This window comes from Prionailurus viverrinus, chromosome C2 (assembly GCF_022837055.1).
Source record: "Prionailurus viverrinus isolate Anna chromosome C2, UM_Priviv_1.0, whole genome shotgun sequence".
Lineage (NCBI taxonomy): Eukaryota > Metazoa > Chordata > Mammalia > Carnivora > Felidae > Prionailurus > Prionailurus viverrinus.
Genome location: NC_062569.1, coordinates 91,485,677 through 91,629,855, shown reverse-complemented (window position 1 = coordinate 91,629,855; position 144,179 = coordinate 91,485,677). Strand labels below are relative to the sequence as shown.

General features: G+C 38.0%; 4 protein-coding genes and 1 long non-coding RNA gene across 15 annotated transcripts; 2 read left to right on the top strand and 3 right to left on the bottom strand.

Annotated features, from left to right (window-relative positions):
• Positions 1 to 5,869: 5,869 nt before the first annotated feature.
• Positions 5,870 to 32,199, bottom strand: MIX23 (mitochondrial matrix import factor 23). 4 transcript variants are annotated; one of them, XM_047874191.1, is made up of 6 exons: positions 32,112 to 32,199; positions 20,260 to 20,385; positions 15,289 to 15,364; positions 14,778 to 14,924; positions 9,245 to 9,304; positions 5,870 to 6,176 (listed from the first exon to the last, which is right to left on the bottom strand). In XM_047874191.1, the coding sequence occupies exons 2-6, from the start codon at positions 20,292 to 20,294 to the stop codon at positions 6,126 to 6,128; spliced, it is 369 nt and encodes a 122-aa protein (XP_047730147.1). In that variant the 5' UTR covers positions 20,295 to 20,385; positions 32,112 to 32,199; the 3' UTR covers positions 5,870 to 6,125. The 4 variants fall into 4 exon arrangements, with proteins under 4 accessions (XP_047730147.1, XP_047730146.1, XP_047730149.1 ...); XM_047874190.1 differs by lacking the exon at positions 15,289 to 15,364; XM_047874193.1 differs by lacking the exons at positions 15,289 to 15,364; positions 32,112 to 32,199 and adding an exon at positions 22,739 to 23,002.
• Positions 32,200 to 33,096: 897 nt separating this feature from the next.
• On the top strand, positions 33,097 to 60,244 carry FAM162A (family with sequence similarity 162 member A). The gene is made up of 5 exons (XM_047874189.1): positions 33,097 to 33,288; positions 51,912 to 52,034; positions 54,391 to 54,499; positions 57,463 to 57,571; positions 59,986 to 60,244. The coding sequence occupies exons 1-5, from the start codon at positions 33,255 to 33,257 to the stop codon at positions 60,076 to 60,078; spliced, it is 468 nt and encodes a 155-aa protein (XP_047730145.1). The 5' UTR covers positions 33,097 to 33,254; the 3' UTR covers positions 60,079 to 60,244.
• Positions 60,245 to 62,220: 1,976 nt separating this feature from the next.
• On the bottom strand, positions 62,221 to 64,532 carry WDR5B (WD repeat domain 5B). Of its 4 annotated transcripts, none has more exons than XM_047874185.1 (2): positions 64,213 to 64,532; positions 62,221 to 63,887 (listed from the first exon to the last, which is right to left on the bottom strand). In XM_047874185.1, the coding sequence occupies exon 2, from the start codon at positions 63,816 to 63,818 to the stop codon at positions 62,829 to 62,831; it is 990 nt and encodes a 329-aa protein (XP_047730141.1). In that variant the 5' UTR covers positions 63,819 to 63,887; positions 64,213 to 64,532; the 3' UTR covers positions 62,221 to 62,828. The 4 variants fall into 4 exon arrangements, with proteins under 4 accessions (XP_047730141.1, XP_047730140.1, XP_047730143.1 ...); XM_047874184.1 differs by having other exon boundaries at positions 64,296 to 64,532; XM_047874187.1 differs by having other exon boundaries at positions 64,308 to 64,386.
• A 5,959-nt stretch (positions 64,533 to 70,491) lies between these two features.
• On the bottom strand, positions 70,492 to 142,145 carry KPNA1 (karyopherin subunit alpha 1). 2 transcript variants are annotated; one of them, XM_047874174.1, is made up of 14 exons: positions 141,973 to 142,145; positions 119,588 to 119,721; positions 103,406 to 103,513; positions 99,742 to 99,841; positions 96,465 to 96,559; positions 89,839 to 89,970; positions 88,629 to 88,717; positions 88,190 to 88,289; positions 87,487 to 87,650; positions 86,058 to 86,136; positions 81,621 to 81,746; positions 79,866 to 79,993; positions 75,312 to 75,490; positions 70,492 to 73,806 (listed from the first exon to the last, which is right to left on the bottom strand). In XM_047874174.1, the coding sequence occupies exons 2-14, from the start codon at positions 119,714 to 119,716 to the stop codon at positions 73,619 to 73,621; spliced, it is 1,617 nt and encodes a 538-aa protein (XP_047730130.1). In that variant the 5' UTR covers positions 119,717 to 119,721; positions 141,973 to 142,145; the 3' UTR covers positions 70,492 to 73,618. The 2 variants fall into 2 exon arrangements, with proteins under 2 accessions (XP_047730130.1, XP_047730129.1); XM_047874173.1 differs by lacking the exon at positions 141,973 to 142,145 and adding an exon at positions 123,804 to 124,359.
• On the top strand, positions 72,918 to 89,844 carry LOC125174638 (uncharacterized). 4 transcript variants are annotated; one of them, XR_007155483.1, is made up of 5 exons: positions 72,918 to 73,005; positions 74,319 to 74,457; positions 75,791 to 75,951; positions 80,721 to 80,800; positions 89,716 to 89,844. It is a non-coding gene; the product is annotated as an uncharacterized LOC125174638 (long non-coding RNA). The 4 variants fall into 4 exon arrangements; XR_007155482.1 differs by lacking the exon at positions 80,721 to 80,800; XR_007155481.1 differs by lacking the exons at positions 80,721 to 80,800; positions 89,716 to 89,844 and having other exon boundaries at positions 74,319 to 74,360; positions 75,791 to 76,478.
• Positions 142,146 to 144,179: the final 2,034 nt, after the last annotated feature.

Below are 144,179 nucleotides of genomic sequence, written 5' to 3'. Positions count from 1 at the left end.
TGTATAACTCCAAAGAGAGAAACTGAATGTACTCTTGCCTTGCAAGGGTGAAAGACTCAACCGCAGCTGTCTGTCAGGCCCTCCCAAATTCTCTGCCAAAGACTGTGTTTTTAAATGACCAGTATTGTCATGATACTACTCAGGCAATGCCTTTCTGTTGCTGTTTCTGTCTTGGGCAACAGGTTTCTTCACTTACCTGAGGGAGTGAATCTATCATTTTCTGCCTGGTTTCTTATTTTAGAAAAAAGCAAAAGACTCATCCTGGACCCTGAAAGATTCTGAGGCTTCCCTTGTTGGAACTTGGAAGTTCAGGCACAGTGAGGAGTTTCTCCCAAGGAACTATCCAAGCACGTACCTGTGCTTTAACGGACAATATGAGGAAGTACTGGATAAGGAAAAATTGTCCTAATGTCAATGGATTGCTTGAACAGGGAGACACTGGTTGGCCACCTGACTCAGTGGGAACATTCTTGATAGGCTCCTTTGATTCAAGAGAACTTAATTTATTTTATGTAATGCGGGGATTTATCATAAAGATGCATCTGCTTAGGAATCTAGGACATGCCAAACAACCAGGGCTTGTGAAGGGGGATCCATATAGAACTGGGTCTCACAACTGGAGATCCAAGAAACAGAATCCAAGGCAGCTCTAAGAACCTGAGGAGCTATGGATATGGGTTTTTACTCTTGAGTTCCATTATTAATGGGCTCAGCTATTTCCCAAGCAGCTGTCTGCATCTGTCTCTGTCCACTTTTCTACCAGCTCTAATTGGCATTCTTTCTTCTTCTTTTTTTTTTTTTTTTTTTTTTAATTTATTTTTGGGACAGAGAGAGACAGAGCATGAACGGGGGAGGGGCAGAGAGAGAGGGAGACACAGAATCGGAAACAGGCTCCAGGCTCTGAGCCATCAGCCCAGAGCCCGACGCGGGGCTCGAACTCACGGACCGCGAGATCGTGACCTGGCTGAAGTCGGACGCTTAACCGACTGCGCCACCCAGGCGCCCCGGCATTCTTTCTTCTGTACAATTTTCTCTGCTTCATGGTGTGCATCCTCACAGCTCCTGCTTTCTCAGAACACTGGACCATCATGGTTTCTATTGCACCTCATCACTTTCCTTCTAGCTTAGCTTTCTTTCCACTGCTAACTACATCATTTACTCAGTATTTCTTGGTTCAAACCTTTTAAGAATTTAATTGTCCAGATCACCTTCCTGACCCAGGACATGTCCTCAGACACTGGCCCAACTTAAGGCTTGGCAGTTCTTGGGCAGTTGTGCAGCCCTGGTGGAATCAGCATAGTGTAAAATTGGCTACAAAGAGGGATTTTTCAGTAAGAGCTGTGGACCAGAGTCTTCCCTAGAATGGACTGTGGTGTAGCTGGTATCTGATCCACATGGCAGACGTATGGATGGAGGAATGGATGGATGGATGGACAGACAGACAGGAATATTTTGTCCTTAGAGAAGTAAGGCATGATTGATTAGAGGGGGGGAGAGAGGGGGGGGGGATTTAATGTAGGTTTAACAATTGTGCAAAAAAAAAAAAAAGGAAGGAAGGAAGGAAAAAAAAACCCAAACAAACCTGCATTTATGTGTTGCAATATTTAAATGAGATCTGACCCAAATCATTAGGAGGTAATGAATAGGTCCTGGTTGGATTAGCTCTTAATGTTAAGGCACTCTTCTTATGGAAAGAAGATGAATTTCCCCCAAATTCCTTCTCACACTTCTGGCCATTCCTTCATATAGGGCCTGGTCTTCTCTAGCCTTTCCCTATTAGAATCTCCCAAAGTTCATCTCCTAAATATGACAATCATGTAAAATACTTAAAATGATGCCTAATCTGTAGTAAGCAATGAACAAATGAGCTATTATTAGTAAGTAGTATACTGTTCGTTCATTGAACATATCACTTATGGGCTGCATTTGGCTCCATGTAACAGAATCCTAAACATAAAGGCTTAACGAAATAAGCTAACCACTCTTGATATAGCCCTGAATGAATAAACTACAAATTCCTGCCCTCACTTAATAACAAGTCTGGAGACAGATAGGCTAGGGCTGGAACGGCAAGCCACAATGCCATCAAGGATCCAGTCTCCTTCTGTCTTTCGGTACAGCCATCCTCAACACGTGGTTTTTATCTTCATGTTCATCACCACCATGAGCAAACAGCCCTCATCCTTCTTATTTCTAGGAACCCTAACCATACTCCAGGGAAAAGGAAGAAAGGACAATGCCTGTATCAGGAAAGTTTCCCAAAAATACCCCAACAGTCTTCTGCTTATAAATCAAAAACTACCTCACTGCTATCTGGGGCTGCAAGGGAAACTGGGCACACTGCCGCTACAGACAAAATCAGGATTTTATTGATCAGGAAGAGGAAAATGGATGTAGGGTAGAAAACTAGCAGTGTCTCAGGCCTAATTATCCCAAGCACTGAGTACTCCACAGCACCAGCCCTCAAAAACTGGTGGGGTAGAGGTAAACCAGTAATTGAAGAGCATGATAAAGATCATGATAGAGGTGTTTATCACGGGAGCACATAATAAGGACCCCTAAGTTGTATTTGAGAGGTCAGAAAAGGCTTCCTGAAAGAAGCGATAGCTGAGACATGAAGCATGGGTAGAAGTTGGCCAGGGAAAAGAGTGCATGTGCTGAAGTTCTGATGTAACACTAGGTCTTTTCTGGAAACAGAAGTAGTTGGGGAATAAAGTACATTGTAGAGAGGGATGAGGTTAGAAGTAAGCAGGAGCCAGAGCACAAAGGACTTCAAAAGCCATTTTAAGAACTTGGTACTTATCCTTGGGGAGAAGCCACTGAAGAATTTTAAGCAGGAGTCAAATTTTGCCTGCCAGTTTTTAAAATTGGAGTGGAAAAACCACTCCATCTACAGCAACTATCTTTAAGAGCCAGTGGATTTGCTGCCCTTTCTTAACGCATCAGGAGATCCACAAATTCACCTAGGCTAAGTCCTCTTCCTTTTTACAGGGATTACTCAGCTGGCCACTGCATTCAGAAGCTGGGAGCTATCTTGGCTTAAACCTCATTAACATGTTGTGTTTCCTCCCCCAAAATAATGCTGTTGGGTAAATTAGGCTTCTTCTAGAAACGCTGTCGCTATCAGTAGTCACTTTTTGACTATTTTCTTTATTCTTCAATATTCACGCTCAAGTATATAAGCAGTGTTTTGTTGTTTGGTTTTTTTTTTTCTAAGAGACAATCAAGGCTTAACTGGTAGGCTAAGTCCACACAGAAATTAGGAGTAACCTAAGTAATCGCTAACATTTGATGCTCACATAACTCTAGGCAGAATATTCATTTTTCTTGATTTGAAATGAGACCACATGTTGAACTAATGTTTTATCCCTGTTTATCCCTGCATGGTCTTAAATAGGTAGGACGGCACACAAGCAGAGACTACTGCAGTGGCACTGGGTACATTATCATACCATTTCCCAAACCAGTTATCTTTGAAGCACAACTTAAAACAGAGAATGAGCAGAGCACCTGACTGCCTCAGTTGGTAGAGCATATGGCTCTTGATCTTGGTATTATGAGTCTGAGCCCCACGCTCGGTACAGAGCTTACTTAAAAAAGAGAGAGAGAATAACTTATTAGAAAACTTCCTTTTTATTACCGCACTTACTTGGTATGTTTGTCTCTATTTAAATCAGCTTTTCAAAGACAAAGGCATTATAATATTCTCTAATCAGCTGAAATCAGTCATTTGCCACCCACTCTCCCCTCCCCCTTCCAGATTCTCTTTTTTTGGTATGTAGCTTTATCACCTTTTAGCAAACTATATAATTTACTTCTTTACTATTGTCTGTCTCCCTTCAACACATGTAAGTTCTTTAAGAGCGGGCGTTTTTTATGTTTTTTCTAGTGATGTATTAGTACTGGCTAACAGTGCCTAGAATATGTGAGACACTCAAATACTTGTTAAAGTAGAGTACCATTGGTGTTTCTTCTATGGCTAGTCCTGCCAAGAAAGAATCAAACTCATCTCTGAACTTTTGCACTCCATTTCTTCTCCCTCTCCCTCTAGCTAAATCCTATCTACCCTTCAAGCCAACAAAATCAACTATTATTGTTAAGGGAGCAATTATATGCAAGACACTTTCAGCAGGCAAATCAACTTTCAAGAACAGTGTGCTATCCCTTTCTCTTTATATTTGAGGCTTTAAATGCCATTCATCACAAACTAAATATGTTAATATTCATTATACTAAAAGTCACTCATTGCCATAATTGCACATTTTTCATGTTACATTGGGATTATTCAGGCATCCTAGTAACATAATTGGATTAGCTAGATAGTATTTTAGCAGACCTGAACTTCTGAAAAAGCTGTTATGAATCCTTTCCAGGGATTGTTTTTCAATTCCCTCCTGAGCATCAGGAAGATCTTTATTGAACCTTACTTTTTTTTCTGGCATGTGTCCTTTCAATTGAAAGATATAAATGCAAGAAAAAAAAATTAAACATCAGCTTTCTGTCAGGCACCATTCACTTTAAGTCCTATAGAAAATCTTTTATACTGCTGGTCCTAAGACACTTTTCCTTATTAAAAAGACTAGATTATAATCTCCACAAAAGTGGATTTTATTAATATCCCCAACACTTAAGATGGTATCTGACGCACACAGTAAGTGCTCAAAAGATCTGTTGAAAGAACGGTGAGCACTTTATACCTTTATTGCTCACTTCTAAATGCATAACTTGATGAGGGTCCACACACACAACACACATGCCTACCTACAACCCAGTTGGTCAATCTAACTGTGCCAGAGCCAGATGGCTTGTTTAAATTATGGTAGGCAGAATCCTAAAATAGCTCTCCAAGATGTCCCACTCTAATCCTTTAAGACTGTGAACATCAGATATTACATCTGTGATGTTACCTTACTTGGCAAAACGGATTTGCAGGTATGATTAAGGCTATAATCATTTGACTTTGGGTCAAAAGAAGATTGTCAGAGCAAGCCTAATCTAATCACATAGACCTTTTGAAAGCAGAATTTGTCTGGTTTATAGCAAAACAGGAAGTCAGATTCCAAGAATGAGAAGAATTCAATGCACTATTGCTAGCTAGAAGGAGTGGACCATGTGCCAAAAACTGTGGGTAGTTTCTAGGAACTTAGAGTGGCCTATGATAATAGCAAGGAAATGGGGACATGAGTCCTACACCCACACGGATCTGAATTCTGCCAACAAACTGAATAAGCCTAGAAACACATTCTCTCTGTAGAGGCGCCAAACAAGAGCCCAGCCTACCTGACTTGATTTCAGCCTATGTGACCCCAAGCAGAGAACCCAGTCCTGGACTTGTGACCTACAGAACTGTAAACAGATAAACAGTATGTGATTTTACACTGCTAAACTGTGGTAATTTGTTAAGCAGCAACAGAAAACTAATAAAGTCATCCTGTACTAGAAAGTGCTTTTCCTGCAATGACTGAATTCTACAATGATAGGTTTACTGATTCATTTGAATACTATCACGCAAGACCTCCTCTGCCTTTCCCAGATTTATTTTACAGTTTTCATTATCCATAGAAATATTGTCTCCAGGAAAATTCCACCCAAAATTAGTTTTTGCATATGAAAACAAGTTAAGGTATCAAAAGAAAGTTTCTTTGGACAGTTTCCAGCTTATAATATTGCCCTCTTACTTAATGGGAGCAATAAACCCCACAAACATAAATAAAAGGATAAAATTATCAGTGACCAAAAAAGGTCCACATTCTTGCCAATAAATTTGTAAAAATCAAAAAGGTATAATACAAATAAAATCAGACACTGAAACCGTATTTAAATTCTAAGAACTTATGATCTCAACTTGGAAAACAATCAAATAAATATGTACACTGAGTCAGAAAATTATTTTAATAGTTACAAAACATTTTTTTTTTTTTTTACAGAATCAGTATAAAATAGCAGTTGATTTTTCCATAATTATCAGAATTATTTGTACTTAAGGTCTTGGCTAAGTGGGGCTGAAATCAACAAAAGGTCTTGGACTGTTGGCTCAGAAATCATCCTAGGAAGCCCACCTTGTTGATATCTGTCATGCTTAGCTCTTATGAGATGTCCCGGTCCTTTTATAAAAAAGTATCTTTTTATTCATTCTTTGGAGGCTTGAAGTGAATTCGGCAGCGTTCATTGAACACCTAAAATATTTAAACAGAAACAAAGGTCATTGAGCCATCTTGTATAAATCAAGCCTGGAACTAAATTAAATTTAGCATGGTTCAGGAGGACAAAACCATTTTTATCCCAGGTCAACAGATTTAGGGAACAGAGAAATCTCCTCAGCAGTTCAAACTAACTTATAGGTGCTAAAAATACAGAAGGTTTTGAAGTCCATTTATAAGACAATTTTAACTTTTAAATAAAATTCCTATTATTCAAGGAAAAAAATCATCACAAGCTAGCTTATTGAGTAATAGTAACTAGCAAACATTTTCATTCCATATTCTGGACATAGTTTGTGCAGTTAAACAAAAATATCTAAAAATAAGTTTATGATAAAGCTTTTTTCCTTTTTATAATGTAGATTTTATTTAGATATCTGCTGTGATTTTCTAAAAGAGTACCAGATCCTTCTCACAAGTAGGTATACTTAAAGGGAAATCAATCTTTTGCTAAACTATGTAAATTTATAAAATGTTTGATCTATTTAACTCGCTTTCTTTTTTAAAAACTTTTTTTAACATTTATTTACTTTTGAATGACAGAGAGAGACAGAGCATGAGCAAGGGAGGGGCAGAGAGAGAGGGAGACACAGAATCTGAAGCAGGCTCCAGGCTCTAAGCTGTCAGCACAGAGCTCCATGTGAGGCTCAAACTCACGAATCACGAGATCATGACCTAGGCCGAAGTCGGCCGCTTAACCAACTGAGCCACCCAGGCGCCCCTATTTAACTTTCTTTCTAAAAACCTAAACAAATTATGTATCATAAATGTTAAGAGAACATTCTATACTCAGTGCCTGTCAATATGGGGCTGTGTTAAATAAAAATTTTAGTATAGCCATTCAATGGAATATGATGCAAATATAAAAAAGAATAAGGAAGCTCTGTATGTTCTGATTTGAAAAGATCTCCAAGATATATTAAGGAAAAAAAAAAGTATGGACAGTAACACCTCTATATATGCAACAAACAGGAAAATGTGTGTGTGTGTATATACATACATAAATTTAGAATTGTGCAAATATCTAAAAGTAAATATCATCCTTTTAGAAGGAAAGGAAAGGAGGTGGCTGTGACCTCCTTAAATATTTAACAATATTTAATCATGTCTAAAAATTTTAAGTGTCCAAATAAAAAATTATAAAAATCTAAAAGCATTTCTTCTTAGAATTTACCTTCATACTTCAATGACATAAGGAACAAATCTTTTTTTTTTAATTTTTTTTTTTAACGTTTATTTATTTTTGAGACAGAGAGAGACAGAGCATGAACAGGGGAGGGTCAGAGAGAGGGAGACACAGAATCTGAAACAGGCTCCAGGCTCTGAGCTGTCAGCACAGAGCCCGACACGGGGCTCGAACTCACGGACCGCAAGATCATGACCTGAGCCGAAGTCGGCCTCTTAACCGACTGAGCCACCCAGGCGCTCCAAGGAACAAATCATTTTTAAGGTTAAAACACACACACACACACACACACACACACCAACCTATATTGGCCCCTGTGGACTACCATAAAAATAAAAGTCTACATAGGGAGATTTCATGGTACTGGTATTCTTCAATCTCTTAAGCTGGGTGGAAGATACAAGAGTGTTCATTTTATTAATATTCCTTACATTCTACATGTTATATCCTCTTTGATATGTGTTAACTCACAAATAAAAGAAAAAAAATGCAGAAATTAAATATACTCTCTCTGGCCCTTTCGTCTTACAGTTCATCTCTTGTCAGTTACCAGTCCTGACATTTCCCTCATGTTCTCAATGCTCAAACCAGGCGAGGCTTTAGATTAGTGGCCTTGGGACAATGTTTGGGACATGTATAACTTGGCCAAGCTTCTCCAAATCTTTTTCCTAAATGCCTTCATAACTTCTGCTGGCTTACTGCACCACAGCTTACATTTGCTTTTTTTAAAATCAAGTAGACAACTTGGGTTTTTGTAGACTGGATGGAGTATATTTTCTTTAAAACTAGTATCAAATCTAAAAATGCTTCACTCTTCCCACTACATTTGACATATACCAACCTCTCCGCTGGGTTTTTCAAATCAGATATTCATTGTACCCCTCCCCTATCCCATCCCAAGAATAAATATTATCTCTCTGTAGAACATAAATGGACAAATATCGCCAAAATCTTTCAAGTAGCAAACACCTTCTCATGTTAGTAGAAAGAGCAGGAATAGGAAATCTTGTCAAAGAGGACAAAATAAAGAAAAGTGATATAGCAAAGAAAATCAATTTGTATTTTGCAATTTATTCACAGCTCTATAAGTTGGTACATTCTAGTTTGGGTTCAGTTAACGTCTCTCTGTGTTTAACCTCATTCCATTGCTTAATTTCAAAGGATAAAACAGAATTTTCAGCTCATTCTTTCAGATTTCATAGATTTTTCCCTTTGGAAATCTTTGAAATTTTAGAGAAGGGTATATAGATAGATATACCATTTCATACAACTAAAGTCAGCATTTTGTGATTTTTTGATCCTCAAATCCTAGTTCTCCAATCTAATTCCTATTCAGAACTGTGCAGGCAGCAATAAGGAACATGTGAACCTAGCAGCCATAAAAAGCTCTATTATCAGGTATCAGTAAAGTTATGTACAAATAAGTTTCATGATCAGGTATGTCAGAAAGCAAGTCACTGTGAAGGGTAGCTAATGATATAAAAATTTATGCAAACCAATGGGCCTCAAAAAGGCTGATTTTAACAAATAAGGCCATTGAAGGTTCTGAGTTAACTAGTAATAACCCTAAATAACAAATATGCCCATTATTAGTATTAGGAAACATACAAAATGTCTCCAATTCTGTTACCATGACATGTCATAAAAACTACCATACGACTATAGAGTTGATTTTTATACGGTGGCTATATTTGGATGCCAACTGCACCCTTCTCAAAGTTAAAACTTTCAGCTGCTTATAAATGAAGGATGTCTATTCTTCTTGAGAGCCCTATGGGACTCCTTACCCCCTCCCTTGGTTTCCCTTTGTTAGTTCAGTTTCCCTCATAGTTTACTCCAAGACAGCATTATTTAATACCTTCCAGCTCCTGTCATTTACAACTTCTTCAACATTCAATTCTGACTGCATCCATTTCAACTGTTAAAAAGAAAAAAAAAAGTTGGAGTTATGAAAATTCAAATTGAAGAACTAAAACCAAATTCTATTTATAGTTTCCTAATACAGTTTCCTAAATTCAAATTGAAGAACTAAAACCAAATTCTATTTATAGTTTCCTAATATAGTTTCCTAATGGAGGAGCTACTGCTCCTCCATTCTTCGTTAATGGTATCACCTGGGCTAGATCTTGGACACAGCCCATTCTTCTGGTATCTAACCTGCTATTAAATCTTGTTAAGTCGTGGTTCTCAAGCATATTATAATCACCTTGAGAGCTTTATTTTTAAGTTTATTTATTTATTTTGAGAGAGAGAGGGAGAGAGAGAGAAAGTTCGAGCAGGGAAGGGGCAGAGAGAGAATCCCAAGCAGACTCCATGCTGTCAGCACAGAGCTGAATGTGGAGCTCAAACTCACAAATCGTGAGATCATGACCTGAGTGAAAATCAAGAGTTGGGTGCTTAGCAGACTGAGCCACCCAGGTGCCCCTCACCTTGAGAGCTCCAAAAAAAAAAAAAAAAAAAATCAAATGTCCAGGTAGTTCACAACAGGAACACAAATGGCCAATAAACATTTTTTAAATATAGAATGTTAGTAATGTATAAAAAATGCAAATCAAGCCATAATATGACAAAAATTTTTAAAAATGAGTACCTCTGATAAAACCTACTACTAGTGAGAGTATGGGAAAAGATATACTCATACACATTTTTAGTAGGAGTATATATTGTTGCAACCTCTATGGAGGGCAATTTGGTAAGGTTTATAAAAACATAAATTCACATGTCCTTGAACTCAATAATTCTAGTTCTAGTTATTGATCCTATAATACAGATTTACAAAGACAGCACAGAGGAATAAAAAGAAGGAGGTGGCAACCTGATTTGGATAAAGAAAAAAGAATCAAGAAAAACAGAGAAAGAAGGGGAATATCTAAGGCCCAAATGATCTAGAAAGGCATGAGTTTTCCACACCTTGAGCATACAGCCAGAGGTCTGATACTAATGCTACAGTCTCTAACTTTCCTGATAACTGCCAACCTAATTACTCTATCAGAAAAGTAGCCAATTCCATTGCCAGGACCAGATGGAGGCGAGAGGCGGGGGTGGGGGGGCAGGGGCATCATACTCCTAGTCACTTCTAGTGGGAGAAACTTGAAAGAAGCTTGCTAGTTCCAGGAAGAAGGCTTGAAACTATTCAGGAAAATTAGGACAAAAAGCATGAACTACAGATTGAAGCAGCCAAGAGGTTAAAACCAGGATGATTTCCTCAGGCCAAAGTTAAGACTCAAGCCAGGAGATTTGGGAACAAAATACCAGAGAGCCAGACAAGATCCAGGCAACCATGAGTCAGGGACCCAAGCCAATGAACCTGACCAGTTAGGAGCAGAGTTCAGGCAGGATGTTTAAGCAATGTGCATGTAACACTAGTAAGATAGGAACTTAGTACTGATCCAATGGCTCCTTGTAAAGTCCTCTGCTAGACTCAGAACTGGTGTCAGAGTATAGTCAGGTACATAGGACTGAAACTAGAATGAGAGGAAGGACTGCATTTCTGATAACCAGGCTTGTTCTGTAAAGTAGTAACGAGCCTGAAGAAGCCCATCTGCTGACATCAAAGCAACCCCAGATTTTAATCAGCTACATGGACCAGAAATTATTGAAGGTTCACTGCTCTGTCAAAGCCTGGACTGAGTGCCAAAGAAGTAAACTCAATCAAAAAACAGGGTCACGACATGCCACTAGAACAGTGTTCATAACTGCTCGCAAATATTTACAGGCAGGTCACAGAGAAATGGGTTTAGACTTCTCCTACATACTTGCAGAGTGAAGATTAAGGAGCAATAATCACATGCTACAGGGAGGCAGATTTTCACAATATATAAGAAAATCTCTGAATAATTACAACTTCCAAAAAGAGAATGCCACTGCTACAGAGGATTTGCATACTCCTCCTCCCCTACCCCCGTAAGTAGTGATTAAACAAAAAGTAGAAACCAATGGTTCCAAGATATTGTAAGGAGGATTAATGTAAAAAAATATGGGGTCCCAGAGTCTCAAAAAGGAAAGGAAAACAACTACTAAGTACATTAGGTAACATGCTGGCTCTTACACACACGATATCATTTAATCCTCATCTCTAAAAATAAAGAAATCTCAACTACATTTTACAAACCAAAAATCAGATTATTTCAGAGCAATTAATTTACAAGTTTACAAAGCCACCAAGTGGTAGAAGAGATTCATTTCATTAGGGCCACCTGCCTTTATAACCCATGTTTTCTCTATTCTTGAATGCTTCAGATATTACAACCAACTTCTAATACAATTTCAGTGCCACCAACAAAATGCTCCCTGAGAGATGGTTGTTTTGAGGCTCTAGGTCTTAAACAGGTAAACTTCCTTGCAAAGGAAGTTTGAATAGGTGACAATAGGTGACAGCAGTTACACAGTTCCAGCAAGGAATGTGCTTTTTCTGAGTTAAGGACTCAGGGAAAGAACTGGGGACTTTTAGACTGGCATCTCTGCATATGAATAAAGTATATTCTCTACAGTAGTCAGAATTTGACTGTCAGTCACAGTTTAATGTAAAAGCACTGAATCCAGAGTCAGAAGACATGGGTTAAAGTCCCAGCTCTACCACTTACTAGCTGGGGATATCAGTTAGTACCTGAGTTGTAGTTCTCTCATTCAAAAAAATGAAGAGGTAGACCTGGAACATCTTTAAGAGTTCTCTTTCTGATTCCATAATCTTCATGAAAATGAAGAAAGCTTGAAAATTAAAAAAAATTCAAGCTTTCTTATTTGGTTAAGTACTATTCACAGTCACCCTCTAGTCCTACACAGTATCTGACTAGAAAGCTACCTTTTGTAACTTGCTGACTGGTTTCTAAAACTACTCCTTGCAATGGTCATCCTGGTGATTTTCTCTGGGCCCTAGAGGCTGAAGGGCAGAGATGAGGGTGGATCAATTACGTAACAAATCACTCCCAAGGACTCAGTGGTTCTGAACTTTGCTCTCCACTAACAGGAGTAATTGTAGTGTTTGTCTGATGTAATTTGCAAATAGTGAGTTTTCAGTTTCTGATAGAATAGTCCTGCCCTGTAGTTTTCTTTGTCAAAACCTTCAAGAGTCTGTTGAAATACAAAATCCAAAATAACTAGATTTTAACCAGCTTTATAGAAATTATCTACAAGCCTTCATAAACAATGACTAAGATGACCATTACAGCATTAAGTTCACTGTCTGAGGACTCCACCACTGCCAGATGAATGAGCAGGTGTGGAATACAGGACTGAAGCAGTCGTCATGAACAAAGAGAGCCATGAAGACGGTGGTTGAATCCAGTAAGACATGATGCAGCCCTGGGATGACTGAGCAAGTGCACACACTCACCTGCGGGCAGCTACAAGAATATAGGCTTGAGAGTGATGGTAAGGTCCCCTTTTCAAGGCTTGGCTACATCTACTAAACAAAGGGCAGACCTCATGACTGTTCAGTAATGAAAAACACAATTTTGTCCCATACTGGATTTTCAGTCACCCAGTCAGCAAGTCACCTACTGTGCTACCTTGAAATACAGACATGATTTTGATAATTGCTCAGTGGTCATATAGGAAAAAGCCCTTCTTCTTAGGAAATCACCAATGTATGTAAGGAGCAAAGGAACATTGTACCCAACATTCTCGCCAAATGATTCAGTAAATAAAAATGCCTATGTGAGGTAGAAAGGGGAGGAAACAGGAAAGGAGGGAAGGAGGAGGCAGAAGGAGGGGAGGGTGGAGAGAATGTATCGCAAAGTAGGTGGGGCAAAATGCAAACAATAGGTGAATATAGGTAAAGGGTATAAGTGAGTTCCCCGTACTATTGCAACTTTACCATAAGTTTGAAATTATATCAAAATAAAAAGTCACTCTTTAAGCAGCTCCCCACAAAAGAAGACAGCAATGAGTTCCACTTAATAAAATATGGCACACATTTCAAATGTTTTCTTGACATGTCACCATTAAGGGCTATAAAGGAACAGTCCTGTTCCGTTTCTTATACTCTGAGGTGCACACCCTATCTGCATTACAGCTGACTTTGAGGAAAAAAGGCTTCCTCTGACATATCACTCAGTGGACACTTGCTGTTTTCTTAAAAGTGAAAACTGCAAGGCTGGGAAATGAAGTGGAAACAAAAAAGTATCCAAAAAGAACCAAAGATCCATAGTAACTTCTTTGTGTAGGGAAATAAATTATAATGTGGTTCTAGTGTACCTGGTTATATTCAAATAATACTATACTTTTATAGCTAAAGAGAGTAATATTCTGAAAATATTTGTATTGCATTTCAGCAAATTTCTACAGACAAAACCAGAAGTAAATATTCTCAAAATGTAAATACGTTAAAAAAGTTTATTTATTTATTTTTTTTTTACGTGTATTTATTATTGAGAGACAGAGTGAGACAGAGCATGAACATGGGAGGGGCAGAGAGAGGAGGAGACACAGAATTTAAAGCAGGCTTCAGGCTCTGAGCCATCAGCACAGAGCCCGACATGGGGCCCGAACCCACCAACCACAAGATCATGACCTGAGCCAAAGTTGGACGCCCAACCAACTGAGCCACCCAGGTGCCCCTAAAAAAGTTTATTCTTAAGTCAAGATATGATTTCCCTAGATTTTCTGATGTGGTGTTGGTCTGTGTTAATCCTTATATATAAGGATATCCTTTGTTATAGTTAACAGTATACTATATAAAAAAATGGAAAGAAAATATGATTACATGTTTCTTTAAGCTAAAGCTACTACACTGCATATATTCATGAAATGCAAATTAACATACCAACTAATTTCTAAATGTAATAAAATTAAGCCCACTAAAAATGAAGTATTAATCTGGTCCCTTTTTTTTTTGTTTAATGTTTGTTTATTTTTGAGAGACAGAGACAGGATGCGAGTGGGTTAGGGGCAGAGAGAGAGGGAGACACAGAATCCGAAGCAAGCTCCAGGCTCCAAGCTGTCAGCACAGAACCTGACGCGGGGCTTGAACTCATGAGCTGCGAGATCATGACCTGAGCTGAAGTCGGACACTCAACCGACTGAGCCACCCAGGCGTCCCTGGTCCTTTTTTTTTTTAAGTAATGACCATTTCTTTTTCTTTCTTTCTTTTTTTTTTTTTTTATAACATTTATTTGTTTTTGAGAGAGACAGCGAGACAGAGCGTGAGTAGGGGAGGGGCAGAGAGAGGGACACACAGAGTATGATGTAGGCTCCAGGTTCTGAGCTGTCAGTACAGAGTCTGCCTCAGATCCTGTCACTCTCTCTCTCTCTGCCCCTCCCCTGCTTATGCTTTCTCTCTCTCAACAAATAAATAAAGTGTTAAAAAATTGTCTTTATTTTGATAGCTAAATTTATTTTGACAGCTATTTTGAAAATCTTTTGCTCAGAAATTTAAAGCTTATTCAACTTACCTTTGTCTGTTCTTTCCTAAGTTGCTTTAATAACGTTAAATCATCCAAATTCTTTTCTCTCTCTTCTCGGAGGTGTTTTACTACTGCTGAGGTCTGAGCTATACAATTTTTTATGACTCTGTCCCTGCTGGCATGAGCTTCCATCAACTAAAGGAACAAAGGAACAATAGAGAAAAATCATACCAATTTTTTACATTGTAGTGGTTTTTAAAAAATCCTTATTTTTAGGCTACAGAAATATAATAGTTCTAAAACAATTTTTAAAAACTGAATCTACGGAAGAGAAGATTGTGCTGAACCAGTTAAATCACCAAAAAACAGATCAAAGGAAACACCTCTCATGGTGTAAAGTATGAGGTCGGTTGTCTTCCTCCTTCCATATACTTCTGGGATTTCCCACTCCTCTTCCTGCATTCCCCACACAGGACTTTTCATTTCAGTCCCTTCTCCCTACATTCCTGTCCCCAGTATTCCATCCCTTGTGTTCTACCCTCTACCCACCCTCACACACCTTCGGGGCCACTGCTGCTATTCTTCCTCTTTTTTTTTTTTGTCCTTTCATTGGTTTTTTCAGCCTTGTGTTGTCACTAAGTGCAAGAAATTGGGAAGTAAGTGATGTAGAGAAGGAATTCGTTACACTAAAGAAAAACAAAGAATGTTTACCTATGCAAGACAGAGCCCTTTTCAAGACTTTAAAGTATTAATATGGGAAAATTGTATATGAAGTACAGATTATTGGCTCCATCAACTGTGTGTGCCAACTGAAAGGACATCTGGCAGGGCAATTCTTTACTAAGTTTCATCTTTATACAACAAATCCAATACAACAATTTGCATTTATTTTCTTCCTTCATTTACGAAGTTTGATGATCATTATTCGAACACACTCCCATGATCATACCAAATTCTGATGATGCCCCATAAACCTGCGGGAGAGTAAAAGCAAAGTACTAAAATAATATGTAATCGCCATTATAGTATATGTGCTGCTGAAGCAAGCACTATGCAATCGCCATTATAATTAGTGGAACACAAACAAAGGTGGTTCACTTCCAACTAAAATTTAGGTGTTAACTTCCTCCATCTAATTAATCATGTTATATCATTCCTTCTTCCCTCTGAAGAGAGTATGTTAATGCTATGCTAATGAGTTATACTAGGAATAACCTATTATACATATTTGTATATAAAACACAGGACTAAACCATCCTATAAGCATTCTTTCTAAGTTATTTGAAATATATCTCTTAAATGATCATCTCAGGACCCTGCAGTTAAGAACTACTGATCTAATATGCACCAGGAAAAATTCCTTTGCATTTCTAGAGTGCGACAATACTAAAAGTGCATTGATTATAAATCATACCTATGTGAAGAGAAGAAAATCAAACTAAGAGGCATTAACCCCACCTATACTAAATTACTCTAATATGCTAATTTTTTTCATTGTAAGGTTTAGGATTCACAAGGACAGTCCAAAGCCTGTATTTCATTGGCTAATACGCTGCTTCTGTTACTTGTTTCCTCCTTCAGATATAATTCCAGAAAATGAAAGGAGCCATTGAGGGTAGGGAAATTCCCAAAACAGAAGAAATGAACCATCCTAGCTTAGAGTTAAGAAGCTCTCCCTGTATGAGACTGGCTAAATAATTAACATTTCCAGGCTTCAGTTTCCTCTTTTGCAAAATTATGGATTATGAGTAAATAATCGCTAATATCCTTTCTACCTCTAAAATCTAAGGATAACATAACTGAATACACTGCTCAGATGTCAGACGCTATTTAATCACTTTAATATTTTGTCTAAAGCTCCAATAATTGGTGGAATAGCATTAGCACTAAGTAGGAGTCTGTCACAGTATTTTCACTTTTTCTATCTGAATTTTAAAATCAAATTCCAATTGTGTACATTTTATTAAAATGTTCAATATTTTCCTTTCAGCCTCTCTCACCACACAGGTTCCTTCCTTGGTTAGGCTCTCCTCCACTGTTCCCCTCATTAACTTGGCCCCTTTCCTGCAGATACACTTCTCACTGAAGACCACCCTCCTACCTTCACCTGCATACTTTTCCTTCAGATTAGCCCCACTGTGAACTCACTCCCCTATGGACAGAAAGTACTGAGCAAATCATCTTTTATTCTGTACTATCAATTATTTTAGTCTAGCTTTCATGATCAACCTTCAAGAAAATTCAGAATTAAGAGCCATATGCAAGAGGAATATGCATAGACTTCTTTCTGTACACATGTCAAAGAAATGAGGACGCTTGATAACTAGCAGCTCCTTTGGTTAGAGGAGAAAATCCCTGAGTAATAACCATATCATAACCATACTGCCTTTGATTTGGGGTATGCAATTTCAGAATGAAGGCATTTAGGATGGGGCAAGAGAGTGATTCAAAGCTAGTCTAACAGGGGTCTATCTGGGACTTCACAGTTTTATTATACTTTACCAAAACTCTAAGAACTTCTTTTAGTCAAATTTTCACCTACTATCTTTTTCTTTTTCAACGTTTATTTATTTTTTTGAGAGAGAGAGAGAGAGAGAGAGAGAGGACAAGCAGGTGAGGGGCAGAGAAAGAGGGAGACACAGAATCCAAAGCAGACTCGAGGAACCCACGAGCTGTGAGATCCTGACCTGAGCCAAAGTCAGCCGCTTAACCCACTGAGCCACCCAGGCGCCCCTCACCTACTATCTTTTAACCATTATTTAAAAACAATCCTTTTTGCCTTTAAGGGAAACAATGCTAACACTTTTCGTGATCATAGTTTTTGGGTGTTTTCTTTCCTGAACAAAGGTTGATTCTAAATTAACTCTACACTAAATTCTAATTTCCGAAACATCATTTGTCAGAACCCTGACACTGACCCTTGGTCTAACCATCATTTAAAAACAAAACACAGGGGGCTCCTGGGTAGCTCAGTTGGTTAAGCGGCCAACTTTGGCTCAGGTCATCATCTGACAGTTCCTGCGTTCAAGCCCCACATCGGGCTCTGTGCTGACAGCTCAGAGCCTGGAGCCTGCTTTGGATTCTGTGTTTCCCTCTCTCTCTCTGCCCCTTCCCCACTCATGCTCTGTCCCTCTGTCTCTCAAAACAAATAAATGTTAAAAAAAATTTTTTTTTTAAACACAACATGGGACGCCTGGGTGACTCAGTATGGTTAAGTGGCCGACTTCGGCTCAAGTCATGATCTCACAGTTCATGGGTTTGAGCCCTGCGTAGGGCTCTGTGCTAATAGCTCAGAGCCTGGAGCCTGTTTTGTGTTCCGTGTCTCCCTCTTTCTCTGCCCCTCCCTTGCTTATGTGTGTTCTCTCTCTCTCAAAAATAAATAAACTATTAAAAATTTACAAAAATAATAAAAAAATAAAACAAAAGTTAGTAAGTTTTTGTCTTGGCCCTTTGTGTTTTTTAAATCTTTCTCCAGAATTTCTGACAAAAAGATGCAAGGGGAAGCATATCATTTAAACATATATTCCAAAGATTCATTATGTTAAAGAGACATCCTTAAAAATTACCCTAAATCAATCACTGTGACACTAGTAGTTGTTTTGCATTTGTAAAACACTGTTCCAAATTCACAGACTTTTTAATGTTCAGCATTGATTTTCACATTTATCTTGAGAATAAACAATAAACAATGTACAGCTAGAAAAAAATCATAGATTCAAGGGATACCCTTTAATAAGGGTATCTCACTGAAATTATTTTCATTAAGAGTATTCTTCTAAGGTTTGGAATTTCTACAATTAGTACTTCATAATAACTTTGTTGATCATCTGCTATGAAGAAGTATTATTATTAGAGAGTGCAAACATTTCTTCAGCTATAGAAGGGAAGCATCAGGGGCTAAAAGAAGTCAAGGTAACCTTAAGCAATTTGGATGTTTCACAGAGCTCCACTCTTAACTGAGATAATATCTAAGGGAACTCAGTGGTACTTATTAGCATAGGCACTCTGCCGCAGGCCTGATCCCTGGCACAAAATTACTAGGTAAACAATCCTTCCTCTAATGTTCATGTTGTTGGATGCCTTTAGGATACAGTCAGAGAAAAACCCAAACACAAACACGAGAATATCCAAAACAGAAAGGTCTCAAATATCTAAAACAAAAGGTTCCAATATGCAAGATTATCTTAGTGCAACAAAGGGATAATAACAACAACAATAATAATAGAAGCAGCAAGCATTTATATATAAAACATTTAGTACAGTTAGCACTTTATATTACCTCAGTTAATCCTCTAACAACCCCATGAACTAGGTACTATTGTTACTATTTTACAAATACGGAAGCTGAGGCAAAAAGTTATGTGATATGTTCAAGGCTACCAGCTAGGAAGAAGCAGAGGTAGGACTTAATCTACATCTGGAATCTATGTTGCTAATCCCTACACTATAAATCTTTAGGTTAAAAAAAGATTATAAATGAAAACAAGTGAGATTCTTTTCTAGAGATTATATGAGTAATGAGGGGGGCATCACTAAAGTGATCATAGATTTCTAGTTCTTCAGACAGAGCTACCCAAAGAAACTAAGTGAACAACCTCAAAGTAAATTAGGGCTTGGACTCATGCTCCTTACTTCCAATACTGGATTCTACTCATTAAAGTTCACAGATTTGCAATTTCTCAAGCCACAAGAATCACCTAAGCACTCAATAAAATAACACACTCTCATATAAGAGCAGGACAAAAACATCAGCAATTATTAGTGCTTTGAATTTAATTGATGTGAATAAAACTGACTTTTCTTTTCATAACTGAGAAATAGAATTTTAGGTTTTAAGTAATATCTTCTTTGTAAGAATCCAAATAGTAATCTTGTGGCAGATCATAGAAAAGCAAATGCCATATGAACATTAGCTTCCAAGTTAATGAAAAGATATAAGTAAATTATAAAAAAATATTTGGCCACATTACCATTTCCTTTTGTTTTTAGAAATCATAAAGAGACACAAAAGAACTCTTTAAGAGTCTATGAAAAAATATATATTTGAGAAACTAAAGCCTCACACGAGGACAAGATCTGTGGCTTCTCTCCCAACTACCAAATGCTTCTATTCCCCTCCCTGATGACTGAGGGAAGAAAAAAGATACAGAAAGTATAAAAGGTTTTAATTCATTGTATCAGGTGTCTGGCTTCTTAGGACTGACTCATTCAAAACCCTTGCTCCTGTTTCGCTGTTTTTACTTGACTGTTTCACTTCCTCCTTCGTTCCCTGGTGCATAAGGTTTCTAAAGTTAAAGGCTGCCCATGAAGGGGCCAAAAAATGCTCTCACTCCTTAGAACTGTCGAGAGATCACACGTTTTCCTTAGTTTGTAGCAACCAGATCAAAACTTATACACACCCTCAGATGTAGGCAAGAAAACATGAAGATGTCATACTTTTATCCAGTTTAATTATGTGTCAATTGGTTTCTTATTTTGCCTGCAAAGAAAGGCATAAAGGAAGCACAAAAGACTCAAAAGATACACTTACAGACTCATAAAGTTGTTTACAGGTTTGGCTTGCATCAATTTTCCCTGCAAAGGAAGCTGTTGGAACCGTAGTGTTTAATTCATGTACTATTCTGTCATCAATCGTCCTCATCACCTTGAGTAATTCCTATATATATTTAAAATAAAAGAATAATAACCTGAATTGAAAGTTAAGTGTTAAAAAAGAAACATTTAAACAAACAAAAAATCCATAAAGCTCTTGGATATTTTACAATCCTGTAAGTTAGGAGTAGAGAAACCATGCTAAATTTAGTGCAACCACAGGAAAATCTTTATTACGAGAATAATAGGTTATGTAATCGTAACTCTAAGAATGGGCACCAACCCTGTTTTCTTGGCTCAAATGTGACCATCTCAAGGGTCATGACTGCTTTAATTCATTTTTAAACCCCACCTGGTGGCACATGCTTCGCAGTGTATGCTCTTTCCATCCAAGCATACAGCCAACAAAAGTTTCTACTAAACGCAATTACCTCAAATTGTCCCAGACAATCCAGCATAATTGCTTGCTCTATTGCCTCTATGTCTATCATTCTAAAATGTGGTACTAGATGTAAAAATTCTGCAAAGCTATATAAGAAATACTCAGTAGTGGTTCACTTAGAAATTAACCTATGACCTTTTAGGCTTTTTGCTTTTTTTAGCTTTTTACTATGATTGTTTTATTATTTTTGTAACAAAAATACAGGAGAAGTACAGGAGAAAGCATGCTTTTATAGAAGGAATCAAGTCTCTTCATGGCTTTCTTATTCATAGAACAAAACAGAAATTAGTTTTACCTTTCTTTAGTGACCCTACTCACATTTCCCACGGATCTCTTCCTCCTGAAAAGGCTCCAACTCTCAAAACACCAACCAAAAGAAAAATAATACTAAAAGGGCAGGGGACTTAAAAAGACTCTGGTGAGAATACCTACATAGGGCAGTCCCTTCTCTCTACATTTTGATTAGGGTACTTCTTTTCACTTGTCACTAGAGAAAGGCTGGACATCAGGTACACTCTGTCTCCAGAAAACACAAACTGTTTCCAGCACTATACTCTTTCTTTTTTAATTGTTTCTTAAATTCTCTTCCCCGCCCCCAGCCCAGCAAAACATGATGGCTGAAAAATCATCAGGGAAACAGAAGTATATAATGCTAGAAATATATATATTAAAAACACCCAACAAGTTAACATTCAATATTAAAGTGTATTAAAAGCAACTTTGTTTGATTCTCTGCCTCCTTCAACATACCAGCCTATCTTTCCTATGCCAAACTGAAATCCATGACTGAAACCAACTTCATTTCTTTCTTCATCCATTTGTTAAAATAAAAACTTCTATTACGATTAAAGTATTACAAGTCATTTTAGAAAAACTAGCAAAAAAGTTTAAAAAAATAAAAGTCATCCACAGTTAACTATTATTAATGTTATAAAATGTTTTTAGTTTTTTCCGTACACATCTATGAATATTTTTATCAACTGGAGGTCCTTTGTAACACTTTAAAGTCCTGCTTTTATGACATTATACCATTAGCATTTTGCCCTTGCTACTTAAAGTGCCTTGAAGATATTTTTAATCGTGGCATAAATATCCTATGGAAGTGTCACAGTCTGTAAGACTACTTCCCCAATAATGAACATTTAGGTGTTTCCAATTACAATAACCATTTAAGCCATTCAGTCTAAGTCTGCAGTTTAGATTCTGTTCCTATCAGTCTATTAATCTTCAATCAGTATTTTAATAGCCTTTTCTAGATCTCAATCTAGAAGTTAAATAGCTTGTAGAAGGCTCATAATTTAGACTAATAAAACACAGGCAAATGTCAGGTTTAAAACCAGTTTCACTATCTTATCCCCTCTTCCAGTATCTTTCTATTTTTGTCAATAGTACTATTATTCTCTATAAATTGGAATTCTTAAGGGATAATATCAACATATTCACTAAGCAACCACCACTTTGGGTGTTTTGTGTACAATGGAGGATATATGTGTGAATGGCAAATTCCAAACAAAAGGCAGAAGCACCATTTAGTGTCAAAAAGTACATAATTAGCAGAAGTAGTACACAGGAACCTTCGTTTCCAACTTCAGCACACCTATAACTTGACTATTAAGAAAGAAAGAAAGAAAGAAAGAAAGAAAGAAAGAAAGAAAGAAAGAAAGAAACCTCTTTTAAAAATCTCTCTTTTCTGGGGCACCTGGGTGGCTCAGTCGGTTGAGCGTCCGACTTCAGCTCAGGTCACGATCTCGCAGTCCGCGAGTTCGAGCCCTGCGTCGGGCTCTGGGCTGATGGCTCAGAGCCTGGAGCCTGCTTCCGATTCTGTGTCTCCCTCTCTCTCTGCCCCTCCCCCGTTCATGCTGTGTCTCTCTCTGTCTCAAAAATAAATAAACGTTAAAAAAAATTTTTTTTTTAAATCTCTCTTTTCTCCCATCTATATCAAAATGATCTTCTGAGGCCAAGATTTAAGTTATACCTTTTGGATAAAACTCTTTCCTTGGCTGAGAGTCCTCAGCAATCTTTCTTCTTTAAACATATGAAGCATTCAGAACCCAGCACAGTTCATTTATTAACTCACTCTTCATTCAAAAAATATTTAGTAATGTCTAGTGTGTGTCAGGCACCATGCTAAACACTATTCTAAACATTCTAAAGGTTCTGACCCTCAAAGAGCAAAATTCTCATAGGGAGAGACAGGTAATAAGCAAGTGCCTCAACAAACAAGATAATTTCAGTATTGAACAATACTGTGAAAAAGAAAACAAACTGAGGTAATGGGATGAAGAATGACAGTGGGGCTGAGGGGCTAACACTTTGGATAACGAGATCCAGAAAGGCCTCTCTGAGGAGAACTGAATGACATGAATAAGCCAACTAAAAGAACATGTGGGGGAATAAGTCAAAAATGATGAGGCAAGAACAAACTTTGGGGTATTTGAAGAACTAAAAGAAGACAAGTGGGCTGGGAGTGAATAAGGGGAAAAGTGGTATTAAGTGAGGTCAGAGGAGACCAGAAAATGAAGGACAACAGAGACCATGGAAACAATTAAGGACTCTGTTCTAAAGGCAACAGGGTTAAAGGCAAGGGAATGCTATAACATGATTAATTTTTTTAAAAGATAACTTCGCCTGTAGATGAAGAATGGATTATAGAGAAGAGAATGGAAACAGGGTGACTCTTTAGCAGACTACTATGGTAGTCTAGGCAAGAGATAGATAGTTTGATTGAGAGGTAGCAATAGAATTAGGAAGAAGCTGGATTCAGGATATATTTTGAAAATAGAGCAGATAGGCTAAACTGATGAATTGGTGGTGAGGAATGAGAAAACAAGATGACTGTTAGGTTTGAGGCCTGAACAACTAAATCCATGGTAGTGCTGTTAAACTGATGTTGGGGAGAGACTGAGGGAAGAAAAGATTTGGAAGGAATGAGATCAAAGTTCTATTACGACTCAAAGGACATTTGATAATACTTAGGGTTATTGTTAATTGTATGTGATATTGGTAGTGTGTTTAAATTATCATCTATTAGAAATAGAGGCTGAAAACTTACAAAAAAAGATATGGTATCTGGGATGTGCTGCAAAATAATCTGATTAGGATGGGATGAGTGGCAGAATATAAATAAAAGAGTGGCCATGAATTGACTGTTGAAGTTAAGGGTTGGGTATATAGGGATCCATGGTACTAACTCTCCTTTTGAATCAGGACTGCATTTTTGCAGTCAAACACAAAAAAGGTTTGATTCTTTTTTTTTAAGGTTCTGCTCTGGACATGTTAAGTTTCAGATGCTTCTTAAATATCTGCATAGACAAGTTGGATAGAAAGTTGAAAATACCAGTCTGACACGGAACAAGGCTAGAGTTATATTAACAAGTTGATGTTATTAAAAGTCATGAGACGAGAAGAGATCACTGAGGGAGACTGTTGGGAATGAAGGGTGTCAAGAAAGAACTCTCGCATTTAAAGTACAGGAAAAAACTAATATCACAGAAGTCAGAAGAAAGGTTTCAGGGGGGGAATGGTCACCTGTGTTAAATGTTCCTAGAAGTCAAGAAAAATGTGAACAGAAATTAACTTTCAGATTTAGCAAGATGGAAATCCTGGGTGATCTTAACAAGTCATCTGAATAGAATGTGTAATGGACTGAAAAGTTAATGTGGCTTCTGTACACAGTAAGAGAAAACATAGTATAAACTGAGGCCCACCACTATAGGTCAGATTATAGGATTTTAGTCTTTTTCCTGAGAATGGAAAACCAATGAAGTGTTTAGGTATGGTGGGGTTACATGATCAAATCTGTATTCTGAAATGACTGCTTAGGTTAAAGTATTAAAATGTGGAAAATGAATTAGATAGGAACAGGAGTAGATGCAAAAGGATCAGTTAGGAGATTTGACACAGCAATCCAGGTAAAAGATTACATAGCTTGACATTCCCTGGAATTTTTATTTACTGTGGACTTTAACCAGTTTTGAGTTTTATCACTAGCTATATAGCCAAATTCCTCTCCATTAAAACAGTTAAGTTTTATAAAGCAGTGGGAATTTATCTGCATTAACTAGGTAATGAATCAGTCAATTTCACAGTCTTACCAATGGAACCTACAACTGTGGATTTTCAAATACATCAATCTTCTGTGTGCTAGAGAATCATCAACATATGATCTAAAACTTGAGTTTTAATAGGGTAGACACTAGTTATATGAGGTTATTTTAATTAAAATTAAATAATTTAAAATTTAGTACCTCAGTTGCACTAGCCACATTTCAAGTGCTCAAGAGCCACACGTTGCTAGTGGATGGTGCAAATTTCCACCATTACAAAGAGTTCTACTGGATAGTACTGAATTCGAGAAAATATAATGACAATTTCTAAACTGATAAAAAGAACTATAAGCTATTCTTAAATATCACAAAAAAGATACTAAAAAAACTAAAAGGGCAAGGGGGGATAGGATTCAGAAAGGAATTTCTTCCAAACTTGCAAAGGGAGAAGGAAAAGAAATATAAAACACCTCACTAGGCACACATTTCTTTACAGTGCAAAAAAAGGCCAGAGTTCTTAAGGCAACTCCAAAAGGGCCTAGAGAAAAGCTTGGTTGGCCCTCATAGACTGAGAGCAAATGAAGGTCAACACAGACACACAAATGCTCCCAATAAATCATGTGTATTATTCATAAGGAATTACAGACTAATATCTGATGCTTGGCTCCAGTGGCATCCTCCCTCATTCCCTCCCTCTCTCACAAATTCACTAAGAAAACATATAGAAGACATCCCTGAGCAGACATCATACACAATAAAACACAAGTCCACAGAGATAATACAGAAATACACACAGCTCAGTGGCTCTCTCAAGACTATATCTTTGTATAAGACCTGGAACCCTAATTAACTTCTAAATGTCAAAGCATTAGAAAAGGTAACTCTCCAAATTTTGTAATGTCTCCAGCTTCTCCAATCTTTAATCCTCCTCAAAACAAGAAGAGATTCTGATATATCATGAATCTATAATTTTAGGCTGGCCATTTAAAATTATTCAGACACTTATCTTAGAATTGCATTTTATGTCTTATCTGTAATTGTGCGGTGAAAATCTCATCCTCTCACAGGCCAATTTTGGTATTTAAGGAGTGCCCAGATTTAGTAGGGAGGGGTAGAGAAAACTTTCTATTGCCCCTATAATTATACTACACTCTATTCCTAAGGTTGATCCTCAGGTAAATTCCTTTAATTATTTTGGGCAGGGTATATGGGGAGTGGTAAAAGGTCGATTACATGACAGTAAAATAAAAATATACTCCAAAGAATGATCTGGAATTTATTAACCTTCCCCTCCTCACCCTCTGCCTGAAGGTACCAAGAAGTAGATTCCATTCACATGCTGCTCTTTTCAGATTCTGCTCCTCAAACCACATTTTTATAGCAATGCTCACACTATGCTCCCTGCCCCCCCCCCCCACCACGCTAGAAACAGAGACTTGCCCTCTTGACACCCAGCACCTCCAGGCCCAGAGAGCAGCTGGACATGTTACAAAAGGAATCATCATGGATGCTAGAAAATAGTCTATTTTGTCCGAACCTAATTAGCAAAATCAATGCTGTATAAATGAATAAATATTCCCAACAGAAATACAAAAACTTAAACATTCTGGGAAAAAATACTTAGTTTATTTTGTTCAGCTGATATATGAACTGGGTCAGAGATAGGGTCAGGAAGAAGGGATTTCAGGGTGGCAACCAGTGGAAAAAAATCAGAAATGATAAAAAGCTTGATGCATTCAGGGAAAAGTAGGCCTCTGTGGCTGGACAGAAGAGTTCAAATGTATGCTGGAGATGGCAGTGGTTGGGGAGAGAGAAACATGAATAAGAGAGGGTAGAGATATAACTAGGGAGAAGACATTGGGCCTGGGTTTTAAAAGGTCTTGTATGTCATGTTAAGTAGTTTAGACCTGGTCACAGATGCCTGAAATTAGATGCATGGTTCAGATTCTAAAACTTAGAAGACAACAATATAAAGTCATGGAGATTAGATTGAAGGGGGATATACTGGAGAAAGAAATGACTAAAGATAAGGATGGACTGCAAAGCTAATTGCAGACATGATAGGGTGTGAACAAAGATTGTGGCAGTACTGATGAATGTTCCTAAAGCATCTCTTTGACCATTTCGCCCCTGTTCAAAAATGACTCCCAAATCTCACACTTGGCATTCAAGCCCTTCCATAATCTGGTTCCTATCTGTTTCATAATTCCTGTGTCCGTGTAAATCCTGAATTCCTGCAATAATGATTGGCTATTTCCCCCAGATACATAAAATTTTCTGTCTATATACTGTTCCTTCTGCTTAGAATTCCCCTGGTCCTGCCTAAGGCCCAACTCAGTTACCATCTCTTGACCTCTCTGACCTTTATAGCATTTTATTCATATTCTAAATATCTTCTACAAGTTTTATATCCCTGCTTGCATTATGTTCCTTGTTTTATTTCTGTACACTGAGTCTCCCCAAGTGCCTGGTACCTAACAGGTATCTGTTATACACTGAATTGTGTCTTCCACCACACCAAATTCATATGTTGAAGTCCTAATCCCCAGTGTCACTGAATTTGGAGACAGAGTCTATAGGGAGGTAAAGTTAAATGAGGTCATAAGCGAGGGGCCCTAATCCTATAGAACTTATATCCTTATACAAGGAAGAGACACCAGAGATCTCTCTCTCTTTGCGCACAAAGAGGCCATGTGAGAACACAGCAATGAGGCTGCAACATGCAAGCCAGGAAGAGATGATGAATCAGAAAACAACCCTAACAGGACTTTGATCTTGGACTCTGAGTCTCCAGAACTGTGAAAAAATTAATTTCTGTTGTTTACGCCACCCCGTCTGTGGAATTTGTTACGGGAGCCCTAGCAGACTAATACGACATCCAATAAATTCTTTTTTTTTTTTTCAATGTTTATTTATTTTTGGGACAGAGAGAGACAGAGCATGAACGGGGGAGGGGCAGAGAGAGAGGGAGACACAGAATCGGAAACAGGCTCCAGGCTCTGAGCCATCAGCCCAGAGCCTGACGCGGGGCTCGAACTCCCGGACCGCGAAATCGTGACCTGGCTGAAGTCGGACACTTAACCGACTGCGCCACCCAGGCACCCCGACATCCAATAAATTCTTGCTAAATGAGTGTTCAAATGGAGTTCTAGACACTCAATTTTAAACATTCTTTTCTGGACTTTATTTCATTTTGGAAACAGTATATTTTTCAGGAGGGCTAAGTCCAATTTTTATAATAGAAAAGTAAGAACTGCAAAAACTCAAAATACTTCAAAGACTCAAACTTTAAAACATGCACCTACATGGAAAAAAATCAGGATAGTAGCAGTACACTGTAAGAGGGGAGGAGGAGGGATGTATGGACTGGGATTGACTGGGAAGGGCATGAGAAACTTTTGGAGGTGATGGTATTATTCTCTATGTTGATGGAAGTCTGTACTACAGGTATATGTAAATATCAAAAGACTGGTATGCTTAACATCAGTGCATTTCACTGCATGTAAATTTTACAAAATGAAAGTGAACAAATATTGAATACTAGTTAATGATATGAACAGTGACACATTTAGGAGTGAAGAATATGGATGTTTGCAACTGCCACTGACATGCATCAAAAAAATAAAGAGGTGAATTGATGGGTATATTGAGATGAGTATGTGATAGAGTAAATACAGCAAATCACTGATTATAGAATCTAGATGTACATAAGTATTCACTGTAAAATTCTTTCAACTTTTCTGTAGCATTTGAACATTTTCATAATAAAATTTTAAGGAAAAAGTACCTAAATCTTTATAATAAAAATACATGATTTCTTGTTTCTCTTCCACAGTACTCAGTGCAGTGCTTTTCACATTTAGGGTACTTCTATACAAAATATAATGGTTTCACAGCTTTAAAAAATATTATCTTTGATTAAGAATTTGTGAGTGTGCCAGCTAACCACAGCTTATAATTTTACCTAACTCATCTAAACCTAAATGTTATACTAAATTTTTACATTTTACATTACCTTCACTTATGTTCATGCGTGCCTATGAGGGTTGTGGCAAATGTTCTTATATTTATTTACAATGAAGTTAAGTGATATGCCAAGGCCAGCTCTGGAAAATCAGATCTTCTGACTTTTAACCCAGGGTATTCCCCATTATAAACCACACATTTGGAAAAGCCCTAGAAAGACTATTTAAAAAGTTACCCCAGGTTTCACTAATGACATTCATTTTATGATCTTTTTATTTACATTATTTCTGTGAATGGAATGGTTCTACAAGAGAATTTAGCTTTTGTTCCCCTTACATCTTATCTGCCCTTCCAAAAGAAAAAATAAAGGTGTTTTCTACGCACTATTGGGTCTTTCAACAGATACCTTTGAAATTTAGTTTTAGACAGACACATAGACCAATGGAATAGAACAGAGAATTGGACCCACAAACGTCTGGCCAACTAGTCTTTGACAAAACAAGAAAGAGTATCCAATGGAAAAAATGACAGTCTCTTTAGAAAATGGTGCTGGGAGAACTGGACAGTAACATGCAGAAGAATGAAACTGGACCACTTTCTTACACCATACATAAAAATAATGAAAGACCTAAATGTGAGACAGGAAACCATAAAAACCCTAAAGGAGAAAACAGGCAACAACCTCTTTGACCTCAGCTGCAGCAACTTGTTCGACACGTCTCCAAAAGCAAGGGAAATAAAAGCAAAAATGAACTACTGGGACCTCATAAAGATATAAGGCTCCTGCACTGCAAAGGAAACAATCAACAAAACTAAAAGGCAACAGACAGAATGGGAGAAGTTATTTGCAAATGACAGATCGGATAAAGGGTTAGTATCCAAAATCTATAAAGAACTTAACAAACTCAACACCTGAAAAACAATCCAGTGAAGAAATGTGCAGAAGACATGAATAGACACTTTTCCAAAGACATCCAGATGGCCAACACACACATCAAAACCACAAATCAAATCAAATGCAAATCAAAAGCACATTGAGATCTACTTCACACCAGTCAGAGTGGCTAAAATTAACAACTCAGGGAGCACCTGGGTGGCTCAGTCAGTAAAGCATCTAACTTCGGCTCAGGTCACGATCTCATGGTTCATGAGTTCGAGCCCCGCGTCAGTTCAGAGCCTGGAGCCTGCTTCTGATTCTGTGTCTCCCTCTCTCTCTGCCCCTCCCCCACTCACACTTTGTCTCTCTCTCAAAAATAAATAAACATTAAAATTAACAACTCAGGAAACAGCAGATGTTGGTGAGGATATGGAGAAATGGGGAACCCTCTTATATTGTTGGTAGGAACGCAAACTGCTGTAGCCACTCTGGAAAACTGTGGAATTAGAATTAGAATTAGAATTATCCTATGACCCAGCAACAGCACTATTAGGAATTTATCCAAAGGATACAGCAGTGCTGATTCATAGGGCACATGTACCCCAATGTTTATGGCAGTATTATCAACAATAGCCAAATTATGGAAAGAGCCCAAATGTCCATCAACTGATGAATGGATAAAGAAGATGTAGTTTATATATACAATGGAATACTACTTGGTAATGAGAAAGAATGGAATCCTGACATTTACAGCAATGTGGATGGAACTGGAGGGTATTATGCTAAGTGAAATAAGTCAGTCAGAGAAAGATATCATATGTTTTCACTCATATGTAGAATTCACTCATATGAGAAACTTAACAGAAGACCATGGGGGAAGGGAAGGGAAAAAAATAGTTTCAAACAGAGAGGGAGGCAAACCATAAGAGACTCTTAAATACAGAGAATAAACTGAGGGCTGATGGGGGTGGGGTAGGCAGGGAGAGGGGAAAATGGGTGATGGGCACTGAGGAGGGCACTTGTTGGGATGAACACTGGGTGTTGTATATAAGCGATGAATCATAGAAATCTAGTCCCGAAGCCAAGAGCACACTGTATACCCTGTATATTTGCTAACTTAATAAATTATATTTTTAAAAAAGAAATTTAGTTTTAGAGATTCAAATAATTATAAAGATGGAAGCAGTTTTAAAGGTCACTTAACAAAATCTTATTTTGCAGATTCAAAAATTAATTCCTAAGTGGTTAAGCAATTAGCTCAAGGTCCAAAAACTGTTAATGGCAGAAGCTGTATTAGAACCCAGAACATCTAACTCCCTAACCAGTGCTCATTCTAGTAAACCTAAGGCTATCATTGCTCAGTTATCTGAGCTCATTAATTCATAGTACTAATTAATGTGAAAGATCAAGGCCATAAACAGGCCTGTTAATCTTAAGTATTCCATATACTTCATAATCTAACGACCTTTTTCTATCTTATTTAAGATTTTTACAAGTATCAGTATTTGTCCAGCACTTTGATCACATTTGAAGTTGGCTGCTGTTGTGCTCATCTGTTGTGAGGAGGAGCTGAAGTGGTGAAGAGGGCACGAAAAAAGTGGAAAGACCCCACATAAACTTCTTTGGCCAAATAATGTTTGTCAAATAATTCAGTCTGTTGAGGTTATCTCCAAGAATACCACTCCCTACAAAATGGCTCATAGAACAAAACTTCCTACAGACAGGTCAGTGATACGTGAAATTATTTTTCATTATCTTTAAAGATACATTTGTAAGGTCATGATTTTTTAAGTTCAACTCTTTATCTAGACATCAGCGCGTTTATACCTACATTAAAATAACTTTCATAGCAACTTAGTTAAAATCCAGACCCCTTTCTTTAATTCATGGGTCGGTATTAGTCCTAAAATACATTTTCCTTAAGTGTTACATTTCCTCTAATGGATAGGAAGGCAGAAGCACCACAGCAGGTACTAAAATTAATCGCCCCTTCAAGAACTCTAAACGTTCTGCCCTATCAAAACAGTAAGACTTGTACTAAGTTTTTATTTTGTTTTATCAAGTAAATAAGTTCTCCTTCACTTTCTTCTCTCCTACGAGTGGTCAACTTAAAGCAGGAGGGGGATGGCAGAGGCTAGGAACTGAGTTCAGGGGATGGCTTCAAAGGTTGTTACAATCTCTACCACCCGGCCCAAGCTTGGTTTTACCACCTCGGAACCACTCGAAGTTTCCCGGGACGGTTACTCAAGGCCTGGGCGTCGCAAGGAGAACCATGACCCCCACGGAGCTGCCTCGCTATGGCCAAGCGCGCCCCCATGACCTCCAATGGCTGGGAAAAGGAGCCTTGAGCTGCCCGCTTCTTCCACAACTGATCCGCACTCCCTCCCAGGCCACAGCAGGGAACAGGATCTGGGGACAATTGGGGGGTAACACCTGCCACATGAGGAAAACCCCATCACCTGGAACTCGGCGAACTCCTCACAGTTCACACCGCCACTGGGCGCCGCCATATTGGACAAACGCGAGGCCCCCGCCGGGAGCCAATCACCACGGAGCAAAGGTGTCCGCGTCGCCGCCTAACAAAATTTATTCCGAAGAAAGCGAGAAACCTAAGGCAAGGTTTGTCTTTTCCCTGGTGCTCGTCTGCACCGAAACCTGTACCCGTGGTATCCTTCTTTTTGTTCCCACCCCTTTTAACACGGCCTCTGGAACTGGCCTAGAGGTATCGGAGAGTATCAGAACTTGAAGGGGTAGTTTTACTCCAATCCCATTTTTTTCCCCTTGGTGGCACCAACCTGATCATTTGAAGAGGAAATCTAGAGAAGTGAGCCTTTTCTTAACCCTCCCACTTCATTATTTACCTCTTGTCCCTTCAGCACAAAGGCCTTTGTTCGTTAAGAATTTGGGACAGCTAAGAGACGTTTCTAAAAAAGACATTACTGTGGGGGTAAGGGCTGTATAAAGCGTTCAGGTATGGAAATGGCTTGGTTTTATAAAAATAGGCAAATTGAAGAAATAGTAAGCATACATGTGAATTCCTCACGTAGACTGAGAAATACGCTCACAGTCACTAAGACATAGTGTCCATTGATCACTAGGAGCTTAATTTTAAGTGCATGTTTTTGATAAAAGCAATATATTCATTGAAAACGCTGGAAAAACAGTATTGAAATACTGGGTTTATCTAGGCAGTGTGATTTCGGAGTCTACAGTTCACAGTTCTGCAGTGATCACATTTCTTCTATCTCAAACGGACACTTTCTCAGACACAGAGAATGATAATGCAAAGGCCTCTAACACCCAGACTCCACAAAAGCTTTCTTAAAGTCGCGTCGCGGAGGCGGCACCATTTGAGGGAGAACCGGGCGCTTAGCCCGCACATTCCGCGCGTCACGCACGTCCCACACGCTCCGTGCGTCACGCAAGCCCTGCCCACACGCCCCGCGCGTCACGCACGGCCCGCTGGGTCCTCCCACCAGTCCCAAATGTCCCGTCCGCCAGTACCACCCACCCCTTTCCCGTTGCGGAGTTTGGTGACATTGAACGGGCCCGCGCGCTGTCACCGCCTGCGAGGCGCAGTCCGGTCGGCGGAGTAGGCGGCCATGGGGAGCCTGCGCAGCCTGCGCTGGGCGGCGGGTGAGACGCGGGTCGGGCTGGGGGAGGTTGGGAAGATAGCGTGGCTGCTGGAGATTGAGGAGTCCTGCAGCTTCCCCCAGGCCCGGTAACTGCTTGACTTCATCACGTACTCCCAAGTTCCTCAGAATCCTACCCAAAGTGATCGGAGAGAGCAAAAGCTGAGAGAGCAACTGTTAAGCAGATAGTTGGAGTTGACCAGGAGTGACCCTGGTGCCTGGCCATCCGTCCACCCGGCTCCCACTAACTTAAAGAGCCCTTGCTCCCCGTTCTTTTATCGCCCCGCCCCATCCCCTGTCTCTTCTGAGCTCAGTTCTTAAGGCACCTGCCATCCCTAGAGACACCCCCCCCCCCCATCTGCTTGATTGATTCAGCTTTCCACCCTAACCTCTCCCGTCCATAACTCTACTTGAGTCTCTCACCATCTCAAGAGTTTATCTCTGCTCTCAGGGAAAACCTCGAGTCTCGGTTTCCTACCCACTTAGTGTCTGATGAGAAAAGGGATTTAAGGTTTCACAGAATAATAGTATTGTTTTTCTAAAATGGGAGATACGTTTCTTTTAAACAATTCTACAGTGAAGTATTTTGAATTTCTTGGGGGAAAGTGTTATGTAGAATCTGCAGTTTATTTTTCTAGTAGACATTTGTGTAATGGGTATTTGGAGTCAGAGCTTAATTTGTCTCCTTGGGGAACTACCAGAGCTTGGGGAACTACTTTGTTTAGTAGTGGCCGAGAAATCAGAAAGTTTGCCTCTTGACACTTTTCCAGGCACCAGGGCAAACCACTTTTGGTCACCTTTATGAGCTTTGGTAAGATGTGATGATTGATTTTTTTTTCCTTGGTAGCAAATTACCAAAAAGCTGTCTATTTCAAATTTTAAAGGAAGAATCACCCCAAACTTGCTTATTGAAATAATGTACATTACAAATGTGAATGAAGAAATGTAAAAAAAGAAAAAAAAAACCCTTTCTATGGCTTATTTTGTGTTCCAATGGAGAATGGACTGGAAAACATGTCTCAAGCTAGAGAATATTACACACTTCTTTTAAAATAAACACTCCCTCCACTAAAAGAGATTGATTGCCTTAATTTGTTCAGCTTCGTTGAACTAATTTACCTAAAATCTTTTGTGTACACCCTGTTGACCTGTTAGCTGTTACAAGGTAAGTGAAAGAATAATTACTCTGTAAAAAAACTAAAATAGCTGAGTTAAAGAGACTTTGACTACATAGGAACTAAGACTAAAGGTTTATAAGTAGTTTATCTTCCTGTCTTGAAGATATATTTATGCATTATAAAGATTCAAAAACCTCTCTGCAGACTTTTGATATTCAAGATCTTCAGTATTGGGCAATCAATCAAAACAAAATTCCTTGAGCTAAAAAGAACAACATACTTTATTCCAGATAGATCCACTAAGAATGTTACATGAAGAACTCTTTCCAAAGGGTCTTTGAATGTCTGATGTTTTGTGAGCAACTCTAAGTGATCTGCCTTTTCACCCACTTGTGCCCATTTTATAGCTAAATACTCTGACATACATTATTTTACTTGATTGATTTCTTATAGTATCCTTCTTAGGTAAGTCTTATCATTCATTCTCCAATGTACAAGTGAATAAACATAGGTCAGATGGTTAAATGAGTTGTCCAAGATCATTTAGCCATAAAACGTTAGAACTGGGAGATGAGTAAGTGCCTTCTAATTCAGGAACTTGTGTTCTTTGCTTCATTCAAGCTGCTTATATAGGATATGTGTTTGCTGTATATGTGTTTGTCATGACTAACTGGGCCTCTCTCTTTTTTATTTTTTAACGTTTATTCATTTTTGAGAGACAGAAAGACAGAGTGCCAGCAGGGGTGGGGCAGAGAGAGAGGGAGACACAGGATCTGAAACAGGATCCAGGCTCTGAGCTGTCAGCACAGAGACCGACACAGGACTCGAACTCATGAACCGTGAGATCATGACCTGAGCCGAAGTCATACACTCAACCCACTGAGCCACCCAGGTGCCCCATCTCTCTCTCTCTTTTTTTTTAATGTTTGTTCATTTATTTTGAGAGAGCGCAATCAGGGCAGGGTCAGAGAGAGGGGGAGAGAGAACCCCAAGCTGGCTCTGCATTCAGCACAGGGGCCCTAACGTGGGGCTTGATCTCATGACCAGGAGATCATGACCTGAACTGAAATCAAGAGTCAGACTGAGCCACCTAGGCGCCTCTAATTGGGTCTCTTTAATGTGAAATGGAAGTGTCATGAAATGCAGATTTACTTGGGAAATGGAAGCACACATTCATGTGCAAATGGATTTTCAGTAAGAAGACTGATTTATCAGACAACCAAAGGAATGGCAGATCATATAGAAACATAATCTAGGCATGCTTCACTTATCCAGAATATTATTTGGAATAAGATACTCTAGGTGAGTGAAATTTCAAATAACCAAAGCTTAATCCTTTAAACGATGGACCTTTGTTTTTAAATGTTTCTGTTGGAAATCTTTGCTGTACTTTCTTAGCAAACAGAATATAGGTTTTTATGAGCTTGAATTTGTCATTTTGTGGGTGTAGCTGTAGATATAGGTCAGAGTTGTTAACTTGTGGTTCTTGGACCCCTTCTCAGATGAGAGGTCCTGTGAACCTCTGAAATTATATTCATGTTTTTATGACTATATACCTGTTTGGGGAAGAGAGGATCTGTATCTCGCATCCATTCCTTAGAGCAATCTGTGCTCTTTAAGTTAAAAGGCACTGATAAAATGATTTGGAACTAAATGACTACTGAACTATACTCCTGTAGGTTCCATGGCGGTAAAGACTAAATTGTGTTTACTAAATCCTCAGCATTTATCAATGTCCAGCTCATAGTAGACAGGCAATTGATATTCTTTGAATAATTATTTTTAGCTTTTTTAAAAATTAAAAACTTAAAATTAACAATTATTAATTTCTGCAGAATAATTATTAGGTCAAAGGAATGGAATGGCCTTACAAGAATGTTTCTTCACACCTTCAGAAAAATTTTGTCGTCCTACACTTCTTTGACTTTTCAACAGATTTTAAAATGATTTTATCATTATCATTGTTACACCAATACAGTGGACCATGGAGCCTCCTTGTCAGTTTAATTGACATTCTGCAGCATTAGAATCAAGAGATAACTTAGAGGTCATGAAGTGTAGCCCCCTAATTTTACAGATGAGGAAAGTTAAGGCCTCAGAAGGAAACTGAGTTGACCCCAGAAAAGTCATACAGGTGCAAAGCTGGGACATAACCAATATCTCCTGGCTCCCATTCCGATTTCATTTCCAGTACATTCTGCGCCTTCATTGTTCGTTTTGTTTGTTCTTGCTAACCAACCCTAAATGAATACATGCCCATTTTTAGTGCTCTTTGGCTTTGCTTATCACACACTCCAGGTGTTGCCAACAGGTTTTTATTGAGCACACATTATATGCCCTGTACACTCTGAAAACTCTAAAGTGAGTGCACTCCCTCTCTTGGTAAGGCTGCAGTTTATTACAATGAACAAATACACCTATATAATACATCTGGAGAGCTTATGTAGTACAGTATATATTAAGTTCTAGACTGAAGAAAAGATTTTAAGTGCTGCCATGGTGTCATGGAGCCAGTTCCTATTGGTTTTGTGCACATTGCTTCCCAATTTCACAATTAGTCATGTTACATTGGTAGCTTGAAATCTGCTGTGGTCAGGGTTATTGGCAAACACTACAAGTCAGGGATTTTCTCCACTGACCTCCCCCCATGACCCAGCATACCACTGGCTTTAAGAAAGAAATAGATGTATAGGTTAAGATTATCTACTGAAGCCTCCATTGAAACCGAACGGGAGACAGACAAGAGCAAAGATAGGAGCAGTAATGAGTCTGGAGAGGTTGTGGGAGGAGAAAGGGTAGTAAGAAGAAAGGATTACCTTGGATTTCAGTCAGGAAGTAATAGAAAAGGTATGGCCTTTTGAGTGTTTTGAACTACACGCATTTGGGCAGAAAGGAAGCCTTTATGCGGAAGCTCCCAAAGAAGCATTTTTGGAAAATTACATTGGCTGCTACATACGTGAATAGCTACTGCTTGTGAAGATATTACAGAAATCTATGTGTGAGGTGATGATGAAAATGATAAAAAATAAATAAGTGAATATATATATATATATATATATATATATGAAGTGTTTTGAAGAAATTAGTATGGCTCTGTGAAACAGGATAATTTAAGGAAGACTGAAGTTTTGTGTGTGGGGGGGGGGGGGGTAATAATTTTTTTTTTAATCTTTGTTTGAAAGGAGGGAGGACAGAGGATCCCAAGCAGCCTCCATGCTAACAGCAGCAAGCCTGATGCAGGGCTCAAATTCACAAATGGTGAGATCATGACCTAAGCTGAAGTCTGCTCAATCAACTGAGCCACCCAGGTGCCCCAAAACTAAAGTTTTTGAGTGTGGAGGACTGTAGGAGTGTTGCACCATTGTCAGAAATAAAGTTAAGAAGGGATACTGCTGTGGCAGAGAGGGTCATGAGTTACTGAGTGGTAGGTGACATTGAGTTATAGGTAAATGTGGGATCTCCCAGTCAAAGACTAGGGGACAAAGGAGGGAGTCCTCCCTGAGACAGACAAATGCAGGAGAGAGGCAAAGACCGAATCTTGGAGGCCTGACATAGTATAACTAATAGGAAGTGGTAAAGAGGACATTAAAGAAGGTACATCATAGAGGTCAGAGATGAAGGGAGAGAATATAACAGTATAAGGTAAGAAGGGTCAGAGGTCTTGTAGAAGGCTGAGATTAGTAGAGTCAAATGGCCACAAAGATGGGAAGAATAGAATCAAATGAGCTAATGGTGAGATTCTAAAAACATTCATGGGACCAGAGGGAAATCACTAATGTTAGAGCAATTTTAGTAAAGTGAGCGGGGGAAGAAACATTATAGTAAAATGTGTGGGTGGCGAGACCAAGATGGTAAATTAAATACATGCCACTTATTCAGTCATTTGAACTATGAAAGGAAGGGGATTAGTTTTTTATTTATAGGAACTGTTGAGAACAAGTGATTGTTTTGTCTAAGATAGTGTACCCTCAGTGCCACTGTGGTATAATGAGACCAGAGTTCTCATCAGCTACCAGTAAAGTGTAAATTAGTTCTGCCTTTCTGGAAAGCAGTTGTTCTGGTCTTAAAAGGGTTCCTATTCTCTAACCCTGCACACTACCAGGATTCTACATAAGAAAATAATCAGAAATGCCATCAAAGATTTGTGTAGAAAACTGCTCATTTTTGTAATAGTGAAATTGGGAAACAAATCCGGCCAACGGAATGATTGAATTCAGGTTATATCCATGGGTTGGATGTTATATAGCCACCAAAGGTATTTTTTAATTAATCTCTTGGAAAAGTGTTTTGACATATGCAAGATATAGTATTTGATTATGAAAATTGTGTATGTTATATATAAACATAGGAAGATGCCTGGGAAGAAATACACCAAGTTGTTATCCCTGGAAGATGTGATTTTAGGTGTTTTTATTTTTTCATCATACTTTTTTTTAAGCTTCCAAATTTTCTATAATGAGCAAGTGTTACTTCTCTAAAGTTTATTTCTTTTAAAGCAGGGAGACATTTGGCAGGAAAAGGGTAGAGGGAAGAATCTAGAGGTGGTGAGATAAGTTTGGGACAACATGTCTCAGTAAGAGGGATCACAGATGGAATGCTTCACTAGTTTAGAGTGAAGGAAGGCCTAGTGTTCTTAAAGGCCTGCAGAGAAGGACAAAAAAACAGATGGAGAAGTAGGGAATCTGTTTCTGCCACAAAGTGGATTTAGGTCAACAGCTAAGACCAAGAGAGTTTCAAATAGCCATTATTGGGTAGATGGGAGGGTACCAAATTATGGCCCCATCTCACTAAAGTTTGGCCACCAGATACATAGAATTGTAAAGAGTTTTTTCCTGTAGTTTCCTCCCCACTTAAAAACTGGCCAGGTTTCAAAAACACCAAAAAACAAACAAACAAAAAAACTGGCCCATTTCCAAAGGCTTATTTATAAATCTATTTTTGAACTCTAAAATTTTTTTCCCATAGAAGCAATGTTACAAAGGGTGACTAGGGTTCTAGTCAGCCCACCAAAGTTCATAATGTCGATCTCTCTTGCCATTTTTCCTCCCTAGTACTTTTCACATCTCTTAGGTACTCTCCATTAGGACGTATAGCTGTCTTATTTCTTCACACAAACCACTTGAACTACAGTGTTGTGACATAACCTAAAAGGAAGGTCCCATATCTATGTCTTTCTACTCCTGCTTCCTTTGCCCCTACTTTTTCCTCACCCCTGGCCTGTCCTGCATTCTGCACTCAGATTTACTGTATAAAATCACCATTGTTACTGTTGTTTTCCTGCTGAAAGCTTTTCTGCCTATTTCCCAAATCCTTTTGGGTGTTTGGCAAACAAAAGGACTCTCACTGTGGGGGAGCATGGATAGGCACAGTATCCAGAGCCAGAATGAGTTAGGCCCATGACATCACTTAAATTCCAAGCCCTAGAACATCAGCATGGACCTCATTAAGAAGGCAGGTAGGTTTGTGAGCGATGGGAGCCTGGAAGGGAGATTCCGAAGTCTATGTCGCATACTTTTGTAAAATCTGAAAGCTGGGCATACAACTCTACAGGGATTCCAGACTTTTGATGTAATGAGTTACATATTACTGATGTGCAGAAGTCAGAAGTAAATCAGAGCTTCTTTTCAGCAAATTAGCTGTTGAAAAGAGGAATTTTGAACTCTGCCAGAGTTAGGTATTAAGCTCTGGAGGTGCCCTGGTCATCCATGTAACCTGTGTTCGACAGGGACTCTGGCTGATTGTGTTGAAGAACAGCGATTCTCAAACGTGGTAGCACATTAGAATCACATAGAGAATTTAAAAAAATATTGATGCCAGAGTCCTGCTCCCAGACACTGGGATTTCATTGGATGGCTCTGCATTTTTTTTTAAAGCTACTCTAGTGATTGTTGTATGCAAAATTTGAAATTCACTTTTGTAGAGCATGGCTTCTTAAACTTCAGTATGCATAAGCATGACTTAGAGGGCTTATTAAAACATTTTTCTAGGCCATACTCCAGGAGATTCTGAAGGTTTGGGGTGAGGTCTGCGAATTTGTTCTACTATGAAGCTCCTAGCTGAGGCTGAGTAAATAGTACTGTTTTAGACTTTAGAATATGTAGTATTCATTTCCATGTGTTTGGCACACAGTAAGTACTCATCAACTGTTGAATGAATGTGGGTATCTGTTTGCTTCTTGAAATTTAATGTTCATATGAATCGCTTGGATATCTCATTAAAAATGCAGGCTCCCTGGGGCGCCTGGGTGGCTCAGTTGGTTAAGCGTCCGACTTCGGCTCAGGTCATGATCTCGCGGTCCGTGAGTTCGAGCCCTGCATCGGGCTCTGTGCTGACTGCTCAGAGCCTGGAGCCTGTTTCAGATTCTGTGTCTCCCTCTCTCTGTGACCCTCCCCTGTTCATGCTCTGTCTCTCTCTGTCTCAAAAATAAATAAACGTTAAAAAAAAAAATTAAAAAAAAAAAAGAAATAAAAAAAAATGCAGGCTCCCACAGGCACCTCGGTGGTTCAGACAGTTGAGCGTCTGACTCTTGATTTTAGCTGAGGTCATGATCTTAGGGTGGTGGGATCACACCAGGCTCCCACCTGAGGCTCTGCTGAGTGTGAAGCCTGCTTGAGATTTGGGATTGTCTCTCTCTTTCTGTCTCTGCTCCTCTACCCTGCCTGCACGCATGCACGCTCTCTCTCTCTCTCTCTCTCTCTTAAAAAAAAAAAAAAAATACTGACTCAGATTCTGTAGGTCTGGGTAGGAGCTGAGAATTTGCATTTATTCTAACAAGTTCCCAGGCGATGTCAACTATTCTTGAAAATAGCAAGGTGTGACAGGATATATACCAACATGTATAATTTTCTCATCTCATTTCCATCAGCGTACATTAGTCACATGACCTTCATCTACACATTTTAAGTCTATCCTGAATTGGGCACATTTCCTACTCCATTCCTTTCTTTCTCTGTCCCATTCCATTGGAATGCAAGTGAGAATGACATTTTTATAGAGATAACATCAAATTTTTGCTACTTTTAAAAATATTAAATATCAAGTAAATATAAAATATTCATAAAACCCATATCGAGTAAAAACAAGATATAATTAATACCCAAGTACCCATGTTTTAAGAAACATTTTTATTTTGGAATAATTTTAATTTACAGAAAAGTTGCAGAGATAGTTCTGTATACCTCTCACCCAGTTGCCCCTAATTTTAACATCTTCCATAACTATACTACATATGTCAAAACTAAGAAATTAGCATTGGTATATTACTATCAACTAAAGGACAGACTTTATTCGGGTCTCACCAGCTATTCTATTGATGTCCCATTTTCTGTTCCAGGATGCCACAACATGACATAGTTGTCAATGTCTCCTTAGTCTCTTCTGGTCTGTGACAGTTTCACATTCTTTGGTTTTCATGATCTTGATAGTTTTGAAGAAGACTGGTCAGGTATTTCGTAGAATATGTCTCAATTTGGGTTTGTTTGATGCTCACTTAGGGTGAGAGTAGGGTTATGGGTTTGAGGAAAGAATAACTAGCAGAGGTCAAGTGCCCTTTTTATTACATCATATTAGACGATATCCACATGATTTACGATTTTAACCTTGACCAGTTTGTTTCTTCCTTGTAAAGTTACTGTTTTTCCCTTCCCATTCTCTGTCCTTTGGAAACAAGTCACCAAGCCCAACTCACACTTTTCCACAAGGAGAAAGGAATCCCAGAGGGAAGAATATCTACATGTATTTGGGATTTTTCTGTAAGGAAGATTTGTCCCTTCTCCCTTGTTTATTATTCAGCTATTTTTTATATCCATATGGATGCATATATTTTATACCTTAAGTTATATAATCTATTACTACATTATTTTGTTGTTCAAATTATTCCAGGTTAGGTTCTATCCGATCAGCTCCTGTGTCCCTTTACATGCCCCGATCTAAAAACATCCTTGTGTTTTTTGAATACTTCCTTATTTTCTGGCACTGCAGGGTATTCCAGCCTAGAGTCAGCCATTCTTCTCCAAGGAGCCCTAGTTCCTTTGACTGGATAATGATATTTAGAAATCCAGATCTGGGCACTGAGTGTGCTTGTTCCTACTGAAGTATCACTGATTCCATGCCCTCCTACCGGGTAGAGCTAGGAAATACATGTATGTATAGTAACCCATGTGTATAGACAGACACTTAGGATTTTTTTTAATGTTTATTTATTTTGAGAGAGCCTGCATTCTTGAGTGGGGGAGGGGCAGAGAGAGAGGGAGAGAGAGAATTCTAAGCAGAATCCAAGCTGTCAGTGCAGAGCCCGACATGGGGCTCGATCCCACAAACCATGAGATCATGACCTCAGCTGAAATCAAGAGCTGAATGTTCAACCAACTAAGCAACCTAGGTGCCCCTGTGTTTATATCTTTTGTCTATTATCTCTCTATATACATAAAAATATATGTGAAATATAAATATATTTATATACTTCAATAAATATCTGTATAAACCTGTAGGAGTTAATACTGAATTCTCTGATCCAGCACCACATTCACTCTAGCCTTCTACCCTTGCTTTTGGAACTTCTTTCTCTGGATTCTTATTATGTACCATTTATTTACTTACTTATTTATAAAGTTTATTTATTGTGAGGGGGGGAGGGACAGAGAGAGAAGGAGAGAGAATCCCAAGCAGGCTCCATGTTATCAGCATAGAGCCCGATGCGGGGCTCAAACTCACAAACGGTGAGATCATGACCTGAGCCAAAATCAAGTCAGATGCTTAACCAACTGAGCCACCCAGGCACCCCCATTACCTACCATTTATTTACTTATTTGTTCAATCCTACTATACTTGTAAAGTAGTTTCAGGATTATTAATCCATGCTCCTGTAAGAAACAAATTTGCCAACTAGAGTACAGTGTTTATGTATAGTTCTTTTTATCTTTGGTACAGTTTCCAGCCACAACAATGTTTTCCAAAGTTACTCATGTCAGCTTCTTTTTCCCCCACCTTGAAGGTTGTGAAGTTAGGTCATGTCATACATTTCTAATAGTTTGGCGCATTTGTCACAGCCTGAATTCCATCCTTGGATTCTCCCAACATCCTGGTTGATGTTTTAAAATTTGCATATATTAAAAGCTCTTTGTGATGTATAGTTTTATGGATTTTGACAAATGCCATGATTTTATTTTTAAGCAGATGATTAGCCGACTTCTAGTTAGCAACATACTTGCAACACGCTTAGCAACTGATTTTCATACAGGTTATAAGACACTAAATTAGATATCTTCTAAAAGTCTCTTCCTCTCCCAGCACTCATTGAACCTCCATTTATCATGTCTAATGTCACATCACTGATGATTCTCTCCAGGAGTGTCTTGAAAGATTCTGAGAAAAAAGGATCCCTACCTCTCTGCACAGTCTATCATGAGGTTGGAAAGACATTTTATGGAAAGGAGGGGAAAATGAGGCGAAAGCCAGTACTTGAACCAGCCTCATCCCAGCTGACCAACTATAGCTTCCAGCTCCTAGTAAAACCTCTGAGGTACTAGTTTTCAAATTGTGAGCCCCCAGAATAACAGTAGCAGCATCACTTGGGAAATTGTTAGAAATGGGAATTCTCAGACCTCTCATACTGAATCAAAAACACTGAAACTGGGGTCCAGTAATCTGTTATAAGTCCTCTGGGTGATTCTGATGCATACTAAAGTTTGAGAACCTCCACTCTAGGTTAACCAGCCATTTGTCAGTCACATCCTCAGAGGCAGCAGGGAGGATTCATCTCGACTTCCTGCTAGGGCCCCAGGGATGCAGAACTGGTCAGCCAGGGGCAGGCTGCAAGTGCAACCAGAAGGTTAAAGGGCCATTTTTCTTTTGGTTTGTATGTTTGTTTTTAATTGTAATTCACCAGAGGATGGAAAATTTCTGGCTTGGATGTCTGTAGGGCAATATATTTTATCTCTTTGAGACAGAAAAGGAAGAAAAGACATCTTAATGATACTAAAACTTTTTTATGCTTTTGTTTTTTGTAATTGCAGAATAACAAATCACAATAACAAATCACATTAAGTACTTCATAATTTTCTTTAGTGATTTCAGTTTTAATTTTTTTTACATTTGTTATTTCTAATGTGTAAAATATCATATTTGCATATGTTTTGAACAGCATTTATACTTTAGAGAGGTAAAAATTACTGGCATTCAGTATGAAGTTGTAGTAAGAAAAAGCTGGCAGATATTTTCTGATCCAGGTAAACTTCTCATGCCTTCAAGTGACTTTTTCACCACCAGCTCCACTTCAAATCTTACTCCCCTTACTCCATTCCAGCCACACTGGCCTCCTCATTGTGGTTCCTAGAACCACTGTAGGGCCTTTGCTCTTAAATTGTTTCTGTTTGGAATATCCTGCCACTAGATATCTGCATAGCTAGCTCCCTTACTTCCTTCAAAAGTGGCATTCTCAAAGAGAGCTTACCTTAGTAGTCTATCTAAAATCTCACACACTCCATTCCAAGCACATAAGCGCCTCACTTTATGTCCTGTCCCCAGTGTTCATTTTTTTCTCTCTTGGCATTTATTGTCTAACAATGTATGTATATATGTATGTGCATATACTTTCTCTCCAGTAGAATGCAAGTTTTATTAGCATCAATTTTTTTTATCTCTTTTATATGTTGTCTATAACAATGCCTGATACATAGTAGGTACTCAGTTATTATTTGTTGAATGAGTATCTCCAAACATGGATTTATCTGACTGGTAGTAAGTAGGTGTACCTGTTATCATTTTTTGCCTTATCGTCATTACCCAAACTAAGCTGAGAGTTACCTTGTCTTCTATTCTGCTAAACTGCCTCTGTTCTAATTAAGAGGGATGGGGAAGAGCAATACCTAAGGAAATAATTTGTTTCCTGTGGACCTTGTAGCTCACTGCCAGTTAACCTTGTTCCTCTCTGTCTCAGTGCCTTCCAGAAGGGAATGGGGCAGGATGCTGTGAGATGGGGCCTTGTAGGTCACATTAAACAAGGGGTCCTCTGGGGAAGATGAAAAAGTCCTGGAGATGGATGTTGGTAATGGTAACACAACGGTGTGAATGTACTTAATGCCACAGAACTGTACACTTAAAAGTGGTAAAAATGGTAAACTTTTATCATGTGTATTTTAGCACAGTTTTTTATTTTTAAAACCCCAAACACAGTGGGCCTGAAAGTGTAGTTTCAAATCAGCAGTAGCAGCTTCACCTAAGAACTTGTAAGAAATGCAGATTCCCAGCCTCCACCCCAGAACTGTTGATTTGGAAACTGAAGGTACGTGTCCCCAGTGCTTTGTGTTTAAACAAGCCATTCAGGTAGTTCTGGTGCACGCTGAGGTTTGAGAATCACAGCATTATGTAATTTTGTTTTAATCCCGAGGGCTATGAAAAACTATTGAAAAGTTTTATAGAATATTTTCATTCATAAAATTAGCATAAAATGGTCAGAAATTCTGACCACTTTAGGGGTAAAATTGAAAAGTGCTATGGAAATGTTTTGAAAATTATTGTTTTAAGTAGTACTTCAAAAAAAACCCTTAAAATTTAGAGTGCCTGCTATATTTCAAGCATCTTGCCAAATGCTGTCACATTTGTTTTTCCATTTGCAGTAAATACTACATTATCCACATTTAAAATGAGGAAAGATGTGGAAATCAATTATACTGTAATTTATCTACTTTCTTTATGGTGCACACTTACTGCCACTAGGTGGCACTGGTGGGGTGGTTACCCAGACCTGGGCAAGGCCTTCTGGGATTACAGAATTAGAAAATGAAAAAATGCATACCCTTATGAAAGAAATTAGCAAATAACCACAAATCTTTACATAAACATAGGTCCCAATTTCTGGTACATAAGAGGACCTCTGAAAATCCACTCCTATATATAAAAACTATGAAAACACCACCAAAAATTCTTAAGATCAACTTTTTCAGAACTCTAGAAAATAACCAGAGGCTTGTGGTAGTCTGAGTAGTATTTATCCAAGAAAAATGACTTAATCATGGTAAGAAAGCAAGCTTTATAATAGTTTTAACAGTTTCCTTTGTCCTGTCAGCTTCACAGTGGCCTTGAAAACCAGTAGCCTGTCAATCACAGTAGCTAATGAAAACCAGGAGTTCTAGCAGGCACTGAAGAAGGCAGAATGGATTTGGAGCGCCCTAAAATCCACAACCCCTGAGAATTGTTACTCTTGGCTTGTCTGGAACTTCCCTGGAAACACCCATTCACTGGGCTTGCCTTTTTTTCACCCAACTCAGCTAATTCAGTGGGAACAGTTTCTCCCTCACCCACCCTAGAGCATGCTGCAACAGGCACACAGAGCCCTTTGGCAAAGTCTGGCAAACTTCTTGGTGGCAGGCATTTAAGGATGTCTGTTCAGCGATTAGGTGGCCACTAAGCTAACACAGAACATAGATAGAATACAAGGGAATATAGATTAGTGGAATTGAATTGAGAGTCTACTAATAAACCCTCACATTTATGCTCAATTTTTTCTATATTGTGCCAAAATAATTCAACAGGGGAACGAATGCTTTTTTCAACCAATGATGCTGGGAAAACTGGATTCACCTGCAAAAGAATGGAGTTGGATCCCTTCCACACACAGCATACCTGTATTAACTCCAAATGGATCAGGCCTAAATGTTAAAACTTAAGACGATAACATTCTTAGACAACAGCGTAGGAGTAAGCTTTTGTGACCTTGTATATGACACCAAAGTCTCAAGCAACAAAAGAAAAAAAAAAGGATAAGTTGGACTTCATCAAAATTTGAAACTTCTGTATTAAAAGGACATCATCAAGATGGTGAAAAGACAACCCATGAAATGGAGGAAAATATTTGCAAGTCATACATCAGACAACATAACTCAATAATAAAAATACAACCCAATTAAGAAATGAGCAAAGAAGCTGAATAAACATTTCCCCAAGGACATATACAACTAGCCAACAAGCAAGTAAAGAGATTCTCATCGTCATTACCCAGTAGAGAAATACAAATCAAAATCACAACGAGATGCCACTTCACACCCACTAAGATGGCTTTTATTAAAAAACATAAATGTGGACTAGGAGGTGGAGAAATTGGAACCCTCAAACATTGCTGATGGAAATGTAAAATGTGACCACTTGGAAAACAGTTCCTCAAATGATTAAACAGAGTTACCGTATGACCCAGCAATTTCACCTTAGTATATGCCCCAAAGAAATGAAAATGTTTGTTCAAAAAGTGCATAATTTTCCATGTCAGCGTTCTTCATAATAGCCAAAAAGTGGAAACCACTTAAATGTCCATTGACTATAAACAAAGTCTAGGGTATCCATACAATGGAATAAAATTTGTCCGTAAAAAAAAAAAAAAAAACCAATAAATACTACAGCATGGATGATGAACCTTGAAAACATGCTGAGTGAAAGAAGCCATTCATAAAAGGCCACATATTACATGATTCTATTTATAAAAAACATCAAAAATTTTCCATATTTCCAGAATATGCAAATCCATAGAGATGGAAAGTAGATTAGTGGTTTCCAAGGGTTGGAAGGAGGAAGAAACAGAGTGACTTAATGGATCTGGCATTTCTTTCTAGGATGATGAAAATTTTCTAGAATTAGATGGTAGTGATCAGTACACAACTTTGTGAATAAGCTAAAAACCATGATACTGTACACTTTAAAAGGATTAGTTTTATGATAATGGAGTTATGTATCAAGTGTTATTTTAAAAATCTTTACACAAATATATACCCATTTAAGTCTATAGTAATATCTTTTAAATTGTTACATTTATTTTTTTTAATGTTTATTTATTTTGGGGGAGAGAGAGAGGGAGAGAATCCCAAGCAGGCTCCATGCTGTGAGTGTGGAGCCTGATGCAGGGCTCATTCTCACAAATCACGAGATCATGACCTGAGCTGAACCAAGAGTTGGATGCTTAACTGTTGATCTCAGCTAAGGTCATGATTTCACGGTTTGTGAGTCTGAGCCCTGAGTCAGGCTCTGCACTGACAGTGTGGAATCTGCTTGGGACTGTCTCTCCCTCCCTCTGCCCTTCCCTAGCTTGCTCTATCTTTCTCTCTTTCTCAAAAATAAATAAATAGGGGCGGCCTGGGTGGCTCAGTCAGTTAAGCATCCAACTTTGGCTCAGGTCATGATCTCGTAGGTCATGGGTTGAAGCCACGTGCCAGGCTCTATGCTGACAGCTCAGAGCATGGAGGCTGTTTTGGATTCTGTGTCTCCCTCTCTCTCTGCCTCTCCCCTGCTTGTGCTCTCTCTCTTTCTCTGTCTCTTTCTCTCTCAAAAATAAATACACATTAAAAATTTTTTAAAGATTTTTAAACATAGTAATAAACTTTTTAAAGTTTTTTTAACATAAGAGAAAAAAAAATAAATCGTGGTTCTAGTCAGCTTTGGGGGAAAAAAAAAACGTATTTTACTCCTATTCCCTCTCTTGCCTCCCCCTTATTGCTCCAACTGTGAAGCCTCAAAGACATCCAAGTAGGCGTTTGGAACTACAAAGGTACAGACAGACTGTCTACTAACAAATAGATCTTAAAAACTACTTGAACTTTCCTATGAGCTTTTATCCACAAAGCTGTGAGGGAACATTTTGGTTGCATTAAATACAAGTTTTAGGGGCGCCTGGGTGGCGCAGTCGGTTAGGCGTCCGACTTCAGCCAGGTCACGATCTCGCGGTCCGTGAGTTCGAGCCCCGCGTCAGGCTCTGGGCTGATGGCTCAGAGCCTGGAGCCTGTTTCCGATTCTGTGTCTCCCTCTCTCTCTGCCCCTCCCCCGTTCATGCTCTGTCTCTCTCTGTCCCAAAAATAAATAAACGTTGAAAAAAAAAAATTAAAAAAAAAAAAAAATACAAGTTTTAGGCATTACTTTTTTTGTCACCCAGAGCATCACAGAGTGCCAGGATACTAGTAAATTTATCACTGGTGTCTTTCCAACTTTCTTTTCTGTTCCATTGTACTTCATAGTGCTCCCCTTTTTCCATGTTCTAGGACCCTAGGGGTCTTCTGATTCTGAATCCTATCAGCCCCAGTCTCTCTTGTACTGTGACCCCCATACTCAGAATCACTCCCCTTTCTTCTCTCACTCATCAAAAGCATTTCTGGCTTTTTCTGCTTTGAATTCTGATTTATTTATGGGGCACCTGGGTGGCTCAGTCTTAGGTTAAGCGTCTGACTTCAGCTCAGGTCATGATCTCACAATTCATGAGTTCGAGCCCCGCGTCAGGCTCTGTGCTGACATCTCGGATCCTGGAGCCTGCTTCGGATTCTGTGTCTCCCTCTCTCTTTGCCCCTCCACTGCTCATGCTCTGTCTCTCAAAAATAAATAAAAACACTAAAAAAAAAAAAAAAAAAAGAATTCTGATTAATTATGATTGATTTAAAAATTTCATGTTAAGGCTAAAGGTGAAAATAGCTAACCAAAACTAAATTCTTAGGCATACATTTGTTTTAGGAATGAATGTATTTCCTAGTTTTGTTAACTGAGAAGGCATGGAAACAATGACAAACCCAGTAATACTTCCTCTTTAAAAACCATAGCACCCTGAAGGAATGTCTGATTCTAAATCAGAGACAGGAAGCATTCAAAACAAATCTGGAGCATCATGTCCGAAAGTAGGGAAGCTATCAATGATTACTGAGCACATGTTGAAAGTACTCAGGAGCCAATTTGGAAGGGTCCCTAGTGGCTAAAAATGGGAATATCTGAGCATCAAAAAGAAAAATGACTGAAATGGGCTGGAGTACATAATGTGTTAAAATGCAAGCGTTCCTTATGTTATTTTTAAACAAAAGGTCGCCTGTGGAGGCTGCAAGGAAAACAGTTCATCAATTTGAAACTGGCAAATGGAAAGAATCAAGCATTCATTCCACATTTCCTGTGGACTTTTACCTTAGAATAATCCAGTAATTCATGTAGAATATGGCCGTTTTATATTCTATAATGAAACAATAGATCTAGGTAACAATCATCAATGTCTGATAAAAACATTAAATGAAAGATTGATGGAGAACTTTATAAGGGATGAGTCAGACTGATAGCACCTACTGATAAATCTTAACAAAATAAAATTGATATATGCCTCTTGATAAGATACAGTAGGAAGAACACAGTACCACCTATGGCATATTATTCCTAAAAATTCTAACTTAAATCTGATGAAGCCTCAAAAATCTGTTTATGAGGAAAAAGAATTAGAAGAATATGTTAACACCATGGGGATACAATCAGCAAAATCTGAAATGAGGGAAATTCTATAGAATTAATGATGTAGTTTCTTCAACAAATGATAAGGCAGGGGACCTATACAGGACACATCAACCATATTCAATGTACACTTATTTAGAATAAATCAACTATTTAAAAAATGAGCCCATTGGGGAAATATAATATTTGATCATAATATGCTAAGATCAAGGAAATATTTTTTAGTTGAGCTAATGGTATTCTGGATAATGATTTTGAAAAGTTGCTGTTGTGAGATACATACTGAAGTATTCATAGGTGAACTAATAGGATGTTTAGGATTTGCTCTAAAATAATTCAGTAGGAAGTAGGGAGGGGTGTTCAGATGAAACTATTTATTGGCCATATGTTGATAATTGTTGACACTGGGTGGTGAGTGCATGGAGATTTATAGTACTGATCTCTAAGTGTGCTTAGAATTTAGATTTTAAAATTAGCTATATATATAGCTTTATACATTTTTTAATATAGAGTTTAAAAACTTCACACAATTACTATACCTGAAGTTGATTTCCAGTTGGGGAATTATTGCTTAGGCAAAACAAGGCTTTCTAGAGCCCCTTGCTGGCCATTGCAGCCCCCTACCCAGAGTATACCAGAGTCGTATTGGCAATTTGGCATCTTGGTTTATCACTTGTGAGAGGTTCTAATCTTTACCTAAATAACTCAGTGCTGTAATATGTAATATTTCCATCAGGAGCATTGTTATGACAAAATACGTGTGAGAAGTACTTTTATAAACAGCTGATAAAATGTTTATATTACAAATTGCTAATTTCCTGATGAGCAAAACATGTATATTTTAAAACAGCACCAAGGATCACACTTTAAATATATGTATCTTATATATACATATATATATATACATATATATATATATGTATGAGCCTGGGTGGCTCAGTCAGTTAAGCATCCGATTTCGGCTCAGGTCATGATCTCACGGTTTGTGAGTTCAAACCCCACATCAGGCTCTGTGCTGACAGCTCAGAGCCTTGAGCCTGCTTGGGATTCTTGCCTCCCTCTCTGCCCCTCCCCCACTCACACTTTTTCTCTCTCTCTCTCTCAAAAGTAAATAAACATTAAAAAAATTAAATATATGTATCTTACATGCACAGTAGTATAATCACTTTTTAAATGAGTTAATTTTTATAGATGAAATATAAACCTTGTAGGTATTTCCTATTTTGAGACACCATTAGATTTTCTTTCTCTGAAACATTTTCCTGTCTTTTTCTAGGAAGCTATTTTAGGTTATTTGAAAGAGATGCTTCCTCATCTCTAAGACTTACCAGAAACTCTGATTTGAAGAGAATAAATGGATTTTGCACCAAACCACAAGAAAGTCCAAAAGCTCCACCCTGTAAGTATGTATTCGTTTTTCCAGTTATAGAAGCTCCTGATGAATAGAACAACTTGGAATCAAAACAACCTAAAAGACAAGTCATCGCAGGGTTGTCATACCCTGTCCTATATTTGAGGCCTCCCAAATTGTACTATTATTGGCTCACATGTAGCAATGCTTTCTTCCTTCTCCTCACTTGTCACTTTCATCTCTTATTTCCAGGATTAAATTGGAGCTTTTTGTTGGAGAATGGATGTACCAAAGCAAATAGTGATCTAGAAGTTATCTTTTAGGAACCCCAAAGATGAACCACATTAGGAAATGATGTTTGGGATACAATATAACTAGCACCAGCCTCTGGCTTGGGCATTAATTTCAGCCATCAGTACTCCTATTCTTAACTCAAACCCTTGTCACTGTCACTACTGTGGAAACAAGGAGCATAATATATAAACTGTAGGGTCCTACAGGCTATTTGCTTGTTCCTTCTTCATGGGTGTATGCTCAGGTCAGGCAGGTCTTGGTGAATGGAAAAGAACTATCTTCAAAGAATAGTTATCAGGAGCTTAAAAATGTTTATATCCTTCAACCTGGTGTTTCACTTCTGGGTATCCTCAGGAATAACCCCAAATGTGGAAAATCTCTGAGTGTAAAGATGTTCCCATTTTTATAATAGGAAAATGAGAACTAAATCTAAATGTCAAATAATCTGGGAATGATTAATTATGTATGTTAGATGTACTTGATGAGATTGTACAGCTGTTGGAAATGGTGCTTGTAAATACCATGTACTGGCATGGAAAATGTTTGTCATTATGTCCATGAACAAATAGGATACAAAATTTTATATCGTGTTTAAGCACATCATGATATACATATAAATGACACATACACACACAGGGATAAGACTTAGGAAACACTACCAAAGTAAAAATATAGTGATTATGCTACAACAGGAGAATTAGGGATAGTTTTTATTTTCTACTTTTATATCTATACTTTCCAAATTATCTTTAATGTACTTAAAATGGAAAGAAAGCAAAAAAACAACTATAGAGTTGTGCCAAGTGCTGGGAGAGTTAAAAAATAAAACTACAGCAATGCCATTTCTATACTTCTAAACCTCTTTTCTCACCTTTGGTTCTTTATGGATTTTTTTTCCTAGTGACTTCCCAGTTCCCTTTGCTGTTGCCTTCTGGTTAAGTGAGAGAGGCATAGCACGACGATGTGGCAGTGGGAAGGAGTATGAAGGAGTAGGTAACAGTCAAGGAGATGGTCTGTGAGAGATGTAGGCAGCACGTGGAAGTTAAATGAGATTATCTCTGAAGGTCCCTTCTAACCCTAACATTTTGTGATTCCCTAACTTTTTCTGCTCCCTATCTTCAATGACTTCTCCTTTTATTTTATTTATTTATTTTTTTGAAAGACTTTCTTTTACAGTCTGTGGTTGTGTGCCTTTCTTGTTCATCCGCCTCCTTGGCCACTTCATTTTCGTCTGCTGCCTCTTTCTCCTGGACAGTCTCTTGGGTCTTAATCATCTTCACTGGCTCTCCCTTTGCACTGATGATTATCTCTGCTTTTGACTTGATTCATGAAACCTATTCAGATGTTGTAAATTTAGACCCAATAGATAGATATAAAATGGTATCCATGCTTTTTCCTCTCCTAACTGGTTCTTTTCAGTCTCCTGATTTTGGTTAACAGTACTATTGTTGTCTTGCTCATTCACATTTGAGGCTATTTGATTCATTCCTTGTCTTAATCAGTCTCCAAATTCTTTCAGTCATGTTCAGATTGACTTTTTTGTCTCTATTCTCACCGTTCCAACTCCAGTTCGGACCATATCACCGCACTGTTGTATTACAAGGTCCTGTTTGGACTTGTGCCCACTCTATCCTATCCTTCCTTTCTCTCTTCCATCTATTATGCAGATTAATCTTTTAAAACATTAACTTCTTCCTTGCTTCAAAGTTCCCAAATCAGGTTTAAAAAGCTTAGCCTGGCATTCAGGATCTTTGATAATCTTATTTTACCTTATAACCTTGTTCTTTTTCTACTGAAGTCAAATAAGCTTCTCATTGTTCCCTTCTCAGTTCATCTTTATCTTTATATACTTGCTTATGGTGTTCTTTCAACTTTCAATGGCTAGGAAATAATGCTTTTATTTTACCTCAGCCTTCACAGATTTTTGAATCTCATTTGACAAATGCGGCATCCTAAGAAATTCCATTCAAACAAAGCTCTAATTCGCTTGAGGTTTCTCAATGGTTCTGTTTAGTGGATAGCTAAAAAGCACGAATAGCACTTTTTAATTGCTAAATTTGAGAGTCATAACCTCAAATAAGTAAGATGTCTTGTCTTGTTTTTTTCATAGACACTTACAGCCACAGAGTGCCATTACACAAACCTACACATTGGGAGAGGAAGATCCTGATATGGTCAGGTCGCTTCAAAAAGGAAGATGAAATCCCAGAGACTGTCTCGTGAGTGCTGAACTTAGGGGTTGTAAGCAGCTTTTATTTCTCACTGATCCATTTCAAAGGAAAAACAGTTCCTTTGAGTCCCTATTGAAAACCTTTCAGCCAAATCCTAGAACAGTCTTAACTTCTCTAAATGTTTCCTCTTTGGCAAGTACCTGCAATAAAAACAGTGCTGGAAAATCCATGCCTTCTCATTGATATGTTATGTTGCACCTAGTGGAGAGCTGTCAAGTACTCAAAAGTCAACTGATTGATTTCCTCTCCTAGCTACAGAAATCTGACTAAGCAGTGATGTTCACTGTTTTTAGCTTGTTTTTAATCTAGGTATATCAGGTATCACTGACAATAATTATATTCTATAAAATCCACCCAAGTATTCAACCAAAGGCATAACAGTATTTAAGAGCAACATATTCTCTTTCTGGGATCCCGGAAAGCGTGCTTCCTATCACCAACTTTCTTAAACCCAGCTGTGGCTGAGATCTTGGGACTTTTTCAGAGTCTGGAGATCAGTATAGATTCCTCTGACTCAGGGTTTCTCAATCCCCATGCTATCGACATTTTGGGCCAGATAATCCTTTGTTGTCGAAGGCTGTTGTGTACATGATAGGATGTTTAGCAGCATCCTTGCTTGGTCATCCTCCAGATGCCAGTGGCACTTAGTTGTAACAATGAAAAATGTCTCCAGACATTGCCAAATGTCCCCTGGGGGGACAAAACAAAACAAAACGAAACCCTGGTTGAGAACCACTGCTCCAGCCTCCTGATGTTAAAGACCCTGATTGGTTTGCATCTCAGCCAAGAGAGATTGTGAGAAGTAGATGCCATCTCCCCTGTGGGGCATCATCATCTTTACTGATAGGGAGTTGGGAAAAAAGCTCTTAGATGTTCCCTTCTAGCAAGAAACTATTCCTGGAACTTCTGGTTTCGGGTTCCAAGGCATGATTTTAAAATATCTGAGTTCATTCAGGGTATCTTTTCCCAGGAAGAGAAGTCTTACTTGCTTTTTGTTTACAATGGCTTTAACAGAGCCGTTCTACTTCTGTCTGTCAAATTAAATAGTACATTATTTTCACTAAAATTACTTCAGCAGGAAAGCCCTGGTCCTTCTTAGCTAAGATGACAGTGTACTCTCCTGGGAAATAAGAGCAAGTTGGAAATAAGAATGATGTTAAGTTCCTGCCTGTGTCTTAATTTCTTCCTGAATATTCCAGCAGAAAACAAGCTGGTGTATACCCATGGCCCTAATAGGTGCTGTGTAGACTTTGCCATGGAACACCTTCAGTCTGCCTTGCCAGTGGTTCCAAGATCCCCCTTAAGCCCGAAGTACTACCTAGTGAGTCACCATAGAATGCTCTTCTCTGGGCCTGAGCAAGGGTTCATCCTTGTGCTGGTAGTTCTGAACAGGCACTGCCCACTCTGATTGCTTCTGTGGGATGGAGGGCAACCTCATGGCCTTATTTAAATGCATTTTACTCTTTTAATGTAAAATATCTTGAATGAAAAATTCTTGTAATGAAAAGTAAAATATGTTTCTTTTCATGAGTATCGCAGCACTTTAGATTGGCATATCCATGCCAATTCACATAAAATATTGTCAGCATGGGTAGTTGGTTTGTGGTTGGTGAGCTCTCAGATGCTCTTAACAGAGCAATTCACTGTCCTTAGCAGTTGTCCCTGGTTCCTCCCACTGCCCTGCAGGCCCAGTTTCAGTGCCTAGAGAACTCCCTTCACACTGCCACCTCACTGGGTCCCAGCTCTTATATCACAGTGTGTATGCTTTCAGGGTTCTGCCTCCTGCAATGCCTGGACGCTGTGCCTCCTTCCAAGCATTTCTAAAGTATTTTTTTCCTCCTGATTTCAAAAGTAATGTGTATTAAAAATCTGGGGGGAAAAAGAGAGGAAGGAAGGAAGTTAGCACTCCCATCCCATCATCTGGAGATAATCACTTCCTATCTACATCCCAACTGAGTAGGCCATTGCTCTCTCTGGGGCCCATTTGGACTCTTCATACACTGCCCTGAGTATCTACCAGGCTCATGTAATAGAACTGCAACTCACTGCCTCCGTACAGAATCACAAAGGTGGAATGGCCTTCTCTTTAGACTCTTCCTTGTTAGGCGTCTTAGTTTTCACACAATGATAATCCAACCCTCAGTGTTCTGTTAAGGCACATGGGTCTGTATTCAGTGGACAGGTTCAAAGACGTAATTGCCAAAGAGCGCAGTCTCAAGTTCACTGTCATGCGAGTTTAGCAAAACATTAGTTAAAAGGTAAACATTAAGGAAGCATTGCTTAAAGGATCTTTCTCTGTTGCACATATTGTCTAGAATCTATTCCTGGTTCTAAATCTAAGTATTAGAAGTATTAGATTTAGAGTATTAAATCTGTTCCTGGTTCAAGGCAGAAAGCAAAAACTTGGGTATAAAGAGCGCATTGTTTAACTCTCTCCCACGTTTGTTTTCTGTCTGAATTGTGATTCATGTTGAAACATATGAAACTCATGAAGCTCATTGCAGTATTTGTTGTCAGGATGTTGTTCAGACAATCATTATATCACATAGCATCTTCTTAAGAACCCCAGGGAGAAATATCTTCTGGTTTCACTTTTAGCATTGGCTGCTAATGTGAAACTTGAAAGCCAAAATTGGAGACGAGCATAGCAAGCATAGGTTAATACATTTTGCCCTCTTTTTTTCCTCCTTTGTTCCTGGATCCACTTTCTGTCTTCACACTTTTTTTCTTTAACTTTGTGTTATCTTGTTGGATTTTATATGTAAATTTAAAATGAGTTATGAAAACTCCCCATCCTCCCCCAAATCCTACAAGATTTCCAGGTCTCACATCTTTTTTATATTTATGGGTACCACTCCACTTTTGACTTGTCAGACATAGAGCTTATTTCCTACTGGAAACTTCAGAAAGAGAAATGTTAACTGTCTGTCATGATCTCATTGTATTACTAGGTTTGAGATGCTTGATGCTGCAAAGAACAAGATCCGGGTGAAGATCAGCTATGTAATGATTGCCCTGACAGTGGCCGGATGTATCTTGATGGTTGTTGAGGGCAAGAAGGTGAGAGTGGACTTCCTCTCTGTCTCTGTTTTCTACAAAGGATCTAGAGGAAATCAGGGGTTGACCCTCATATTTAGTCTCTGCGAAGAGTTGGTTACTTTCTACACGAGAAATGATAAGAAACAAAATAAGACACAGTAGGGACAAACCTGGGATATCCTGTCTGGGGATAAATAGCAAACCCTAACTTTGGCAAAGTGAAGGACTGAATTATTTTTGCATGAAGTAAACAAAAAAATGGTTATCACAGATGTCATAAAAAATTGTGAAACAAGCAAAATGACACTGTTGTGTCTAATGATGACACCTACATATCTATAACGCACTCCCAGTACATGGGCTTATTTATCCATACTCTAACTGCCTTAACCCTGGTGAGCGTTCTTGTCACCATTCTTTACTTGAAGCTCAGCCACACTGGGCCATATGTGTAAGGACCATAGCTCCTAAACAAGTAGAAAGGTATTCAAGTCCAGAAATCTCTGTTTTAACGTACATCATTATTAATAGCTATCATTAATTGAGTATTCACTGTCTTCTAAGCACTTGGCTGTTCTTTCATTTGAACCTCAGAACATCGGAATAGATACTATTATTAGCACCTTATTTATAGATGAGGAAACGCGGCTTAGAAAGCTTTGCTCACTTGCCCATCTCCTGAATGGCAGAGCACAGTTTGAATCTAGACCTGTCTAATTGAGGTTGATAGTAAAATTGCTCCCAATTATTGAGTTCTCATTATGTCACAGGTACTATTAAACTCACTGAATCACCACAATGCCCTGAGAACCTAAGCAGTGGTTCTCTTAGTATCCATACTTTATAAAAGAGAAACCTGAAGCTCAGAGCTATTAAATCACTTTCCCAAAGTCACATAGCTAATAAGTGGCAGGATAAAAATGTAGAGCCAACTTTTCAAGTTCCCAAACTCATAGTACTATCTTGTGATTAAAATATGTTTTTTTTTTATATGCAGCAGGACTGGTCAAACCCTTATTTTAATACTATGTCTAATTTTATATATCACAACTTCCATGTGGAAAGAGATGTCTTATATCTATTATAAAATATTAAAAAGGTTCTTCTGCCAACCCAGTGATAACTGACTTCCTTATCCCCAGTGAGTGCAGAGTAAAAGGAAATGAACATCTGGCTCTCTTCAGACTCTTGGAATGGAAAATACTGGCTATTTAGGCTGACCTTATGGGAGCATGAGGGACAAGTGTGCAGGACTAGGTGAAGTTCTTTCCAAGACATCTCTGTTCCTGCCCCACCTCAGTTTTTCTTCTGACTTCCTGTTTGACTTCTCATGCTTAGTTCTCAGATTGAAACCTGCAGAAGCATGTGGACAGGACGTAGGGGCTTCTGGAATTTTAAGAAGTCTGTATTGGTTTTGTATACTTGATTATAGTAAGCTGAGTCTAAATACTCTAGAAACAAGTTATCCCCTGGGATTTCCTCTAGTGTCATCCTAGGGTATACGCCATGTACTTTAAGAGTTTCTTTTCTCTCCTTTATGTACCAGAAAGCCATTTCATTTGTTTCACATGGAACTATCCACTTCTTAAAAGTTGGTAAATGCTACTGTAGAATGGAGAACTTTTAGACTTAATGCTATATAGAAGAGAGAAGTTAGCCATTGTATGTTCTGTCCTTACCATCAAGGTACCATTCCCATTCTCCTACCCCTTCCCATACCTAATTCTTTACATGTGAAATTACACAGAGGAAAATTCCACCTTATGTATAGGGTGCTAGTTTCACTTATTTGGTATAAAACTTCTGAAACTGGTCAGCTTATGTAAGCTTCACAGGCATGTAATAGGTCACGTGGAAGGAAACAAGGGAAGAGAATGGCTGCCTCTCCCCCACTGCTGTTTACTCCCACAGGTTGGAGTAGTGGGATAGATACTGGTGAGAGTCATCAGTCATAGTATTTAGTAAAGTCTGGGATCTCCAAAGCTAAATATTTTTGGTAAAAGAGGAGTAAGGAGTTTGAAGGGTATGAAAATACACAAATGAGTTAGGATAGGAGAAATGGTAGCAACAAAAAAGTGAAAGGAAAGAAAGGATAGAAATGGAAACAAAAAGGTATTAATACTAAAGAGAGAAAAAAGAGAAAAAGATAAGGGAATTAATTATAAGGGAAGAAGCTAGATTTACAGAAACATGCCAGAAAGACAGAGAAGGTAGAGGTGCAGCATTTCTCTCATGCTTGACTGGATGGGCTACTGTACTGTGAAGCGTTAGAGGAAGCAGAAGGCATGGGGAGGATGTGTCTGTGCCCAGTGTGCACACAGCAGACCATTGTGGGCATGCCCTGCCACAGTTAATCTATTGACATGAGTGCAGGGTAATGACATCCTCCCCAAACCCACACAAATAATCACTTGTTCAAATCTGTTTCACTTTAGGCTGTCAGAAGAAATGAGTCTTTAACAAGCCTGAACTTAGAAAAGAAAGCTCGCCTGAGAGAGGAAGCAGCTATGAAGGCCAAAACAGAGTAGCAGAGGTATCCATGTTGGCTGGCTTTTGAAAATGCAGGAATAATGTTGCAGCAATTAGCCTGTTATTAAGAAGAATATGGTATGAGGATCTGTTTCATGAAAGTATGGTTTACACAGACATAAATTTCTGCTGTAGTGGTACAAATAAATTTCCTTAAAAAAATGACCTGTCTATATTTTTGTGGCTTTGATCCAGGTTAAATGCAGCCTTTCACCTTTTTGGAGAAAAATCGGGCAAGTTATTTAAACTTTAATATTAACTCTTCTTTAGAGAGATGCCATATCTTACTTTTTTTCATTACGAAAGTGATTTCTCTACAGAAGCCAAAATGGCTTCTAGTTCTGTATTTCTCGCTCACATGTACTCATTTCTAGAGGGATAAGGAAAGCCAGCTCAGTATACTGCCCAGGGGCATCTTGGAGAGCTAACCTCCCCAAATATCATGGTGCTTCTGACAGCCCTGGGAAGGAGCTAGATCACACTCTGCCATCTTCAGGCATGTTGACAGAGGCTTGTAGGAGAGAAGTCTTGGAAAAGGTCCTGGGAAGGTGATGAGAATGGTCTGGTCATGAGTTTCTGAGGACTCTGAAATCCCAGCACCATAAAGTTGCTTTGGGGCCAGCAGTCACCTCTTCTGCTGCATGGCTTAGAGTTCACAATTGGTCCTTTTCCTTTTGCCTTTACACTAAATTTCTCAATTACGAAAATCTATCAAATGCATATTCTTATTTATTAGTGTTGAAAGATAAGCATGTGCATCCAGGATGTATTTCATTTACACTTTACGATGCCAGCTGTCTCATATTTAGGTATGGATGCTGGTATTTCATATATTCTCACGTTTCATAGTATTAATGGATGACATGAATGACAAGTCCTCACAGCCATCCCAACCTGCTAGTTGTCTCTAGAGGATTGTAACAGAAAGTAATATATGCAGCTGTATTGGAACTTGATTTAATAAAATACTAAGTAAAATGTAATGCACCAAATATAATTTCATGATCTGATGATGTCTGTTGATCTACTTTATTTTAGAATAATTTGACCTTAATGTTTTAGATACCAAGTTGATTTTAATCTACTTATTTTAAAAATAAGTATTTTTCTTCATAGAACAATATCATTTTTAACTTCTAAAGTAATATTTTAAAGTGTTACCTTGGAGATTTACTATAATAAAAGTTTCATTAAACCAAAATTCACGAATGTTACCATGCAGCAAGTATTCACATGATCATTTTTCATTTTCTGTCATTCTGCTATTCAGTAACTTTGAATACTTCTTTATGGGTTAAATATAAATTTCTTGCCAAGAATTTCAGACTTGTCCTTAACTAATCCCCATTCTCCAAGTACCCTCACACAATACCTTCTTGGCAGTCATACTCTACTAATAACTCTAATACCTTACATTCCTCAGAATTTGTCAGGCAAATCAGATTTAATGGGCACTACTACAAGATACTAAAGAATACAAAAAAAAAATTAAGACTGCTTTGTCCTCTTACTTTCAATTATTGTATTATTTTTTGCTTAATTTCTAGATTTTCCCCCCTTGTTTATCATGTCTCTGTAGGGAAAGTGGGAAGAAACCATTTTCCACTTTATGTTTCCTAAAAGCCCTGTCTGACTAAAGTTAATATGTTAGCCTATGGTCAGATACTTTTAATCAACAAAAGTAATAGTATGGGGACTTAATTCCAAAAATGTGTTGAAAGCAGGCAAGGAGTGAATAAAGTGGTAGTGGTGGTGATGGTGGTATAATACATTGTCATTCATCATTAGTCCCTTATAAATACTGAGAATACAAAAATGAATAAAAACATACTTGACAGAGTTCATAATTTACTGGAAACATGGCCTGTGAAACCATTACAATACAAATTGGTAAAAGATATATTCTGAACTTTATAACAGAAGCTATAGGAAGGAACAAGAAAACCTAACTCAGCTGTCAGCTGTGATTGGAGTCAGGCAGGCAGTGATGGTCCACAAAGTGGTGATTTCTGAACCATGTTTGAAGCACAGGTAGGAGTTAGGTCAGACACATAGTGTAAGAGAATATAGCCTCACCTCATTCAGACATTTAGCTTGCTTGATAAACACGAGGGCACATAAAGTAGTGAGAGGTTCTTCAGTAAAATGACATAATGTTTTGGTTTATTTTTAGTTTTTATCTTGATAAAAACTTAAAATTCTTACTCTCAGAGCAAACCTAACCATGACTTATTTTTCCCAATTTATAGACTCGATTCCATGGAACCATTTCACGCCCCATCACATAGGCTATCACTTAAAGTGTGTGAGTAGCATCCATCATACATCTCCAATCCACCACTATCCCAGGCTTATGCTCTTATTCATCTATCTGACCTGCCAAATCAGAAACACTGGAGTTATTCCAAACTCCCTTGCTCTCCTCACTTAATAGTCATCCTATCTTGTGAACCTTACTTCTAAATATTTCTCAAGTACACTGATTCTCTAAAATACTCACTGGGAGGAACAGAATGGGAATCTGTTCAGGAAGAGACATAAGAGATTAATAACAGATTAAAAGTCAGAAGCCCTAGGTTCTAGACTTGTTTTTCCAGTCGTCTTGCTTTACAAATTTAGATTATAGGTCTGAAATCTTGTAAGACAATGTTAAAAAGAAATACAAAACTATGCCAAAATTAAGGGGAAACCATCTTTTTAAATAACTTTTTTTTTCCAGCTTGGCTCTACTACTTGATTTCTAAAGGGTTTAGTAGTTACTCATCCACAGTTTAATTGTTTTGTCATTTCCTAATGCTGCTGATGCAATGATATTTTCTGTAGGGTGACAAGCTGCTGAGATTACAACATCTGTATGACCTTGTAATTTCTGTACAATCTCTTTAGTCTGAAGATTCCAGATGTAAACCAGATTATCTTCTGAACCAGATACAATCCACTTTCCACCAGTAACTGAAAAGTTGGCAAATATGCAGTATTTCTCATTCTTATGGCCAGTGTACGTTTTCAGGCATCTGCCTCTGCTATAATCCCACAGTTTAAGAGTATTGTCCAAGGTTGCAATTAGAATATATTTGCCATTTGGAGAAAATGTTACAAAAGAGACAGGAGGGTTATCATCATCAATAAGTGTTTTTAAACACTGACCTGATGCAGTATCCCAAATTCTACAGATACCATCATAGCTACCTGATACTATCAAGGACCCGCTACAATTAAAATGAACAGCAGAAACTGGGTCAGAATGAGCAGACAAAGTCTTGAGGCACTTTCCTGTTTTCACCTCCCATATCTTCACACTCTCATCAAAAGATCCTGAAATGATGAGATTAGATGGTGGGTTGAAATTACAGCAAAAAACGTAATTACTGTGCCCCTTTAGCGTTTTCAGACATTTTCCAGATCTCACATCCCAAATCTTTAGCGTTTTATCATCTGAGGCAGAAACAAGCCAACTGGAATCTGATGACCAGGCAACATCTGATATTTCCAGACTGTGACCATAAAGTGTTTTCTCATACTTTCCATCATAGGCTCCCCAAATTATAATTACTTTATCAGCAGAAGAACTTGCTAGCCATTCTCCATTAGGGCTAAATTTAACTGATGATACTGCTTCCGTATGTCCCACGAGAGTAAATTTAAGAGCATAGTTTGGTTTTTCAGACATTTGCTTCCTCCCATTGGCTGAGGGAAGGCTCGACTCTGCTTCACCATCTCCTGCCTCCTTTGTCGCCATGGTTCTGAAGCTCCAAGTAGGTTGGGTAAGCGTCCGGCCCTGAACGAGGCAGCCCAATATTCCGACTTTCTGCCCAGCAAAATGAAGATAAAAATATGAGATTCAAAAATACACCAGCGTGTAATGATTTTAATTTCTGGACGGTCTTTAAACTACTATATACAATGATACAGCAGCACGGCTTGGGCCACGTCCCCTTTTCCTTCCTTTGTAAACAAATACTTGAGAAATACTATTAAAAGAGTGCTATGCGTCGTCAGCAAGTAAGGTATTAGCGTTGGGTATTTTGCGAACGTATAAAGCCATGCAAAGCAACGAGAGGCGTGGGTGATCTACACTTTTTCACAGCCCCTCCCTCAATTCCACAATGTTTGAGAACACTGAGCAAGCCTACCAGGCAGACAGACTTTCGATATTTAAATAAGCATGAATGAATCAACGGCTTAAACAAGAGATTTCAGAAAGTAAAAAGAAAACCTGCGTAGGCACCACTACTTGCGACCCTGACGGTTGGCTATACAGTCCGCGAATAAACACTGTTGTGCACCGCCGCCTCAATCACACCCAGCTGGCAGGTCAACAGAGCGCATGTGCACACCAATCTCCAGCCGCGGTGACCAATAGGAGAGGTCTGCCTGCACTTGCGCAAAAGGAGACGCCGGCGTTTCCTTCCGGTCTTTTTCGCCGCGGTTGCCACTCGCATACCTTTGACTACTTTTGGCGAGTGAGGAGGTGAGCGGGGTTTCTCCCAGACCTGACTGACTAGCGTGGGTAGCAGCGAATATTACAAACAACATTCATTTCATTTTGGAAACCGTGTCATGAGGAAGGACTGAATTTTCCGATTCCCTTAGCGGAAAAGTTAAGCCCACATTTGGCACATAGCCAACGTCGACCCTCTCCCCCCCCCCCCCCCCCCCCGACGCCGGTGACTGGCCAAGTTTCTGCTTTTCGGGTGGCGTCGGTTCTGCTCCTCTCTACTCGTGTGGTATAGAGCCTAGTGGCGTGTACGTAAAGCTGAAAATAGGCAAGGGCAGCTTAGCCGAATTTATGTCCAGATTATAAAGCTTCTGGTTTAAAAGTTTTGCCGAAACGTTTGGGGAAGGATAGAGTATATGTTGTGGGCCTCCAAAGGCCAGTACTTAGCATGACATTGTGCGGGGGGGAACGAGCAGACGTTTGTTTTAGCACTTCCTAATGCCTTAAACTTTATAAGAAAACAGGTGAGCTCTGTACAGGTGCTTGAGACCGAAAATGACAGATTCGTAGAACGTGGTTAAGAAATGTATAAGGTTAACTCGTAATTGGCTTTAGAGGGTCAAAAGTTTAATGGCCTTGAAAGTGTGAGAGAGCGTTATGTAAACGATATATGCGTTTCAGATGTTAAGTTACTATCTTTAAACAAGAATAGGTGTACTGGGATACGTGGCTGGCACAATCAGTAGGGCATGCGACTCTTGATCTCTGGTTCCTGAGTTCAGGCCCCATGTTGGGTGTATACTTACAAAAAACAAAGAAAGAAAGAAAAAGGTGTACCAAAAGATTGAAGCCTGTTGAGTTTCTGCTTACCTGTAATCTCTTAGTAAAGAGTGCTCAAGAGAGGCACTGTTTTCTTTACAAGGTTTTTCCCTCTGGCAAAGCTGAAGTCTAGAGGCAAGTTATCCTTTTTTTTTTTTTTTTTTTTTTTTTTTTAAAAGCAAACTCTATGCCCATCGTTAGGCTTGAACCTTGAATTGGAGACAGGGGAGATCAAGAGTGGCTTGCTCTACCAACTTAGGCAGGCGCCCCGAGGCGCAAGTATCTCTTAATGATGTTTTTGTCAGTCAACAGTTATGCATTTGCAAACAGGCTTCTATCTTGTATTAGGGATCATTGAAAGTCTAGCCTTTAAATAAGGCACAATGACATAATTAGATCACGTATAATAACCGAACATAGTAAAAACCTCATTACTTTAAGACCCTACGACTTAGTTTGGAATTTGGACAGGAATTGAACAAAAACTTTAGTCTTAGCTTGCGCAGGTTAATTGTATAAGGATAACAAGGTGCTGGGAATAGGACCATCTTTTAAGTGAATTGGAACATCTATTTATTACATTAAATTAGGATTCTTCCTAGCTATTTATTAATGTGGACCTTCCTCTTCATAACATCTTAAAAAGAGAACTTGTGTTCCCTTTTTATATAATATCTTAAAGTTCAGTTGTGATTAAACTCTTCCTCCTCCCTTTCCTTTCCTATTAGCCTGGATTAGTGTGATTTTTACTGGAAGCTTAGAAACACTCAAGTTCTGCATCTGTTGAGACTTTTCATTTTTATTGACTCATCAAAAAATTTAAAAGCGCTATAGAGAACAAACTGTAGGCTTTGTTCCAAAGAATTGAAATTCTTATTTTTCCAGTAACTGTTCTATGCACTAGGAGAGTAAAGAAAGTGAAAATTAGACAAGTAAATCTGACATGAGGGCTAGGATGGGTTGTTGGTGCTGGAGTAGATTTTAATAACCCACTAGAAATAACAATGAGGGGGATGGGGGGAACTTGGCTGGCTCACTGAGTAGAGCATGCCACTCTTGATCTCAGGGTGGTGAGTTCAAGCCCTAGGTTAGGGGTAGAGTTTAATTTTTTTTTTTTTTAACGTTTATTGATTTTTGAGACAGAGACAGAGCATGAACAGGGTAGGGGCAGAGAGAGGGAGACACAGAATCTGAAACAGGCTACAGGCTCCGAGCTGTCAGCACAGGGCCCGACGCGGGGCTCGAACTCACGGACTGCGAGATCATGACCTGAGCCGAAGTCGGACGCTTAACCGACTGAGCCACCCAGGCGCCGCCCCTAGGGGTAGAGTTTAAAAAAAGAAATTTAAAAGAATGTGTTGGTAGGAATATCCAGAAATAATTTTTAATATTTTCTCAGAATTTGAAGAAATTTCCACAATTAAAATCATTTCTTGATGCCTGGAATTTTTTGTTTACAAATAACATCAGGAACTTGTAAAGAAAATTAAAGCTAGGACTGTAACTAGTTAAACCTTTTTATTAGTCATGTTCTAATATTAACATGTAGTCCTGATATCGTAGTCCTTATGAATTAGGCCTAAGAATTTCATAGTTTGGGAGGAGGGGAGCATCAGAGTGTGGTTTGTAGGAGTAGAGAATACTGATACAGGTAAATCCAAAGGGGCAGAAACTGTAATTAGAGCTTTGTATTTGCTGCTCTCAAGCAAAGTTCCTCACACAGTCTGTTTTTCATAATTTCTATTTTTGCTGCCCTTAATCTTCTTCAGGTAATTTGGAATTTTCCCTCTCTGCAGAAATCAATTCGATTTCTTTAGATTTCCATAAAAGTTTTAGAACTCAAGGTCTCAATGGTTTAAAGGTTTATTTCCCTTGCCCCTCAGTAAAGTCTGCAGATATTCTAAATAGAAATGCCACAAATAGGTCATTTTTTAATTAAAATACTGCTTTTTGAGTTCTATGTCAGGACTGGGAGTGATTCCTACATTAAGGAATGTCTTGACTGACTCCCTTCACGCCAGCTCCAATTAACCAAATCCAGTCCTCAAAAATCAAGAACTCTGTACACTTTTTAAGACCACTAGCAATTTAAATATATATAAATAGTTGGGCTAAATATGGAGTGGCCTAAAATTTATCTAAACACAGACCTTTTTTAAAGGGAAAGGGGGCACCAAAATCCTCAACTGGTGTTAATCTAAAAACTGGGTCTATCCCTAAACCACAATCACTGTTGACTTCTGGAGGATTCTTCTCATAATCACAACTTAATCTTGGAATATTCTACACTCTTTACATGGTAGTTTACACACCAGCCTGCCCACATCTCTCTCAAACCTTATGCTGTCCTTTCCCCACCACTCTGGTCTTCTGGGTTTCTACGTTCTCCTCACCCATCATTCTAAATAATGCTGGGCCCAAGTGGTTTAGAGAAGGCAATGATCCATATTGCGGTTTTTCACTGGCTTCTTCAGGTTAAATGGGTATAAAGGAATTTAGAGAGTAATTTTATTCTCTGCATAAACATTCAAGATGACAAATGACCATATATTGATTGTAGAATGAGAAAAACACTTGTTCAAATTGGTAAATGAAATAGGGGCAATGATGATCTACCCTAGCTTTAATAAATTTGTAAACTAAGTCATTTTGTACTATAGATGACAGTGTAGTCTGCAGGAACTAGTTATATTTTAAGATTCTGTTTTCAGAAAAAATACCTGACCAGTACAATCTGAGCAATACATACAATAGTAAAAATGAAAAAAAAATCTCTATTTCGACCATCAGCTTCCATGTAAGTTGGATGTAACTGGAAAAAAGTTTTGTTTTTTTTTTTTCTTAACCTTAGACTGTATCAGAAGAGACTGATAAGCTATTTTTGGTATATACAAACAGTACACCCATAACTTTTCTCAGAAGGCATAGGTCTGTTTTTATATAATGAACTGCTGTGACAATGTCTACTTTTGTAAACTTCATGTCAAATTATGCCCTCCTGAAAGGTAACCACATATAAAACACATGTTGAGACACTAAGTCTAAGAGTTAATTCCTAGTTTCACACAGCAGCATAAAATTCCTTTGAGTTTTCTTTTGTACCGTACTCTTTACTAATATCACATAGATCCATATTCCTTCAGTCATTTAGTATTTATTGAATAGTCTACTATGTGCAAGGCACTCACCCATGGCCTGACAGACCACATTCAAGTACAAAGAATCATCAGATCCATTCCAAATCAAAGTGTAAGAACACTTTGAAAAACAACATAGAGTGGTCATAATGATGAAGTAAGAACATACTCAACAACATACATTAAAAGGTGATCTAACTTTAGATACTCCTCGGGATGATACTCCTTTAGGAAGTCAGCTGTGTTAAATTCATGTCCATGGATGGCACTGCTTTCTAAGGCAGACTTCTTCATTCCAAAGCCTTTCCTTCTCTGTGTCAATCAATACCTTCTACAATTGAGTTTGTTCAATGGAAACATGTTTCTAAGTTTACCCATTACGCTATTAAACTCAAAATCAATCACTCGCATATATATTTTTAACTTCTGTTGTTTTGTCAGGTCATATACAGAATTTTAGCACCACAGAAGGGGAAAGAAGTTTGGGCTGAGAGGGTCTACATTACCAAAATACGCAACCTAAAAGCAACTTCATACCTGATTTAGTTCTTTTAAGGGTGCTGATGACAGAGTCAGAAAGAATGGTCCAACAAAAAGCTGGTCCAGCTGTGGCTGTTAAGTCCAGTTCTGAGAGTTCCTGGTACAGAACACCTCTACTATGCCTGCTACTTTCTCCCAGACACAACCTGCAGGGCTCTGTCCCACCACTGGACAGTGTCTATGAGTTGTGACCTTGGGGCAAAGTAAATTCTCCTAAGTCTTGATTCTCTCACCTCTGTCCTAGTGACAGTTATCCACCTCAAAGAGCAATTGTAGGATGAAAGAGAAAAAACAGAAGCCCTTACACAGGCACCTGGCACACAGCAGAGGCTCAAAGACTAGTTGCGTTTTTGACTTAGGGGAAAACAGACTGGGACTTTTTTCTACCCTTAATCTTTTCTTCTTGCCCCAAACTTCCAAATGCATTTTATACCTAGTAGGAATTTGGTAGTTTTAAATTAGCATACAATATTTGCTTTACTTTATCACACATTCTTGTGATGTCCTGGTACCCACTATTATTACCTATCCTTTTCTGATAATAAAGCCATGTTATTTGAATACTCTATATTTGAGCAGACTTACTGCACTGGTGCCACATCTGGCCTTCAATTACTTTAACTTAAATACAGAACTTTTTTTTAAGTAATCTCTACTCCCAGTGTGGGGCTTGAACTCATGACTCGGAGATCAAGAATCACATGCTCGACAAACTGAGCCAGCCAAGCGCCCCATAAGGAAACAAATATTTCATTCTTTTTAATTTTTAAAATATTTTTAAGTAAGGTAACTTTAACTTTTTTTCTTTTCTTTTCAAGTAGGCTCCTTGCCCAGTGTGGGGCTTGAATTCATGACCCTGAGATCAAGAGTCAAATGCTGTATGAGCCAGCCAGGTATCCTGATAACTTTAACTTTTGATGATAGAGAAAGGTAGCCAAAATATTTCCCAACTAGGCAGATATGTATTTACTCTGCTCACCTAACAACAGAAGAAAAGTGACTGTTAACTTCAGATGGCAAAAAATTCAGATTTGAGACTTCATATATAGGTATGCCTATCTCTGCAAATGAGCAAATTTTGGAATGTAGGAGGTAGGAAATAGGATATAAATATGAAAAGCAAATAATGCCCCTTTCTAAAAGTGGATCCTTTTCCTTAAGTGAAAAACATCCTTAGACATCAACATTTCTAGTATATATAAAAAGCCCAAAGCCCTAAAATATCAATAAGCAATGATTTGCCTATTGATACAGAAATGTCCACAAAACTAATCAGCAAGAAAGAAAAAATTTTCAACCTGAGGAAAACCCTTTCATAATGCAACCACAAGCTAGGGGATTTTAAGTAACTGAAATGTTTAGCACTAGAGAAGTAAATTCAAGGTTGCCAGTGAGCGGCCATGTACAACAGGATTTAGTTGACAAAGTCTGGTGTATAAAATATACTACATTTTTTTTCTCAGGCAAATCAGCAACAATTTTGAATAATAATTAAGATTTATTATGGGGTAATTGTCATTGTTTATATTTGTGACAATATGAAAAACGATCCAGAGCCCATTTAGCTTTATCTGGCAGATGGAATCCTAGGGCAATAGTTTTCAAAACAGCACAACTGACAAAGGTTAAGAGTCCTACTTAGTGACAAGAACATGAAGTAAAGTATTCCATAGAAAACTCTCTCCATCTATTTTTCATACCTATCATCTTAAAACCTTTCCTAGTTTTTCTCAATCTAATCTGGTCCTTCAAATACAGGGTACCTTTATATTCCAAATGCTTGCAACGCTTTTTTCCCCCCACCTTTCATTTCAAAGAATATACTTTGAAAGTTTGGAGGAAGAAAAAAAAAAAGGAAGGGGAGAATAACCAAGCCACTTCTCCCCTGATCAGTATATAATATTGCAGAAGAGTTTTCCTATATTGAAATTAACATGCTTTTATAATGAGTAACATCTTAATGATAGTAACATTTCAATAAATTCAAAGTAATAGAATCTGCCAGGCAGAGAACTAAAATTAGTTCTTAGTTACCTCCTAAAGTCTCATTTCTATAACCAGAAAGGCTGCCACTTTACCAATTCCAACAGTTATGCTGGGATTTACCTTTCAGTTAATTCCAATTTTATATTAAAAAACCATTTTACTGCAAAAAAAATTTAGCTCGTATCTCATGGCTCATGAACTTCTAGGACAGGAGCAAGATAAATTCCTATTTTAGACAGAAAATAGACCACAGTAGTTAAATGGACTTTAATTCATTCACTGAAGACACCTGCAATGGCAAAAACTCCCAATGGATGCTGTTCTTACTAATCTGGGGAAACAATTTTGTGTGCTTTATCTTTTTTCCATCCAATATCAAAATGAGAATTTTTAAATTATCCAACAGAAGGTATATGATTTAAAACATCCTAGAGAAATGACATGTTACCAGTGATGTACAGTTTAAAAAACTCAGCCACAAAAAAAGTCAAAGCTAAAAACAAGATTTTTACTATAATCAGTGCTTCTATTACCCTTCTGAAAGAAGTTTTAATGTGATGTAAAGGCAAAATTGAAAGTTTTTCTTTAAATTAACCACCTAATTTGTCCTAAAATTACAAAGAATCAAAGTCTTTTACAGGTCAAGTGCAGTAAACTAAAATGTCCTTTCAGCACAAAGCAGCACTAGAAAATGTAAGTTATAGATGGGAATTGACTAGTTTTGCAGTGGCTGTTCCATCAGTAACAGACATCAGACGGTATCCATCCAGAGCACAGACACAACTACAGACTAGATGTGAAGAATGCGTCACACGCTTGGCTGATAAATGTCCTTTTGTCTTTGTATCTTTCTACTTTGAAGTGGATTTTTTAAAGTTTAAATCAGGTCACATAAGTTGGCTGCTTAAATAACAACATGATGAGGTATGAAAGCTCTGAATATCCCTAATGTTCAGCAGGATTTACCAGAGATGTAGAATAGCCTGTCAGGGGAACTTCCAAATAGTTACATTTTGGGGTTATAATGAATTCTAGAAGAGAATAAGATTAAAGAGGTTTAAAAGGGTAGTCTCTGAAACGGAAGTGAGAGACTTTTCCTTCAGAATTCATTTTGAACAGCGTAACAAAAAAATCTTCTCCTGATAGTGTGTCCAAACATTGAGTCAAGATGGCCATCTAGCACCAAGAAGTCGTATTGAACTCAGTTGCAGTTCTCTTGGCAATTAAGCTTATTTTTTCATTCCAGTCCAAGCACAAATGTGGATCACTGAAGATAGTACTGGAAGCGCCAGTTGCAGGTACATTGCAGTTATCATTAAATGAGCCAGAAGGTAGAAAAACTTTTTATTTTATGGGGAGACTTGACTGGGCAGTACTAGTAGGAGATGAAATGAATAGGGAACAATGAGGTTATTAAAAAAAAAAAATCACTGCCCTTATTTGTGTTGAACAAGTCATGTTGAGAAGGTGGTTATTTAAGATAAGGATGCTACATTAAAGGGATCATATAATGCAGCATGAATACGTTAGAATCAAGCTGCACCTAAGAAAAAAATTTCCCTAGGTTACCTTTAAAAAAAATTATGTGTTATCTGCCAGTCACAGAGAGGAAAAGCACCTAAGGTGAACTTCCAATTTAATGAGGACCCTCATCAGGACCACAAAGCCTGAAACATTTGTTTTAATGCAGAAACACAGCCTCTAGTCACACTGGTTGAGTTTGGGAAAACTGGAGGGATTTTTTTTTTGTTTTTTATTTTATTGAATGATAGGATATTGTTTCGATTACTAAGGATTCTAGATCTTCATACCAGCATTAGAATTGAACCACTTCCAAATCCTAAGACACTTAAGTCCAAAGAGAAGCGATAGCCATACAAATTAATATGTGGCCCTCTCCTTTCTGCTCTAAGGGAATCTTCAAACCAGTATCACATTTAAGAGTCAAAGTGTTAAATTCTTCAGCATTCCTGACAACTAGAAAGCACATTCACTGAAGGCTGAAGGTGAGGGAGCGGATGGTTTAATATCTGTGAAGAATGGCGCCAATAGAGGAAAGAAAACCATCCAGTCTCAGTAAGGATTAATGCAAATTTGGCTAGAAAAGCCACCAGGTAATCCAAGGGTTCACTGTGGAAGAACTCATGAAAAGTACTCTGAAGTGTACACAACAGGTCTAAACATCTCCCTTGTTGCAAGTAGTTGTGTGAAATTCAAGATAAAGATTTAGTCTCATCTTTTAATATCAGTGTTTTTCCCCACTTTAAAGGGAATGAGGAGGAGTCCTCTTTTTCCCCCACAAAGAAAGGGAGCCACATTAATATGTGTATATTCCCATGACTCTTATAATATTTAAGTGCAGATCTCCAAAGCCTAGGGATTTTCCATAAGAGAGTGGGCCGTTCTGGTTACCCTTTTTATTAGAAGGGTATTCCACCACAGAGAGCCAGAGGTTTTCCAGATGTGTGTAAGAGAGCAGGTGCGCAAGGCAAGCAAATGAGCGCAAACAGTATTATGGAAAACATTTGAGAAGTTAGCTCCATGAGGACTGTGGGCTCCACAAGAGGACTTGACTGGGTAGCCTGGTCTGACACAGGAACATGAAAGCAGAGTATTGCTTCAAAGCTGGAAACCTTCCATAGGAGCCTCACACTGCTGAAAGATGTACTGCTGCTGGCTAAGGTCAACCTGGGGTGCAATGCTGCTGTCCTCATCCTCGGTCCCGAAGTAATGCTCAATAAGATCAAAGGCCTTCTGGTAGATCTCCTGGTTTTCATGACTCTGTAAGAATTCAATTTTATCCAGACCTAGAATGAAGAAGAAAGAAAAATCTCTTTGTGTGTATGTATACATATACGTTCTTTGTATTTATGTATTGGAAACCCCAATGACACTGTATTTTGCCGTGTCTCCTTTCTTTAAAGGAAGATTCTCTTCTCTACTTCTACCTCTTTAGTATTTTGTAACAGCATATAAAGTATCACTGGGATTACATCTGAATGCTAGTATTACAAACTGACACCTTAAACACACATGCAAGCAACAACCAGTCCCCAGAAGCAGTGATTTCCCTAACAGTCACCATATCATCCAGTGTCTAAGGCCAGTAGCAGAAGTGTTCCAAATGAACTATAACTATGGCCTAATTATTTGGCTCTAAGTTCTGAACTATCCAATATGTCAACAAATGTATAATACCTTAAAATAACCAGAATCAATTCCTACTGCTTAAACTAGTAAGTCCAACTAGAACAGTTACCCCACACATTCCCATTACTAAGTTCAAGCCCATCTGAGCTAAGCTTTCTTTTACTTGCAGGCATAAGCAACCTAACCACTACAGCAATACTGGAAATAAAAGGTAACACTGCTCAAAGGAAAAAAAACCTATACATATCCATGTTAAAAATATATACATCAAAATATTAATCGTTATCTCCGTGGAGAAAGATCTCCAGGTAGAGGAACATTTTTCTTTTTTGTATATTTCAAAATGTCTTACACTAAGTGGCTATAGCTTTTATAAGCAGTATTTTTTATGGTAAATTGTTAAAAATCATTTTGAAAACAATTCTGCATTATTTGATAAACTTGAAGATGAACATAACCTGTGATCCCTAATTCCAATCGTAAGAATAAGCAAACCCTGGAGTAGTGGTTTTCAATCCCAGCTATACATTAAAAATCACTTAGGGAACTAAAAGGTTAATGTACATTGCTAAACCAATGATGAATAGTTAAGACTGAGAGACTGGAAGAATGAAGAAGCCAAAAGGCAGTGACTCTTTAAGATCAAACTCAGAAACCTTTAGAGTCAGGAACACTTTAAGAACACAGGAACCTGTTGCAATGAGCACTGGGTGTTGTATGGGAACCAATTTGACAAATTTCATATCAAAAAAAAATTTTTAAAACACAGGAACTGAGAGATGCAATTCAAAATTAGAACTGTAAATCTTGGAATAGTCAGGCATCATCTACACTACATCATCTACAGTAGATATGGATGTTCTTAAAGGTTCAGATGGAAGAGTAAGAAATTTTCTTATTTTCTCTCAGTAAGAAAGAGTACCAAGGGCAAGCAGAGCCCGGGACCTGGGAAGATACTTAGGGCCCAGTGTTAAATGGCTAAATTATGAAGGGTACTCACTTCTCTTCGCACTTAATGCATATTCTTTTCCAATTCTACATACTAAACATTATTCATAAGAACAAATCTTTCAAAGGAGTCTGCTGTCATGAACAGATGTGGACAAGCCAGAAATGCAAGAAGAAAAACAATTTCAGGACATTTTAAAACACTCTATCTTACCATAGGCTTCTTCAATCAAAGCACAGTAAGGGTTAATGCCAGTGCCATTCCTTTTGGCTTCTTGTTCTCCAAGCCTCAGGATATTTTCCAAACCATTTAGGGCAACCTGTACAATCTTAGAGTCCATGACTGTGAGGAGATCACAAAGTGGTTTGATACAACCGAGTTCTACGAGGTACCTAAATTAATACAAAGAACAATTTAGTCAGACAAGGCTTTCAATTTCATAAAGCTTTCATGAAATAAGTGGGTCATTCTCAACTGTAGAAATAAAAACAGGCACACCCATTCAACCACCCAGGCTACACTTTATCACAAATAAAGCTACAAATAAATGAAAACTAGTTCGCAAGCACCATCTCCACTTTTTCCCCTCCACAATTATTAGACTCCAAGAAACTAGAACACCCTCTTTCTTTGAATATGAGCAACTTGTCAAAATAGTATACTTTTGACTGATTTCATTTTTGTTCCTGTAGATAATCACACCTCTGAAACAGGTGCTAAAGCCACCATGGACCCAACAGGCCAGTTCTGTTTTGTATAAAGAACTCTTGAAACTCCAAGAAAACAAGTAACTGAATTTAAAAATCAGCAAAAGACCTGAACATACGTCTCACCAAAAATACACTGATGGCAAGTAAGATATGAAAAGATGTTCAACATCATTATCATGTCATTAGAGGACTGCAAATTAAAACAATGATGCCACACCTATTAAAATGGCTAAATCCAAAATGCTTGACAATACCAAATGCTAACAACAATGTGGGGCAACAGGAACTCTTTTTTTTTTGCTGGCGGGAATGCAACATAGGATAATCACTTTGGAAGACAGCTTGGTGGTTTTTTATAAAGCTTTTCATACAATCCAGCAATTGTACTCTGGACATTCACCCAATTGAGATGAAAACTGAGGTCCACACAAAAACCTGTAAACAAATGTTTACAGCAGTTTTATTCACAACTGCCAAAACCTAGAAGCAACCAAGATATACTTCAATAGGCAAATGGATAAACTGTAGTATATCCAGACATGAAATATTAGTCATAAAAATAAATTATCAAGTCATGAAAAGACATGAAGGAAACTTAGACATGCTAAGGGAAAGAAGCCAGTCTGAAAAGATTCCACACTATATGATTCCAAATATATGACATTCTGGAAAAGACAAAACTTTTACAAAGACAATAAAAAAGTATAGTGGTTGCCAGGGATTTGAGGGGTGGGGGTAAAGGAGTAGTGACGATAGGTGAAGCAGAGGGGATTTTTAGGGCAGTGTGACACTGTATGACACTACAATGGCAGAAAGAGGACATGTATTCACTAAAACCTATAGAACTGTACAACACAAAAAGTGATTCTTAATGTAAACTATGAACTTTAGTTAATAATGTATCCGTACTGGTTCATTAACAAATGTAGCTCCACTAAATGTGAATGGTTAATAGAAGACACTGCAGGGGAGGGAAGTATATAGGAACTCTGTACTATCATCTCAATTCTGTAAAACTAAAAATGTTCCTTTAAAAAGTCTTGATTTTTTTAAGTAAGTTCATACCATATTTAGCTTTATTATTTACTCAGGAATGAATTTAATAATAATATGCCTAACTTTATTTAAATGCTTACTGACAATTAAAGGCTATATATCTTATTAACAGAAATCAGGCTTAAAGCTATTTCTGACCATTTCTCCTTCCTTTACACCATAGTTTTGAGTCACCAAAACCTGTCAACCATTCCTTTAACTTATCTGTATCATTCTCATTGTTTTTCTTAAAAAACAAAAAGCAAGCTTCTTTTGTGATGTTAGTTACAAATTTAGAAAACACAGAAAAACATACAGAAAAAGTACACAGAGATTAATCACTATTATATTAATCTATTATATACCACTGTTGCTTCTTCTGTGTCCTAATTTTTATGAAAGGGGCACCCACCTACCATTTTCCCCATTTATCTTTGACTCTTCCCTTTCCTTGCTTATAGCCTGCCAACAAGTCCTACAGATCCTTCTTTTTCCTCTGCTCAAAATACTATGTTCTTTGTATTACTCTTAACACTAAAGACACTCAGAGTCTTCCCAATATACTAAGGCCTTCATCCCAGTTTCCAAAGCCCATCAGTTCCTCATCTTGCAGAAGAATAAACTATAGCAATATTGATTTGCCTCTTCCAATAACATTATCTGTGCACATTCCCTCACACTTCCCCTGCTATTCTCTCTCCTCCAAAATAACCAAATCTCTACCCAAATGGCGAGTTTCTTCTCTTTCATGAAACGTTCTCTAATTTAAGGCCATATTCTTTATCCCTCATAAAGGGATATCCTCTTAACGGATATTCTTTATCCCTTAAGAACCAAGGCACATTTAGCATTTGATTATATTAACCTAAAATTATGGATTATTTCCAAGTTACTCTAATTGTTTCTTGCATCTAAATCTTGTCTACTCAGTAAGAATAAGCAAAAACCACCCAGATGTCTTTTATTCGTTTATTCTCTGTAATTTGGACTGTAATATTTTTGTAATAATTTTTCAACTAACTTCATCTGTTTAAGAAGAAACTGCTAGGAGATTGATAATGAACTCCATTAATATTAAATAACTATGCTGAGTTTTAAAAAGGAATAGTAGCCTTTTTTACTTTTCTCTAACAGAGCAAAATAACCCTGAATAGTTTCTAATGAAATATACCACGGTATTTTAGAAATGTTTTATTTTTTTAATATTTATTTTTGAGAGAAAGAGAGAGCAAAAGCAGGGGAGGTGCAGAAAGAGAGGAAGACACAAAATCCAAAGCAGGCTCATTCTGAGCTGTCAGCACAGAGCCCAACACGGGGCTTGAACCCTCAAACTGTGAGATCATGACCTGAGCTGAAGTCAGATACTTAACCCACTGAGCCACCCAGGTGCCCCTAGAAATGTTTTAAAAATATGTGTACAGTTTAACCATTTCAATTAAGAAAACATGTATCTTCTACATTACTTATTACTGCCATTACTGGGATAAATGCCATTACCGGTAGTGGCATATTTATAATCATAGTACCCCAGAAATAGAATCTCCAGGAGGTCGAAAAAAGCCTAATCTCATACAAAATGCTTCTGAAGACCACTTGAAATCTTCCTCGAAAACCCGTCCATTATGAACTTTACTAAAATAGCTACTTGAAATGTGTTAGTCTATTTAAATATTATTTCAGGTATAGTTATATTCTGTATCTAACCAATTCCTGAAATGTTAGGACTACTTTACCTTTTACATTTTTAAATTCCTAACAGAGCACTAAAAATTATAGTTAAGTGTGAACATTTAACCCACAAAGCAACAATATGAGTAGTTGTATTTTTCCTGATATTACATATGAGGAAGGGATTAGTACTTCAACACTTACTTGGTTTTTTTAATTTTTTTATTTTTAATGTTTATTTTTGAGACACAGAGAGACAGAGCATGAACGGGGGAGGGCCAGAGAGAGAGGGAGACACAGAATCTGAAGCAGGCTCCAGACTCTGGGCTGTCAGCACAGAACCCGAAGCAGGGCTTGAACTCACAGACTGTGAGATCATGACCTGAGCCGAAGTCGGACACTCAACCAACTAAGCCACCCAGGTGCCCCCAACACTTATTTGTAATCATCTTCCCCTCATTTGAATTCCCCATAAAGAAAGTTAAGGCAGACTAAGAGTCTAGGTTCCATTTTCCTCTTCATCATTAATCTTTTTTTATCTGAAATACTGAATGCCCATAATTTAGCATTTAATTATATGATGTTCCTCTGAGGAATTGATTCCTGTCCATATTTATGCCTTCTCTAGCCATTAAGATTATAAGCCACCCAAGGAGTCATTTAAGTCTCAAGCTAATAGAGATCTCTCTCTATTGAATACTACAGGACCTCAGGAGACACTTGCCTCTACTAAATTTAGCACTTTATTCTAAGATAGACTTCTCTTTCAAATCTGATCCAGTTCTAGTAAGACTTCTAAACTAAAAATGGCAAGAATCAGGGGCACCTGGATGGCTCAGTCAGTTAAGTGTCCAACTTCGGCTCAGGTCATGATGTCGCAGTTCAAGAGTTCGAGCCCTGTGTCAGGCTCTGTGCTGACAGCTCAGAGCCTGGAGCCTGCTTCCGATTCTGTGTCTCCCCCTCTCTCTCTCTGCCCCTCCCCTGCTCACACTCTGTGTGTGTGTGTGTCTCTCTCTCAAAATAATAATAATAATAATTTTTTTTTAAATGGCAAGAATTAGGTACCAAGGTTAGATTCTTAAGGCTTCTACAAGTAACCTTCTAGACTACCTGTTTCTGACAAAAAAGCTCCAGAGTAGGCTAAAGCCACCCTATAAATACAAATATTGTCTCAAACCTCAACTATGCCTTACTTCTCTTATCCTGGAATTATTTCAGCAGGAGGGAATGGAAGAATTTGAGTCTAGTATGAAACTTAGAACAATCTTGCAAGAGATTAGCATAGAGCATTCATAACTAGTAGACATAATAATTTCTCCTTTGATTTACAAGATGCTACCTGGCTAGCACTTACTTGATCTGTTCAGCTGATCCTCCAGAAGTTGCATTTGTGATGGCCCAAGCTGCTTCTTTCCTTGTCCGAAACTCAGCAGTTTGTAATATACTAATGAGGGCTGGGAAAATGTTGGCATCTATCACAGTCTGAAATTTAAAAATTAAATGAAAAGGGAAATTACAAAACTTGCAAAAATTTCATGATACTAATTATAACTTTTTAGCTAGCTTCACTAATGACACGCCTCCCTCCTTTAAAAATTAACTTGAAGTCCTCTCACCCCTGACCTTTCAACTGTACTTGGTACACTGATAACTCTCCCTGGAGTCTATGTTCTTATAATCTCCTAGTTTTCTGCCCAAGTTCTTTTCTCTTTGACTGTCCTCTCTCATTTCACCCACAGTAACAAATTATGGAAGTTCAATTTTCTGTTCCTCCGCTAGTCTCATTTCTTTCACAGCATCCAACTCCGACACTTGTGATGTAACCCTCCAGTCCTCACTTTTGGGTGCCCCAGCCCATGATAGCCAACAATCTGCTTTAGATCTGCTAATCACTTCAAACATATCATCTACCCTCTATATCAGGTCAGGTCTCCTCTCAAACTTCTTTTTGTATTTACAAAGGCTCTTTTTTGTATTTATTTATTCTAAATTTCATCAGTCACTAAGTCTCTACAATCTCAATTTAAAACCTCCTGAGCCACCCTTTTCCTTCCCCTTTAGCACTGCCACAATCCTATTCCAACCTACCAACTCCCACCCAGATTACCAGCAGAGCCTATAGTTAGGCAGAGTACTTTTACTCACCCCCTCTCATATATGAACACTAAAATAGTCTGCTTCAAATTACTTTTTTCATGTTTCTCCTTAGCTCAAGAACCTAAAATAGGTTCGTATAATTTCCTATATCAAGAAACTGAGAAACTCTACATAAGACACGAACAGCAGCAGGTAATCAACTATCACTGAAATCCCCTTGTATGCATGCTATGGTATGAACTTCTATAGCTATCAATCTCAGTCCCTGGCAGCATTCTGGGGATGACTAACCATGCTTTCCTGATCAAGAACTCTATTACACTAGTGAAGAAAGTCAGCAAAGTTTAGTGGAAAGACACTTCATCTTGATCTGTCATTTACTAGGGGTTCCCTTGAACAAATCATTTTTCAGTTTCATCCTTAAATGAGAGTATTGGATAACTATCTCTATGATTCCCCTCCAATTAAAGTCCCAGAGGTCTGTGTTTTATCTTTTACAACCAGTTGTTCAGCCTTTCTCAGGGCCTGTGCTGAACCCTTTGGCCCACTGCTTATCTTCCACATGGGTTACTCTCCCACCTAACAGAAGAACAAAATTAAAGGGCAGATAACCTTTTAGAGAAAAATGGGTCCCCAAAGGTTTTATGAAAAACTGAAGTTATCCAATAGATGAGGTCTGCTAGGAAAAAATATTTTACTTGGCAAGAGTAAAGCCAATCTATTTAGTATAAAGACCATCATAACATTTCAAAAATACAAGACACTCTCTCAGGTCTTGGCACATCATCAAATATTTAAGGCACAGGGAAAAACCAAGGCCAAAGTATAAGTTTCAAAAGTCTGTAAGGTAGGATAAAACTTCTGTAAGGTAGGATAAAAAAAAAATAGATAAAAATGTTGGAGGTTAATGGTCTGCAAGGCAATAATGGGAAAAAAAATGTAAGCCCAACAGAAAAAAACCTAAACCTTATCAATAAAAATAGAAGAAAAAAGACAGATGCTATGGGATTACCTGGATCTGTGCTCTATTTCCAGCTGTGATATTAGATATTGTCCAACATGCTTCCTTTTTGATAGATTCCTTTGGGCTACTCAGCAAATGCAATAAACTCTGCAGAGCTGAGCAATTCAAAATTACCTAAAAGGAAAAGTTTGAAACTTAATCTGTATTGATCCAAAGAGAAGTAAATCTTTAACTCATTTATTTTAGGAACAATATAGGCAAAGAAATAATGTCTCCCCTTGAAATTTTAGAAATAACTTTATATATGTAAAAGAATATTCACTGACAATAAGAATTCATTTCTAACATTACCAAAGCAGTTCTGCTGGACACATTGTAATTGTACAACTGCTACTTCATAAGGTACTACAATGTATTAGTCCTTCACCTTCCTATCCCTACAACATATTAAAAGGCTTTTGGATGTGTAAATATATGAAGTAGCCTCAGATTTTTAAGTCCTCTGATAACACTGTACCTGGCCGTCAATGAACAAATACATACTACATGAAGTACACCAGGTGCTTTAGAGGACACAAAGATAAAAAAGGATAGGACCCCAGCTATCATGCAGCTTACAAAGGTGAAAGAGAGTGACAAACATACACGAAGGAGCTCTACTCTACCAAAACTAAATTATGAAGTTAAAATGATTGAAATAATCTGTGGTAGGCACAAGAATCAATCACTGAATAACTAATAGAACAGATATCTAGTCCAGAAACAAATGCGGGTATTTATAAGGAATTAAATATATAATAAAGTTCTTCCTGAGGTTAACTGGTTGAAAAACATTTTTTTTATTTTTGAGAAGAATTTTTAAAAAATTCTTAACCCATTACCAAATAAACCCACAACCAATTTAAAGAGTAGACATAAAAAAGACACCATAAAACAGAACTATCAGTATATAGCTGGTTTAGGGATAGTGAAGGACTTTCAAAGCATAAAAACAATGGAAGAAATTACAGGGGGAAAATTAAAATTTCATCAAATAGACATATTTGCATGTCAAAAAATACAAAATTTAAAATGCACACTATGTAATGCAAAAAAAAAAATTTACAACAGATAAGATGGTTGCTGTCTTTAACATGTAAATTGTTAAGAGAAACTACAATTTTGATAGATTACCTCACAAGTAATGAAAGACACGCAAATTAAAATAAAGCCATTTGTTGCCTATTAATACAGCTCAAAAAATATTAAAACTTGTGTTTAAAGGGGCACAATCTTAACAGTATAAAAGATATTACAAAGCCATTTTTTAAATGCCAAAGATGTGCTCTAGAAACTAAACACATCCAAACACTGGGCGCCTGGGTGGTTCAGTCCTTCGGCTCAGGTCATGATCTCACAGTGAGTGAGTTCAAGCCCCATATCGGGCTCTGTGGTAACAGCTCAGAGCCTGGAGCCTGCTTCAGATTCTGTGTCTCCCTTTCTCTCTCCCCCTCCCCTGCTCATGCCGTGTCTCTCAAAAATAAATAAAAGTTAAAAAAAATTTTTTTGGAAAAAAAAAAAAAAAGTCAAATAATAAAAAAAAAATAAACCTGTCACAAGTTAAAAACAGTACTTGCAGAGTAATCATGAAAAAAGACTTCATGGGTGTGGGGAAATTGCCTTGAAACATGGATAGGATTTCATAAGCAAAGAAGAGGGAGGAAGGACACAGCAGATAAGAAAGGCTGGAAACAAAAAAATGCTGAGACAAGCTACAACAAAGTACCAAAATAAGGAAAGAATAGAGCAGTGAGGCTATTAAGCAAGAGTTCTGTACCCCTAAAATTAACAACAGGCTACAAGGAAGAATGAGACTAAAACTGTGAAGTACAAATCCTTTCAAGGTTCTAAGGTAATTAGACATGGATACTGAAACACAAAGAATCAACAAGAGCTGGTGACTTGCTATACAAGGTGTGAGAGATGGAGACACCAAATATGACTGCAAAGCTTCAAGTGGGAGTGAATAGTTACCTCATTAACTGAAATGGGGGGGGAAAAATCAAGACCTGGAACTGGCTTTCTGGGGGAAGAAGATAAACTGAGAGAGACAAATGTGAGACATGCCAGCAGAAATATTTAACAGGCTACTGGAGACCCAGGAGTAAAACTTGAGGGACATCAGAAGTAGATGTATAGATACAGAACTTCATTCATTCAGTATTAAACACTGTGCCAGGAACTATTAAGACTGTACAGAAATACAAAAATGAACAAGATCAACACCGTTCCCCCCTCTAGAAGCTTACAATCTAGTGATTAGATAATTACAATACAGTGTGATAAGTGGTATGATGGATGAAACAAAAGAAGGCACACCTAACTTAAGTGAACATGGCTTCTCAGAGAAAAAAACAGTAACAGGAAGTCCTGAAGAATGAGACGACATTAGTGGCAGAGTGTGCATTAGTGTGAGCCAGTGGTTAAAAGCAGGGATGGGGATGCAAGCCTATGTATGTTCTGAGCAGAGAGAAGCAAGCTTGTGTTAAATCTTAGTGCTGAATGTGGTCATAGCTAATTTAAGGAATAAACATGGCAGAAGCACAGAGCATGGTACAGGGAGGGAAAGAACCTTTTTGTGAATAGCAAATACAGTGAAATGGTTTAAAAATTCAGAAAGTATAATAAAGGACTATATAGTTAAAAGCCTCCTTTCCATTCCTGTATGCCAGCAACCCAGTTCTCCAGAGACAACCAAGATTATTAGTTTCCTATGTATTCTTCTGGAGAATTTTTATGCAAATATAATCAAACATACATATTATTTTTTTCTCTTCTCTGCCTCCTTTTATATAAATACTAATATATTCCACACACTATTCTGCTCCTTGTTTTTCTTTTTAAATGATATAACCTGGAGGTATTTTTTTTTTTAATGTTTATTTTTGAGAGACAGAGCACAAACAAGAGAGAGGCAGAGAGAGACAGACAGACAGACAGAATCTGAAAGACTCCAGGCTCCTAGCTGTCAGCACAGAGCCTGACATGGGCCCGAACCCATGAACCATGAGATCATGACTGACCTGAGCCAAAGTCAGATGCTCAACTGACTGAGCCACCCAGGTGCCCCAACCTGGAGGCATTTCTATATCAGTGCTTAAGGGCTTCCTCATTCTGTTGCACAGAATTCCATTAAAACTGGTGCCAGATTTTAAAGGATCTTAAACACCCTCAAAGGACAACAGAAGGCCATAAAAAGATTTTAGGTCAGAGAATGACATGATCAAATTTGCATTTTATAAGCATCCTTCTGGTGATACAGGAATATAGCAAGAAATGCAAGGGATGAGTAGAGATGGCAGCTAGTGACTGATGACAGAGGTGGAAAACAGGGAAATAATCCAGCTAATGTCCAGGTTTTTGGATTGGTCAAGTGTTGGTGCCATTCACTGAGGTAAATAACAAATAAGCAGAGGCCCCGATATACCAGAGAAAATAATGGGTTCCTTTCTGAAGCATAAATTTGAAGTAGATTTTAGATTTGGAAGACACCTTTGAGTACAAATCCAAATTTTAGGGATTAGAAAAGTGAAGACATTAAATGTCTTCCACCTAAGTCAGAGCTGGTTAAGAAAGAGTTATGGCTAAAAATCTTATTCTCAATTCTCAATCAAGCTGCACCAGGGTGATAGGTGAAGTTATAAATAAAATCAATGAATAATTATCCCCTCCAGGGGATAATCCCACAAACAAGAACAGGAAAAGGAGCGTGCTAAGAAGTGGTTTGTGAGACAGGAGACTCAAAATAACTGGAACACCACAGAAGCCTAGGAAAAGAATTTTAAAGACAATGCCATTGCATCAGAGAGATCAAGAACAAGCCACTGTGAATGATATATCTTGATACAGAGGTTGAATAGAATGGGAGTGACATTAAGAACAAGGAAAGAAGGGGCACCTGGATGGCACAGTCAGCTGAGCATCCAACTCTTGGTTTTGGCTCAGGTCATGATCTCAGGGTCATGAGATGGAGCCCTGCATCGTTGCTGAGCATGGAGCCTGCGTGAGATTCTCCCTCTCTCCCTCTGCCCCTCCCCTGCTTGTTCTCTTTCTCAAAAAAAAAAAAAAAAAAAAAAAAAAAAAAAAAAAGAACAAGGAAGAATCCTCCTCACATAGGAGATTTAGCATGCACAAAAAGAAGGAAGTGATCAGAGAGGAGATGAAGATGACAGAGAAAGGCTGCTACTGGAGGCTTCAGATGCTCACAAGAACCACTTCAAGTAGTAGTGGGAAATAAACCTAACTAAAGGGAACCCAAAATTGCTCCAAGAAACAGACAAGATAGAGACAGTGAAGGTAGTAAAGGAGCTGCCTAAGGCAACATTTTTGACAAACATTAATGAAACTCTCCCCAAAAACATGGAGTTAAATACTGTAATAGAAACATAATCATGGGGTTCAATGTACTGTTTCTGAAGGGAAACAGTAGTCACCACTTATTCATACCTGGGTCTGAATATCATCGCCTGTGACAATGTTTCCCACAGCCCGCAAAGCAGGAGAAACCACTTTATAATCATTATGCCTGCAACCATAAAAAGAAATATCAATGCAAGAGTTCTGGCCTTAGTCTCTTTTCCTTAGGGCTGAAATCCAAACCAAATAATGTAACATGATGTTAGAGCAGAAAGGTACCTACGGGTAGTTGTTAAGAGAACCCTAGGAGGATGGGTTTCATATATCCCCTAGAGGAATTATCTTTCCCTTTATTTAGCACTTTTGGATAAAAACTACAAATCTTTCCTAATAATCTTTCCCAGGTATTTCATCACCTGGATACCAAGATTTCCCTCTCATTCTTGAATACAGTTTTCATTGCCTCAGAGTTGAAAATGTGCCAACAGGTAAACTAACTTAAAAATGAGAGCCAGGCTCCACACTTCAAAGAGTGAACTCTTTCTATTAAACCTCAGCCAACTTACCAGTCAAAAATATACTCTCCATGAAACCCTGTACATATGTGAAAAAAGCTTATTGAAAATCTTAACTTCAGGTTAATATGCTTTAACTTCCCTTAAAAATTCTCTTTTCTTTTCCCTTTAATGAGACTGATCACTCTTCTCAAAACTTGGCCATTTCTCTCACATTTATTTTAGGATCTGATGACTAAAAAGAAATGGTTAAAATACACCATAATCTAGTGACTAAAGAACATAAAAGGTTACTTCCCAGGTTTTGAATGCTGCACTTCTGCCTCGTGCAGCTTCATCTGCCTTTAATTCATAACAGCATTGTGCTGTTCATCTGTACTCAGTTTGTGGTCAGCTGTACTCTCAGAGTTTTGTATTCTGCACATTAAACTCATCTGATGCATTCCACATATCACATTTGGGGTAATGTTTCCTTTCATCTACTTTGTACTTACTTCAATTAAATTTCATGTGGCTAGTAAACGTACCATTTCCCCATTATGTTATCAGTCTAATTTTTTCTTCTAAAGAACTGTCTAAAAATTGGATTAATACAGCCGTAAATTGTTTACACAAAGGCATCACAAGGAGATACAGCAAAATAAAATTCAGAGTCTAATACCAGTCTAGATTAAGCTCTAAATGAGACCGAAAGATAAGGAATGACTTTTAGTGGCAATATGCCTTTCGCTATCTATCCAGGGGTTGGTCTCAGGTTATTTATCACTAACTGGAATTACACAGTTTTCCAAATGTTCCCGCTGAAGGACTGTTCATAACAAAAGGGTGAGCAGTTCTTTATATAAGCCTCAAAACAAACAGATTTGACATCAATATAAGTTACAAAAGAGAGCAGCCCAAAGCCCAATAAATTAGTATAGTGTATTAATTAGTATTTACCAGCACTTAGAAACTAATAAACTAACATAGGGACAAAAGAACAGACACACTTTAAGATATCTTACATCAACAACTCCACAAGTCTCCTACAGACTCCTGCATCAATGACAGCTTGAATTTTATCATTGGGTCCATCGGATAGATATGAGAGGGCCCAGCAGGCATCAGCCAGTACATCAGTGTCACTGACAAATAGCAACCAGGAAAGCACATTCAGGCAGGGGGAAACCTGTAAAGGGAAGATGACATGATAATGAAATTCAATGGAATAAAAGCCAGAAGTGAGGTGAGAAATTCCAAAAGGCAAGCAGCACACACTTGGTAATTTCTGGGGTGATTAATACTTCTAGAAATGGAGTAACAAGTGGCCAAGTGGCATTTCCATCTTTGGGAATGCTGAGACCAAGGAAAATAATTTCAGAGACTGAAGTATATACCAGTTCTCAGAATGCGATTCCTTGTTGAAAAACACTCTTTGTGGACCAAAGAAGCAAAGATATTTTCACAAGTGCTAAAGCTAATAAATTGTGAATTTTACTGTGCTATAAACAAAAATTGCCAGGTTTTAAGATTAATTCAGAGCTAATTTTTACAATGAAAATTTATCCCAACACAGAAACAAAAAGCCCTATTTCTGTAGAAACAGATAAAATTCTAACATTTTAAATTTTATGCAAAATTACCAATCTTTCTGTTCACATTAATATTTGTTGCTACACTCTTTTAATTGTACTTTTTTCTGCCCATTTCCATAAGCCTAATCCTTACCTTTGCAAATTCTGGAGGTGGACTTTTCCCTCTACAGAGATTAGACAAAGCCCATACTGCATTCCGCGTCATGGTCAGGCGATTTTGCTTTGAAAATAACCTATAAGCATGATGATACAATGGTAAACTATATAATAGACATTAATTATCTGATAGCATAAGATAAATACTAAATCATTTAATGCTACTCATAAACACGTCTTTAAATAGCTTTTCTCCAGAAAACAAAGTTGAATTAATTCTAACAGCACTAATTCAGAATACTGGCACTGAAGTAAGCTAGAATGCCTGAAGAAATGACCTGAACAAGTTAATAAGAAAGTATCTGTAATGAAAAAGAACAATGGAAAATTCAAAATGATTCCTAAAAATGCACTGCTTCCTGAGGAACTTTCCATATTTTTACTACTCAAAAAAAATAGTAAGAATAGAAACTTACTGCAAAAGAGGGGGAAGAATATTGCAGTCTAAGACATAGTCCCTGCACATGGTACTATCTCCAGCAATGTTGCCAAGAGCCCAGACTGCCTGTGAAAAAATTACTCATTAATGACAGGTTGTACAGAACTCTCTCAGATGCCAAAATACCACAATAACTCTTTACAAAATTATATGGTAGCTAATCAACGTACACACTGACATTATGAACATTTCTAAGTTCATTATCAGGGAATCAAATGAAGTAGTTGTGGGACTGGGGGAAGAAGATCAGTAATATTATAAAGTATACATGTGAACACTCAGGGTATAAGTTTATTAAAAGGAGGAACCAACCAGTTCTTATACATATTTTTTATCTCAGGGGACTCCCCACCACCAAAGTAACCTTTCATATAGCCCTTAATACAGAGCAGAGGTTCAAATGGCTTATTCAGTGGATTAAAAATGTTATCTTAAGCTTATTTACAAAAGACAGCAATGAACAAAGAATCAAAGAATGTAAGAGCATCAAAATGCAGAAAGCTATTAAACTTTTGGGAGGAATATATTATCTTTGACTGTGATAATGGTTCCACGGGTATATAACTATCTTAAAACTTATCAAATTGTACATTTTAAATATATGCTGTTTTTTGTATGTAAATCATACCTCAACTAAGCTGCAGAAGAAAATCATACTCATTTAGCAGTGATTTATATTATGAATTTGATAAAGTTGGCGGTAATAAAAAATACCTGTTTTCTAGGTCTTTTTCTGCATAAAAGTGGCAAAGACCTGCTACTTACTAGAGATCCCTACAAGTAAAAGCCCAGTAACTGCTTACATGTTCTAAAAAAGTATATAGGGCTTAGGGCGCCTGGCTGGCTCAGTTGCTGGAGCATGCAAGTCTTGATCTCAGGGTTGTGAGTTAAAACCTCCCACTGGGTGTAGACATTACTTAAAGATAACATCTTAAAAATGATAATAATATAAAAAGTATATAGGACTTTAAAAATTTCAGCGTTGGAAGGGGAAGGAAAATGGTTTTATGAATCCAGAAGAAATTCTGCCTACATTCACTATGGTATTTTCTATTTTGGTTTAGATTTCTAGAACACTCCTGTGATGAGTCATGGCTTGTCATGGTGGTAAAACTGAGGCCCTGAATGTAAGACCAAAGGAAAAAATGGTATTCTTTGACCTGCTTTTCTTTGCTTCATTTTTTTACCTGCTCCTGGACATCTTCAAACTCTGAGCTGAGCAACTCTATGAAGATGGGCACAGCTCCTGCCTGAATCACAATCCGGGTCTGAAGAGAATTTCCTGAAGCAATATTTGTCAGTACCCAAGCTGATTCAAACTATAAAGATAAAAATAATTTTATTATCTTATTAGCATTTAATAGCTTGTTTTTAGCTATAACAATAAGGTTTTCTGTACATGAAGAAAAGAATCTGAAATCATTATTTGCACATAATCAGATGGATTCTGTATTACTTTTAAATGGAGAATTCCAGTAGAAATACTTCAGACTACAAGAATATTCAGGAGGTCAAAGTAGAACTGACATAAGACCATGAATGGAATGAGGGACTGCTTCATATGCTGACATGAATGATCTCCCAAGATACGAATGAGAAGAAAAGTGTAACGGTGTACATTAAGACACTATCATACTATATTTTCTAAAAGGGTTAAGAAGGAATATATGCATTAGTTTAGTTATTGCACAGAATATCTCTCGAAGGATACTATAAGAAACTGTAAGAAGTAAGTACTTGTTACCTACATGGAAAGGCAGGGGTGAAAGGGAAATCTCATAAAACCTTATGTACCTTTTGGATTAAACCATGTATATTATCTAATAAAAAATAAAAGTAAACAATTTCTATAGGATAAGCAAAGTGTAAAGGGGAGAGGATGTTAATGTAAAATGTGCCAGATATAGGCACAGTAAAAAAGGCAAAAGATATTTTAAGTAGGCCAAAAGGAGTTAACTGGTATACAATTAATAGAAATGGCAACTTCAGAGCATTAAGAGCTTCTGACAAATGAGAAGCCTCCAAACAAAGGCACAGAGTTTAAAACTTTTTTTAGAGAGCATTCTTAAAGTTAGGTAAACTGAAGATATGAAGGAAATTATAGCCAACAAAAAGTACAGCATTTTACTAATCTGCCCATCTCTGTAGTAATTTGACTCTCTGGCCTAATATGGAGAAATCCAAGAATGACTCCTGAAATTCTATTTAAGAGTTCTTATTAAACTTTAGTTTTCTTTCCTTCTCCTGTTCTGTCTTCTACTTATCCTTAAATGAAGCACATATGCAAAAAAAAATCAGTGGTATGTCCCTTGAAAGGGAGAGCAAAAAAGTCATTGAAAGGTGGAGCTGTGACTCTTCTAAAGCTTTTGGGTCAAATGAAAGGCAGTTGTCATATGGAAAACTAAATCATCCATCATTGGGGTTTGGGGAAGGAGGCAGAAGACAAGGAAGACAATCTGATCGGCACAGTCCAAAGCCATGTGAATGCTAGCAAATTCACAGCAGAACACACTTAAAGGAGACATTACAAGAAACCTATAAATGTGACATACGCAAGTGAGACACAGTATAGTCTAGTAGCCTAACGGGACAATGATATTACAGTAAGCAGAAGGCCCAGACTAGGAGCACCACAGTTAAAGGGACAATATTTTCTTTTTGGTAACTTTGTTATAAGAGAAGTTCAACAGATTCCTAAACACTTGAACATCACAAAATAAAAATCCCATCATATATCACCTCCATAATTAAATCACTCTTGAAACCAGTGCTGAATTGAAACTTTGCATTTGTTCAGTACTTTGTATTATGAAAGCATTACTCACATACTCCTGTGTTCCTCACAACATCCCAGAGAATTCTGGCTTTTGTGGTTTATGAATGAGGAAACTATCAGAAAAAGGTCCAACAATCTAATGATCTGCGTAATGTTACACAGCCATTCAAAGAGGACTTGATTACCATCTCCTGATCAAGTATGCTTATGAAGCCCGGCCACTCCCTTCTCTCTGACACATACCTGTAACACTGACAATAATCTTTCAATTGCTTGGAGTTTTGGTATCTAGGGCAAGAAATTTCAAATAACAGTATGCCAGAGATACACGCCAGATTATTTAGGGGATGCTAAAAAAGAGAACGGTTCACCTAGTTTCTTCTGCTTTCTAGGAAAACTAACTAGCAGAGTTAAAATTGATTAAGAGAGACAGATGATGTGAATACAAAAGCCAAAAGCAAGCCTTCCTACCAGGCAGCAAGCTCCAAGTTTAACAAAGAGTTGTCAGATACCACGGAGACCAGTCAAAGTAATGAAAACTGTGAGGAAAAAGCAGTGTGTAGAGAATGAGTAAGATCAGCATACATACCGAGCCATATTAAAGAGAAAACAGACTGCAGTGAGATTTTGATGCAAATGAAATAACAGCAACCTGAGTAAAGGATTATTAAAGAATTATCAATGAGAAAAAAATCAGAATACTAACTGCTGCAAGACTTCAAACTGCTATCTGCCTGTTGATGTTTAGTATCAAAGGTCTTACAAGAAATGAGAGGGAATTTCAGATGCTACTGAAGAGAATGAAATGGAGAAGCAAAACAAAATAGAGTGAAAATGATTAGAAAAATGGGGAATAAGTGAATAACAGGCTAAACACAGATGGGAGAAAATTGGCAATTAGGATATCTCAGCAAAAGAAGAACGTACCAGAATTACCTTTATTACTAAGTAGTACACAATAATGATAACCTCTGAAAGCAAAATTCAAGGCCTCCCTTGGTAAGAAGAGAAATCGGAAAATACCAGGGACAGAGACAGATGAAGATGATCAACAGAACCAGAGGGGCGACTGAAAATCGTGTTTGTACATGAATAACGCATTCTCTCTCTCTCACGCACACACAGTGATTACTCTGACGTTTACCCTGTAAAAACTCATCAAGCTGTATTTATGCCACTTTCTATGCCCATCTGTGTATTTGTGTGCTATGTACATATGTAGGAATGAGAAAGAGGAGGGAGGGAGAAAATTCCCCCCAGCATACAGGCCCTGTTAAAGTGCTGGAAGAAACAACTTTCAAATGTGTTTAATATGTATGTTTGTAAAAAACTGGTTGTACTTCAAACTATGTAACATCTCTTTGAGTACTGCCATCATTTTGTTGTTGTTAATGTTTCGGCCTTGGGTCCCATATTAGAATCTAACGTGAAAGAGAGCTGTGAAATGTGGAAGTCCTGTTGCAAAAATGACTGCATAAAGTTATGATAGAAATGGCCAGGAAAGGTAATATAAGTAACCGTGAAACTCAAAACATCAGTAACATGATGAATACAATCTAAGAAATGGCATCACTTAAGTAATAAGCAGTAGCCAAAGTACCTATAACCCTTACTTCCTCTTTTTGCTTTAAACTACTATATTCTTAGTGTTCCAAGAATGGTACCATGCAAGGAAAACTACCTGTCATGCTGTGATTGCTTAAAAATTATCAGTCCACTATTACTTTTCACTGTCCAGACTTGCTAAATAAGGCTACAGTTGAAATCTGAAGGACACACTGAAGATTTGATACTTTCTCTCTTCCCTTTCTCAGTCTCTACCTTCTGGTGCTCAGTTCCTTAAATAAGGAAAATGAGAATCCAAAGCTGAAGTACTTCTGACCTCCTATCAAGTTTCCCACTCCAGGTTGAGGTACGCCTGGTTCCCTTTCTCCATTTGGATCAGGACTCTGTTGCTGGCCACTTTGCCGGGTCCACTCTGGTTCCTAGCAAATGCCAGGCTCACCTGGAGAGCAAGTGAAAAGAGAGGCTCACATCAGAAAAATAAACCCAGATATCAAACTCTGCAGAGAACATTGCCTGAGTCATCTGAGCATCCTTTTAAAGAAAGGTAGAGGGATCAATGAGGATGGGAAAAGACATAGGAGGATGAAGGCTTACTGCAGTTTATCACATTAAGCTTTTACATGGGACAAGAAAAGCAAAAATGGGGAAACTAAACCAATTTCATTTCAATTTACAATTTTAAGAGGAGTACCTAATGAATGCAACTAGGTTGCAATTTCCTTATTTCTAGCTGTTTTCATACTAAGCTTCTGTAAGAAGGTTTCAGAATGCAACATCTCAGCACTGCAAAAGACAGTACAAACATGCTGGGCCTGGATTCAAAAACCAAACAAAGTGGGCCCAGGGAATATACCATAAAGCAGACCAATCGCATATCAAAGGTTCAAGTATGTCTGAGGCTTACATGTCACCAAGCTTGAGAATGCTCTTAGGGAGATGAAACTATGTTTCCAAACTCCTAGATTCCACCCATGTTCACCTTGTTTGAAAGCAAAGGAGTATCTGGGAAGCACTGCCCAAAGCAGGCATTTTTATCTCCCTGGTGTGAGGTACCTCACTGATTTGGGCATAAGGAGAACCAAAATGTAAGTGAAAAGAGACTTCACTAGGATTCACATTCTGTATCTACAGAATGAAGGGATTAAGTTTGTCCACTTGGTTTATCAGTGAGTTTAGCTATAATTATGACCATATATTATTACTCTCTTTCTGGAAGAGAAATGGCAGAAGCCACATTCCAAAAGCACACTATTCAAATTTCTAGTAAGTAGACATACTACCAGGGACAACTTCCATCCTCGTGCTAAGAAGATACAGGAAAGAGTACCCTCTGAGCTGCCCAGAGCACGTCTACTTATGTGAGCACGAAGCCTCCTGGCTCCACGGTCTCTTTCAATATACTTGCTCCTCCTGCTTCTGGAGTGGTTGACATTACCCACTGCCCACACTGGAGAGAATACCATGTTGTACTTAAAACGTACACCGAAGAAAACCTGAAGATGATGACCTTTATATAATAAACAGCTGGTTATCTCTCAGAGTCTTTGGACAGCTAAGTTGAAAATCATGAGGTAGTCACTTCCAGAGGAATGATTTCTCAATCTTTCAGCCTAATTATTAGTTTGCACAAGGGTGGAATCTGAGAATTTAGATAGACGCAAATTAGAGATTTCCAAAGGCTTTCGTCTTCAGAAGATCCAAGCTCTAGGATTAGAATCACAAATGATGTAAAATTTACATGTGTTAGCCAGGAGAGGGCACTAAGAGGACATACTGCACTCTTTAGGGAGTACTGGAGAACATGGAGATGTGGAAAGACCCATTTCTCTTTTTTCATTTTAGGCCTTCATTTATACACATTAAGAAACTAGACATCTGTGACCACCTATTAAAAACTGCTCAATCCAGGAGTAAATTCATGATCTCTGAACTACTCTGTCAGAGGATACAAACATGAACAAAATGATAATTTTCCCTACCTCCCTCTTCCTACAAAGCTTTTTCAAATGATAAACTGCAGTAAGGCTCTTCATTTGGTCCCTCTGGTTCTCTTGGCAGGTTGCTTAGGGCTCAGGCTTGGTACTCTGCAGTGTTGGTTGTCTGGATTTCCTTTTTTTTTTTTTTTCTGATAAAAGTCTCTTTCCTTGCTCTCTAGGTGAACCTGATTATTTTTCAGGTGTCCGATGATCCTGGCCTTAGATGGGGACCAGAATTACAATCCAAGAGGCAGCCACCAAAACAGAATCCTAATTCAAATGAACTTGGGGATTAGTCAGTGTCAAACTGGAGAAGAAAAACTGATGGGACATTGAAGTACTCTACCTTTTCTGGATTTCTTGTTTTTCTTCTGGAAATAACTCATCACCGCAACAAAGAGAGTAAGAGGAGGAGAAAAGTCGGGATGGGAGGAAAGGAGAGAAAATATCAAGACAAGGCATCAAGTTTTATGAATTACCTACAATCCTCTGGAGAGTAAAGAACCTGGGGACAGAGGTTATTATCATTTATAAAAATGTCCCCCTCCCTACAGCCTCAGAGAATAAGGCAAAAGCAGACAAGAGGGTGAAAGTTACCTTTATGATTAACTTGTTATTGTCAGATATACTTGGAAAATTAACCTCATTTTGTGATCCACTTTGTACCTAACCAATTTTTATAGTTGCAGAGTCTTTCTAAAGGGCCAAGCCCTTCAGATTAGATCCTATAAGTGAGAATTTAGATATCACAGGTATTGGTTAAAGAATAACACAGAAACTGCTTCAACTGGTTACTCCAAGGAAGTACAGCTACTGAAAAATTGCCAGTCTACTAAAACTCCAACTTTATTCAGGGAAAAAAAAAAAAAACCCAAAAACAGTATTTAAAAATTTCTAGATAACTCCCAGGACGAGTCAGTTGACAGGTGGTTCTCTTTACTGTGAAAACTATCCAATCCAGAAGTTGCAGAATTTCCTCTTAGAACCCCTATATAATACAGTACTGACAGACTAAATTAACACAGCAGGAAGCATGGAGATTCATAAGGCTGTCTCCCTGGAAACTCTTCAGGGGAATGGGAAGAATTAACTGGAACCAGGATTGGGGATTACTGAGTCTAACCTAGCCCATGTTACACAGCCCTGGCAAAGCCGACCAATGTAATCTAAAAATCTTCCAAAACCAAATTTTATGTAGCCCACACTTAGATTCTTATAGTGACTCTTCAACTGCAAACGATTCCCTATTAAATGTTATCCACAATCATCATAAAATAATCTTCTTCATGATAAAAATGACATGAATTCTAAAGAGTAAAACCAAGGGCCTAGATGTTGACAAAGCTATCAAAAGCAGCTTGCAACGTGGTTGTCAGGAACATCATATCAAAAACGAACCCACTGTATAAATTAACCTAAGTAACAAATCTGTATATAAAATGTAAGTTTGTAAAGGGATTTAAAATATGAGGCAAGAAATGAAAATGGTTCGCACCTGCAGTGTACAATTCTCTTTTCGTTTGAGGAACTCCACAAACCTGGCCACTACTCCCGGTGTGCTGATGACTTCATCAATAGGAGGATTAGGTTCTGTCTCCCCATAAAATAAAAGGAAAGAAGAAAATAATTCTTTCATTTCAATGCAAGGACTTTATGAGCTCAAATTCACTTTGTAATATCCCTCCCTCCATTTTAGCATCTCTTTCATGTTGGAAATCTAAGAAATAAAATGTAAAATTCTAAATGTAAAATGGAGCACAGTCACTTTGAGACTAGGATAGCTCAAAAGGTTTCACAATAAAGTACACGTTAACATGGAAATTGATGGGCAGAATTCTCAAAAATTAAAGCCATTGCTTCTATAATTTTAGAAAACTTAAGAAAGCAGGGGGGAAAACATCCAAAGATGACCACTGTTATTATTTCAGAATTCTTCCTTCTAGCCCCTTCTCTGTAGATGGGGTTTTACTCTAACAAGAAGTTGTTTTAATAAACTGGATTAGATGACTCTGCATGTGCCTGCAGGATTTAATTTTATAGCTGCGGTGTTAAATAGGAGCCAGAAAGAATTCATTAAGGATGACTTGCCAACTTAATCTCACTTTTCATTTATGACAACAGAGTATTTTATAAATGAAATCATTTGGTAGAAACCTGTTGGGTTAACAGAAAATGTCCTAAACAATCAACATGGTAATTTCAGCAAGAGATCTGACAAAGTTCTTGATGACATTCACAGAGCGATGCAAGAAAAATGACAGATTATAGTACTAGTAGGGATTCTTAGACAAGTCCAAAGCTTTAATGAAACAAAGGTGACTAATGGTTCAATGTTAATTTGGAGAGCGCTCTGATGACCTGTTCTTTGCCTGGTTCCACACTTTTATCAACTATTCAGGTAGTACAAATAAATTTGATGATTATAATAAAGATAAAGTAATTAATATGCTAGATTACAGAAATAACATATAGGAAGAACAACAATAAGCTGAAGTTTGCAATAAAACGACGGGGATAAAGCAGGATTTAGCAACTGAAATTTATAAAAATATTTTTAAAAATCTACATGACTTCACAGATGAATCCTAAAACACATGTGCATGAAAAGAAGTTCTATGGGAGTTTAGATGGCTGCAAATACAGTGAACCTTACTGTGCCATGACTACCAAAATAACTGCTGCTGCTATCTTGGAGTACATTACTGGAACATACAGTCCTAGGACAAGGAAGGCAATCTGTCCCCTCACCTTAGGGTAACGAGAACACATCTGAAGTACTATATCCTAGTTACCACATTTTTTAAATGTTTATTTATTTTGAGAGAGGGTGCGCACACGCATGTGTGCCAGGGAAGGGCAGAGAGAGAGGAAGAGAGAGAATGTCAAGCAGGCCTATGCTCAGCATGGAACCCCACATGGGGCTCAATCTCACAACCCTGAGATCATGACCTGAGCCGAAATCAAGAGTCGGATGCTTAACCAACTGAGCCATCCAGGTGCCCCTAGTTATCACATTTTTAAGAGGGATGGCTAGGAAACTAGAATCTAGAGTGTAAAGTAGTAGAAAGCAGCAAAAGGCCCTAAAAGGTCACATGCTGTGAGAAAGTCATTAGGCTTAGCACGCTGAAAAGAGACAAGAGGAGTGGGAAAAGTGTACATGATAATAGCTTTCAAATATTAATAAACTGTCACACAAGAAATGTAATTTTTGTATCACACAAAAATGTAAATTATATGTTATAGGTTTTTATTCCAGTTCCCTCAAGGAATATATTAATTTATCACTAATGACTCCAAAAAACTATACCTTAGTACTGGGCCAAGGGTAGCAGCTATTTATTTAAGGTCAATGTTTACTATCAACATTTTAATGTGGTTCAGAGTCATAGTTCTGTTTACTTGCCCAGAATGACGAAAGTATCATATTCTAGTCTACCCTAATTATACCAAAAATAAATAAATAATTACCATGCCCAGCAATAACACTGATCTTTCAAATGATATATTTTTTTAATTGTTTTTATTTATTTTTGAGACACAGAGACAGAGCATGAGTGGGGGAGGGTCAGAGACAGAGGGAGACGCAGAAAGAATCTGAAGCAGGCTCCAGGCTCTGAGCTGTCAGCAGAGCCTGACACGGGGCTCAAACTCGTGAACCACGAGATCAAGACCTGAGCCGGAGTTGGATGCTTAACCAACTTAACCTAGGCACCTCTCAAGTGATATTTTGACAGTTTTTCTTGGGGTGCCAGGCTGGCTCAGTCAGTAGAGCATGCAAACCTTGATCTGAGGGTTTTGAGTTCGAGGCCCACATAGAGATTATGTAAAAATAAAATCTTTAAAAAAACAAACAAAAACACTTTTTTTTTTTTAAAAGAATGGAGTTTCTCAATTTGAATTAACATGAAATACTGACTGCTGGTTTTATCACTTTAAGGTCTTTTATAAAATAGCTCAGAAATTAAAATAATGCTCCTTTCTGGTCCTGGTAAGATTACATAAATAAATAAATTCAAAAATTAGCCATAGCTCATAATTATACTTATGTCTGTAAGTGTCCTTTTATTCTGTTGATAGACACATTCCAAAGCAACTTACCTGTGATGTGAAAAACAGAATATGGGAAAGTAGTATTTTTTATCGAAATGAAAAAATATACAGTCAACCCGCGAACAATACAAAACTTGGGGCGCCAATCCCCACACAGTCAAAAATCCTTTTTAACTTTTGACTCCCCCAAAACTGAACTACTGATAGCCTACTGCTGACAGGAAACCTCACCAATAACATCAACAGTCAATTAACACTTACTTTGTACGTTATGTATTACATACTGTATTCTTTTTTTTTTTTTTTTAGCTTTTTTTTTTTTTTTTTTTAACATTTATTTATTTTTGGGACAGAGAGAGACAGAGCATGAACGGGGGAAGGGCAGAGAGAGAGGGAGACACAGAATCGGAAACAGGCTCCAGGCTCCGAGCCATCAGCCCAGAGCCCGACGCGGGGCTCGAACTCACAGACCGCGAGATCGTGACCTGGCTGAAGTCGGACGCTTAACCGACTGCGCCACCCAGGCGCCCCTACATACTGTATTCTTACAATAAAGTAAGCTGGAGAAAAGAAAATGTTATTAAGAATATCATAAGAAAGAGAAAATATATTTATAATATTGTACTCAATTTATCAAAAAAGATCTGCGTTATAAGTAGACCTGCACAGTTCAAGCCCCTGTTGTTCACAGTCAACTGTACTTTAACATACTCAGAACTCACCTTTTGAAAGCAGTTTTCTGAATTTCTGTGTTGCTGAAAGCTGTTGCTCTGGGCTATTGGAAAATATCATTTCAATCATGTCAGAAGTAATTACACCACCCTGGAAACACAAAAAAGCAAAAATGATAAAAATTTTAACTCTAAATCAAAGGAAAACAAAGACAGTATAAACTGTGGCCAACATTATTAAGTTAATCATATTTATCTAGAAAAGTTACACAAAGGTAGGATAATCTTTACATGTAGAAATGTCTGAAATGATCAATGATGTGACAAAGCCAAATATTTTGTCTATCATTAAGGAGCTCATGGGGGCAACCTGAGTGGCTCAGGTTGTGATCTCCCAGTTGTGGGATCAAGCCCTACGTGGGTTCCACACTCAGCTCTCTCCCTCTCCCTGCCCCTCCATCTCTAAATAAATAAATAAATAAATGAATGAATGAATGAATGAATGTGAAAAAAGCAGCTCATGACAATAAGAAAGTAATCTTATGAGTAAATATTAAGAGAAGGCGTTTATTATTCTTCTTCTCCTTGCTCATCACATGGTTGGTTGGTCCTTGTCTTTCAGACAAATTTGTTAAATTCTAAAAGAAGGCTTTTCATGGTCTCCAAATCTAAAGGAACTGCTCCATCTCTATCACTCTATTTTAATTCTATGCCAACCCTTTTCACTATCAGGTATTTTTCTCAGTTATGTGTTTACTGCCCAGATTCTTCCAGTATAGCAGATTTGTGAAAACCAAAGACCCTGTCCATCTTACTGTTCTATCACCGAAGGCTGGCATATAGAAGATGCTCAATAAATATTTATGGAGTATAGAATAATCCTATGTAATTCACAGATTCTAGCTGCTACCAAATTCAACAGCTGACTCAAGTTTACTTAAAATTTCTATTTTCTGGGGCGCCTGGGTGGCGCAGTCGGTTAAGCGTCCGACTTCAGCCAGGTCACGATCTCGCGGTCCGTGAGTTCCAGCCCCGCGTCGGGCTCTGGGCTGATGGCTCAGAGCCTGGAGCCTGTTTCAGATTCTGTGTCTCCCTCTCTCTCTGCCCCTCCCCCGTTCATGCTCTGTCTCTCTCTGTCCCCCAAAAAATAAATAAACGTTGAAAAAAAAAACTAAAAAAAAAAAAAAAATTTCTATTTTCTTTATTAAAACTTTTCAGTTTTCCATTATTTTCTTGCTTTCTTAGAACTTTTCCATTTTTTACTATAACCCATCCCCAATATTAGCAGTTAACCTACTTCTTAGGGTCACCTGTCAGAATGAAATAAAATTCCTGTCATTTCATGAAATATTAGAGTCAACAAGATGAACTGTGAAGAAAACTGCACTGAGTTGTCAATGATAGCTGGTTGGGAAACAGCACTTGGGAAACAGTGCTTACCAACAGCACTGGTTGGTAAACAGCACTTTACCAAACACCTGGGAAATCCCAACTGGGAGAATGAAGCATTCTGCTCTTAACAGTCAGAAAAGTAACTACTTTGAAACTTACAAAACTGATACCTGAATAAACAAAGGTATCTATATGATTCTGTTATGAATGTCTGGATACACTTGGATATACACATTCTCTCTCTCTCTCTCTCTCTCTCTCTCTCTCTCTCACACACACACACACACACACACACACACACACACACACACACACGTTTTCTTCCCTCTTATTCCCTAATGTAAGATGTATTGACTTTACATTCATGGTATTTAAGTACTGTTAATTTTATATCCCAGCATTTAAGTAACAGGATATCAAGGAGAGAAATGAACACCACTCAAAGACTTTGCATCTTCTTCTGGGGAGGTTAGTACATTTTTACTTGCACAAACAATAACTATATCATGTCACATGGAAGTATAACTTTGTTATTTATTTATCTGAGTCTCAGTATGGTTTAAGGAGTCGTGTATACATGCCAAGTTGCCAAGGAATGTACTAGGATAGTTAATTTTATGTGTCAATTTGGTTAGGTTATAGTAGCCAGTTGTCTGAACACACATTAATCTAGATATTGCTGTAAGAAAAATTTTTAGATGTGATTAACATTTAAACTAGTATAATCAAGTAAAGCACATTACTCTCTAAAATGTGAGTTGGCCTCAATCAGTCAGTTGAAGAAGGTCTTAAGAGCAAAGACCGGTTTCCTGAAGAAACTTAAGCCTCAAAAGTACATCAACACTTACCTGAATTTCCAGCCTACTGACTTGCCCTACGGATTTTGGACTTACTAGCTCCAACAATTACACGAGCCAATTCCTTAAAATCAACCAATCAATCTCCTACAGGTTGTTTCCTCTATAGAATCTTAGTATTATAATCCACGAAATACTTCATATTAATATCCACTTAAAAAAATGGACAGTTCGACTTTCTGAAGGGCCTAGAAGAATTCACCACAAAATCATAGTGTTGGTTGGGGCACCTGGGTGGCTCAGTCGGTTAAGCGTCCGACTTCGGCTCAGGTCATGATCTTGCGGTTCGTGAGTTCAAGCCCCGGGTCGGGCTCTGTGCTGACAGCTCAGAGCCTGGAGCCTGTTTCAGATTCTGTGTCTCCCTCTCTCTCTCTGACCCTCCCCCGTTCACATTCTGTCTCTGTCTCAAAAATAAACGTTAAAAAAAAATTTAAAAAAAAATCATATGGGGCGCCTTGGTGGCGCAGTCGGTTGAGCGTCCGACTTCAGCCAGGTCACGATCTCGCGGTCCAGGAGTTCGAGCCCCGCGTCAGGCTCTGGGCTGATGGCTCGGAGCCTGGAGCCTGTTTCCGATTCTGTGTCTCCCTCACTCTCTGCCCCTCCCCCGTTCATGCTCTGTCTCTCTCTGTCCCAAAAATAAATAAACGTTGAAAAAAAAAAAAAAATTTTTTTTTTAAAAATCATAGTGTTGGCTACAATGTCTATCTACATAGATTCCAAAATGCTTTAAACTGCTCTCCTAATTAAAAAAAAAAAAAAAAAAACGGTCCATAAAAACTAGAGATCTATGAAGTAGAAAAATATATATAGGATACTGTGCACAACATGTCACAATTTGCTTAAAAGGGGAGGAGGAAAAAAACTTATTTTCTCAAGAAGAATAAGAATCCAGTAACAGTGGTTGCAAATGAAGAAAGAAATTGGGTCTACCGAAGAAAGATTTTTTTTTTGAAAACTATATATGATCTATTAAAACATACTGATTAATGAGAAATCTATACAGGTATCCATATAAACAAAGCATAATTTTTAGATCCTCATGTAACCTCAAGAAAGTTACAAAACAGGTTGTAATAGAAAAGCCAACAGCTGTGATATGGAACCAATTTTTAAAATCATATAAACATGCCCAATTTGATAACTGAAATGAATAACAAACTGGGATTTTCTTTAAAGTATCCCTTGTTATTCAACTTTTAAGGAATAATTTTACAATTATCTTTTTAAGTTTTAAAAGCTGAATTAATCTTCACAATTTAGTTAATTCTGTTTAACTGTATATTATTCAAACTATAAAAAACATCTAATGAACCAGGATATTAAGTATATGGCCTCTTTTCAAAAATGAAATGCCAAGTAATTTCTGTAGCCATTTACTAACCACTTTTTAAAAAACCCAAATAGAAAGCTAAGCCTCATATCTTCAGAAACATACTAAAAAGAGTTTCTTTTATGATCTTACTTACTGGTGCCATCTCCATGTTATTAATCTGAGCCTCATGGAAGCCTCCATCTGACATAACTTCTTCTTCTGTTTCTTCCTCTGCTGTAGCAACATTTCTTCGCTTGAATAACTAAAAAATAAAAAATCATTACCAAGTATTCTAATACAAAGGAGTTAAACATCAAAAAACTAGACTCCCCACTTAAAAGGCAATAAGGAAAAGATGGAGCTTTTTGAAAATCATTTTAAAAATTCTAAAGGTTGTGCCACCTTCAACTTTCATGATGAGGAACTAGTTCAGAATTCTCCCGTCTTATAATCTAATGCAATTAACAATCACAATATGCTGTTACCAACACCTGATGTGGTAAAACTTACTAAGAGAAGCCTAACACTGCACGACATATAAAAAGAGTAAGGGTGAAAAAGGAGTCGAGGCATGCTTGGCCATTCCCCTTTCCTTTACGTGAAGTTGGTAACACTATGGTCTTACCAATACATCGTGGGAAATGATAAAAATGATGTCAGAATGGCTTAATACTTCCCTCCTAAACCTCAAAAATAATGGACTGAGACTTCACAACCTTTCTAACCCGTCCAACAACCAGTGATGACATGTGACTACTACCTGAACACTAACTTTAAATCGTCAATTTGTGTAGGCCAAGAATATTTCTACCTAAAGGGAGCCACTAAGGTGTCTCATTGTATCTTTTTTTTTTTTTTTTTATGTTATTTTTGAGAGACAGAGACAGATAGAGCACAAGCGGGGGAGGGGTAGAGAGAGAGAGGAGGAGACACAGACTCAGAAGCAGGCTCCAGGCTCTGAGCTGTCAGCCCAGAGCCCAATATGGGGCCCAAACTCACGAACCATGAGATCATGACCTGAGCCGAAGTCAGACATTCAACTGACTGAGCCACCCAGGCGCCCCTCCATTATATCTTCAATAGTCCCAGGCAGTTCACTTGTTCATCAAACCATGGCAGAGGACCAATAACTTATCCTCTCACCCTATACAACCCTGTCTAAAAGCAGACAAATGCATAAAATAACAGGTTTCGGCCAATGGATAAGAGGCAGACCAGGCATTGATCCTTCAGAAAAGAAAAGAAGTAAGACTGGCCCTATGACTGCCTCAGATTATTACCTATACAGAGTTTTCAGGCTGTAGCACAGGGAAGACAACACCCAAACAGGGCCTACAGGCTCACTCAGTTGAGCAGACAGAGTTTAGAAATGAGGAGGCCAAGACAACTAGAATCCACAGGCAGAGTAATAAACAGATCAATATAGAGAGAATTCTAAAAATCTGCAGAAAGTTCCCCATGAGTCTTTAGCTTCCTGCTAATAAGCACAGGTGTGTAAGGAAAAGCTGGGAAAGGAATCACCCCCAACAAACATGCAGAACAATTTTGACAGTTATATCAGTCAAGAGATATTCATGTTTCAACCAGATAGAAAAGACTTAGGGTACCTGGGAGGCTCAATTGGTTAACATCGACTCTTGATTTCGGCGCAGGTTGTGGTCTCACAGTTTGTGGGATTGAGCCACATGTCAGGCATACGCTGACAGCAGAGCCTGCTTGGGGTTCTCTCTCCCTTTCTCTCTACCCCCTCCCTCAAAATAATAAACTTAAAAAAAACACACACACACAGAAAACACTTCCTAACATATAAAGAGCATTTAGTACAACACTCAGAAGGAAATGGACCCAGCACTAAAGCTAAATTAGCCCCTGGATTAAAGGATATTAAAGTTCCAGCCCAATGAAACATAAAAACAAATGTTACAAGTAATTTACTAAACCCAATGACAAATTCAGAACTATATGTATTAAAAGATACAAGAACTCCAACAACAAGCAAGATAAAATTCACAATTCTTAGAATTCAATTGGAAACTACGAAGCACTAAAAAGAAGAAAAGAGAGAAAAATTAATCAAAATCACCTAGAAATGACAAAAACGGCAAAATGGAAAAGAGTATTATAAATGTTGTTATATATTCCACATATTTGAAAGGTAAAAGTACAGCCATGAGGAGAGAGAGGAAGAGATGAACAAAAAGGCTAAGCAAGTACCTAGACATGAAAAATAAAATTTTTCAGATGAAAAGCACACTGGATAGGATTAACAACCAATTACATATTTCAGAAGAAAAAATTAGTGAATTTAAGGACATAGCAATATAAACACTCCAAAATAAAAGAGATGGACAAAAGACTGAAAAAACTGTACAAAATATAAGTCAGTTGTGGGACATCAAGTGGCCTAACACACATGCACTGGAGTTCTAAGATTGGGGTAGGGGAATATATTTGGAAAATGGCCAAAAATTTTTTCTTTTTTTAAATTTCAAGTTTTTATTTAAATTCCAGTTAGTTAACATTATAGTATATTAGTTTCAGGAATAGAATTTAGTGATTCATCACTTACATATAACACCCAGTGCTCATCAAAACTGCCTTCCTTAAAACCCATCACCCATTTAATCCATCTCCCCCCACAACCTCCCCTCCAGCAATTCTCTGTTCCCTATGTTTAAGAGTCTGTTTGATGGTTTGCCTCTCTTTTTCCCTGTTCATCTGTTTCATTTCTTAAATGCCACATGAGTGAAATCATACGGTATTTGTCTTTCTATGACTTATTTTGCTTAGAATAATACACTCTAGCTCCATCCACTTCATTACAAATAGTACGACTTCATCTTTTTTATTGCTGAGTAGTATTCCACTGTACATATACACCACATCTTTATCCATTCATCAGTCAATAGACATTTGGACTCTTTCCATAATTTGGAATTCATTCATGTTTTCTGTCCATTTCTTAACTGGATTATTTGACTTTTGGGTGTTCAGTTGTATAAGTTCTTTACAGATTTTGGATTACTAACCCTTTATCAGATATGTCATTTGCAAATATCTTCTCCCATTCTGAAGGCTGCCTTTTAGTTTTGTTTCCTTTGCTGTGTAGAAGCTTTTACCTTGATAAAGTCCAAATAGTTCATTTCTGCTTTTGTTTCCCTTGCCTCCAGAGACATGTCAAGTAAGAAGCTGCTATGGCTGATGTCAGAGAGGTTGTTGCCTGTGTTCTCCTCCAGGAATTTGATGGTGTCCTGTCTCACATTTAGCTCACTCATCCATTTTGAATTTATTTTTGTGCATTGCCTAAGAAAGTGGTCCAGTTTCATTCTTCTGCATGTCGCTGTCCAGTTTTCCCAACACCATCTGTTGAAGAGACTATCTTTTTTCTATTGGATATTCTTTCCTGCTTTGTCAAAGATTAGTTGACCATGTAGTTGTGGGTCCATTTCTGGGTTTTCTATTCTGTTCCACTGATCTATATTTATATTTTTGTGCCAGTACCATACAATCTTGATCACTACAGCTTTGTAATATAACTTGTAGTCCAGAACTATAATGCCTCCAACTTTGCTTTTCTTTTTCAAGAGTGCTTTGGCTATTCAGTGTCTTTTTTGTTCTACAGTTTTCAGAGTACAGATCTTTTACCTCTTTGGCGGGTTTATTCCTACATATCTTGTAATTTGGGTGCAATTGTAAATGGGATCAATTCCTTGATTCTCTTTCTGCTGCTTCATTATTGGTATATAGAAATGCAACAGATCACTGTATGTTGTTTGCACCCTGTGACTTTACTGAATTCATATATTAGTTCTAGCAATTTTTTGGTAGAGTCTTTTGGGTTTTCTACATAAAGTACCATCTCATCCGCAAATAGGTATAAAGTCTGACTTTTCCCCTGCTGATTCCCTGCCTTTTATTTCCTTTTGCTGATTGTTGAGGCTAGGACTTCTAGTACTATGTTAAATAACAGTGGTAAGAGTGGACATCCCTTTCTTGTTCCTGAACACAGAGGAAAAGCTCTCATTTTTTCTCCATTGAGGATGATAGTAGCTGTGGGTCTCTTGTATACAGCCTTTATGATGCTGAGGTACGTTCCCTCTATCCCTATTTTGTTGAGGGTTTTTATCAAGAAAGGATGCTGTACTTTGTCAAATGCTTTCCCTGCATCTACTGAGAGGATCATGTATTTATCTTTTTTAATAATGTGGTGTATTACACTGATTCATTGAGAATATTAAATCATCCTTATTGCCCAAGGATAAATCCCACTTGATTGGGGTGAATGATTCTTATAATGTACTGTTGGATTTGATTTGCTAGTATTTTGTTGAGAATTTTTACATCCATGTTCAGCAGGGATACTGGACTGTAATTGTCTTTTTTAGTGGGATCTTTGGTTTTGGAATCAAGGTAATGCTGGCCTCACAGAATGAGTTTGGAAGTTTTCCTTCCATTTCTATTTTTTGGAACAGTTTGAGAAGAACTGGTATTAACTCTCCTTTAAATGTTTGATAGAATTTCCCTGGGAAGCCATCCGGCCCTGGACTTCTGTTTATTAGGATATTTTTTATTACTGATTCAATTTCTTTGCTGGTTACCAGTCTGTTCATGTTTTCTATTGTTCCTGTTTCAGTTCTGGTAGTTTACATGTTTTTAGGAATTTATCCATTTCTTTTGCATTGCCCAATTTGTTGGCATATAGTTTTTCATAATATTCTCTTATAAGTGTTTTTATTTGTGGTATTGGTTGTGGATCTCCTCTTTCCTTCATGATTTTATTTGGGTCCTTTCTCTTTTCTTTTTGACAAGTCTGGCTAGGTGATTATCAATTTTATTAATTTTTTCAAAGAACCAGCTCCTGGTTTCACTGATTTTTTCCACTGTTTTTTTTGTTGTTGTTGTTGTTATTATTTCTATATCATTTGTTTCTGCTCTAATATTTATTATTTCCCTTCTTCTGCTGGCTTTAGGCTTCATTTGTTGTTCTTTTTCTAGCTCCTTTAGGTATAAGGTTGGGTTGTATATTTGAGATTTTTCTTGCTTCTTGAGGTAGGCCGGTATTGCATATACTTCCTCTTGTGACCCCTTTTGCTGCATTCCAAAGGATTTGGACTGTCGTGTTTTCGTTTTCATTTGTTTCCTGTATTTATTTCTTTAATTTCCTGGCTGATCCATTCATTCTTTAGTAAGATGTTTTTTTAAAGTTCATTTATTTTGAGAGAGAGAATGTGTGTGTGTGTGTGTGTGTGTGAGAGAGAGAGAGAGAGAGAGAGAGAGAGAGAGAGAGAGAGAGAAAAGAGAGAAAGAGAGAAAAAGAGAGAGAGAGCATACAGGGGAGAAGCAGAGAGAACCCCAAGCAGTCCCCATACTGTCAGCACACTCCGACACAGGGCTCTAACTTGAACCATGAATTCATGACCTGAGCTGAAACCAAGAGTCAAACACTTAACCAAGTGAGCCACCCAGGTGCCCCAAGTAGAATGACTAACCTCCAAGTAGAATGCCACCCAGGTGCCTCCAAGTAAATGGATTTAACCTCCATGTATTTGTGGTCTTTCAACATTTTTTCTTGTGGCTGACTTCAAGTTTCATAGCATTGTGGTCTGAAATATACATGGTATGATCTCAACCTTTTTGCACTTGTTGAGGCCTGGTATGTGACCTAGTATGTGATCTCTTCTAGAGAATGTCCCATGTGCACTCAAAAAGAATGTGTACTATGCTGCTTTAGAAAAAAATATTCTAGGGGCGCCTGGGTGGCTCAGTCGGTTGGGCGTCCGACTTCAGCCAGGTCACGATCTCGCAGTCCGTGAGTTGGAGCCTCGCGTCGGGCTCTGGGCTGACGGCTCAGAGCCTGGAGCCTGCTTCCGATTCTGTGTCTCCCTCTCTCTCTGCCCCTCCCCCGTCCATGCTCTGTCTCTCTCTGTCCCAAAAATAAATAAACGTTAAAAAAAAAATTTTTTTTTAAAAGAAAAAAATATTCTAGATATATCTGCTAAGTCCATTTGGTCCAGTGTGTCATTCAAAGCCATTGTTTCCTTGTTGCTTTTCTTCTTAGATGATCTGTCCACTGCTGTAAGTGTGGTGTTAAAGTCCCCTACTATTATTGTATAATAATAGTTGATATGATATGTTGTTATTATGATATAGTGCCTCCCCCCTTCATTTCTTGTTGCAGTCTTTGTTTTAAAACCTAGTTTGTCTGATATAAGTATTGCTATTCTGGCTTTCTTTTTGATGTCCACTTGCATGATAAATGCGTCTCCATCCTCTCACTTTCAATGTGGAGGTGTCTAGGTCTAAAATGAATTTCTTGTGGGGCACCTAGGTGGCTCAGTCGGTTGAGTGCCCAACTTTGGCTCAGGTCATGATCTCGCAGTCTGTGAGTTCGAGCCTTGGTCAGGCTCTGTGCTGACAGCCCAGAGCCTCGAGCCTGCTTCTGATTCTGTGTCTCCCTCTCTCTCTGCCCCCCCACCCCCCCACCCCCCCCACTCATGTTCTGTCTCTCTCTCTCTGTCAAAAATAAACATTAAAAAAAATTTTTTTTAATAAAAATAAAATGAATCTCTTGTGGAGCACCTGGGTGGCTCACTTGGTTAAGCGTCTGACTTCGGCTCAGGTCATGATCTCATGGTTCGTGAATTCAAGCCCCACGTCGGGGTCTGTGCTGACAGCTCAGAGCCTGGAGCCTGCTTCTGATTCTGTGTCTCCCTCTCTCTCTGCCCCTCCCCCGCTTTCTCTCTCTCTTCAAATTAAACATTAAAAAAAAATATTTTTTCATGAGTCTCTTGTAGGCAGCATACAGATGGTTTTATCCATTCTGACACCCGATGTCTTTTGATTGGAGCATTTAGTCCATTTACATTCAGAGTAATTACTGATAGATACAAACTTAGTGGCATTTTATTACTTGTTTTGTTGTTGTTTCTGCAGATGTTTTCTGTTCCTTTCTAGTCTCTGTCACTTTGGTCTTTCTTTCCCATTTAAAGAGTCCCCTGTCATCTTGTGGGGCTAGTTTTGTGGTTACAAACTCCTTTAGTTTTTGTCTGGGAAACTCTTCTACTTCTATTCTGAATGACAGCCTTGCTGGACAGAGTATTCTTGGCTGCATATTTTTCCTATTCAGTATGCTGAATATATCATGCCACTCCCTTCTTGCCTGTCAAGTTTCTGTGGAGAGATCTGATGTTAACATTATTTGTCTTCCCTTCTAAATTAGGGACTTCTTCTGTCTTACTGCTTTTAAGGTTTTTTTTTTCTTTATATTTTGCAAATTTAACTACAGTATGTCCTGGTGTTGGCCCGCTTTTGTTGATTTTGATGGGAGGTGTCTGTGCCTCCTGGACTTGGATGTCTGTTTCCTTCCCCATATTAGTTTTCAGCTATAGTTTCCTCAAATAAACCTTCTGCCCCCTTTTCCCTCTCTTCTTCTATTGGGATTCCTATGATACAAATGTTATTATGGTTTATGGAGTCACTTCATTCCCTAGGTCTGCATTCATGATCTAATATTTTTCTTTCCCTCTTTTCATCTTCATTATTTTCCATAATTTTATCTTCTGTGTCACTTATTCACTCCTCTGCTTCTTCCTTTCTTGTGGTCATTATATCCATTTGTTTTCAAATCTTGGTTATTATATTTTTCATTTCAGCGTGACTAGTTTTTTAGTCTTTTATCTCTGTGGTAAGGGACTCCTTGGTGTTGTCTAAGCTTTTCTGAAGCCCAGAGTATATCCTTATCATTGCTGCCTTACATTCTGGTTCAGGAATATTACTTAATAACCTTTTCAATTAGATCCCTGGCCATGACTTTTACTTGTTCTTTCTTTTGGTATGAATTCCTACATCTTGGTATTTTGTCTAGGTCTCTGTCTTCTCTGTGTTGGGAAAGCCTGCTATGTTTCCTGCTACTAAGAGTAATGGCTTTATGAAGAAGAGGTCATATACTGTCCAAGGCCTAGTGCTTCAGAAGTGTCTCTGGTGTGGGGTACCTGGGTGGTTCAGTCGGTTAAGCATTCAACTTTGGCTCAGGTCATGATCTCGCAGTTTGTGAGTTCGAGCCCCACATCAGGCTCTGTGCTAACAGCTCAGAGCCTGGAGCCTGGTTCAGATTCTGTGTCTTCCCCTCTCTCTCTGTCCCTCCCCTGCTTGCACTTTCTCTCCCTCTCTCTCTCAAAAATAAACAAAATTAATAAAATTTAAAAAAGAAGTGACTCAAAAAAGTAAAATAAAATAAAATAAAATAAAATAAAATAAAATAAAATAAAATAAAATGACTCTGGTATATGCTGTGTGCACTCTCCTGCTGTGTTTGACTGCTCTTTCCCCCAGGTCAGTCCTCTGTAGAGTTTCTCCTTTCCTGCAGTGAGCAGTGGGGATTATCTGAACATTGGCCAGAGTATGGTGAGTTTTAACTAGGTGTGCTCTGGTCTGCTTGTTAAAAGAGACTTGATGGTACTTCCACTAGAGCTGAAACTTCACAGAACTCATGGTCAAAAGACACGGTGTGCAAGGGCCTGTGCTGGTCTTCTGGGGGAGGGGCCCGCTGCTCTAGTTCTCAAGTACAACTGCCTTAGTAAAGCTCCACCTGCAGAGGGCAGGAGACCAGGGCCTAGTGTAACAAATGTAAGCCACCCCGGTTGGCGCTGTGCTGCTTACTGACGTTAGTTTATACTAAGGGGTAAGGGAGGAAAATTATTTCAGCCAGCCACCTAGTCACCAGAGAGGGGAACTCACATCCCACCACCACAAAGCCCTCCCAGAAGAGCAATTTCCCCTGGTGTATCCCAGGCATCCCTTAGCTCACTACCTTCACCCTGTGTCCTAGCCATCTGACCACCCAGCAGTATATTGCACCTTGGGGTCTATCCCAAGCAGGCCCGCTGAGTTTTCAAACTCCAAACTTTACGGACCTGGCATGACATGAAGCTGTGCCGGTCCTCTGAGGGAGGGTCTCACTGCACTGAGACTGGTGCAGGTTTGTCCCTGGAGGGCAGTTGCACCAAAGCACAGAGGCATGGAGTTTGGAGTAAAGTGCAGCAGAGAGCCAGTGTCCAGGTTAGCCACCTTCAGCTGGTGTCTCTGTGCCTATACTGAGGGAAATGGTGCCCACCAGCTCTTTTCTCCCCAAAGAGGCAATGCCATCTCTCCCAGACGCACTCCAAGAAGGGGAACCATCTCTCAGTGAGTCCCAGGGGACTCTAAATATTAACAATGAACAGTTGAAAACAGTTGAAATTCAAAAGATATCATTTACAATAGCATTGAAACTATGAAATACTTAGGGAAAAATCTGACAAAAAAACTACAATCCCTGAGAGAAATTTTAGACCTAAATAAACGGGAGATACGGTCCTTATGAGTCAGAAGACTCATTGTTACGATAGGAATTCTCCCCCAGCTGATCTACACATCTAACAAAATCACAATCATATCCCCAGAGCAGGCTTTTGTGCACAAACTGACGAGCTGATTCTGAAGTTAATATAAAAATGCAAAGGACCTATAACAGCCAGAACAATTTTTGGAAAGAACAAGGTTAGAGAGCTAGTAATATGATTTCAAGACTCATTATAAAAGCTACAGTAATCAAGACAGTGTGACAAATAAGACAGATAAATAAACCAATGGGAACAAAATAGAAGTTCAGAAGCCAGATCCACACAGAGATGGTCAATTGAATGTAAATGGTTTCAAGGCAATCAGTGAAGTAAAACAATCTTTTCAAAAAATGACACCTGGGGGCGCCTGGGTGGTGCAGTCGGTTAAGCGTCCGACTTCAGCCAAGTCACGATCTCGCGGTCCGTGAGTTCGAGCCCCGCGTCGGGCTCTGGGCTGATGGCTCAGAGCCTGGAGCCTGTTTCCGATTCTGTGTCTCCCTCTCTCTCTGCCCCTCCCCCGTTCATGCTCTGTCTCTCTCTGTCCCAAAAATAAATAAACGTTGAAAAAAAAAATTAAAAAAAAAAAAAAGACACCTGAACAACTGGAAATCCATATGTTTAAAAAAAAAAAAAGGCTCCTTTCCTCTTATTTCACATTATATACAAAAATTAAATGTGAATTATCATAGACCTAAATTTAAACTATAACAAAACTTCTTAAAGAAAACATACAAGAAAATCCTAAGTGACCATGGATTTGGCAAAGATTCTTAGATCTGACACACAAAAGCACAATCCATTAAAGAAAAAAACATACATGGAATTCCAAAATCAAAACCTTTGGTCTTCAAACAGCACTTCTGAAAACAAAAAGGCAAGCCATCAACTGGGAGAAAATATTTACAAAACATATCCAACAAAAGACTTGCATCCAGAAAACAACTCAATTAAAATACTAAGCAGACTTTAAAAAATAAAACTAAACAGACTTCACTAAAGTAGATATACAAAGGGGCAAATGAACACATGAAAACATGCTTTCAACTTCCGTCATTAGGGAAGTGCATAATAAAACCATAATGGCATACTACTATACACACCTTAGAATAGATAAAATGAAAAAGACTGACCATACCAAATGCTCAGAAGGATGTGGAGCCAATGAAACTCTCATATGCTGCTGATGTGAAGGTAAAATAGTACAACCCATTTTAGCAAACAGTTGACAGCTTAAGTACACACCTACTATACAACCCAGCCATTCTCCTCCTAGATATCTAGAGAAATGGAAATACATGTCCATAAAAAGAGCTGATCACGAATGTTCATAGCAGTTTTATTTGTAATCACCAGAAACTGGAAACAATCCAAACTGCCATTAACAGGTGAACAGATAAACCAATTGTGGCTTTATCTGTACAACAGAATGCTATTCAACAATGAAATGGAATGAACTACTGATACAACAACATAAATGAATCTCAAAATGATTAAGCTGACTGAAAAAAGCCAGACAAAATAGAATACATATTTTTTCAGTCCATTTATGCAAAATAATCAGTGGTGACCAAAACAGATCAGAAGTTGCTTGGAGATAGGTGAAGGGTGGGGAAAAGGTACTACAAAGGTATACCAGGAAAGTTAGATAGCAATAAATATGTTCACTATATTAATTACAGTGATGATTTCACATATACATATCTCAAAATTTAACAAAGTGTACACTCCATTGTATGTCAACTATACAGCCATAAAGTTGCTTTTTTAAAAACACAGAAAAAATAAACTGAAATACATCTATTTTATGTTAAACACTATGAGTTCCTAATAATATTAAAATACAGACTTTCCTGCTCCCTCTGGAGGATGCTAAGAAACCAACTCATTTTGAAAATGAAGACAGAGAAAATCCGGTTATTTCTTTTTCCTATATGACTACTAATTCAGGAAAACCAAAACCTGCAGTTTGATCCTCTCAGATCTTGCTTTTATGATTTGTTAGGTAGGTCTGGGGCAGTAGTAAATTTATGGCCAATTAATCTCCACTACTGAGGCAAGACTCTCCTGAATACCTAATGGCCCCGTAAATGAGTTTCTCCAGTCTGGCTATAGGAACAGGAACAAGTGTCAGCACTGTGTAAGGGCCAGGCACGGTTCCCTCTAATCTTTTTGGATGATAAGTTTCTCTTGCCTTAGTAGTCTCCTCAAGCACATATGCTGATCAGTACTCTGCTGAATATTCAAAAAAACACTTTGAAGATCTCCAGGCTTCTCTCTATAGACACAAGTCTCCCTTTTGGTATTCCCTCCTATGAATGGATGTCTTTGTCTCTCCAGACTCTCAGCTCTGTCTCCTCAATTCAGGAAGGCTTTGGCCCTTAGTTCCCTCTCCCTGTGTTGCAACCTGGAAACTCTGTTGGGCAGTAAGCTGAAGCAATGATAGGGCTCAATTCATTTGTTTCCCATCTCTAGAGATCACTGTCCTTCACTGGCTAATGTCTGGTGTCTTGAATTAGTGTTTCATGTATTTTGTCTGGTTATTCTTGGGTTTGCTTCAGGTAGGAGGGTAAATCTGGGCCCTGCTATTCCACTTTGGCTGGAAGCAGAAGTCCTCAAAGTGCCCTAATACTCAAAATATCCCACTTTTGGCTAATGGGAACCTGTTCAAGCTATCTCCTAATTCTTTTCAACACAATTTTCAATGGTCTTAAACTTCCTTGCTCTATGTTATGAAAAAATATTACACATTTGCCTTGAATATTCCCTACCTTTAATCAAGAATCAGGTGTTTTTTCCAAGAAACCTTGTTCCTTTAAGAGAAAAATTCTCTAATGACCACAATCTCAGGGTGCTAGAGGTGCTCCCTGATACAAGGTATTTCACTACTTCTAAGCCTTTCTAGGACAAAGCTGGTTTGTGTGCATGTGTTTTAAAAAGAAATCACATAATGAATCCCTAATGATATCGCCAATGCAAATTTATACAACCTCTTTGATTTTATATTTCTATTCTTTCGGAAGCTAAAAGATCTAGGTTCCTAATATTAACATAATTATGTACTGTATCCATACACAAATATGCATAGTTTCAAGATCAATCCTGTATGATTACGAAAGCAGTTGATGATTTCTTTATACTCCTTTTTGTCCTTTAGATACAACCCAACAGAAATAATTAACCATTCTGTCATATTTCAAAGTGTATTAAAGTATTTCCTCTGTGTGTGGTTTAGCCACAAGCATGACACAGAGCTAGACCCAGCTGAATCTTCTTGTTTATTTTTAAGGATTTCTTCGTTACGATTTCATTTTGTTTCACAACTACTAAAGCATTTGCAGGACTTCTAAATCAAGCCCAATCACTAAAATTACATCTATTGGCATTGCAAAATTTATATCCACAAGCAGTGTTTTTTATATGGAATGGCAGGATACTGTTACGATCTTTACTATGGGTCATGAAAACCACAACTGCTGATAAACAAGTAGGATTTGAAATAAAAACACCAAAGCGCTTACATCACAAGGATGATGACAAGATAAGACAGGAGAAATTTCCAGTTAAGGGAAGTTCTAAGACTACAGCGATACAGCAAGAACACAGTACAAACAATTCTGACTGGTGCTAGAGGTCAGAAAATGTAGGGAAGAGGTCTCCAAAGGAAAAAATATGAAAGTGATAAATTATCTGAGTTTAAGCAAGTAGAAAATCAGATAAAAATAACTTAAAAGAGCTGTAAAAGAGAAGGAAAAGCAGCCAGGAATCAGAAAAAAAGCCAAGCAGGTAAAAAAAAAAAAAAAAAAAAAAAAAATCAGACAATTAATGCCAGGAAAAACAAATACAAAGAAAGGAAATGTAACCACGGTATACTACCCAGCTCAGCAATAAGTGATACTTACATAGGATAGTATAACTGTGTTAGGAGAATAGACACAAGGGAAAAGTCGTGTAAGAGCTTAAATCTTTACCTACCATAACAGAACATCAATAGATAATACTTTAAATTGATAAATAAATAGTTAAGAGGATTGAAGTGGCTTGCTTGGGAATGAGACCAAGAACACTGGTGGTTTGGTTTCAAGTACTGTAGTACTATTTACCTTTTTCAGCAACATGTATTACTCAGAGAAAAATAGGTTTAAAAAAAGAAAAAACTGCCAAAACAATCATGATCTGTATGCCTTATCTACAGACTACATGTTGCCTGCACTTGTCAACCAAGTTAATTAATGGAAGTTGCCTGTCCAGAAGCTTATCAACTTGCTCACTTCACAAGATATTTCTTATAACTAGAAACATCAGGCAATCTCTATTTGAGGAGCACTAGGTTACCTATTCACTCAGAGTTAACAAGAGTCTGTTTAATTCAAATTTATAAGTACTGGCTCAATCAGAATGATACCAACTAGCAAAATATTTTGCCAAAAATAATTTTAGTTTGGTCTGTAAGTGCCAAGTATACAGGGGTCATTTTTAAAGTGCTGTCCAGATACAACAAAAATTAAGTGTTAGTCTGCTAAAAGGATAACCCTACAAAGATGCAGCAAGTTATCTTTTGTGCACTTGGCAACATCAACTCCTGTGCTACTCTCACATCTAGCTCATCAGCTGGCCTAGACCTGTGAGGTTTCCCAATAGATGACAAAGCAACTGTGGAAAGATAAACAGTACCTAAATGAGTCTGTATCTTACTGATATTTACCATTTTACAAATCAGGCATGAAACAAGTACTGTTATGGTATTAAGAAGCCTGATTAGTTTTTACCAGTTGTTTCTACATTACATGGCACATAAGAAATTGGGGCGCCTGGGTGGCGCAGTCGGTTAAGCGTCTGACTTCAGCCAGGTCACGATCTCGCGGTCCGTGAGTTCGAGCCCCGCGTCGGGCTCTGGGCTGATGGCTCAGAGCCTGGAGCCTGTTTCAGATTCTGTGTCTCCCTCTCTCTCTGCCCCTCCCCCGTTCATGCTCTGTCTCTCTCTGTCCCAAAAATAAATAAACGTTGAAAAAAAAATTAAAAAAAAAAAAAAAAAAAGAAATTAAGAAATGAGGATTTTCAATACAGCAGTATTCCAAAAACTTATCACAGAAACTTATTAAAGCCATAGCAAAATTTCAGATCTCATACAATGAAGCCAATAGAATTTCAATTACAAATATTTTTAGCCCAATATATGGGACCATACTTGCCACTTGATATATTAAGGACAGAGAGCATTTGCCTTCAGGCAGGTAAGTGAATACAAAAAATTTATTTGCATAGACTTTACAATGAAGTCTAATTACATGAAATCACCCATCACCAAGAAGAGAATAATATGAACACTGTTAATGGCAGCGTATCATTACTACACCTTCAAATGGCTTTATGCCAAATATGATGCATAAGCTGGTGGCTACATTCAGACCTATACTTGGGCTCATGTACATATATTTATGTATTCATATATAGGAATATAAATATGTAACAATGCTATTATGATTTCTGAAATTTACTACCAAAATAGAAGCTAATATAAAAGTTTATTCAAAGAAAAGGTTCCACCTCAAGACACAGAGATGAATAAAGAGGTAATAAGAAACCCAGAGAAACTCATCCTTTTATGACTAAGTGGTAACTCATAACTTAATTTACTACACTTAATATAAACTTTATTATAATATTACAAACTCTCTTTGCCCAAAAATAACAGTAACAATGACACTATCTACAGCCCTAACAAAAAAAAAAACAACACTGAAGTAATGTACTCTTAAACTTTAACTACTTGGATTTTCCATGCAGCATTACTCAAAAAAACAGTGTATGTTGAAAACAGCTCACTGTTAACTGCAAAATATTTATGACAGATTACCGTATTTCTCAGGTATGAAAGGACTGAGTCATTTATTCGCCTTTTATGGAGCTTTTGTAGTGTGGGGGTCAAATGGTCCTTCTAAGCTCAAAAATCTCTCCTTAGCAAAAAAAAAAAAAAAAAGAAAAAAAAGTAACCTAGGGGCGCCTGGGTGGCTCAGTCAATTAAGCTTCTGACTCTTGGTTTCACCTCAGATCATGATCTCATGGTTTCATGAGTTCAAGCCCCACATCAGGCTCCACTGACAGTGCAGAGCCTGCTTAGGATTCTCTGTCTCCCTCTCTCTGCCCCTTCCCCACTCACGCTGTTTTGGTCTCTCTCAAAATAAATAAACTTAAAAAAAAAAAAGTCACCTAAATGTCTTTAAATCTCTTTGCCAAAAGGGATGGGGATGGACTGTTCATTCTAAGCATTTTTAGAGGAAGGTAAAATGAGAGAGAGTCCCAAATTCTCCTGCAGATGTTCAGATGTTCTCAAGTTAAAAATGACCAAAATTAAAAAAAAAAAGAAGATAAAAAATCAATGTCCTAATGAAGCCTGCAGAATTTAGGGGTAAAAAGACATATTCCTTGAGATTTCACTTTAAAATACTACATAATAAAGAAACATAAAGATAGACAGACATGAACCAAGTATGGCCTGCTACTGACAATTACTGAATCCATAGGATGATTTTATAAGTTTCACTATCTATTCTTTAATCTTCTATGTTTACAACTTTTCAAATCAAAGATTGTAATGAAAAGCAGTGTTTTATTGGTCACTTGAGAATTCATTAATATGCACATAAAATCTTAAGGAAGCTCCAACTTTAGAAAAATAAAACACACTAAAAACAAATAGGCCAAAATATTAAACAATGGTTGTATTGGGAATATGAGAACCTGAGAGATTTCTTTATTCTTGTATTCTACTTTTCATCACCTCCTCTCCCGGACTCCCAAAACATGTTGATTTTATGATACAGGGGATACACACACACACACACACACACACACACTTACACATCCAACACTGTCAAAACTAAAACAGAAGTGGTTTCAGGCTTAATATGTTAACATTAAGTTCTTTAAAATAAATTTAAAAGGGTAAAAGGATTTACCTGCTCTTCTCTTTTCTGCTTGCGTAACTGCAGTCCCTCTTCCTCCCTCCTCCTGCGCATCTCATCAGGATTCAGGGACTTATTTTTGTAACTTTTCAGGCGAAAGTTCTCTTTTCCTGGGGTGGTCATGATTTCTACAAAAATGAGAGAGGAAGGGAACAAATGAGCTTAGCTTATGGTAAGGAGCTCTGTTATTCTAATAGCTCAGCCTTTTAAATATATACATGCCCACCCTCACTCTGTAGGGACACCAGAAATGGGTTACTTTTTTTAACAGCTTTATTAAAGTGTACAAGTCAATAGCTTTTGGTATTTTCACAGCCATGTGAAACCATCACCACACTTTTTTTTTTTTTTTTTTTTTACATTTTTATCACCTCAAAAAGAAACTGCATACCATCTGCCTATCACTCCTATTCAGGACATTTCATATGAACAGAATCACATGTGTGATCTTTTGTGCCTGGCTTCTTTCATTTAGCATATTTTTAAAGTTTATCTATGTTGTAACATATAGCAGTACTTTATTGCTTTTTATGGCTGAATAATATCCCATTATATGGATATACCCCATTATATTTTGTATCTACTCATCAGCTGATACACATTTGGGTTCTTTCTTTCCACTTTTTGGCTATTAGGAATAATGCTTCCATAAACATTTGTGGACAAGTTTTTATGTAGACATATGTTTTTTCTTGGGTATATACCTAGGAATGGAACTACTGGGTCACACAGTAACTCTGTTTAATCGTTTCAGGAACTGCCAAAATATTTTTCCAAAGTGCTGTGCTATTTTACATTTCCACCAGCAGGGCATAAGGGTTGACAATTTCTCCACATCCTCGCCGACAATTACTATTACAATTTTTGTTATCTGCTGTCATTTCACATAAATTTATTTCCCAACTGTATATCCTCCATAAAAAAAAAAAGTCTATTCAGATTCTTCACCCATTGTTAAGTCGTCTTTTTATCACTGAGTTGTAAGAATTTTTTACATATTCTAGATAGAAATCCTTATGAGATTTATATTTTTTAAATATTTTCTTTAATTCATAAGTTGTCCTTTCACTTTCTTAATGGTGTCCTTTGAAACACAAAAGTTTTTAATTTTGATGAAGTCCAAATCAATCTGTTTTTTTTGTTGTTGTTGCTTATGCTTTTAGTGTCATACTTAGGGATTATAAGTCCTAAATTTCCTATTAGGAGTTTTAAATTTTAGCTTTTACATTTAGGTCGGTCATTCATTTTGAGTGATTTATTATATATGGTAAGGGTCCAAATGCATTCTTTCATAACTGGCTACCCATTTGTTCCAGGCAGGCACCATTTGTTGAAAAGATTTTTCTTCCTCCATTGAATCGTCTTGACACCCTTGTTGAAAATCAAATTGACCATATCTATATGGTTTTATTCAACTCTATTCCATTGATCTGTATGTATACCCTTATGCTGATTCCACATAATCTTGAGTACCATTTTTGTTAAGTTTTGAAATCAGGAAGTATAAGTCCTCCTATTTTATTCTTTTTCAAGATTGTTTTGGCTCCTCTAGACACCTTGCAATTCCGTGTGAATTTTAGGAGTGAGCAATTTGTCAATTTCTACAAAGAACTGAGCTGGGATTTTGATATGGACTACACTGAATCTGCAGGTCAATGTGGGGAGTATTGCCATCTTGATGTTAAATCTTCCAAACCACAGACAGGATGTTTTTCTATTTACTTAGAGCTTCTTTAGAATCTTTCAACAATATTTTGTAGTTTTCAGTGTTCTACACTTCTTTTGTTAAATTTATTCCTGTTTTAATTTTTTTGATGCTATTACAAATGAATTTTTTTCTTAATTTCACTTTTAGATTGTTCATGATAAGTCTATAGAAATACAATTGATTTTTTTTGTATACTGACTTCGTATTCTGCAACTTTGCTGAACTTGTGCCATCAGCGCTAATATTTTTTTAGCGGATTCCTTAAGATTTTTTTACATACCAGAGCATGTCACCCGCCAGGGACAGTTTTCTTTCTTTCTTTCCAATCTTGATGACTTTGTGTATTTTTTTTTTTTCATAAGTACCATAGTTAGATACTCTAACACAATGTTAAATATAAATGGAGAAAGCAGACACTCTTGTCTTATTCCTGATCTTAGGGGAAAAGCATTCAGTTTTTCAACATTAAGTATGACGTTATCTTTGAATTTTTCATAGGTGTCTTTATTCATGTTGAGAAAGTTCCCTTCTATTCGTTTTTTTTTTTAATGTTTTTATCAATTAAAGAGTGTTGGATTTTGTCAAAAACTCTATGTATTTGGTGATGACAATGTGACTTTTGTTTTTTGTTTTGTTTACTGATACATTACATTAATTGGTTTGTGAACTTTACACCAACCTTGCATTTCTGGGATAAATGCCACTTGGTTGTGACATAAAATTCTTTTTATATGTTCGTGAATTAGGTTTGGTAGTATTTGGAGGATTTTTGTGTTTATCTTCATAAGAGATAGTGCTCTATAGTTATCTCGTAATGTCTATGGTATCAGGGTAATACCAGCTTCATAAAAGAAGTTGGGAAGTATTACCCTTCTCAATTTTTAGGAAGAGTTAGAATTGTTCTTTAAATGTTTGGTAGAATCCAGTGGTAAAACCATTTGGGCCTGGGCTTTTCTTTGTGGGTACCTTTATGATTAATTCAATCTCATCGCTTGCTATAGGTCTACTATTCAGTGTGTCCATATAAATGTTTCAGCAATTGTCTTTCTAAAAATTTGTCCATTTTATCTAAGCTATGTAATTTATTGGTATACAGTTGTCCATAGTATTCCTTTATAATCCTTTCCATTTTTGCAATCCCAGTAATTTCTGATTCTACTAATTTAAGTCCTTTTTCTCTAGGTCAGTCTGGCTAAAGGTTTGCCAATTTTGTCAATCTTTTCAAGAAACCAGTTTTTGGTTACCTTAATCTTCTCTACCGTTTTTCTATTTTCTAGTTCATTAATTTCTACTCTCATCTTTATTATTTCTCTCCTTCTGCTTGTTTTGGGCTGCTCTTTTTTCCAGTGACTGAAGATGGAAGGTTACTGATTTGAGATCTTTCTGCTTTCTTAATATAAGCATTTATCCCTAGAAGTTTCCCTGTAAGCACTGTTTTCTTAGGTAGTAACTTCATTTTCATTTTTCTCAAAGTATTTTCTGATTTCTCTTTTCATTTCTACTTTGACCTACTGGTTATTTATGAGTGTTAATTTCCACATATTTGTGAGTTCCTCAAATTTCTGTTAGTGATTTCTAATTTCTTTCCACTGTGGTCAGAGGACCACCTTTTTTATTTCAATCCTTTTAAATGTATTAAGATTTGTTTTGTGGCCTAGTATATGATCTATCCTTGAAAATGTCCCACGTTCACTTCAGATGCCTAGTTACCTCTAGTAACCTAGTTACTAGTTACCTCTGGTAACATGTTTTGCTTTAGTCTATTTTTTCAGATATTATAATAGCCACTCCAGTGTTCTTGTTATTGCTGTTTGCATAATACATCTTTTCCATCCTTATACTTTAAATGTATTTGTATCTTTAAACTTAAAGTACATCTGTTGTAGAGAACATATAGTTGGGATACTCTGAAAATCTCTGCCTTTTTTATTACACAATTTAATCAATTCATGTTTAATGTTATTACTTACAGTTTATTTACAACTGCTTTTTCATTTTCTATGTGTCTCATGTCTTTTTTGTTCCTTTATTACTTTGACTGCTTTCTTTTGCATTAGGTGAAAATTTTCTAATGAAGCACTAAAATTTCTTTAATGACTTTTTCCCTGTATTTTTAGTTTTTCCCCCTAGTGGCTGCTCAAGGGCTTACCATATAACATTTTAACTTCAGACTTATACTAGCTTCAGATTTATTACTCACTTAATTCCAGTAAGATATAGAAATGCTATGCTATATAGTTCTACTGCCTTTTCCTCCATTTGATGGTATTATTGTTATAGATATATTTAATGTTACAAACCTAATAATGCACTGTAATAATTAATCACCTATATTCATTTCCTTAGCTTGACATAGCTTTGCCTCCACTCACTTCCTCTGTGCTATTGACAGATACGCTACAAATATACTACATTTCCACACCTTATAAGCCCAAGAATCAGTTTTAAGAAAAAAGGAGAAAAAATATGTCCTTATATTCTCTTTTAAAACTACATAATTACCTTTACTGGTACTCTTCATATGGATTCAAAATACTCTCTTGAGATTACTTGCATTCAGGATAAAAAGCTTCCTTTAGCATTCTTGCAAGGTGGTCTGTAAGTAATAAGCTCTCTCAGTTCCTGTTTATCGGGGAAAATCTTCATTTCGCTTTCATTTTAAAAAGATAGCTTTGCTGGATATATAGGATTTTTGGTTGACTGTATTTGTCTTTGAGTACTTAAAATGTATTATTACACTGCGTCTCTCCTCCATTGTTTCTGCTGAGAAGTCAGCTATTCTTCTTATCAGTGCTCCCTTGTAAATTAATTCCTTGAAGAAGAGATGAGGAGCTATTTTATGACCCGCTTTTCTCCCTAACCACCCAACCAAATCTCTGAACTAGGGCTCTCAAGTTGGGAGTACAGACAATAGCACGCTTCTCTAGTGATAACCCCTACAGGTGCTGAGTATTTTGTCCAGGTAGGTAGGAGGGTGGGTGGCACCAGAACTACCTCTCCACCACATATACCAAAACTTAGCATCAGCATCAGGCACCTGGGGGTGGGAAGAGAAATCCTGATGTCCTGCTCCTCCCAAGAAGAAAACCTTCCCTCCAAATGGAAGCCTAGGGCCATTTCCAGAAGCTTTAAACAGCTGTTTTTAAAGTTTTTCCCACTTTTACTAGGGAGTGGGTCTGCAGAGCTCCTTGTGCAGTCAGACTGGAATTCACAGAAGAGTTCCTTTTAAGATGATCTTATTGCACACCTGAATTCAGAATCATTTGATTTATAATGTGCTGTGTTGCATCATCTATTTTACCTGAATCTCTTAACAAACACATGAGGCAAGAAATCATTATTCTCATCCTTTACAGTTAAGGACTCAGGAGGCTAAAAGAGGTGACTTGGCCAGGGTTACATAATATAAGATACAGCAAGGATATGAACCTACGTTCCCGATTGTAAACCTGATGCTCTACTGTTATGGACTGAACTGTACTCCTCCACCCTCACCAACTATATATATTGAAGCCCTAACTTCCGATATGACTATATTTGGAAATAGGACCTTTAAGAAGATAATTAAGGTCAATTAAGATGTCATAAGTGTGGAACCCTAATCCAGTAGGACTAGTGTCCTTATAAAAAGAGGAAGAGAGGGTGAGAAGTGTCCTTATAAGAAGAGGAAAAGAGGCACTGGGTGCCTCAGTGGGTTACGCATCCAACTCTTGATTTCAGGTCATTTCAGGTCAGGTCATTATCTCACGGTTCGTGGGTTTGAGTCCCACACTGGGTTCCCTGTGCTGACTTAGGCCCTAGTGCAGTGCCTGCTTGGGATTCTCTCTCTCTCTCCCTCGCTCTCTGCCCCTTCCCTGCTCACACTCTCTCTCAAAATAAATAAACTTAAAAAAAAAAAAAAAGAGGAAGAAACACACCAGAAATCTCTTCCCCCATTCTAACCCCCTATGTGCCCACAAATAAGGCCACATGAGGACACAGCAAGAAGGTGGTCATTTGCAAGTCAGGAAGAGAAGTTCCACCAGAAACCAACCCTGTTGGCACCTTGATCTTGGATTTCTGGCCTCCAGAACTGGGATAAAATGAATTTCTGTTGTTTAAGCTACCCAATCTGTGGTATTTTTTACGGCAGTCTAAGCAAACTGATACATATACTAGATTGAGTTTTACTAGACTGAAAGGTGGGGGGCAATGCAGATGAGAATTTGCAAATAATTCTGAAGGAATCATTTAATGGTGCTGACAAATGATCTAGAGAAAAAAGCTGGATTCCTGAAGCAAACAGCATTTTGGCTCTGAAATATCACAATATAGCATTGTAAGAATCAAAGTTTTAGGTCAGAGAAAGGAGAAAGTCTATAGTAACAGGGCAAGACCTGGATAAAGTTTAACAATACCAAAAGCCAATTAGACTTCAATAACTGGAAGCCTACACTCAACATGGAGCTGGAAGGGCACATAATTTAGGAAAAGCAATGTCAGGAATACACACACATGCACATATACAGAAAGAAAGAATAAATGATAAAACAAATGGAATAAAAGATAAAATGTGGAATGTGGATGAAGGGTAAAAAGGAGATTTTTATACACTTCTTGAAATTTTCAAATTATTGCAAACATTTTTTTAATATAAAAAAATCTAACAGGGAAGGAATATTCATACAAAACTACTATTCACTTACTTCTGTTTATTAAAGTGACTTAAGAAGCAAGTCCAGAGAAGAGGGCTGGCCTTGAAGCTCTCTTTTCAAATTTACTTCTTAGTATGGCGACGTAGAAAAAATACTAAACTTCTGTGAGCCTCGGTTTCCTTATGTGCACAATGGGGATATTACCTTATAAGGTGAAGAGAAAAAAGATGAAAGCATACTCCCGCTGTCTGGCCCATATATAGCTCACACCTGATATTTGTGTAATGAAGAAATGGCTATAAATAGTTCCAAAGGTTCAAAAAAAGATCTCTTCTGACTAAAGTGATGAGGGATAGCTTCATAGAGAAGATGGTGTTTCAGTTAGGCTGTAAAGGATAGATAGGATTTCAGCAGTTGAAGTTAAAAGAGAAAGACGCACAAAACAGAAGAGTACAAAGAAAAAGGCACAGATCTTAGAAAGCACAACTGATGAAGAATATCAAGAAGTCCTATTTGATTAGAGCAACTGCTCTGCAAAAGTAAACAGACATGAGAAATGCCAGCACCTCTCTGTTTTTTCTTTCTTTTTCTGTTAAATGGTGGCATCTGAGAACTCACAAATGATTTCAACACTCAAACTAATAATTTCTATCATCCTTACAATGCACTTGTGCCTTTCAAATTATAAAAAGGCTTGGGGCAGCTCAATTGGTTGGGTGTCCGACTCTTGATTTCAGCTCAGGTCATGATCTCACAGTTTGTAAGTTTAAGCCTCGCTTCAGGCTATGTGCTGGCAGTACACAAGCAGGCGCCTGCAATGCCAGCACAGAGCCTGCTTGGGATTCTCTCTCTCTCTCTCTCTCTCTCTCTCTGCCCCTCCCCAACTTGTGCACGCACACGTGCTCTCTCACGCTCTCTCAAAATAAATAAATTTTAAATAAATAGCTCACATTTTTAAAAAAATGAACACTACGAAAGGGCATAAACAGAAAAATGGAAATGTACTTCCTCTTAAAGGTAACCACCATCAGGTTCTCTGCATATCCTTTCAAAAACTGGTTATACACATATCCTTCTGGTTTTTATTGTACATGGATGGGGAAATTATACACTCAGTTCTGCACTTCTGCTTCAACTCTGGACAACTTTCCATTTCAATGCCTATAAATTATTTTTAATAAAGTAATTTTTATACAATAACTAGACACTAAACATTAATGACAATTAGGTTTGTCTCCAATTTCTTATCCCAAATAATGCTTTAACCAATATTCTCCTTCATGTATTTGCACACATTCAGTTATATCCATTAATGAATTCTAAACAGTGTAACCTAAAGGTCTAAAGCACGTGCATTTAAAATTCTGAGAGTCAAAGTACTCTCTAAAATGCTGAACCAGGGGCGCCTGGGTGGCGCAGTCGGTTAAGCGTCCGACTTCAGCCAGGTTACGATCTCGTGGTCCAGGAGTTGGAGCCCCGCGTCAGGCTCTGGGCTGATGGCTCAGAGTCTGGAGCCTGTTTCCGATTCTGTGTCTCCCTCTCTCTCTGCCCCTCCCCTGTTCATGCTCTGTCTCTCTCTGTCCCAAAAATAAATAAATGTTGAAAAAAAAAAAATTTAAAATGCTGAACCAAATGTACACCAGCATGTATGAGGAAGTTGCCCACCACCATCATTAAACTCAAAACTGGTTCAAACTTTTCCGTATTTGACAATATCATATGTGAAAAAATGCTTTTCATGAGAACTATTTTCATAATATTACTAAGATACTATCTATGCTATTTTTCACTTTCACTCATAAGTTTTTCAGAAGCTTTATGACGTGATGACATCGTTACTCTGATGCTTAATAGAATGTGTACTGTGTATTTCTGTGTTCCAAATATTTCATTCGGGGCACCTGATTGGCTTAGTCAGTTAAGCATCCAACTCTTGGTTTCAACTCGGGTCATGATCTCACAGTTCATGAGGTCAGGCCCCATATGGAGCTATGAGCTGATTGCGCAGAGCCTGCTTGGGATTCTCTTCTTCTCTCTCTCTGCCCCTTCCTCTCTCTCTCTCTCAAAATAAATAAGTAAACATTAAAAAACACTTTACATAAAATTTGTTTTGATTTCTAATATAATAAATATTAACAGATATAAAACAGTAACATCAACAAAAGTTCTTTGGAGTCCTCAATAAGAACGTAAAAAGTTCCCAGGCCAAAAAAGTAATAACTCTTAGTCCAATCTTTTCTTTCTTTAAAAAAAGTCATTGGATATTTAGATAACATTCTAACTGTAAGTTAAAGAAACTCAACATCTTTACAATACTGTCTTCTTGGTGAAGAATTAAATATGTATTTACAAGATACCAGGATGGCTCAGCTGGTTCAGCATCTGATTCTTGGTTTCAGCTCAGGTCATGATCTCACGGTTCATGGGATCTAGCCCTGCACTGGATCTGCACTAAGAGCACAGAGCCTGTTTGGGATTCTCTCCCTCCCTCCCTCTCTGCTCCTGGATGGCTCTCACACATGCATGCATGCTCTCTACCCCTCTATCCCTCTCAAAATAAACATTTTTTAACAAGCCATGGTTTATTGAGGTATAATTTATAATTTACATTCAGTAAAACTTAACATTTAAGTAACCACAAAGAGAAGAAAACATTTCCTTCACTACAAGTAGTTCTGTCAGGTCTCTTTCTAGTAAATCCACTCCCTTCTCAACCCAAGGCACTCAATGATTTATTTTCTATCCTTATAGTTTTGCATTTTCCAGAATGTAAAATGATTGGAACCACCCAGTATGTAGCCTTTTGAATGTGGCTTCTTTCAGTCAGTATTAACTAATTTGAGATTCATCAATTTTGTTGCAACTATCAATAATTCATTCCTTTTATTGCTGAATTGTATTCCACTGTATTCCACATTTGACCTATTTGCCAACTGACAGACATGTGGGTTGTTCTCAGTTTTTGGTAATTATGAATAAGCTACTATAAATATTCACATATGGTTTTTGTGTGAACAAATATTCTCATTTTTCTTGGGTAAAAAACTAGGAATGACACTGCTGGGTCATATGATAAGAGTATGTTTAACTTCAGAAGATTGTCAAACTGTTTTCCAAAGTGGCTATACCATCATGCATTCCTACCAGCAATCTATTAGCTCCAGCTGTGTTGCAGTATGGTTTTGAGATACCTTAAAAAATGACATCTAAGTACCTACCACCCATTCATATCTATTTTACTTGTTTCTAAAACTTGAAATGTGTGTTGAATTTTTATGACTTTTTTGGCAGTTATTAAAATGGTCAAGTTTATCTATCTCGACCTATTAAGTATGGTGAGATATTAATAGATTTCTTAATATTGAATGATTGATTGCTTCTTGGAATACACACACTTGGTCATGGTGTATCACCCTTTTAAACTCTATATTAATATTTTCTTTAAAAATTTCACACCCTTTTGGGGTGCCTGGGTGGCTCAGTCAGTTGAGCATCTGACTTTGGCTCAGGTCATGATCTTGTGGTCTGTGGATTCGAGTCTCACATCAGGCTCTGTGCTAACAGTTCAGAGCCTGGAGCCTGCTTTGGATTCTATGTCTCCCTCTCTCTCTGCCCCTCCCCTGCTTGTATTGTCTCTCTCTCTCTCTCTCTCTCTCTCTCAAAAATAACATTTAAAAAAACTTCAAAAACATTTCTACACCACAGATCAAAACCACAGTGAGTTATTATCCAACATATGTCAGAAAGAGACAAGAAATAACAAGTGTTGGAAAGGATGTGGAGAAAAAGGTGAAAATGCAAACTGGTGTAACCACTGTAGAAAAGAGTATGGAGGTTCCTCAAAATATCAAAAACAGAATCACCAAATGATCCAGTAATTCCACAACTGGGTATTTACCCAAAGAAAACGAAAACACTCGTTCCAAAAGACATGTGCAACCCTACGTTCACTGCAACATTGTTTACAACAGCCAAGGTATGAAAGGAAGCTAAGTGTCCACTGATAGACAATAAACCAATGGATAAAGACGTGGTGTATATATACACAGTGGAATGTTACTCAGCCAACCAAAAAAAAAAAAAAAAAAAAAAAAGAGAGAGAGAGAGAGCTCTTGCCACTTGCAACAAGATGGATAGACCTAGAGATTATGCTAAGTGAAATAACTCCAAGACAAATACCCTATGATTTCACTTATATGTAGAATCTAAAAAACAAAACAAAAAGCAAAACCAACCCATAAATACAAACTGGTGGTTTCCCAGAGGGGATGGAGGAGTGAGAGGATGGGTAAAAGAGATGAAGGGGAGTGGGAGATACAGAATTCCAGTTATGGAATAAGTCACAGGGATGGAAGGAAGGGAAAGAAGTCACTAGGGAATATAGTTAACGGTACTGTAACATTGTCGTAAGGTGACATATAGTAGCTACACTTGTGGTGAGTATTGCATAGGTATAGAGTTGTGGAATGACTATGTTGTATATTTGAATGTAATGTAACATTGTATTAACTACAACTTCAATTAAAGAAACAAACAAAAAAAAAAACCCATATGGGGCGCCTGGGTGGCTCAGTTGGTTAAGCATCAGACTTCAGCTCAGGTCGGGATCTTGCAGTTCGTGGGTTAGAGCACTAGGTCGGACTCTGCCAACAGCTCAGAGTCTGAAGTCTGCTTCAGATTTTGTGTCTCCCTCTTCCTCTGCCCCTCCCCCGCTCTGTCCCTCCCTCCCTCTCTCAAAAATAAATAAACATTAAAAAAACATAAAAGAAAAATTTGTATGCCACTATACATAAATGAGATTATTTAATATAATATCTTCCTCTCCTCCTTTTTGTGGGGTACAGAGATATATCTGCCACATTGAGAATTTTGAAAAAACACATGGGTATGATTCCAATTAAATGACGTTCTACAACAGACAAAACTATGGAAACAGTTAAAAGATAAGTGGTTGCCAAAGGTTTGCAGGGTGGAAGGAACGAACAGCAGAGCAGAAAGGATTTTTAGGGCAGTGAAACTATTATGTATGATACTTCACTGGATTATGTGGATACCAGCAACGATATATTTGTCATAACTCCAAAGAATGTACAACACAAAGAATGAATGCAAACTTAATGTAAACTATGGACTTTGGATAATGATGTATCAGTGTTAGTTTCATTACAACAAATGTACTACTCTAATGCGAATGTTAATGGTGGGGAAGGTAGTGGGGTACATGGGAACTCTACTTTCCATTCAATTTTGTTATGAACCTAAAACTACTCTAAAAAAAAGTCTATATTAAAATAAAAAATCTTAAATATTTCTACATCCCTACTGATAACTGAGATTGGTTGGTTCGCCCTCCTTATGGAGAAAAGAGGGAATTATATCTGCCACGTGGGAGAGCTTTTTGAAAAACAGGCACCTCAGCTGTACTTCCAAAGAATTTGATTAATAAGTCTGAAGCACATACTAGGTCTCTGGTGTTTAGTTTTTTCCTTTAAAGATTTCCAAGTAAATTCTGATACGCCTCTGCAACTGAAAAACATTATAGTGAAGCAAAAGCTTTACTGGAAAACAATGCAAAATACAGTTGAAACTTAAGCTTACATTGGATTGAAAGGAACTTTGATAACAAAGAAATGAAACAAAATCTATACAGGATTATAAAATGAATAACAAAGTAATAGTATGAACAATTTTGCTAACCCTAAGCAATTATTTTTAGTGTATTATCACCTACACAATTAATTTAAAAAACCTAAGTTACTGTCAATAATTTTTCAAAATACTCTCTCAGGAACCAGGAGCCTTAACAATTAAAGCCATCGTGCCTAATTTTCCATGGTTTCTAAGGAAATAAAGCCAAGAAAGCAACAAAATTAAAAACCAGATGCAAAACTGGTGGTAAAACAGAATGCACTCTACTCTTCCAAAATGAAATCTTCCACTTTTTCCTTCATGTCCATTTAGTTAATTATCAAATTTTCCTTATTATTCTATCCCAAGTGTTTGATTTTATCTACACCTGTCCACTCTCAACTGCCACCAGTCTGGTCCAGGTCCTTGTCATCCTAATATCCACATAACTGAAAAAACTCTAACCCACCCTTCCTTAACCTTGGGACTCCGCTGTTCTTCAATTCATCCTTCATACAGCTCTCGGATTAATCTCAACACCTTTTTCGCTGTATTACCTCAAGCTTAAGGACCCAGAGTGAGTCTTTGGCATATCTCAGATCAAATTTGAACTTCTTTGTCCTACAAGATCCCTTGACCTTGATTCACTCAATATTCTTTTCATCCTATACCAATGTTTACCCAACATACTGACTGTACGTCTTTTTATATTTTATTATATTCAAGATGATATATATTTACTGTTCTGAGTCAATCCACCCAGTCAGTAAATCCCAACACACTAAAAACTCTAAATATTTAACATTCACAATATTCTTTGTGAAACACCATAAATTACTAATACAGTTAATCATATAAACTAAGCATAATTTAATTAGAAAACATGACATGCTTTTAATATAAAAAAAAAAAAAAACCCAAAACCACAAAATATGATTACAAAATAGGTTATGGATTTATAAATTTAAGCATAAATGAATTAAGTATAAACAACCTTTCAGTTCATTTGTAAATACTACTCCTTTCTTACCAACTTCTAATCAAGTGGTAGCAGACCCCTTTAAAATATTTTAATAAAAATTAGAGAAGAAAAATAAAATTGAAAATATTCTACTCATTTTTTTTCCTGTAAAATGATTGAAAGAGTTCCTTTATTTTAGTGACAACATTCTAGTGTTCAGTGGGGGCAAAGCCTGGAAAACACAGCCCTAAGCCACTCCTGTGAAAAGTCAATGCTGTAGACATAATTCATAGGTGCTCATCTCTGGTTCCATCTTATATAGCTTTAACCCCATTAATCTAAATAGAAATCTCTATTTTCTCTCATGTCCCAGCTTCAAATTTTCTTCCACTGAGAAGTTGACTATAACCTTTGACCCTGAATTCTGACTTCACCTTCCAGTATCTACAGATTCCCAACTTGCAATGTTCACCAAAGACATTCTCAATATCCAAACATTTAAAGGAAAATATTTACTAAGGATTTTTAGAAATCCATACCCTAGGATTCAGTAATTCTACTTTTGGAATACACCCAAATGAAATAAAATTAGCAGTATGTGTAAGACTGTTCACTGCATTGTGATTGTTACAATGAAAAATTGTAAACCTAAAACTTCCAAACCGAGGGCTTGGTTATGGAAATGATAGTAATATTCTGAGAAATGAGAAAAACAACACTAACATGGGAAAAATCTGGCCAATAACGTATGAAAAATCTGGATGCTGAGAAACAAAAACCCAACTTATTTTCTATATTTTTAAAGTGGAATACAAATACTTTAAGAGCAAATTAATATTTTTCTATATCTTCCAAATTTTCTACAGTAAGCAACTGTACTATTTATACAATAAGAAAACTTTCAAAAACTAGAGCTGAAAGCATGTATTTACTACAGTGAAGCTTCCTAGCCTACCTAAAACACTGAAATTTCTTTACTTTTGGCTAGAATTTTGTCATCTCAATGTTCTGTTATTTCATCAAAGTTCTGATCGAATACTTTAGATCTTTAAGAAAAACTACCTATTCCCTTATTTATTTGTAGCTGGATTTTTTTAGATAAATCTTTCCCAAAAATTGGTGTCGAGTTCCTTCATGTTAAAAAAAACTTTACAAACTTGCCTTAATCCAATTCATATTCATTATTGAATTTATTTGTTCTGTAATATATCTATCACATGTGCACTTATGAGGGCTTTCACATTTCAAATTAAGAAGCAGCACATATAGGATGTACCTCTCTTCCCAAAACATATTAACAACTAAAGATCAGAAACTGTAATTTTTTTTAAGATTTTATTTTTAAGTATAATCTCTACACTGAACATGGGACTAAATCCCACAACCCCAAGATTGGGTTGCAGGCTCCACCAACCGAGCCACCCAGTCGCCCCTCAGAAATTTTCTTTTTAAAAATCAATTTTTGGGGCGCCTGGGTGGCGCAGTCGGTTAAGCGTCCGACTTCAGCCAGGTAATGATCTCGCGGCCCGTGGGTTCCAGCCCCGCGTCGGGCTCTGGGCTGATGGCTCAGAGCCTGGAGCCTGTTTCCGATTCTGTGTCTCCCTCTCTCCCTGCCCCTCCCCCGTTCATGCTCTGTCTCTCTCTGTCCCAAAAATAAATAAACGTTGAAAAAAAAAAAATTTTTAAATCAATTTTGGGGGCCCCTGGGTGGCTCAGCCAGTCAAGCATCCCACTTCAGCTCAGGTCATGATCTCGCAGTCTGTAAGTTCGAGCCCCACATCAGACTGTGTGCTAACAGCTTAGAGCCTGGAGCCTGCTTCGTTCAGATTCTGTGTCTCACTGGCACTCTCTGCCCCTCCCCCACTCACACTTTGTCTCTCAAAAATGAATAAATGTTAAAAAAAAATTAAAATGTAATTTTAGAGGTGCCAGGTGGCTCAGTCAGTTAAGCATCCAACTTCGGCTCAGGTCAAGATCTCACAGTTCACAAGTCTGAGCCCTGTGTCAGGCTCTGTGCTGACAGCTCAGAGCCTGGAGCCTGCTTTGGATTCTGTGTCTCCCTCTCTGCCCCTCCTCCACTCACACTCTGTCTCTCTCAAAAATGAACATTAAAAAAAATAATAATAAATAAAATTTAGGGGCACCTGGGTGACTCAGTCGGTTAAGCATCCGACTTTGGCTCAGGTCATGATCTCACGGTCGGTGAGTTCGGGGCCCCACGTCGGGCTCTGTGCTGATAGCTCAGAGCCCGGAGCCTGCTTCAGATTCTGTGTCTCCCTCTCTCTCTGACCCTCCCCCATTAATGCTCTCTCTCTGTCTCAAAAATAAATAAACATTAAATAAATAAATAAGTAAATAAAATTTAATTTTAAATTTAAAAAATTTTAAATGTATACTAAGCATAGCACTGAGCATACAGCAGTCCCTCAAATGTTGTGGAAAGAATGAACAGATCAGAAAATAAAGAGTTTAGGAAATAATATAATATTGTGTGTCAACTATACTCAAATAGAAAAAAAGTTTATATAAAGAAATAAAATGGTAAATCTGGTAGATTAATCGGTGCTAAAATTATTAACATTTTTTTAAAGGAATGAACCACGGGATAGAAAAAAACAGAATCACAGATGAGATGTCAAAACCTTGTTAGAAGCTGTAAAACAAATGGTCAAATGATATTTTATTAGCAAAGTGGAGAACTCTAAAGCCTAAACACCTGCAAAAAAGCTGATTCACACTGCCCACAAGCAGGAGGCTTCACAGGCATCTTTGAAGGTAGACAGGAATGGGACTAAAACCTAGAAGGTTAGCTGAAAATCTACAGTCATCACAGCCAGATTTCCTCCCCCATTGTTTAGAGCCAGCAACCATCCCTTCCCCAACCCTACAGTTCTTGACAGGATTGCTCTGCAGAAACCAAACTAAAGAGACTCTAAGTACAGGTGCCATACAGCAAACAGGATTACATGAACACAATGAACAGTGAGAACCCCAGCTACTTTTTAAGATGAATTCTCAAAACATAGCAGCCAGGTATATATATCCTCCAGGCAAGAGGCTGGAAGTTCTCTTTCTGGATCCAGGAAACTGATGAGACCACGAGAAAGGACCTACAAGTGTCCCCTCCTCCCATAAGTGGCCACCTTCAACATGCCACACCTACAGAGTTTTCAATTCCATTTTTGGCACTTCACTCTTAAATATGAATGGGCAAACCCTGTAAGATGAAGGCTGGGGAAAGCCTCTATACAGAAAAGACAACAATAGAAACAAAAAAAGGAACTTAAAGAAACAGCAAATGGGAGTGGGAGGGAGGAAACTTAAAAACTATTATCTTCAGGGGCGCCTGGGTGGCGCAGTGGGTTAAGCGTCCGACTTCAGCCAGGTCACGATCTCGCGGTCCGTGAGTTCGAGCCCTGCGTCAGGCTCTGGGCTGACGGCTCAGAGCCCTGGAGCCTGCTTCCGATTCTGTGTCTCCCTCTCTCTCTGCCCCTCCCCCATTCATGCTCTGTCTGACTCTGTCCCAAAAATAAATAAACGTTGAAAAAAAAAAAAATTGAAAAAAAAAAACCTATTATCTTCAGAAGGATTATAGTGTCTGTGAATCAATATAAAGATACTATAGCAGGAGCACCTGGGTGGCTCAACCGGTTAAGCATCCAACTTCGGCTCAGGTCATGATCTCACAGTTTGTGAGATTGAGCCCTGCATCAGGCTCTCTGCTGTCAGTATGGAGACCTTTGGGTCCTCTGTCCCTCCTTTTCTCTGCCTCTACCCTGCTTGTGCTCTCACTCTCAAAATTAAATAAACATTAAAAAAAAATTTAAGATACTGGAAGAATGAGCTCTAAGAAACTTAAAATGTGGATAGAAATTTAAAACTCAATAGAAAGGTTGGAAGATAATACTAAGGAAATTTCTTAGGAAGCAGAACAAAAAGACTAAGTAATGGAAAATAAGAAGGAAAAGAAAATTAAAAGAACAGCCTAAGAGTTCCAATACCCAAATACAAATTCCAAGAGAGAACAAAAAAAATTGATGAGGAAGGGATTATCAAAGAAACAAGGCATCAAATTTAGAATACCCATTCAATGAGAGACACTATAGGCAAAATTAACAGAAAGATGACAGGCTTAGAGAAGATATTTTCCAAGCCTAAAAGGAACAGACCATTCAAATCTAACCTCCACAAGGAACCTCTGCAAACCAAAAAGACAGTAACCCAAAGGAAAGAGAAACAAAGGACAAAATAGACAATTTTCAAAAGGGAAAACTTGAACAGATCCAAAAGATGCTCAAACTCATTAGTAATCAGAGAATGTAAACTGAAATAGTGAGATGCCACTTTATATCCATTGCTGGCAAATATTACAAAGTTGAATAAAAGCAAGTACTGACAAAGATATGGGCAAACAAGAACCCTCCTATACTTCTACTAGGCACATAAACTAGCTCTCCTATTCTATAACCCAGGAATCCCACTCTTGTGTGTATATCCCAGAGAACTTCTCACACAGGTCCACAATAATGTACAAGAGTATATTTACCATGGTGTATTTGTGATGCCAGAAAGGCAACTCAGGTGGGAAAGAAAAATAAAATGTGCCAGATGTGTATTATGGAATTACATCACACACAATTATATGTACAGACAACAAGACAGAAAAGTCTCTAAAACCATGCTGAATAAAAAAAAGTAAGAAACAGGACAAGGTCTATAACACAATAAACTAAATACGTACACACACACCACTACATATTTCACAATTATTCAACGATTCATATATAATCAAGGAATATATCAATCACAATGCAGTGAATGCCTACTGAAAACGGTAATGGGGAAGTAGGGCTCAGAAATCAAAGAAAAACTTAAAGGATCTTGTATGGTTTGCTGATAGTGTGTCAAGAACTGGGAAGCATAATTAACTTGAAAACTATTTTTACCTAAAGTCCAGAAAATAATTTTTAAAAATTCTCCAGAACTAAATGACATGAAGCATTTATGCTTGTAAGCTTTCATGAAGTGCCCTTAAATTAAAAAAACAATGGGGCGCCTGGGTGGCTCAGCCGGTTAAGCATCCGACTTTGGTTCAGGTCACAATCTCACCCCGAGTCGGGCTCTGGGCTGATGGCTCAGAGCCTGGAGCCTGCTTCTGATTCTGTCTCCCTCTCTCTCTGCCCCTCCCTCGTTGATGCTCTGTCTCTCTCTGTCTCAAAAATAAACAAACATTAAAAAAAAATTAAAAAACAAAACAACTTATTTAGGCATATTATCATGGAATTTCAGGGGTTAAAAATAACATTCTGCAGTGCCTGGGTGGCTCAGTTGGTTCATGGGAAGGTCACATACAAACAAAGAAGATTCAGAATGGTTTTGGACTTCAACAGCAGCAATGGAACACAAGAAAACAACAAGCTATGACTTTCAAATTTTTTAAGCCTACAATTTTATACCCAGCCAAATTACTGATGAAATGTTAAGATAGACTAGAGATCTATTTCAATTATGCACAATCTCAGAAAGTTTTTACTTCCCAGGTACTCTTTCTCAGGAGGCTAAAAAAAAAAGACCCAAAACAGGAGAGAGGCAAAGAGAATTTTAAGAGTGATGTAAAGATAAGTTCCAAGATAACAGGTGGCAAGTAGGCCTAGAAAGTAACCAGTCCAGATTGCATTAAAGAGACAGAGTTCTAAGACAACTATTTCAGGAAATAAAGAGAGAAAAAAAAGTATTAACTCCTGGAAAAACACAAATAGGTTAACAGAAGAAATGACATCATAATAGTACACGGTTCAGTTGTGAATATTTACATAGTTATTGTAAACACTCTGAATATTGACTTAATAAAGGACTATGATAATTATACTGAGAGATTGGGAGGGAGAGGCTGTGTGTGTGTGTGTGTGTGTGTGTGTGTGTGTGTGTGTGTATGGAAGAAAGTCCATAAATAATGCCTGAAATTGCTATATCATGAAAAAGCAATAGAAACAACTTATTAATAAATGAGAGTAAACATCTTAAAAAAAAAAAAAGGTAGCCTCTAATAGTACAGAGGCTAGGACAGGGGACAATTGTTTTTCACATTATTCTAGTTAAAAAATTGTATTTTTAATGGCAATAAAGGAAGGAACTTGAACAGTCTTCCTTCAGCCTTTAGTGAAGTAGATCTTCACAGTATCATTTCATGATGCTAAACCAACTAAATCTAGTTTATTCTGCTTGGAAGACTGAACTGCAAACCAAGAAAAAACCAAGTTTCAATGGTTGGTGTGAACATAGTACAAATAGCCCTGTTTGAATTCCAGCTCCATCATGTACTCCATGAAGTAGGACAAGTTACCTAACCACCCTATACATGTTACCACCTCTTCAAAGTGGTTTTGCAAGGATAATTAAGTGAAAACAATTAATGTAGTACTTGATCCATCAATAGATGTTAGTCCCTCCTGTTTGTCTTTGTTTCCTAGCTACAAGCCCCCATTCTGACCCCAAGCTGCCTTGTTGGTCAGAATACAGAGACTCATGGACAACTCAGCAAATATCCCTCCTCATGCTGGAAAATCAATCACGATGAGTAAGCAGACTTATCTTTGTATATGAAGGGCAGCATTATTCTTGTTATGTGAAGAAGATTATCCCCATTATCCACATTCTGGATTATTGCCTGCTTTCAAGAACTGCCCCAATTAATCTACTATACTAGGTCAGAAACATTTTATCACTTAGATCTGTATTTGGTTGGGTTGTAACATCTTAAAAAAAAAAAAAAAACAGAACTGCACGTTCCATCAGTCTTCATCCCTGCTCTTTCACTGCAGGGCCTCAAAATTTTCTAATGCAGGCCCTATCTGGCCCCCCGTTGGCCTGGGGCCACCTCCTGCTTACTGCAGCAAGAACGGAGTGAAATCAGCCCCAATCAGCTAATTGAATTGTTTACCATTTCCAATGTTTTCTTCCATTATTATGGCTGAATTCATAATACCTGCATAGTACAGCGATCTTAAAACAAAGACTTTGAGTAATAGGGAATTATCTTCATCACTAGGTCAGTCACCTTTATTTGCATGGCCCAAAATCTTAATTGATCTTATGCAAAGTATTCATACATATTTCTAAAAACAATCTGACAGGCTTCAAAACATAAACATCATAAATCATCAAGACAATCGTTAATTTAGCAAACATTGTGTTAAAACACTCGTGATAAGAAGGGTAAACTATAATCCCTAATCTCAAATGAAAGGGAAAAGGTAGAAACTAAATTGAGAGCAACAAAGAACAAAGAAAATAGTCCAGGAAACAACTGAGAGAAATTCCAAACTATCTGATATAGTTTATAACATGGCTGAGGCTAAGGAAAATTACAAAAGTTGGACACAGCTCTGAACTCCCATCCCACTCCCAATAGCCAAAGTGTGAGGAGCAACAGGATAAACAGGATGGCTTACAAAAGACAAATGATCTAATAAAAACAGTCGTTTTAAAAAAAAAAAAAAAAAAAGCCTACCACTGGGCTCTTAAAAAGAATTTGTCTCTAAGGTATCTACCTCATAAGGCCCAATAAATAAATTAGCAATGAAGATTTTTTTCATGTTGTCTTTTCTTATGTACCAATTGTAGATAAAAGTCGATGTCCATAACATTAAATCATAGTTCTCTAAAGAGGGCCTAAAGTAACAAAATGCAAGTATACTGACTTCAGGTGAGGTGTTTACTTCTGTCATTTGGTTTTAGGTTTTTATATGTTTTGTTTCTCTACTAGACTGTAAACTCAAGGCTCATGTCTAATTCCATTTAAACTTCTTTTGCTATTTACTAGAGTACATTACAATTTCTGCTCAGTTATAATGACTGATAAAATGCCAAGCAGTTAATACTTGTATTCACTCTATGTCAGTCTTCCCCTCCACACTATCAATTCCATGGGGATAGTAACAGCTTTTTGGCTGTGTCTGTATCCCTAGTCTGAAGGCATACAATCACTCATTAAGTATATACTGAATGAATGGATTAAGTAATAATTTTTAAAAAACACACACATATACAACCAAGAGGTATGTAAGGAGGGGAGAAATAATTCTTAAAATGGCAGTGATCTTGGGTTTTCAGGCTGTTTCCAAAAAGAGCTATATGACCTTAGGTAAGTTACTTAACTTCTCTGACTTTCAAAGCTTTTATCTGTAGAATGGAAAAAATTAACATCTACTTCAGAGTTACTGTAAGCATAAATGTTTTACCATACCTAAAGTACTCGGCAAAATACCTGGAAAGGAGTTCAAATGTTCATTCCTTCTCACACATCCTCCATCTTATAATCAAGTATACAGAGTGGCCCCCCCAAGAATAAATGATTTCAGTGAAAATGCAATATACTTCACTATCATTTGCCTTCGAAAAGTTAAAATTGCATCTTAACAATCTTTAAGGGGAAATAACTTCTGGATCCGTTCCAAAATATTACAAATACAAGAACAAGTTAATCTCGAGAATGAGCCTGGAAGCAACAAGAGGGTAAAATCACTTACTCATCTACTGCTGAGAAACAGAGGTTTTGAAGGAACTGTTTCTTAAAAGAAAAAAGGATGAAAAAGTAATATTTATTTTAGCATGTTTTAGGGGAAAAAAACTTCAAATTTGTTTACTTGGCATTTAAACCTTAAAAATCAGTGATTTTGAAATCTTTCCCTTAAAAGTGAAACATTAAATACTTTCATTCAAACCTAAAACATTCCTTCAAGACTTCCTTGACTCCAGTCATCCTTCAGTTTTTCTCCTCCCATTTTGCGCTTCATCGAATACTTCGCTGTTTCCCTCCCATCACCAGTTACACACGCTGTGTGCAGACTAAGTTCTGTCATTCCTATAATTACCACACCCCGGTCAGCCGCTTCAGGCCCATGTTGTTATGACATCTGTAAACTGCAGTCGTCCGTCTCCACCCCCGCCCCCCCCCCCCCCCCAACCACCGGCTCCAGCACGGGCTGTAACTTGTGAATTCCCGAGACGGGATTTCTACCCGCGCCCCCTGCTCCCTCCTGCCTCAAATCCCAGCACCCGGCGCTGCCCACCCCCGCCCCCCGCTCGCATGGGGCCGCGGCGCAGGCTCGGCGCTCGCCTCCTCTCAGCCCCGCTGCCTGGCGCCCCGCAGTCCCCGGCGCCGCTTCCAGCCCCGCCGCCGCCCCGCCCTGCCTCGCCTCGACCGGCGTTCCCGATGGCGATCACACCAGCGATCCCCACCCCCACCCTCCCCTCCGCCGGCCGCGCGGCCGTTAGGACCGCCGGGCCGTGACGCATGGACGCGCCGCGAGCGCCCGGGCCCAGGAACCCAAGCTCGAGCCCGTTCGGCGCCCGCCCTCGCCCCGGGGCCTCTCCCGGGTCCCGCCGAGGACTACCGGATCCGCCGGCGGGAGGGGGAGGGGCCGAGGCCGCGGGGCCCCGCACTCACCAGACTCAAGGCAACCGATCCCGGTGCCGATGCTGGGGTGAGCCGCTTGCTCGCTTGCCTGCCCGCCGTTCCTCTCCCGCGCACAAGCTCCAACAGCCGGCCAGCGCCGGTGCTCACCAGGCCCTCGCTCTCCGCCGCCGCGCACCCAGCAGCAAGACCCTGCTCAGCGGGCGTTCGCAGTGCGCCTGCGCGCGGGGGCCGACCCATGCGCCTGCGCACTCCCCTCCGCTGCCCTGATGCAGAGGCTGCCGGGAGACGTAGTCTTCCAGCCGTCTTTCTCTGCAAGCCCTAGAGGTTAGCGGGAACCAATGAAGAGTCCAGGATTTGGGAGGTTTCGCTGAGGAGGAGGGTAGTAGGCAAAGGCAAAGGTTGGAGAATCGTGGTGTAGGGACCATAGGACTGTACTTAGCTTGAATTGCAAAAGTATGTCTACAAATCTGTCTTCGTAGCTCTTCCAGGGCGGATGGATCCTTGCCTCACCTGTCCATAACCAGCCTCTAACATGGTTGGTACCTAGCACCGTTTATTGAACGAATCATGGAATGAATGAAGGCTAAGGGCATATTACAAGTGTTAAAAGTCAGTGCCTCGTGGGTTGTCTGGGTGGCTCAGTCCGATAAGCGTCCAACTTCGGCTCAGGTCATGATCTGACGGTTCAGTTGGTGAGTCTGACAGCTCAGAACCTGGAGCCTGCTTCAGACTGTGTCTTTCTCATTCTCTGCCCCTTCCCTGCTCGCTCGCTCTCTCTCATAAATAAATAAATAAACATTAAAAAAAAAAATTTAAGTCAGTGCCTCATGTCTAAGGCATTCACAGGCAACACGTGTGAGGAAACTTCTGGGTATTCCTTCCCCCCTCCCCCTTCCCCTTTGCCTGATAATGTATGAGAAGTATCAAAAACAATTAAGAAATTGAATGAAGCATAAATAGTTGCTTCACTCTCAAGGGCTCGCAAATGAAAATTTGGGCAAATGATTGTTACTGTTAAATTTGACGGAATTCTTTTTGAGCAGTACCTTCAAAAGAAGAAGGACTGAAGCCAGCCAGCCAAGCAGAGGTCACAGAATAGAAAGTCTCACATGTGACATGTTTTATCAGATCAATTTAAAACACTGGCAGAGAAGCAGTGTGAAAGAGGTCTGGTAGCTCAATTCATTTATAAGTATGGAAGGGAGGACTACATTACATGAATCCTAGGCTATGCAATGTTCATTTGTCCTGGATCTCTCCCTGCCACATCAGTATTCTCCACTGGTGAATGTTGTGTCTTCTAGAGTGAGTTGAGTTTGAGCAGGGGGATTGGAGAAAGGGAGGTTGTTGTAAGGGAGACAATTGGGGGCAAGTATACCCAACCATCGTTAAACTGAGGAGAGATCAATTCATTCCAATCAGGAACTGAGACTATTCAGAGCTGGACTTAGTCCTTGTGAAAACTAGTTTCTTTCCAGTTCACTCTTACTCCTGATGAGGGCCTTTTGTCCTTGGCCCAGCTTCCTCAGCCCCATGAGACAGCTAAAAGCTCCACTCAGTTTTTCAGCCACTGCTTTCAGAATTAGCAATCACCTCAGGTGGAAAAGTGATGGCAAATGTCAGGCTCATCTCTTGTGGCTTCCCTTTTCTTACAGATCTTGGACCCATAAATTCTCACTGCCATGGTATCTCCTCCATGCCTTAATGTTTTTGTGTTTTGTCCAGTGATTCTCAGTGGTGGGAGAATTTGTTAGACAACAGTAGGCCATTGCTGAAGCAAAATTCATATATATATATGTGTGTGTATATATATGATGTTACTTTTACAAAAATGTTATACCACGCAATGTGTTTTATTAGTGAATATCTCTCTGACTTCATCTTTTTGTAGTTTGAGACATTTTTAAATTGTAGAACAATAGGGTTTTTCTTTTTTACAAACGATGCTGCTATGAAAATTTTTGCACACATCTTCATGTGTGTAGGAAAACTGCTAGATCCTAGGATATTGCATCTTTAACCTCACTAACTGTGATAGGAAGAAGTCTAAGATGGCCCCCTGATCTTTGCCCCCTGGTGTTGCCATATTAATCTCTACCCGTCAAGTATGGGTGAGATCTGTGACTTAATTTTAATATCCAATAGAATATGGCAAAGATAATTGGATGTTAGTCCCATGATTACATTTCATTATATAAGTCTCTATCTTAGCAAACTGGGGCTAGACATGCTCCTGT

Bases quoted from the DNA above. Each gene is read 5' to 3' on its own strand.
- MIX23 (XM_047874193.1), bottom strand. From the start codon at position 22,807: ATGCTTCATATGTTTAAAGAAGAAAGATTGCTGAGGACTCTCAGCCAA. The intron at 14,925-20,259 runs GTAAGTGTATCT...TTGTTCCTTTAG, and splicing joins GTAAACAACTTTATGAGTCT to TTGATGGAAGCTCATGCCAG. The intron at 6,177-9,244 runs GTATTAAATAAT...TAAATATTTTAG, and splicing joins TAAATGACAGGAGCTGGAAG to GTGTTCAATGAACGCTGCCG.
- FAM162A (XM_047874189.1), top strand. From the start codon at position 33,255: ATGGGGAGCCTGCGCAGCCTGCGCTGGGCGGCGG. The intron at 54,500-57,462 runs GTGAGTGCTGAA...TTGTATTACTAG, and splicing joins GAAATCCCAGAGACTGTCTC to GTTTGAGATGCTTGATGCTG. The intron at 57,572-59,985 runs GTGAGAGTGGAC...GTTTCACTTTAG, and splicing joins TGGTTGTTGAGGGCAAGAAG to GCTGTCAGAAGAAATGAGTC.
- WDR5B (XM_047874185.1), bottom strand. From the start codon at position 63,818: ATGGCGACAAAGGAGGCAGGAGATGGTGAAGCAGAGTCGAGCCTTCCC.
- KPNA1 (XM_047874173.1), bottom strand. The intron at 88,290-88,628 runs GTAAGTTTCTAT...TCATGCTTATAG, and splicing joins ATTCTTCCCCCTCTTTTGCA to GTTATTTTCAAAGCAAAATC. The intron at 86,137-87,486 runs GTAAGATATCTT...TTATGGTTGCAG, and splicing joins AGACTTGTGGAGTTGTTGAT to GCATAATGATTATAAAGTGG.